This window comes from Stenella coeruleoalba, assembly GCF_951394435.1.
Source record: "Stenella coeruleoalba genome assembly, chromosome: 1".
In the NCBI taxonomy this organism is placed as follows: Eukaryota; Metazoa; Chordata; class Mammalia; order Artiodactyla; family Delphinidae; genus Stenella; species Stenella coeruleoalba.
Genome location: NC_137169.1, coordinates 14,171,775 through 14,283,034, shown reverse-complemented (window position 1 = coordinate 14,283,034; position 111,260 = coordinate 14,171,775). Strand labels below are relative to the sequence as shown.

General features: G+C 53.3%; 2 protein-coding genes across 2 annotated transcripts; both read left to right on the top strand.

Moving 5' to 3' along the window:
* Nucleotides 1-5,750: 5,750 nt before the first annotated feature.
* ALDH4A1 (aldehyde dehydrogenase 4 family member A1) lies at nt 5,751-38,395 on the top strand. The gene is made up of 15 exons (XM_079931228.1): nt 5,751-5,864; nt 15,820-15,913; nt 16,622-16,714; nt 23,280-23,327; nt 24,164-24,319; nt 25,887-26,036; nt 26,115-26,189; nt 27,306-27,493; nt 29,929-30,002; nt 32,470-32,666; nt 32,797-32,844; nt 33,631-33,783; nt 34,544-34,665; nt 35,854-35,972; nt 36,734-38,395. Exons 1-15 carry the CDS (start codon nt 5,800-5,802, stop codon nt 36,844-36,846), a joined length of 1,695 nt encoding a protein of 564 aa, XP_079787354.1. The 5' UTR covers nt 5,751-5,799; the 3' UTR covers nt 36,847-38,395.
* An 8,954-nt stretch (nt 38,396-47,349) lies between these two features.
* TAS1R2 (taste 1 receptor member 2) lies at nt 47,350-67,534 on the top strand (the record flags this gene model as incomplete). Its single annotated transcript, XM_079946137.1, is given in 11 exon segments — nt 47,350-47,531; nt 49,042-49,342; nt 52,085-52,588; nt 52,591-53,051; nt 54,308-54,380; nt 65,503-65,626; nt 66,092-66,267; nt 66,271-66,442; nt 66,445-66,465; nt 66,468-66,701; nt 66,704-67,534. Coding segments are annotated over 11 exon segments (2,562 nt in total). The 3' UTR covers nt 67,018-67,534.
* Nucleotides 67,535-111,260: the final 43,726 nt, after the last annotated feature.

Here is a 111,260-nt window from a genome sequence, read left to right as displayed (position 1 = left end):
TCTGCTGGAGTTGGACTTGGGATGGCCCACCTCCCCCCAGGAAGGAGCTGTTGGCCTTTGCGAGCTCTCCAGGCCTGGGAGCTGAAAGAGAGAAAAGATGGAAGGAGGGAGGGAAGACAAATTTTTCTTTTCTTTCTGGATCGAGTGGCAAAGCAGAGGGACAAGGCACTGTGGGGGAAGGCGGAACCTCACTGTGTTTAAACTACTATGCAAAAAACAAAACAAAACAAAAAAAAGCAGCTTGCCTTATACCATTGTGGAAGGTAGGCCCTCTCCTAGATCCCTGGTTTTCCCCTGGAGCTGGGAGGGAGGAAGCTAGGGCGATCTCTCTCGCAACCTCTGGGGGTGAGCACTGACTTGGGAGGGAGTTTGGTCAAGGTCGTTAGTGAGGCCTGGGCCCCGTAAGGCCCTCGGCCACCTGACTGCTTGCTTTCTTGGGACCTCTGTGGGTTGGGGTTGGGGAGCGGGTCTCTTATTGCCCTGATGACTTGATGTTTTTCCCAGGCAACAGTAAGGGGTTATCGATCTGTAATTTCTCTGTGAGAAAGTCTGGAGGGGGCCAGGCCTGGTATCTAGCCCCTCCACCTCGGAGCTGGGTCGGTACCGTCCGCCGCCATCTTGCTTCTCCACGGTGCCCGCAGTGGCCCACTCTTTGGCCACTGGCAGGCATTGGGAAGGGAAGGGGAGGGAGCTAGCGGGGGCTGCTGGCAGAGGAGGTGGTGAGAGGAGGAGCTCGAGTGAGAGCTGTCCTTGTTCTGCTCATGGACATAAGCTCACCTTTTTCCATAATTCACTGATTGACCAGTTGGGGAGTTCAGCTGAGCCATATCTCCCCAGACTTGAGAGGGCCTGAGTCAAAGGGCACTGTGTGGCGGCCACCCCCAGATCTCAGCTTGGGGCCAGCAGAGCCAGCTTTGCTCGTTTTTTAAATTTCTTTTTGGACCCACTACTGTGGGTGTGATTGCTGATTTTTGTTTTTGTTGGCCCAGGAGCTCCCCCTGGAGGTCAGAGGAGCAAAATGTGCCCAAGGACCAGAGCTCCTTGCTACCCACTGCTTGTGTCTGCAGGCAGAGGGGGAAATCTGGCCTTGTGTAGATCAGGCCCGCTGTCTTTTCTCTCCCAGGGTACCAGTGATCTGTAAGGACTTCCTCTCTCTTCCGTTTTCCCCCACCTGTTTTTCAGTCTTAAAATCGTTGTACATAATATTCATATTATATAAATATATATATATGGAGAGAGAGGAGATTGTTAGTGATTGTGTGTAATTTTATTTATCAGAACTTGGTGGCCTTTATTGTGAGTTTTTTCCTTTTTTGTTGTTGTTGTTGTGGAGGAACCTCCTGCTCTTTCCCTGTGAAAGTCTGGCTGAAAGTCTTCCATTCCCAGAATCTCTTATTAGCCAAATAGTCCCTTGTTGGGTACGTGGAGGGACGAGGTTTCGGAGGAGAGATCACCCCTTCCCCTCCTCCTCACTGACACTTGTTCTCAAGGTTACAGGGTTCAAACATATCAGATTATTATTGTCATTATTGTTATTGTTGTTTTAGTTTTAGTTTTAGTTTAACCAAAGGTTATCAGAGCCAGTTGGGCTTGGACCTCAGCTGCTGAAAAGATTTTCCGTTTCTGGGAGGCTGGGAAACTGGCCGCCTCTCAGGCCTCCTCTGCCCAGGGTGAGGGAGGCATTGAATTCCATGGACAGGTAGGCAGAGTGGAGGCCTGCCCCGGGTTTTTCCTCAAGGTGGTGGGAGGGTGACAGACCTATCTTTAGAGTTAAGACAGTTAGGCAACAATGTAAGTATTGGGGGGTAACTAAGGTTACCATGGTGATTGCTGTCCAATGGTATTATTTTTGCTTTCCCCCTTGGATACATAGGATATTTGTCTTTGAGGACTAGCGTACTCTGAATTTATCTGGGGAGTATGGAAATGGCAGGAGCCAGAGTCAGATGTTGGCCAGAAAGATCCATCTTGCTGGTTTTCAATAGCTGTTCTCGCTGGGGAGCAAGGACTTGGGGCTGGTGGATGGGGGGACAACAAGAGTGTTAGTGACCTGCCTTCAGGGTGCGATCCTGGTTTTGGCCTGGCTGCCTCCCTCCCCACCAAGTTCTTTTTTGAGTTAGTTGCCAGTGGGCCCCGCTTGTACCCTTGCCATGGGCCCACAGCTTGCCGAGAAAGACCCCAACGCTCGCTGGGGCAGCACCAGGTCCAGTTGGGATGAACTGGTCCATCCTTTGTAAAGATGTAAATACGTAATTTTGGTTTTCTATTTCTCAGCCCAGTGTCATATTGACATTGGTATTTTAGAATTGGTCTCAGATGGGCTCTCCTGTGCTGCCCTCTCTCACTCTCCTATTTTGGGGGGTTTTATAAAAAGAGAGGATTGGGGAGGGACAGGGAGAGTAGCTTCCTTTGGGCTCCCTGGTTGTGGAGCACACACACACACACACACATACACATACTTCTCTGAGACTCTGAACAGGGAAAAAAATGATTTGCAAGTAAACACATTTTGTTTTCTTGTGGCAGTATGTCTAGAGGTGTCTGACAGGCCTGTCCATCATGGATTTAGCTCTGTGGATGTAGCTCATATGACCTGTGGGGAATCAGACCACTTTGGCTTGGGATGGGGGAGAGGGTGTGGGGCAGGGGATCATATAAGGTGTAACTTAAGCTAAATGTAATCTATTTATAAAGGAAGAGACTCTCATCTATTTTTATGAACGTTTTTTTTAAAATCTAGGGTAGGCAGTTATGGTAGCCCAGCATTTTTCTGTGGACAAGATGCATGTTGCTGCTGGATTTAATATAATCAGTACCCCTCACCTGTCTCCGCATCATCACCACCTACTCATCCACACCCACGAGTGGCTTCAGCAGAGTGTAGGTCACCCCTCACCTCATTTCCTTCTCCCTTGATCCCCCAGCTCCTTGGTCCTTGGAAGTCCAGGGGGCTGGGCACTTGTGGGAGTGGGTGGACAGTGGGGAATTCAGAACGGAGGTGGGTGGTGGGAGGGAAGGGGGGCACTAGGTAGGGGACAAGCTCTGCTTCAGAAGATGGGCTCCGATTAGTTGCTCAAACTCTGGTCTGCCAAGATCCATTGCCAGGTCGGCTGTATTTGGAGAGAGCTGAGAAGCAGTAGGGTGTGGGTGGCAATGGGCTGTTGGTTCACGGAGCCCACAGCTTCCTTGGGGCCTGGGCCTCCGTGGGTCCAAGGTTGTCAGGCAGCTGGAGCAGGAGTGCAAATGCCATGAGATGCCTACAGCCCAGCCCTGGCTGTGCCAACCCCAGGCCAAGGCCTGGGATGCAGTCCTTGCTGTGCTCTTCCAGGGACCTGGATGAGGAACTAGGGTGCTGGGAGCTTCCTGGGTCCTCCACCTTGAGACACCAAGCTCTGGTTCTAGAGGGCACTCTCCTAGAGTGGGGAGTCTGGAAGCAGCCAGGTGGGTGTCAGTAAAGGCAGATTCTCTCTGGAAGGGAATTTTCCATGAGTGGAAGATTTCCAGGCTCGGGGTGGGCTGCTTGTTAGTCTCAGGCTAAATCCCTCACCATTCCCTCTGCCAAGCCCTCAAAGAGATGAGGCAAAGGCAACCCCACCCACAGACCCCTTCGTGGACATTTTAGCATCTACCTGATTTTTAGCCCCATCCAGGGAGACTTTCTATCCTGAAGTCCCATCCTACCCCACTGTTGCTGTTTGTCTGCCAGCTGGGTCTAGCGTCAAGGGGAACGGGGGGTTTATATTCATTGAAAGACTACTGATCCTACCGGAAACCAACCTGTTTACTGTACTGTTGTAAATATCATGCCCTTTATATCCTGTATATTGGCTTCTTTTAAATAAAGTGAAATGTCTTAGAATTGATGGTGCCTTTTTTTTTTTAAATTAAGGATAAAAAAAATTAAGGATAAAGAGGTGATGGGGAGGGGCAAGAGGATGGTGGGCCACATAACCACTAAAGTAATTAGCTGATTAGTGATCAAATAGGGAAGTTTCACATCACCTGTTATATTTGCATCTCACAATAAAATCTTCACAAGTAGTTAAAGCAGAAATTATTATACATATTTTACAGAAGGGGAAGAGAGCCAGAGAGATCACAGACTGAATAACTGGCATAGCCTGGTTTGGAGTTGAGGTCCTGTTAATCAATCGACCCCATTTCATAAACCTCCTCACAGTGCCCTTGAAAGGCTACCTCCTAGGCTCTGGATTTGACACTGTCCAATATTCTAGTTTCTTTCTGTTAATGGCTGAATTCAGGGAGACATTGACCTGTGTGAACTGGGCCCATGACTAGGGTTTTCTTCAAGGATGAAGAAAAACAGCCACTGCCAATTCCAATTAACTTTTTACCATCTCTAAGACTTGTGCTTAATGTACAAATGGCTCTCCAAACCTGCAAGTTTCTCATCCTTGGAGAGGGAAGGCTGACTGTACTGTGCCACCTTATGTAAGAGACGTGAGCATCGTGAATTTGGTATCTGCGGGGGCTCCTGGAACCAAGGCCCCACCAAGACCGAGAGACGACTGTAGTTTCCTTTCCCACTCCCCATTCTGTTTAAATTCTCCAAAGTGCCTTAAAGAGTGTGCCCTCCTGGAGAAAGGAGTAGCATGAAATAATGAGGGCGTTCTAAGGTGGGTATTATTATCCCCACTTTACAGGCTTGGAAACTGAAGCCCAGGAAAAATTACGTATTTCGCCCTTGTCATAGGGAGAAACCATGATCAGCAACTGAACTCTGACTCCTAAGCAAGTTCTCGGTACACGCTGCTAGAGGAAATATAAACAGATATATTAGAAGGGAGCGTTAGAAAAGCTGTAACAGTACTTTAGGAATCGAATGGGTCCCTAAGATTCCATCCTCTGGAAGACTTCAGAAACCGAGTTTTAAATAACGTTCACGTGTTCATCAGGCAGAAAACTTCCCCGAAAATTCAAATTTTGGTGCGGGGCGCAAAAATAAAGCACAGGAGCAACTGGTTCCGCGTCCACAGGCTTTGAAGGAAAGCCTGAGCATAGACTGGCTCCGGTTTTATCTTTTATTGATCGTAATCTGCAAAGAAGCAGGCTGATTTATCTAAGCGCTAGGCCTCAGGAAGCTGGGTGGCCCCGCGCCAGGCCGGGAGGTGGAGGGCGGCTGAGTCCCAACCAGGAGGCTAGAGCCAGGGGCAGCAGGCTCATTCCAGGGGCTGCAGCCCCCGAGTTGAGGTGGGGGGCTGGCCGCTATGCAGCCCTGCACGGTCGAATAGTCTAGCAGCCACTGGCCAAAGACAGCGAGAGTAGTAGGGCTGGGACTCTAGCTGTCCCTGACTGGCAGACCCGCTGTCCTTCCGCGCCGCCTCACACGTGCCCTATTCCCGCTCTCTTATTGGCTGCTTCAGCCCCTCTATCCCGGCCTAAGGAGACTGCTACATGACCGCCCCTCTGATTGGTCCAGGAGCTTCCATGTATCATTCTGATTGGTCGATGGAGCTCACTCCCTTTTGCCCTCGGCCCCCTTTGGAGGGCGACTGGGTCATACCATAAAGAGAGGAGGGGGAAGTGTGTACATTTCAAGGCTTCTCTTTCGGGCAATTTTGCCCTATGTCACATAACGTCCTTTATCATGCCCTAAAAAGGTAATTATTTTATTAGCAGAAGGTAAATACAGAGGCGTTTCGGTTGAGCCTGGCTTGGAGGACGGATGGGGTGACGTGTTCCCCCCACCAGCCGAGGTGGTACGCTCAGGGCGGGGCAGCGCAGTAGAGCCGCTCTGGGGGCGAACGGTCCAGCAAACAGCAGTGCCGAAAGCTCAAGATGCTGCTGCTGTCGCCGCCCGCACTCCGCCGCGCCCTGCTGACTCGCCCGTGGAGGGCTGCCGGGTGAGTGAGTACCAGGCCTGGGGAGGCCCCTCGCGGCGCCTGCTGCCCCGGGGTCCCGGGAGTCGTTGGGCGCTCCCTCGCCCCCGAGCCGGACTCCCTCCCTGCCAGACCCTCGCCGGGTTTCCTAGGGGCTCCCCTCCGCCGGGGGTCACTTCCTCTGATGCCGCCCGACCCCCACGCAGGCCTTCCTCCCATTGCTATACCCTCGTCTCCCAAAGTTCTTCCTTCAGCTAGGGGGACCCCCTTCCCGAATCCTGCTGCGGGGTGGGGGTGTCTCGGTGCCCTGTTGGCTCCCACGCTTAGAATTAGCCGCTTAATCACTTCTCCTTCTCCTGATGCTGGATCTTCGAAATTTGCCCACCGCCGGAGTGCAGTGCCTTCCTCCCAGGGCACCTCTATTTTTAGCACACCCCGCTTCTCACCTCCCCACCCTCGGTCTCACATTCAGGACCCTCCCTGGGTCTTCCCTCTCTTCTGTCTACCGGCATTTCTATTTCTCTCTTTTCTCCTTCCCCTTTTTAAAAGTTGTGTTGGGCAGAGAAAAGGACCCCTTTCTTCTGATAGGTGGAATAATAATACTTACGGAGTGCGTAGAACGTGCCAAACCTGTGCTACGCACTTGGGGTATGTGCCTTATTGTGATGATTAAATAAGTTGCTACATGTAAAGTGCGTTGAACAGTGCCTGGCACATAGGCAGTGCCCAGTTACTATTAATCATGACCATCATTATCACGCTTATTTAAACTTCTCCCGGGGGTAGCTGTTATTCCAAATTACAGATGAAGACACCAAGGTGCAGTTTCAGAGCGGAGCTGCCCTGCAAACCCAGATTTGCAAACCCCCGCACTGTGGAGTTGGGTTCCTGGACCCTTGCCCACTCAGCGACAAATGTTCTCAGAGCCCCTTTCTGCCTCTGGGCTTGGTGGAGAAGGTAGGTAGCACACAGATCCTGCCCCAGAGGGGCTCACAGTCTGGTGAGGCTGCACCCCTATGGACCCGTGTTTCTGTCCATCTCCCTTTCAGAGCTGGGCAGCCCCTGCCCCCAGTGTTTGCCTGACCTCTAGGACTCACCAGTTACGTCTCGCCTGCTGAGCTATGCCCTTTCTGAGTTAATCAGTGTCCTAAGGGATGGTGCAGGGGTGCCCTGGGCATGGATGAGTCCCAGCGCTGCTGTGTATTCTCTGTGGGGGAGTGGGACAGGGAAGAGGACATGGCCAGGAAGGGCTCTTTTTCCAAACTGAGGACGGGGGCCATGCTCACTACACCCTCAGCGTGGTCCTGTTTGCAGGCCTCTCCCTGCACTCTGAGACCATCCCTCTCAGACCCTAGATGGAAGCCACATAGATTTACCTGTTTACTGAGTACCTGCCGTGTGCACGTGCTTTGCTAAACGCTGCGGGCCGGCGGGGGGGTGGGGGTGGGGGTGGGGGGGTGTACCCAGGGGATTTACACGTGGATGGGAGCCTTCCAAGAGTTTTCAGTGTAATGGGGAAGAAAGCCTTAAACATTAAAAAAACACAAAAACCCCTCTAATATCTGGTAGAAAGAAATCCCTATTCTGAAAAAAAAAAAAAAAAAGCTCATAACAGCAATAGCTATCAAGCAATCAAGTACCATAGGCCTGATTGTGCAGATAAGCCCTGTATTATTACCATTTTACAGATGGGAAACTTATCTGCCTGTTCAGACAAATGTGAGACTAAAATCGCAGTCAGTCTGACTCCAGACTCATGCTCTTAATTACAAAGCCTCCTGAGCGGAGAAAAAGCATTTTGCAATCCGAGAAAGCGTTTTGCAACCAGATCTGCCAGTTCAGGTTACTTCTTCAGATACAGCAGCTGGCCCGCTGCCCCAGACCGGGTTTCCCACCTCGGCAGTATTAACATTTGAGTCTGATAATGCTTTGCTGTGGGAGCTGCCCTATGCATTGCAGGGTGTTTAGCAGCGTCTCTGGCCTCCACCCACCAGATGCCAGGGCATCCCCCAGTCGTGACAACAAAATAATGTCTCCAGACATTGCCAGCTGTCACCTGGGGGGCAAAATCACTCCTAGTTGAGAGCCATGGTTCTAGAAGAACAGTTTCGGTGTTTGGTCACTTGTTCATTTAGTCGACAGATACTTAGAACACTCCTGTGGCATGCCGTGTCTGCATGTACGGAGAGACAGCTTCAGAACATGTTTAGTGATATCGCTCAGTGTCCTGTACATGAAGCTGAGAAAAACCATCTCTTGGGGAACTGGGATGGGTGCTGTTCTCTAGTGTTTCCCTTTCTGCCTGGAGTGCCAGGAATCTCAACCAATTTTTAAACATACTCTTGATTGTACATTTTCTTTTTATTGAATTAGTAGGTGTCCATTGTACAAAGTACAGATAAAGCAAAAAAGGGTTACAAAAAATTGCCTGGCAGCTCACCACACAGAGGTAACCACTGCTGTCACTTTGATTACTAGCCTTTTAATATTCCAGGAGTATATATGCTTTAGAAAAATAACATAAAAATGGGCTCCCCTGCAAATCCATTTTTGTAGCTTGCTTTTTCACTTGAGACTTCTCTACCTTATTATATGTCCCCAGGGCCTAGAACTGTGACTGCCACCTGGTAACCCTCAGCAAACGTTTGGTGAATGAAAGAACGATCACGTGATTCCTTACTTGCCAACAGAGATTTATCACAACCAGTCTGGGAGACAATCATGACAAACACCTGGCCTTTACGGATGGCCCAGGAATGGTCACTACCGGCTACCATTTACCTTTTACGTGGATGATGTTACTTAGCTCCTCAGCAACCTATGATGTGGGTGTTACTATCCCCACTTCACGGATTAAACGGCTGAGGCCTGTGGAAGTTAAGGAAAACTTGTCCAAGGCCTTAAGCTGGTAAACACCAGACCTCCCAATTGATTGCCTTTTGTCTCCTTTGGCCCTGACCTGCCTGCCCTTTTCTCTATTTCATTAACTTTTTCATGGGTGTCCTCTGCAAATTCTCTTTGGAAACAGCCAAGATGCACATTTATATATAAATTTAATAAATAAAAGAACTAACCCGGGGGGCTTCCCTGGTGGCGCAGTGGTTGAGAGAGTCCGCCTGCCGATGCAGGGGACACAGGTTCGTGCCCCGGTCCGGGAAGATCCCACATGCCACGGAGCGGCTGGGCCCGTGAGCCACGGCCGCTGAGCCCGCACTTCCGGAGGCTGTGCTCTGCAACGGGAGAGGCCACAACAGCGAGAGGCCTGCGTACTGCAAAAAAAAAAAAAAAAAAAAAAAAGAACTAACCCGGGCTCATAGGAAGCTTACAATAAATGTTAATTTTTGTCCCTTACATACTCTTGTATCAGACCTCGCTGGGTGCCGGGGTCCAGAGGTGACTCCAGTTCAGCACCCCCCCAGTGTCAGGGGGCTTGCGGGCTGGAATTCCCCTGCAGAAATCCTGGTAACTTTGGACCCCTCTCAGCCCACCAGCCTGTCTAATTTTCCCCATTTCAAAACCCCCCAGTGCTTGTCCCAGCCTGCCCACCCCTGGGATGGGCAGAGGCTGTGCAGGGCGGGGGCCTGGTACCTCCCACCATTCCCTGGACAGACTCTGCCCTTTCACTCCTCCAAGCGGTGGCCAGGGCAGTGCCTCTTGCCTGGAATGTCCTCCCCTGGTGAGCGCATGCTCACCCAGCACTTTGTGGCCGTGCCAAGGCAGCTCTCCTTTGGCCCTTCAATGCCCTGTCTGTAAAATGGGAATAATCCTATTAACAGGCATGGAGCACAAGGGTTAGAGATGACGTGACAAGTGGCTTGGTGGGGGCCTGGGACTCTGTGCGCTCTGTGAATAAGTTGAGTAAAAGAATAAGTAGAACCTACAATGATCATACTACTTGCTTCTAAAGGTGTCAGAATCCCCACTCAGGCAGCAGTCGGCACCAGCACACGGACCCTGGGGAACTTGGCTTCCGGTGCCCAGCACCTGGTTCGGCACACAGCAGGTGCCGAACAGTTGCTGTTGGAATGGCCCACAGGACAGCCCGGGGTGGATCCTGGCTCTACCTCTTAGCAGCTGTGTGGCCCTGGGCAGGTTGCTCGACCTCTCTGTGCTGCCTCTTGTTCCCGCGTGGAAAAGAAAGATAATAGTGGAATGGTCTTGGAGAATAAACGAATTCATATGCGAAAACCACTTTGAAGAGTGGCCAGCACCTAGAACACGTAATGTGTTGCTTCAAGCATTATTTTGATCCCTTCCCCCACTAGCGGGCATTGTTATGCAGTGAAAGCCCTGAGCTTCCCTCCCCATCTCAGGGTGGCCTCTTTGCTCCAATGGGAAGAGAGGAGGTGCCAGCTGGGCGGTTAGGAGGATGAACCTGTCCCATCAGCAGGCCAGAGGTGTCTGAGATGCTCCCCATGCTCTGCCAAAGCGTGTCTCCTAAGTGAGGGAACCTGGCTTCCGATCCTGCACCGTCACTCCACCAGCTGTGACCATGAGCCCTTAATCTCTGAACCTCAGCGTCCTCCCTGTACAATAGGTGTAATAAGAGTTTGCAGGGTAATATATTTGTAGGGTGGATTCAATGCGCTCATCACTTAGCACTATGCCAGAGGCATGCCGTAAATGCTTCAGAAAAGTTCTTTGAAGTTTTCCTCAGCCTGGGCTTCAGGCCCCTCCCTTCTGGCCCTGCCCTGGGCTCTGTACTTTCTCTCAGCTCACCTCCATCACTGGTGCCTTATCTCAGTGATAAGGAGAATTGGTCTTATCAGGTCCCAGATAACAGCCTGGAAGCTGAATGAAGCAAAGGCAATTTCCTTTCTAGTCCTCTCCTTGGCCTTGGCTGCCCTGACCCCAGCCGCTGGGGACCTGCATCCAGCAAAAGAACATTGCCTGGGAGTCCCGTCCGTCCTGGGGGCCTGGTGTCCACTTGTGTGTTAATTGTTTTAAAGGTATTTTTCATATGCTTACTGTGGTCTGGGCAGTGTGGGAGCACAGACAATCAGAGCTCTGTAATGAGGGTGGTCACCTGTGAGATGATCTGATAGGGGTCCCATCCAGGCAGGGTGAGGCTGGTATTCCCTGCAGAGGGAGATGGGGGTGGGGTGGAGTGGGGAGACCAGGGTGGCAGGATTGCAGCAGATGAGGTGGGAGGGGGTGGGGGGTGATGGGAAATGAGTCTGGAGCCCTCAGTAAGGATTCTGATTCTTTTCTTTTTTTGGCCGTGCCACGTGGCATGCGGGATCTTAGTTCCCGGGCTAGGGATTGAACCTGTGCCCCCTGCAATGGAAGCGCGGGGTCCTAACCACGGGACCGCCAGGGAAGTCCCAGGATTCTGATTCTTTATTGTAGAAGAAAATGGGAAGCCACTAAGTTACGAGCCGAGCACTTACCCTCCGTCTCTCTGCGTTGATCATGTTTTCATGTTAAGACTATGAAAACCAGTAGCTGCTACCTTTTGACCTTCTGCCCTGGGTGGGACGCAGGACTAAGTTTATTCCAGCAGTTTTGAGAGGAGCTTGGAGTCAATGGAGCCGGAATGACTGTTGTAGTTGTCCAGGCAAAAGCTGATGGTGCCTTGGACCAGGGTGGAGGCCGAGGGGTGGCCTGGGAGCTCAGCCCCTGGCAGCAGCCCCCTCAGTTTTCCCCTTTGTAAATTTCAGAGCTTGCAGGTTCTAAATTTCACCCACTGCAGGCTATGTTTTGGTGTTGCAGCCTACGTTTTGGTGTTGCAGCCTTTTTAGCTCAGATCCTGGTACCTGCCGAGGGTGAGGAGGGGCAGCTGGGGTCTCAGGCCCAGGCCGTGAAGTCCTCAGGTGAGCAGAAGGGGCACCCCGGGTTGTTAGGGGAAACTGAGTCAAATTCAGACTCTGCCGTATGCTTCTTTCCTGAAGCGGGAGGGCTGAGAGCTGCCCTAAGAAGGTTGGATTGGATTCACCTCTGTGTCCCAGAGCCAGGCACCTGCCAGGTGTGATGAACACATGGTTTGGGTGAGCTGTTTGACCTCATCTGAGCTATCTCTGCATCCTTGCCATGGGGGATAGATCTGTGCTGACTGACTGAACGAATGAATGAATGGGAATACAGTCCTGCCTAGAAGGGCCTCGCAGATCCTTGTAGAGGCCCCAAGTCCTGCAAGTGGTTCACGCTGCCTTTCCCTGAGCCAGTGGAAGGGTGCTCATGTTATCCCAAAGGGCACATGAGCCAAAAAAAAAAAAAAAAAAGAAAGTTTGTCAGGCATCCTTGGATTATTTTTGGCTCTAGTTGACTCAGGCTGATCTTTGAACTAGTCTCTGTTCCCTAAGCTACGTTCAGACTGATGGACAGCGGGGCCGGGGCCTGGAGACTTTCCAGGCAGAGAGAAAGCCACGGGGGCATGTGATCCTGAGGTCACAGTGGACCTCTGCCCTGGGGAAGGTCGGGGGAGACCTGTAGGATTTCTGGTTCTGACGTTGCTTGGCAGGGAACAGGGAAAGGAGGGCTGGTAGCTGCTACCTTTTGAACTTCTGCCCTGGTGGGACACGGGGCTACGTTTATTCCAGCAGTGTTTGCTGAGCCCCCAGGCCAGCCCCTGATCCTCGGGGGTGTCTGGGAACCATTTTGCCTTTGAAAGCCTGGCCTGGTGGAGTAAACATTCTGGAAGACCTTTACAGTTTCTTAGGAAAACCTAAGAGCAGGAAGGGTGAGGAGAGGCAAGGCTTGTCATCCTTACAGTGACCCTGTGCGGAACATGGTGTCACCCATTCTTCAGGTGAGGAAACAGAGGCCTGCGGAGTTTGTAATAATGTGCTGAGGTCTCGAGCAGGTGTGGGGGTCCATCCGGGCTCTCTCTGCTTCCAGAGCCTTTGCTTTTCACACCCGCCAGGACTTGGGGTCAAGAGGGGGCTTGGGTGGCCCCGCTTCTGGCTCCCAGCCCAGCACGCAGGGGCTCTCTCCTGGCTTGAAGAGGACCAGGTGATATCTGATGCACTGCTTTGTGATGGTGCGCTGCTACTGAGGCCCAGAGAGAGGCATCTGGAACCTTCCAGGTGGTGGGGGGTGGAGGAGTAGACACCACCCTCCCCTTTCCTGCCGGGCTGTTGAGACCTGTGGCCGCTGACATTTTCTGGCCTCTGCATTCTTCCCCACCGCAGTAGGTGGAAGGGGGCCGAGTGGATTTTCAGGTTTTGGGCACACGTGTAGCTTTGCATTATTATTTCTTCAGATCTCCAGAATAACCCCAGGAGATGGGTGTCTCCGTGTTATACCGAGGAATCCAGCTGAAGGTCACACAGCTCCACAGAGGGCGAAGGAGCCTCACATTTCTTCCTCTGTTTGGGGAAGGGTGGGGCCTGAGGCTTGCTGGCTTCCTTGGGTGTGGTGGGTAGGGCTGGGGTGTACCTGGAGGGAGGGGCAGGAGAAAGCCCCAAGGCTCAGTTTGCCCTCCTGGGCACCCGGCCCCGCGCCCCCACCCCCACCCCGTCTGTTCCCTCCCCTTCTGCTGCACAGGCCCCTTTCTGCTCTTCCTGACTCATGCTCCCTGTTCTGGGCCTTTCCCCTTGCTTGTCCCTCTGTCTGGAACGCTCTTTCCAGCTCTTTTCAGACCTTCTTCAGGTCTCTGACGGAGGTCGTCTCCTCCAAGAGGCCCTCCCTGACCACCCCCGCTGAAGCAGCCTTGCCCTTCCCGTTCCTCATTTTCCTGTCCCCTTGGTCACCGCTGTGTTCCTTTCTTACCCGCGTCCCCCACTGGAGGTCAGCTGCGTGCAACCACAGGCCTTGCTGTCTTGGTCACCGCTGTTGTCTCCAGAGACGGAGCAGGTGCCCAGTAACCTTGTAGAATCAATGAAGGATCTGCCCTCACGGCCCCTGGTTTTGTGTCCTTCCTCCTGGCCTCCCAGGCTGGGTCTTTGAGCCCCCAGACCCGGTCTCAGTGAGTAAGAAAAAAAAGTGCCCAGTACTCGTAGCCGTTGTGTTTGGATCTCTTGGGCATAAACAACCTCGCAGAAACCCAGCCTCAGACAAGGTCACCGGAGGCCATGATGAAGTGGACAGAACAGGCCCTCTATAGTTTTGTCTAAGCACAGAGGTCACCATGCCACCCCCAAAGTACCAGGCATCCCCCGCCTCGCCAAGTGAGGAACTGCTACTCTTTCACCCCACCGCAGAATTGCCGAGCTTCCTGATCCAGAGCCAGCCCCAGCTTCCTTAACCCTCCCCAAATTACCCCTCTATAACCCAAATCCTATGACAGGTTCTTTCCAACACCTTCATCTCTGGAGGTCCTATGGTCCCCCAGGTGTGTGTCCTCCCTACCTCGGCGACCAGTTATCCGACTCGTCCACCCACGGGTGCTCCCCGTGGGGTGTTGACACCAGGGGAGATAGATCTGGGTTTTTCTGGATTCAAATCCAGGTTTCTCTTGATCTTGATCTAGTCTTTTTACTTATAGGATCAAAATTACCTGATTTCTGTCACCGTGCCACTGGCGAGGCCCTTGGGATGCCACGATGGTGTTATCAAATCTCATGTGCCCCCTGTGCCCTAGGTGGGCTTTGTCCTCACTGTTGTCCTCATTTACAGATGGGGAAACTGAGGCCTGGAGGGGAAGTCCCACCACTGGGGTTCCTCCAGCTCTGGAATGCCTGACTCTTTTGTTTTGTTTTTGAAAAATTTTAAGGCTGTACGTACAACTCTTTTCATTTAAGTGTATGTTATTTGTTTATATACCATTTTCACCAGTATTAAGACAATAGAATACTGTGTGGCTTATTTGGGACCACTTGTGAACAATAATTCTTCATGAACAAAAAAATTTTTTAATTGAAGTATTGTTGATTTAGAGCGTTGTGTTAATTTCTGCTGTACAGCAAAGTGATTCAGTTATACATATATATACTTTCTTTTCTTAAATATTCTTTTCCATTATGGTTTATCACGGGATATTGAATATAGTTCCCTGTGCTCTACAGTAGGACCTTGCTATTGTTTATCCGTATATCCGTACGGTAGCTCACATCTACTCCCAACCTCCCACTGCATCCCTCCCTCAACCCCCTCCCCCCTTGGCAACCACAAGTCTGTTCTCTACCTCCGTGAGTGGAATGACTGATTCTTACCCACCTGTCCTCCCACCCTGGGACCTCCAGACACATTAGGGGTGGAGGCCACTGGTGGGCATTAATCAGTGAGGTCATACAGGTTAAGGTTGAATGGCGTCTGCAGAACAAGTTCTTGGAGCTCAGTACCCAGGAATCAGAGCCCATACCCCAACAGCAGCTCTCCCTGTGTCTGTGAACCGAGCTCAGAGTACTCCTCCAAGTTCACGGCCCACCTCTTGGCGCTTCTTGCCCACCCGGAGCTCAGCTCTTTGTGCCAAGGGAGTCTCAGCTGTTTCACATTCTGATGAGACCGAGCTCTGGAATGCTCTGACTTGCCTGCTGAGAGAAAGAAGTAACTCGGGTCTGTTTGGAAGAAAGTCTGCATTGTGGGGAAATACAGGGAGAATAAGACTTCTCTATGTGCAAAACGCGAGGCCATGGTTTTGCACCTATGAACTTAAACTTCAGGCAACCAGGGACTTCTCTGGCGGTCCAGTGGTTAGGACTCTGCGCTTCCATTGCAGGGGGCACAGGTTCAACCCCGGGTCGCAGAACTAAGATCCCACGTGATGGGCAGTGCGGCCGGGAAACAAAACAAAACAAAAGAAAAGAAAACAAAAAAAACTTCAGGCAACCGTGTGAGTTTCTATGATGATTCTCACTTGATAGGTGGAGAAATAGGCTCAGAGGAGGCAGGTCACATGCCCGAGGACACAAAGTGACAGGATCTGGACTTGAACTTGGGTTTTGGATCCCAAGGCTGGTTCTTGTCCCCCAGTTCTATAGTTGCCCTGGATTTCAAGATGCTGGGCCAACCTAGGACCCCCTGTCAGAGACAGAAGGGCTGGGGCTGGTGGTGGCCGCTGCTGACCTGTCCACCTCTGTCCCCCACCCTCGCTCCCCAGGCTGTGTTGGAAGCACGTCTCCTCCCTGAAGGTGGCCAATGAGCCCGTCTTGGCATTCACGCAGGGCAGCCCTGAGCGAGAGGCACTGCAGAAGGTAATGGGAGGGTGGGGGGCACCCAGTGGTGTAGGGCCTGGGGCAGAGACGGCCTTCAGCAGCCCCCATGATACCTCTCCTTGCCGACAGCCACCCACGCCCTCCTGCCTCTGCTCCCAGCCACGGGAGGAAACTGGGAATCTGGGGAGAGCTGTGCATCTGGAGGGGGGTGGGGGACCTAGGAGCAGCAGGGTGGCAACCTGGGTCTCTTTGGGGTGCCAGGTCAGGGGTCATAAGTCCACAGATATTTTATGCTTAAACACATTTTCCCGGGAATTCCCTGGCAGTCCAGTGGTTAGGACTCTGCGCCTTCACTGATGAGGGCGTGTGTTCAGTCCCTGGTCGGGGAGCTAAGATCCCACAAGCCGCAAAGCCGCAAGGTGTGGCCAAAAAAAAAAAAGCTCCCGTTAATTGCCAGTGTTCTAAAATTGTGAGATTTCAGACACGGGTTTTTAAATCTTTTCTCTAATGGGAAAACCTGGCAACACTGGCCTTACCTTCCTACAGGACAGGAAGTGACAGTGTGGGAGCCGAGTCTGCCCCCGCCCCTGGGGAGCAATCACAGCGTCTCTGACCACAGACCCCGCCCAGCCCCCTCCTCATTTCCATTCCTTCCTGGGCATCCGCCTTGGCAGACTCTGCATCGGTGTTTTAGGCGGGGAGTAGAGGCGAAGGAAGTGCTCATCTGACCTCTCCTCCTCTCCCCAGGCCTTGAAGGAGCTGAAGGGCCGGACGGAAGCCATCCCGTGCGTGGTGGGGGACGAGGAGGTGTGGACTTCGGACGTGCGGTACCAGGTGTCTGTAAGTCCAGTGGGCGGGCAGGGCTCAGCCTCTCCCCTGAATCTGGGGTCTGTCTCGGGCAGCACATAAGCATGCAACATGGGGTCTCTGCCTCCAAAAGGACTTAGAGTCCCTGCAAGATTTTGAATTCCGTGCACCGGTATAAAACTTCCAAAGGCAGTCTTAGGGGACTCTCGTAAAAGGTGCCAACATTGCACCTGCCAAGAAGTTAAAAACAGCAGCTGTCCCCAGCTTTGCCATCGCTTTGGAAAAGTTGACCCGCTCACCAGCCTAGGGAGTAGGAAGCAAGGGTAGAATGTCAGAATCAAAGAGAATCCTTCCGTCAACAGGTACACACTACTATATATACAGTAGATAAGCAGCAAGGATTCACTGTCTAACACAGGGAACAATATTCGATACCTTGTAATAGCCTGTAATGGAAAATAACCTGAAAAAAAAATGTATAACTGAATCACTTTGCTGTACACCTGAAACTAACACAATATTGTAAATCAACTATACTTAAAAAAAAAAAAAAAAGATAATCCTTCCAAAGAAAGACAGTCACCAAAGTCCTGGTCTGTATTTGGGAACCAGTGGTCTAGCTGACAATGAGCTCAGCAAAGGTAAGCACCCAGGGCGTGGCCAGGTGTCACCTCCTCCTAGAAGCCCTCCTGTTGGAGCCCAGACTCCAACCACAGACACATCTGTTGAGACCCTGTCCCCTCTGCACAAGCTCCTCCCTCAGTCCCTGCCAACCCCCTTGGAGGCTGGAAGAGCAGGAGGTTAGCTGCCCATTTTGCAGATCAGGGGAGAAGCTCAGAGACAATCAGTGACCCTCCTGGGGTGGCACAGTTAGATACGGAACAGGGATGATGGATGCAGTTTCCCCAGAACCATATCCCCTTGATTTTGATTCAAGTGAATTCATTCACACCCTGACTTTGTCTAAAGGGGATTTCAAAGCAGAGTGTTAATTAGTACATGGCAGCAAGATAATATTCTTGCTGTGACCTGCTGGTCACAAAATCCTGAGGCCCTAGGCACTTGCTGGAGATGGCCACAGACTTGCCTTTAGGCCTCCTGGTCTCCAGTGGAGAGGAAAACACATCATTTGCCCTAGTCAGAGTGTTCCTGAAATAAATCCCCCACTGTGGTTGGAGAAGCCCAGCCATTTCTGCTGCTGGGCCCAGAGAGGAATTTCTCCTGAAAGTGTCAGAAGGACACAGTGACGTGACAGATCCCCGCAAGAGTCACACGTCACGCACGGATGTTTCGTGGGGCTGCTTCTCACACACTGTCGTGTGGGCTGAGGATGTCACCAAAGCCCAGTGCCTGAGGATGCCCAGAGGTCGCCCTGCAGGCCCCATGGCCACTGCTGGGGTGGGCTTTCCATCCAGAGCTCAGGCTGCAAATCGATAGCTGGTAGCTTTGTTTCCAAAACCTAAACATGGGGCGATTTCATGTACAAATTCAAATGTCTGGTTTCTCTTGAGAGAAGGAAGATGTGGCCACACAAGTGGCCTTCCTCTGAGCCCGCATGTGGGGTGACCCTCTAGCGGCTCCAGTCCCCAGCCCAGCCCTCTCCACTCATCCCTCTTGCCTCTCTGGCCCTGGCAGGCCTCTCAGAGCCCCGGCCAGAGCAGTAGCTGGTCTGCGTGTCCCTCCTGCATTCTCCTTAAGTCTTTCTCTCCGCGGGGATTTTGCTGGATAATGGGACAGCGATAAGACAGCCTGCCTTTCCTAGCAAGTCGCTGGGAGGCATCTAGTCTGGCTTGACAGTTAAGAAATGGCACCCCTACTGCTGCCAGTCTGTTCAAGAGTGAGAGTGACATTCTTTGGTGACAGCTGGGGATCTTGACCAGGACTCACGGCTGAATGGAAGTCTGTGGTGCTTCCCTACAAGGTGGCCTGAGGGTGAACCCCTGGGTCTGCTCCAACCCCAGGCAGAGGCACCACCCCATCCCTTTTTATCCCTTGTTATGGTCATGACAGTTTTAGCCCAGAAAGGCTTAAAGCAAATAGGCACCTTGGCTATGAACAAAAGGGAAGTGTATGTGTGTCTTTGTGTGTGTACACACATATATACGTTGTTTTTTTTTTAATTAATTAATTTATTTTTGGCTGTTTTGTGTCTTTGTTGCTGCACACAGGCTTCCTCTAGTTGCAGCGAGCGGGGGCTACTCTTCTTTGCGGTGCAGTCTTCTCACTGCGGTGGCTTCTCTTGTTGCGGAGCATGGGCTCTAGGTGCGTGGGCTTCAGTAGTTGCGACACGCGGGCTCAGTAGTTGTGGCTCACAGGCTCTAGAGCGCAGGCTCAGTAGTTGTGGCGCATGGGCTTAATTGCTCCGTGGCATGTGGGATCTTCCCAGACCAGGGATCGAACCCGTGTCCCCTGTATTGGCAGGCGGATTCTCAGCCACTGGGCCGCCAGAGAAGCCCTATATATACGTTTTGATGTTATGGATACATAGGGAGTTTCCAGCTTTGTGCAAATGGAACCAGTTGCAAAATAAATGCCGCGGTATGTAAACGAAGTGGTTTACTCTGTGGCATTATTAGCTAGAAACCTGTTTGAAGTTGGAAAACAGTTTCCAAAAGGCTGACTTTAGCTCTTTCTAGGAGGGGTACTTGTAAATCATGATAATAAAACCCACCCATCCATCCATTCATCCATCCAAGCCTCCTCAGCCCCAGACCTAGGGCTGGGACACAGCAGTGAGCATGGCACATGGCTCTGCCCTCATGGTGCTGACCTAGGGGAGAGTGAGATTGGTGTACATGTCAGCAAAGAAACAAACAATTCCAGATGTGAGAGGGGCTGTGGAAGGCACAGGTGATGGGCTGGAGATGCGAGGCCACGTAAGACGAGGTGGTCCACAGGCCTCTCTGAGGAGGTGACATCTGAGTTGAACCCCAGGGATGAAGATGGGCTGGGGACTCATCGCCAGCAGAGGGGTCTGTGGGTGCAGAGTCAGGAGGGGGCTGGGTGAGCTGCAGAACAGAGAGGAAGCCGGTGGGGCCAGAGGATTCGGGTGTGGTTCTTTTATTTATTTATTTATGTGTTTATTTTTGGCTGCGTCAGTGAGTCAGTGAACGGGGACTACTCTGTTGCAGTGCGCGGGCTTCTCACTGTGGTGGCTTCTCTTGTTGCAGAGCACGGGCTCTAGGCTCGCGGGCTTCAGCAGTTGCAGTGCGTGGGCTTCAGTAGTTGCAGCACGCAGGCTCAGTAGTTGTGGCTTGCGGGCTCCAGAGCGCAGGCTCAGTAGTTGTGGCGCACGGGCTTAGTTGCTCCACGGCATGTGGGATCTTCCCGGACCAGGGCCCGAACCCGTGTCCCCGGCATTGGCAGGCGGATTCTTAACCACTGTGCTACCAGGGAAGTCCCACGTGTGGTTCTTGTTGGCTGTGGTTAAGAGCCTCTTCCAAGAGCCCAGGGAGCCATTGGAGGGGGTTAAGGAGGGTGAGACCTTCCGGAAAAGCCCATTGCTTGCTGGAATGCTTTCTGATTTCAGGACAGAGGAGGGATTAGGAGTATGGGCTTGACAGAAGAAGTGAGTCTGAACATAGATGTTTGGAGGGCCTGGTTCCCCTGGGCAGCCAGGGAGCTGGGATGGGAAGGTGGGTGGAGGGCCAGGATGAGGAGGAGCCCACAGCAGGTGGGTGGCCTGGGAGGCCGGGGAACAGCTTGGAACAAAGCACTGAGGGTTCCATGCGAGGTAGAGAGGCGCAGTGGGCGTCTGGGGGGGCCGTGTCTGCTCAAATTGATGAGCTCCTCGCCTGCCCCCATGCGGTGAGCCAGGGCAGCCTTTGAAGTCGTGTGGTGCTGCTACCTGAGGGATGCTGGGTCCAGGGATGGGCACCTGACCCCAGCTGGGCCAGTCGGAATTACCTGCCCTGGAAACTTGGAACCAGCCACAAGCATCTTTCTTTGCGGGGCTGGGAGCTGTGGGGAGGGCATTGAACACCTCCCCACAGAGGATGAGAGAAACTAAGGAAGCGGGTCTGTTGAAAGATGCAGGACACCAACTCTCAGAGGAGCAGAGGCAAAGGAGAAGGAGCCCCAGGGTTTTCAGGCTGGGCCTCTCGGATCTTCCTAAGACCCAGCTGCATCCCACCCTAGTCACCGTGAGGAGGCCCCTTTCTGCCCACTTGCTGGTTATGTATCTTGGAGCTGCTTGACCTCTCTGTGCCTCAGCTTTCTCATATGTAAAATGGGGCAACAATCACGCCACGGAGGGATGTCGTCAGGGTTCAACGGATTAATCCGTGTCAAACACTTGGTGCCTCTGCGTGCGGGAAACTGACTAATGTTAGCTTTGACAGTAACTATCAGTGTTCCTTAACCAGGGGCCTGCAGCTAGTTCATGTAAAAAAGAGCTAGTTAAGGGCTTCCCTGGTGGCGCAGTGGTTGAGAGTCCGCCTGCCGATGCAGGGGATGCGGGTTCGTGCCCCAGTCCGGGAAGATCCCACATGCCGCGGAGCGGCTGGGCCCGTGAGCCATGGCCGCTGAGCCTTCTCAACGGGAGAGGCCACAACGGTGAGAGGCCCGCATACCGCAAAAAAAAAAAAAAAAAAAAAAAAAAAAAAAAAAAAAGAGCTAGTTAAAAAGAAGTGAGAGGCAGAACTGTTTTTAACCACTGGAAGTTGTTCACTACCTTGTCAAGAGACTTTCTGCTAACCCACCCCAGTTCTCACGCAGGTGCCATGTAGGGTTTTGTGATATCACTGAGTCCTGTCCGCAGGCAGGAAAGATCCTGAGGGGTCCACACAGTATCTTCCGTTATTCCTGATGGATTTCTCCACAAGGCGGTTTAGGGGCTAACGGTGGGCTAGGGTGGGAAGGTGGGCTCCAAGCCCCATGATGACGTTGGCCTAAGAAACCCACCTGTTTGGAGTTTATGAAGCCAGGAACTGGCATGTGCTTTGGACGGATCAGGAAACTCACAGGTCTCTGATTTAGGGGAGTGAAGGGCTGGCCCTTTTGCAAATGGGCTGAGCACACATCTGTCCAGATGGAGCCCTGAGCAGCATGTTCAGGGTTAAGGGGGCGGGCCCAGGGCCCCTACTCTGACGGTTCCGAAGATGGCCTGGGGCAGGGGTCACCCACAGAGGCATCCTAGAGCCCCTGCAGCTGGATCCGCAACCAGAGGGCCCACACTTGGAGTGTCAGCACAGCCTGGGGTCTGCAGGCTCTGCAGGTCTGCACGGGTGTGTGCCAGGTGTCAGCCCAGAGCGGCTCCCACGGTCTCGCTCACCTGGTCTCTGTAACCGCCCAGAGCCCGACCTCACCTGCAGCTCTGCCGGCCTCCATGGCCACTGCAGCACCTGAGTATTTTTCCAGACACTGGGATTTTGATAACCCCCTGGTGGGCACTTCCGGTTTTCGTTTCCCATACCACCTCACTGACCTGGCCACGTGTCATCCTTGCAGCCCTGGCATTTGAGGCCGTGGCGGCGTGAGGGCAGGAGCTCTGTTACCGGGATGTATTGCTGACTTGGGGTGTCCGCAGTCCACTGGGATTGGATGTGCTGAATAGAAGGGCCCGGGTCCCCAGCTTCTCGGCCCCTGAGGCTCACAGGCCAATCTCAGGTATAGACAGGATACAGGTGACCATGCCGGGGAGGCCACTTTGCACTCAGACCAGACCAGTGCTGCCCAGTAGAACGTTCTGAGATGATGGTGGAAATGTTCTGAATCTGCTCTGTCCTCTTCGGCAGCCACCGGCCCCACGTGGTTATTGACCACATGAAACCTGGCTTGTGCCACGTGAGTTGAAGTTCCAGTAGGCATGTGTGACTAGCGGCTGCCTTATTAGACAGGAAGGCCCTAAACAGTCCATTGGAAGACTTATAGGTGGCGAAAGTGCTGATAATTATGGTGTAAAAAATAGGTCGGGAAAGAAGTGGTGTTTCCCCCACCTTGTTGCCCAGGCTGACATTCAGCACTGCCGGGTTGTTTGTAAACGTCTGTTGGGGTTTCATCCCTTTTAGACGAGTTAATCTGGGTCCCAAGCACGGGCCTCGAGAAGCAGTTGCTCTGTTCCCTTAGGGCCTTGGGGGGTGGCAGAAATCCTGAGTGTTTCACAACGCAGTGCATCGCCTAGGGCCTCCCGTGGTGACAGCCCACCACCGAGCCTCACGCCAGACCCAGGTGTAAGGGCAGGAGCTATGTTGGAGGACTTTTCCCCTGTGACCCCATTGGGTCCTCCTCTCCGTGCTTTCCCTGATGGGGAGACTTGGAGAAGGAAAGTCAGCTTACAGAAAGCTGCACAGCTAGTAGGGGGCAGAGCTGGGATTCGAACCTATGTCTGACCCAAACGTCCATGCTTTCCCTCAAAGACTGTTCTGTTTATACCTTTCTCCTGCACCGTGAACCTTCCAGAGCTCATCAAACAGCAGCTGCCCCTGTAACTCTCAAGGTGGAGAGGTCAGCGTGGGCCTGGGCGATTGGAGAAGGCATCATGGGGATTGGAGGGCAGAGAGCAAGTGGCCTGGAATTCCAGCTCTGAGCCCAGCTCCATCCCCACCTGCCCTGGCACCTCCCTCCTGGACAGCGACCTCACTCTTCTCTCTTCTTTCAGCCCTTTAACCATGGACACAAGGTGGCCAAGTTCTGCTATGCAGACAAGGTGAGTCCCTGGTGACTTTGGGGTTGGGGTGCTACCCCGTCTTGTCCGGTTAGTTGCTGCCATGGCGGTAGAGGTCAGTCACTGCTCCCCTCTCGGGCCATGGAGGGTGGGGGCGTCCGGGGGGCGGCTGCCACTGAGGGCGTCCCCGGGCATGTGTCTTTGACTGGGCCAGGCGTGCCGGGGTTACCTTGCGCCTAATGAGAGCTGCCTTGGCCAGGGCTGGGACATCCGTGCACATGCCCCTTGTGAGACTACCCTGATTTAGGGAGGGGGAGGGCGTTCTGGAAGGCTGAGTCAGGGAAATTGGAGGCATCGTGGATGGGAAGCCAGGCAGAGAATTGGCATCAGGGAGGGCCAGTGAGAGGCCATGGGGTCAAGGCGCTGGTGTCACGTGGTGATGAGGGCAGTTGGCAGCTGGGATGCCAGTGGCAGGTGTCTGTCTCTGGCTGCAGTTCTGGCCTGGCAAGGGCAAGGTCAGGCCCGGACCTCAAGGGCTGGAGGCTCTGGACAGCGGGTTCAGGAGCACCAGGCCCCAGGAGTAAGAGGAGGCCCTGATGAAACCACGAGAGAGAATGGAGCAAGTCCTTGGCATGTTGCCCTACCTGGCAGGCCCCTCGGACTCCTCCAGACTGTAGCAGGGCAGGCTCGGAGCCTGGGGCAGCCCAGCTGGCCATGGGACATGGCGTCTGCCGCTGTAGGGGGAGGGGACTGAGGGCCGAGGGAGCCAGGGGTCTTCCCTGGGTGAAGAGTGACCTCCAGATCTCTCCTCCCTCCCTCGCTCCTCTGGGACCCTTCCTGCTGCAGGAGGAAGCCCCCAACCTTTCCCTCTTCATCAGGCCCTGCTTCACAGAGCCATCGAGGCCGCCTTGGCCGCCAGGAAAGAGTGGGACCTGAAGCCTGTTGCAGACCGGGCCCAGGTCTTCCTAAAGGCAGCAGATATGCTCAGCGGGCCGCGCAGGGCAGAGGTCCTGGCCAAGACCATGGTGGGACAGGTGAGATGCCCACTGGCACAACTGGGGATGTAGGGGAGGCAGTCGTACCCCATCCAATTCAGCAGGCATCAGCTGAGTGACTTCTGGGTGTCCAGACCTGCTCTGCGTGCAGGAGCCCAGGAGGTGTCCTTGAGGGACCAGGCCTCGGAGAGGGGACAGACCTATATACTTTGTAGACAAGGTGGATTGAACTATGCTTTGCGTGTCCTACTCTGGAAACGGCCCCTCCCATCCACTTCTGTCCCCGCCCTGGGCCAGGCCCTTGTCGTGCTTTGCCTGGACTGACAGTTGCCCTACGCAGTCCTCCAGGCTCCATCAGACCTCTGCAGCCCTCAGAGCGGTTTCTGTGACACCTCCAGCAGGTCACTCTAGCCTTATGAACCACCGAGATCTCTCTCTGGCTGAGGGTCACGTCCCAAGTCCTGAGCCAGCCCCCAGAGCCCTTCCATTCCCACCTCTGTCCAGCTCACCAGCCACTCTGCCCTTTCCTGCCAGGCCATCCCGCCCATGATGTCACCAGCCTGGACCTAGCAAGGCTCCTGGACACCTCAAGCATCCCATCTCCTGCCTCTGCCCCGGGTCCCCTGCCTGCAATGCTCCCTGTCTTCTCTGCCTCATGAACTCTTAACTGTCAAGGTCTAGCCCAGATAGCGCCTCCTCTGTGAGGCTTCTAGAACCTTCTTAGTTCATAACGATCTGTCCTACCTCTGTGCCCGCCCCCCTTCCCCAACATGCTGTTCCTCTGTCGGTTATAGCTCAGATTCCATTGGGGTGTAATGACTTACTTTGTGTTTGTTTCCCCTTTACAAGTTTTTTGGGCATTGTAATCACATGCTAGTGTTCTCTGTCTTTCTGCGTCTTGCACCGTGTCTTCCTGGAGTCACAGAAGAGCCTGATAGATGTTTTTTGAGTTGAATGCATGTTGAGCCAGGGAGTGGCATTAGCAGTTGAGAGAGGGTTAATTTCGCCTTAGGGGGTTTGGGTGACCCCAGCGCTCTTCCGGTTCGCCATCATGTAGTGAGAGCGCCCTCTGCTGCACGGAGCTGGTATGACAGCTCCACACCCGGCTGGCTAAGTGTCTCCTGATTCAGCAGAGCCCCTGGGTTGGGTGTCGGGCTCCAGAGTGTCCCAGGTGAGCCACAGCTGGGCAGAAAGAGGCGCACACACTCCAAGACCAGGTGAAAGTGCCTTTTTATTTGATTTAAGACTCAGGAGCTTGTAGGACGCATGGTGGCCACGCAGAGCAGGAGGCAGTGTGCCTTAGCTCAGCTTCCCCTGCTGTGCGTCCTGAGCAGGGTTAGCAGCTGCCAGTGACCCAAGGAGGGGCCCCCCGACCCGAGAAAGCCCGATTCTTGCTGCCCAGAGTCCTTTCCTCACGGCTCACGTTCGCTGTCAGGAGAAACAGACAGTCTAAGGAAATGTTTACAGTCCTCAGGTCTCCTGGTTCTTGGCCCAAATGCACCTGCAACCCAGTGTCACCATGGGCTCAGGGTCCAGTGAGTGTCAGAAGAGGGCTATTGGGAGGCACGTCCTCCACCACTGACCCCCCGGCCCTCCCGCCTCACAGGGGAAGACGGTGATCCAAGCAGAGATCGATGCCGCGGCCGAACTCATTGACTTCTTCCGATTCAACGCCAAGTTTGCCGTGGAGCTGGAGGGGGAGCAGCCCATCAGTGTGCCGCCCAGCACCAACAGCGTGGTGTACCGGGGGCTGGAGGTACCCCCAGGTGGTGGAGCGGGGGTTGGGGGCTGCTGGAAGCCCTGGGCTTGGCCTCACCACCTCCTCCCTCCCCAGGGCTTCGTGGCAGCCATCTCCCCCTTTAACTTCACTGCGATCGGCGGCAACCTGGCGGGGGCGCCGGCCTTGATGGTGAGCTGTGGGCAGCAGGCGGGCGTGGCAGGAACAGGTCATCACTCCCTGTCAACAGACAGGAGGCCACGTCAGAGCCCATGGGGTCCCAGCCCTCATCGCGGGGAGAAGCACAGAAAGTGGAGGCAGCTGGGGACTGTGGAAAAGACTTGGGGGTCAGAGGCTGGTCTGGGTCCCAGCTTTGCCCCACTCTGTCTGGGTGACCCCAGGCAAGTCCCCGCCCTCCTCTGAGGCAGTTTCCTCACCTACAAAGTGGAAGTAAAAGAAAAGCTTACATTACAGGGTCATGAGGAGCAAAGGAGGCCACGCTTGTGACGCATCTAACGCCAGGCAGGTCTGGCCCGGCGCGGGCTTAGCGTTATACAGGGGCAGCTACTAATGATGATACTTACAGCCCACCTTTGAGTGCCTGCTCTGTGCCTGGCGACTAATTTGTCAAGGTGGCAAGGCTAGCAAATGACGGAACGGGTACGGATCTGGGCTTGGTCTGTCTCTGGGCAGGTGGTCTCGAAGTTGGTGGGCTCCACTGTCGTTATCAGGGTGAAGGTGGCCATAGGCTTCCAATCGATGGGGCAGATGCAGCCCTACCCACGGAGGTCCTGGGTGGCTCGGGGCACAGCAGGAGGAGGGCTGACAGCTGTCGGGCAGCTGGGTGATCTGGAAGCGTGCTCGTGCACAGGGCCATCCTCGTGCATCTGCACTCAGACGCACACACACCCGGCACCCACGGGCCCTCGTCCAGGACACGTGCAGACAGAGCCCTGTGAGCACTTGCCCAGCCTCGCCCCGTGAGCACCCAGCGAGTTGAAAACACCCAGAACAGACCTGCCCAAGGGGTGCTGGCAGGACCAGTGGGCACAGGCTTCCGGAGGAAGGGAGGCTTTCGTAACCAGAGTGTGGGAGCAGACAGGGCAGGGTGCGAGCTCACTGACAAGGGCTTCTAGGGCCTGGTGTGCAGCACCTGGGCACCTGTAGGAATGGGGCTGGGTAGGGGATAGCCTGGCCTGCATGGGGTCCTGGTGGCTCCAGGTGAGGGATGACCATGCTTCAGGGTAGGGTGGGAGTCGGGGCTGGCGGCCCCTGACCTCATGAGTCATCACTGTGCCTCCCGGGCAGGGCAACGTGGTCCTGTGGAAGCCCAGTGACGCTGCCATGCTGGCCAGCTATGCCGTCTACCGCATCCTCCGGGAGGCCGGTCTGCCCCCCAACATCATCCAGTTTGTGCCAGCTGACGGGCCCACGTTTGGGGACACTGTCACCAGCTCGGAGCACCTGTGTGGCATCAACTTCACAGGCAGCGTGCCGTAAGTCCCCGAGGTGCGGTGGGCAGGGTGGCCTGGGGACGCTTACCAGACCTCGTGACCTCTGTCCGGGAGCTGGGGCTGTGAGCCCAGAGGTCAGGTGCTGTGTGGCCCTGGGTGAGCCACTTCACCTCCCTGAGCCTGTTTCTTCACCTGTATGACAGTAGTCATGATTCTTACCTTGCAGAGTAATCGTGAAGGCCAAACTAGTCAATGGACAGGAAGGAGTGTGACAGGCTGGAAGCGGCCTACAGTTGTTTAGTGATATGGATTTGGATGCCACTACCATCTCTGGAAAGGGCACAAGGGAGCTTGGGATAAACTGGAGGAGGAGAGGCAGGAAGGCTTCCTGGAGGAGGTGGCATCCAAGCAGACGAGTAGGCCAGGCAGAGGTGGAGGAGAGCGTTCTAGGAGGGGGAGCAGCATATGCAGAGGCGTAAGGCTGAAGCTGTTGGGCTCTGGGCTGTGGACGTGGTCCCGTGGGGCTGGAGTGTGGAGCTGGGGGCCGAGGGTCAGAGGGTGGGGGCAGGATATGGTTCGATCACAACTGCTCATTCACTCACTCACTCACTCAGCTGGTGTTGATCGAGCCCCCATGTATACCAGGCTCTGCCGGTGCTAAGACTGGGCAGTGAACACGTGGAGTGGGCAAGGGCCTACCTCTTGGGGGATTTAGTCTTGTGACTATAAGGCCCCATGAGCCTGCTAGGGTGTCTGGACTTTATCCTGAAGAGGATGGCAGCCACGGAAAGTTACATGCAGGGGGCGTGGCTTAATCAGACTTCTTTTGTTTCAAACAGGGATTGCAGATGGTAGCTCTCCAGTTGGCCCTGGCAAGTGGCTCTGTGTTCTTTGACTCCTAATAGGGATGGACCAACCTTGTACCATTGGGACAGTTTCATGTAAAAATCCAAATACTGGGCCTCTCTTAAGAACCGGGTCCCACTGGGCCTGCATTTCCATGTGGCACCATTGGCTGGAGGCGGGTGGGAGGTCTCTGGTTCCCCCCGTCCTGACAGGCCCTGGGCCTCTGCCTACCTGGACGGCCTCGCTCATTCTCTGTCCGGCCCCTCCGGGCCCCTGCGTGTGCAGCCTCTGATCTAGATGATCGCTCTGGCTACTCTGAGCACAAGTCTCCAGTGGGTAGAAGCAGGAGACGGGTTAGGAGGCGTCCACGTCCGGGGAGGGATGGTGGGCGCCTAAACTCGGGTGGAGTCGTGGGAACGGGGTGAGGTGGGCTGATTCAAGTGAGGAAGTATCAGGGAGACTCGATCACCTGTCTGTGGGGTCAAGGTTGGGGGTGTTCAGTGGGAACATCCAGACTCGGGGCAGGAGGTGGGCATCATTCACCAAGGTGGGCAACCCAGACGGCTGGGCACCTGGGAGCCTAGGGAAGAAGATGAATCACATGGTGGTCACTTTGAGTTTGAGGTCCCCATGGGCCATCTGGGTGGAGATGTTGGGTCTGCACTCCGGGCCTTCCAGGTATCCTAGGGACACCTGCGGTGGCTTCTCGCCCTCTCTGCCTGGCCTCAGGCTCCCTTGCAACAACAACCCCTGCTAAGGTTTGCCGGGTGGCGGTGGCAGCGTTAGAATTGCTGAGGAGGGCTGTTTTCCAAAAGGCCCGCTCTGCCAGCCACGGGCCCCATGGTCTCTGCCTATTAGCGGGTGGAGCGGGCCTGGCCCCCATTTGCCATGCTCTGATGAGCAGCGGGCTTAAAGGTAGGAAAGTCATAAATTAGTATTAGCTACTGTGTCGCCAGCTCCCTGGTGATTAGCATTTTTATTGTTTTGTGGTGCTGCGGTTGGTCACACTTGGAGCCCAGGGAGGAGGTAGGGGCCTGAGCTGCCTCTCCCAGGACCCTCTTTGGTTCTCTGGAGCCTGGGCGTGAGCTCGTGGTGCCCCTCGCAGACCACGGTGGTGCCTGTCCCCCATCAGGCAGCCATAGCATAGCCAGCACTGGCCCAAGCACTTGACTCACATTAGAGCCATCGCAAAACAGCCCTGCCAGGTGGAATTGTTCTTTCCAGTTCCCAGACGTGGCACGGAATTTGAGGCTCACAGAGGTTAAGCGATGGTCGCACGATCACACAACCGTGTATGCCTGAGTCAGGACTCAAGCCCGGCATCCCCTGGCCTCAAAGCCTGGCCCTTCTCTGCACTATCTTGCCGCCAGGCCTCCCCTTGCTCCCTCCTTGTAAGCCCAGAATGCAGTCCATTTCCAGCTGCTCCCACCTGCTCGGTTCCCCATCCCCATCCCCACCGCCAGCACCGCTGTGACCCCTGCCCGCCTCCTGTGGGGCTGCTGCCCCTAGCGCTCCTCTCTGGGCTTTCCAGCCTCTTCCTCCGCCAGGGCCTACTCCCTGCCCCCAGGCCTCTCACCCTCTCAGGTGCCTGAGCCCGGCTCCCTAGTCACTGCCCTGTCCTCTGGTTTTAGCACCTTCAAACACCTGTGGAAGCAGGTGGCCCAGAACCTGGACCGGTTCCACACCTTCCCGCGCCTGGCCGGAGGTAAGGGCCCTTCTCCCCGTGCCCTGCCCTACAGCCCTAGGGACCCCTCCCTGCCCTGGCCGCCATGCAAGAGAAGGAGGCGGAGGTGATGCCCCCAGAGGTGGGGCGGCCCTGCAGACGCAGAGAACTCCTTCAGGGTGGAGCCCCTGCTCTGGCACTTATACAGAGCATGTATGCCTCAGAGTGTGCAGTTTTTCTTCCATTCATCCATCCATCATTCAGCAAGTAAATTATTAAGTATGTTCACAGGCACTTTTTGGACACTGGGGATGCAAAAGATGATGAGACCCAGAGACCCAGCCGTTACGAACCTCTATTCCAACAGCGGGAGGCAGACAGTAAACAACTAGATAAATGATGTCAGGGAGTGAGAAGGGCTGTGGATAATTAAAGGAGGGCAAAGAGGTGACAGGCAGGGACCCTCAAGGGCTGGGCGTGGTGGGACTGTGACTTAGGGTGGCTGGTGGGGTGGGAGACCTCTTCAGGGAGGGAACATTTGAGCTGAAACCTGAGCAATGGAAAGAAACCAGCTTCGCAAAGGTCCGGAGGATGGGCCATCATGGGCACCCACACTGTCCGCTAGAACTTTCTGCAGTAATGGACATGGGCTATATCTGTGCTGTCCAATAGTATAGCCACTCGCCACGTGTGGCCGCAGGGCACTTGAAACGCGGCTGGCATGGCAGAGGAAGTGAAAGTTTTGTTTCATTTAATTTTAATTAATTTGAACTTAAATAGCCACGTGTGGCTGGTGGCTACCCTGTTGCACAGCCCAGATCTAGGCCAAGGAAATGGCAAATGCAGAGACCATGAGGTGGGAATGAGCTTGTGTTTGAAGAAACAAGGCCAGTGTAGCTGGGGAAGGGAGGGAGGGCGGGTGGCAGGAGATGGGGCTGAGAGGTCAGCAGGGCCAGGTCTTGTCAAAATAATAATTTTGCCACAAAGAAACAGTTTCATGGTCAAGGACATTTGGCGTGCACCATGTTTAAAGTAAAACGGATTCCTCACCTGCAGGACTTCTCAGAGCCTTTAATGCATTAATATATGCATTGCTTATCTTCAAGAGCAAAGGCTGATGTGCAGTGTTTCCCAAACTCTTTGGACTACACAACCCTGTTTTGACAGAGGACCCCCTGGACCATGTTTTTCATGGAACACACTCCGGGAAGATGCTGAGACCTCTCGAGAGGGAGGGCTGTCCAGGCTCACACAGTGCAGTAATGGCAGAGCTGGATCTGGTGGTTCAGCATTCTTGCTCCTGGGGGTGAAGTGGGGGGTCACAGGGAGACAGGACCCCACGCCTGAGCGAGTGGGAACTTTGTAAAATTTTATTGAAGTATAGTTGATTTTATAATACTGGGTTAATTTCCACTGTACAGCAAAGTGATTCAGTTATACATATATATATATTCTTTTTCATATTCTTTTCTTTATGGTTTATCACAGGATATTGAATCTAGTTCCTTGTGCTATACAGTAGGACCTTATTGTTTATCCATCCTATATATAATAGTTTGCCTCTTAAGCTGGTGGGAGCTGTGATGGGGGTGTCAGGGCAGGTGACCCTCCTCAGGGCCAGCTGTTGCATCTCCAATTTCCAGTTCCCCAGTGTGCCCCAGTCCAGCCTTCACGAGATGGGGGACAGTGAGTCCCTTGTGTGAGCTGTCCATGCTTTTCTGTTCTGTCTCCTTCCCACCATCTCCCTGAGGGAGAGAGACCACTACCTACTCTACCGCTCCCCCCCTTGAGTATGAGACTTTAATCTCTCTGTGCCTCAGTTTTCTTGTCTTTAAAATGGGATAATAATGCGAGGTTGCTGTGAGGCTTCAGCGAGACGGAGCTCGAAGTGCTTTGACCCGAGTCTGACAGTTAGTGCTTTGTAACGAGCTGCTATTAGCTGATGTTTAACCGAGTGAGGAAACCGAGGCCCGGAGGGTGGAGTGATCTGCCGAGGCTCCGTCATGCCAAGGAGATCGAGGAGGGGTGTCCCCACTGTGGATCAGGCAGAGGGGCCAGCCCTGGCCGTGGACCTGGGGTGGCCCCCTCTCCTCTCGCTGGGTGGGGGTCAGGGGAAGGCTCAAAGGAAGCCACGCCCACTGCAGGGAGTGGACCAGCTTTGGGGAGCCTTGGGTTCTGGTCCTTCCTCTGCCTTTATGTTGGGCAGCAGCCCCAGGGCTCAGTTTTCTCATCTGTGAGTTGGGGGAGCTGGTCCTGATGCCCCCTGGTGCCCTTCGCCCTTGCCTGGGCCTCCGTTTTCTCATCCCTAGGGTGGGAGGACAGGCCTGGCTGATCAGTTTCTGGGAGGTTGTCAGGCTCCGACTCTGCCTTCTCGTGCCCTTGTCCTGCCAGTACTGGGGCTGGTCGCAGGGCCCTGCGGACGGGTGTGGGCAGTGCGTCGGGCCCCTCGCTGGCCTGGGGAGCCCACCCCCTCCTCATGCTCCTCCACCGCCCCGCCCCACCCCTGAAGAGTGTGGCGGGAAGAACTTCCACTTTGTGCACCGCTCGGCCGACGTGGACAGCGTGGTGAGCGGGACCCTGCGCTCAGCCTTCGAGTACGGTGGCCAGAAGTGCTCGGCCTGCTCCCGCCTCTACGTGCCCCGCTCGCTGTGGTCGCAGATCAAAGGGCGGCTGCTGGAGGAGCGCAGCAGGATCAAAGTGGGCAACGTGAGTGGCGCCGGCCTCCCTGCCACGGCCCAGCGGGGGGCTGATGGGATTGGAGGCTGGTGGGGGGGTGCAGGGAGGGCGCTCCCTTTGTCTCTGACTCTGTCTCCTCCCATGTCTCCCTTGCCTCCAGCCTGCAGAGGATTTTGGGAGCTTCCTCTCCGCCGTGATTGATGCCAAGGTATGAGCAGGAAGCAGGCCGTTCCCGGGGTCCCGTGCCTGGACTGGGTGGGAGGGGAAGGAACAGCTATAGGGGCGACCCAGACCTGCTGCTTCGAGCAGGGCAGCCTGATAGCCACGCATACACCCGCACCACCCCTGCCAGCTCTGAAAACGGTGGAGGCATCCGTACCCAGAGGGCAACTCGCCTCCCGCACACCCTGCCCCAGGCTCGACAAGACCCCTTTAAGTGCCTGTGTTCATACGCACACGTACAAATAGGCCTGCGCACCGCATGCATCAACCCGGACGCGCGCGTACGTGCACCGCCGCGAGCACGTTCATTTCGATCTCTGAGCGGGAGCATTGCCTGTGGATTCACCCACGTGCACACGCCCGCCCGCGTGCACACGTATCCTACACAGAAGCATTCGTGTGCAGGTTCCCATGTGTATGTAGGCGCCCTTGTGGGTCTGCACGCACAAACACATACACGTAACGCACACATCCATGTAACGCGGGCATACGTGTGCCGACGTACGGAAGCCTACAAGTTCATGGCCATGCGTGTATATGTGTGCTTGTGATGTTTGTAGTTGTGACACACACATACGCACACACAAGCGCGCACATCTGCCCTTGTCTCTGCCCTGGTTCAGCCAGGCCCCGACTTTTGCTGTCAGGCCTCCCCTCACTTCAGAATTTGGGCCCTTCAGGGGCAGGTGTTTGGGGTGAGCGTCAGGGGGCTGCTGCTGGGAATGGCCTCCAGCCAGCCCTTGATGCCCCCTACCCCACCCCACCCCCACAGTCCTTCAGCCGCATCAGGAAGTGGCTGGAGCACGCCCACTCCTCGCCCAGCCTCACCGTCCTGGCCGGGGGCCAGTGTGACGACTCCGTGGGCTACTTCGTGGAGCCCTGCATCATCGAGAGCAAGGACCCCCAGGATCCCATCATGAAGGAGGTGATGGGGCGGGCGGCCCGGGGCCGGGAGGAGGCAGCCTCTCCCCCGAGCATGGCACACGCACAGGGCCCTGGTGCTTCACGGGGCGTCATCCCATCTCACAGATGTGGAAAGCGAGGCCCTACGAGGGGACCGTCTCACACGCGGTGAGAGCAGAGCCAGGCCCTGAGCCAGGGCCTCCTGACCCCACATCCAGTGCTCTGTCTTCGGCACTGCTGACCCGGGCTGGTGTCATGGCGCTTGCGCTGTCCGCAGCCACTGAGGTCCCTGCGGCCGTCTCAGTGGCTGACACTTGTAGACTCTTAACTGTGGGCCGGGCATTTGACAGAGATGAGGTGGGCATATCGTTCCCATTTTACAGATGAGAAACTGAGTCTCCGAGAGGTCGGGGGGGTCAGGAGGACAGTGCAGGGGTGGGGGTCTTCCCCCAGCCCCTCGATGGCAGAGGGGACGGTGATACCATCGGGCAGTTCCTGGGCCGGCTGTTGCCACAAGTCTCTCCTTTCCAAGGGCCTGGGCCCTTGGCTCTGGGTGTGGGTCTGGCTGGCAGGGAGGCCAGAGATCCTTGGATCTTCTGCCAGGTTGGGGTGGGCTGGGCCGGGTGGAAGCCAACCCCGAGGGAACCCAGCGGGAGGCAGCGCCTGGCCCTTCCTGCAGGGGCTGAGGAGGGGGATGGGGAGAGGCGGAGGCCAGAGCAGGGAGACGGGAGGCCTCGGGGTGTTGGTCCAGGTGGGGCCTGACCCTGGGGCTTCTCTCCCAGGAGATCTTCGGGCCTGTGCTGACCGTGTACGTCTACCCGGATGACGAGTACAAAGAGACGCTGAGGCTGGTCGACAGCACCACGAGCTATGGCCTCACGGGGGCAGTATTTGCCCAGGATAAGTGAGTGGCCGCAGCCCCTCCACTCTAGTCCTGGTGTCCTGTCCCCACAGGACCCTGCTGTCCCCGGAGACTGCCTCCTGGGCGCTGATCCTAGTAATAACGCTGCCCTTGCTTCTCTCCGTTCTCCTCACCTCTGCCCTGACCGGCAGGTAGACACAGGCAGTGGGCTCTTTGTTAAAATGCAGATTCCGGGGCCCCACTCTTGGCTGCTGAATGTAGGTGTCTAGGGGTGGGGCTGGGGAATCAGTGCCTTTGACCTGCTCCCCGGGTCTGATGGGGCTGCAGAGTGGACGACAGAGGCTCGGGCCCAGGTGCACTGCTTGGCTGGCAGAGGCAGGATTCCAACTTGAGCACCAGGACACCAAACCCGAGGCTTTGCCCTTTCCTTTCTCCGTGGTACTGCTTGTCTCCCCGTGTCTGCCTTTAAGAGTGGAGGCGGGGGCTTCCCTGGTGGCGCAGTGGTTAAGAATCCGCCCACCAATGCGAGGGACACAGGTTCAAGCCCTGGTCCGGGAAGATCCCACATGCCGCGGAGCAGCTAAGCCCATGTGCCACAACTACTGAGCCTGCGCTCTAGAGCCCGCAAGCCACAACTACTGAGCCCGCGTGCCACAACTACCAAAGCCCGTGTGCCTAGAGCCTGTGCTCCGCAACGAGAGAAGCCACCGCAATGAGAAGCCCGCGCACCGCAACGAAGAGTAGCCCCTGCTCGACGCAACTAGAGAAAGCCCACGCGCAGCAATGAAGACCCAGCGCAGCCAAAAATAAATAAATAAAATAAATTTTAAAAAAAGAGAGAAAAAAGAAAACATTGAATTGTTTAAAAAAAGAAAAAAAAAAGAGTGGAAGCGGGATTGGAACCTGAGGGGCAGGCTGGGGGTCTGGAGGTTCCCCAGCTCCCAAAGGCAGGAAAACTGGACCGAGATGGGCCACTCCCTCGAGTACGTACAGCCTGAGCCTCGTCCAGCCCTCACAGATGCCCTGCGAGGGAGGCGTGCTAACCCCCTTTTCAGAGGAGGAGGCTGAGGCTCAGAGGCTCCTGGGAGCCTGTCAAGGGCCCATAGCTGGCGGCTGGCCTCATGCTCACCAGGGTGGCCCATGTGGGCTGGGACGGGGGTGTTGGAGGTTGTCCCTGGGTCTGGAACGAGGGTGAGCTGGCCGCCCTCTTACCGCTGCCCTGCCTTGTAGGGATGTTGTCCGGGAGGCCACAGAGATGCTGAGGAACGCTGCCGGCAACTTCTACATCAACGACAAGTCCACTGGCTCGGTGGTGGGCCAGCAGCCCTTCGGGGGGGCCCGAATCTCTGGTGAGTGGGGCCCCCTTTCCAGAGGGGGGCCGAGTTCCCGGCGGAAGACCCTCGGTCCTTCATCTCAAGGGTGTTAAGAGGAACAGCAGTAGCACCATTTACTGAGCACCGTGGGCCGGGCCCTGTGCTAACTCAGTCCTGCCAGCAGCCTCCTAAGCCCAGGTGCTGCCATTCTTCTTCCCATTTTATGGAGGAGGAAACTGAGGCCCAGGGAAGTGAAGTGACTTGCCTAAGGGCACATGGCTGGAGAGTGGTGGCGCCGGGATTTGGGTCCCAGCGCCCACACCTGTTACTGTCATACTCCAGGCTACCAAAGTCCATCCCCCTCCTATTTACAAATAGGGAAACTGAGGGTCGGCGAGGGGCGGTGACTTGCCAGAGTTCCCAAGGGCCGGAAACCAGGTCTCCCGACTCCCAGTCCAGTGCCCTCCACGGTGTCCCCCTGCCTCCCAGACACCTCTTGCAGGTGAGGTGCAGGGACCTGGGGAGCACGGGCGTCCTGCCTGCTCGCCAGCTCCTGCCTTGCCCAACCTCTGGCTGAGTGCCCTCCGCACAGATGCGCTCGGGAAACCCTGGCCGCTGTGACTGTGTTAGGGTTACTTTGGCAATTTGCTGCCCGTGCTGTTGCCCCATTTATTCCTCCTCCCCACTCCTTTTCCCTCTGCCCATGGTGCCCCATTTATTCCTCCTCCCCACTCCTTTTCCCTCTGCCCAGAGCCGTTGTATCTTTTTGGAGATAAACAGAGCTGTCTTTTCCACAGGGACTAATGACAAGCCAGGAGGGCCCCACTACATCCTGCGGTGGACGTCACCCCAGGTCATCAAGGAGACCCACAAGCCTCTGGGGGATTGGCGCTACCCATACATGCAGTGAGCCCCACTCGGCGCCTCTGCCGTCCACCTGTCTGTCTCTCCAAACGACTGACCTCAGTGCACTGACCCCACCCCAGGCCCTCCACCCGCTCCCCACAGGACGACCCTCTTTCTAGGGTTGAGGCCTGTCCCCTGCCCCCCACTGGCCTGGCCTGTCCCACCCTTGGAGTCAGGTGCCGGGCTCTGGTTTGAGATTACGCAGTGGGGAGAACAGGGCCGCCACCCTTGACCCCATCGGCTGTCCTAGAAATTCCATCTGGTAGGTGTGACCTTGGTGCCCGGCTGGTTCTCCATCTGTCCCCTTCCCTTTCCTCTACACTGTGGCCCAGTGGCTCAGGGACCTGAGGAATGGTGGTAGAGTAGCTCACGGATCCGTGGAGGAAAAGGAGGCAGCGGGGGCCCCTGGCAAACCTCACCACCCACAGAGGCTCCTGGCCTTGGCCCCGGCTTCTCCGGGTGTGCAGGGTCGCGTGTGGCCACAGTGGCCTACAGGGCTGGCAAGTCGTGGCTGCAGGGCATGGGAGCACCAGCTGGCCTTGCCCTCTGTAGTCCGGGCGGCTCACTAGCTCTTTGCCCAGGTGCGCCTGTACCAGCAGGTACCTGTGCCCAACCAAATGCCTTAGACCCCGTGTGCCTTGCTCCAGAGTGCCTGAGCTCACCTGAGACCCACGGATTCCTGGCTATCTCCGTTTGGGGGTCTGGGGGGACTGCTGCAGGCCACCTGCCAAGATGTGGGATGTGCTGGTCCTTCCTGTTTGGGCTGTGAGATTGGCAGACTTTGGGGGGCCCTTCCTGCTGCTTCCCTTAGCTCTCGGGTCCTGCCTCTAGAGCCTGGGGTTTCCTGCAGGAGCTCAGCACCCGCTGGCTGTGGTTGAACAGGCCCGGGTACATGTTGCTCCCACCTTCCCCAGCACCCTAAGACCTCTCCTTGGGTCCCCGTCCAGCCCGGGCTGAGGCTTGCCTCTAGAATTATCCCTCCTTTGCACGTTAGTGGCTCTGTGTGGACTGGCCCCTAAGAGGCTTGTTCCTTGACGCAGCCAATCGGTGGACACTTGCAAATGCATCCTGAGTAGATTCTGGGTGGCCAGGGACTGAGAAGTGGTGACTTTGGAGGACAGCTTTTAGGGGGCCCCGAAAGGGCTGGACCCTCCTCAAGCACAGCTGGCAGGGGGCCCCCGCGGGGCTGGAGTGGCCGTTCCCCAAGTGCACGGTTACACACCTTGGCCCCCGGTCAGGGGTGGGTCCTGATGCTGCCCGGGTTGTTTCCCACAAGGGGCCAGGTCAGGCGGCGGGGGGCTGGAGGTGTTCCTGCTTCTACTGGTTCTACACTGTGAGGTGGCAATAGGAGCTGCCTGATGCCACCTAATAAAATGCCTCTTACTTAACCAAGTCGGTGGTCTTTCTGGTGGGGTTGGTGGGGACTGGTCACCTTCTACATCCGACGGAGTTGCCAGTGTGTCATTAGGTGTCAGGAGGGCAGTGCCCTTGGCGTGATGGAAGGAAGGGTGAGCTCTGATGCCGGGAATCCCTGCTGTGGGTGGCAGGAACTCTGGCGCCGGAGGGCCTGGGTTCAAATCCCGGCTCCAAAAAGTTGTGCAAGCTCTCTGACCCTCTGCCTCTTCATGTCTTAGATGGAAATAACCACACACACACACACACACACACACACACACACACACACGCACGTGTGTGCACTCACGTGCACACAGGTTGTCTTGAGAATTCAATGAGTTAATGCGTATAAGTGCTCAGATAGGTAATGATTCAACAATGTAACCCATTTATCCATGGTTATAACAACCACTGTTATGTACTGTGATAGTTAAGTTTATGGGTCAACTTGGCTGGGCTATGGTGCCCAGATATCTACGTAAGCATTATTCTGGATGTTTCCATGGAGGTGTTGTTTTTTTGGATGAGAATAACATTTAAATCAGTGGACTTTGAGGAAAGCAGATTACCCTCTATAATGTGAGTAGGCCACATCCAATCAGTTGAAGGCCTTAACAGAACAGAGACTGGTCTCCCCCAAGCAAGAAGGAATTCTGCCAGTGGCTGCTTTTGGACTCAACTGCAACTTCTGCGTCTCTGGCCTGCTGGCCGGCACTACAAATTCTGAACTTACCAGCCTCCATGATCACGTGAGCTACTTCCTTACAATAAATCTCTCTCCCTGTGTCTGTCTCTCTACGCCTCATAGAGGTTCTGCTTCTCTTCAGAACGCTGAGTCATACACGTGCCAAAGACTATGCATGTTTTCTTCACTCACAAGTCTTACGAAGTGCTGCTGTGCTCCCATGTTGCAGATGAGGATACTGGGGTGTAGAAAGGTGAAGGGACTTGCTGAGGGTATGCTATCAGTGGGGTGGAAACCCAGGTCTGTCTGATTCCAAAACCCATTCTCTCTCTTCCACCCAGATGTCCACACATGGCTCGCAAAGATCGGCTCAGTTGGCCAGGTGACATGGCAGGGAGCAACCGTGGCCAGTTAGCTTGAGCCTGGAATCCGTGGGTCTAAACCCACCTGGGCCAGCTGACTTGGAGGGGAAGACACGTGTGTCCTGACCTGTCTCCAACCACAGGTAATGTAAACAGAGCTGGTCCTGAACCACACAGACGCCACCCTGTCCGAGGGTCCATTGGTTAGGGCTGTTGGCTGGAGGCTCTCAGAGCTGTGGGGAGGGAAGGGGACTCAACCCCGGGCAGAACCCCTGCCCTGGCTCACCCAGGGGCTGCTACTGATTTGTGCCAAAGGGGGCTTGAGTCAGGGACAAAGGGCAGCCCCCAGAGTGCTCTGGCTGGAGCTCACGGAAGGGAAGGGAGGCAACTGCCTTTTGTCGTCGGGGGATACATAGGCCTTGTTAACATTGCTGAATGGAGTGACTTATTCAAGGTCACACTGAGACAGCTGCAGAGTTGGCTGATGACTGGTAGTGTTTTACCTACCTAGTCTCAGAGCCTTGACATTGACCTAGGTAACTATTACAGCATTCTATGGAAGGGCTATGGAGTTCAGAGGTAGAATGACAAGCCCAAGGTCACATAGCTGGTTAGTAAAGGGCTGGGTTAGAACCCAGGGCTATGGGTGCCACAGCCCATGGTCCTTGCCACCTGCTCCATCAGGTCCCCGACTCCCAGGGACCTATGCCTCCCAGGAGCTATGCCTCTACCAGTGTCATTTTATCCTGGTGCCTCTGACTCCACTGAACGAGGTCAGGGGGTGGCTCAAAGCTATCTTTCACTCCGTTCTGTCTGCCCTCCCTTGTCCCCCAGACTTGGGGCTGGTGGCTTCCAAAGGCCCAGTGCCCACCCGGGTGCCCGAGGCCTCTTTGCATGGTCACTGCAGTAAGTCCCCATGTCCACGGTGGCCCAAGGAGCCTCTTCATTTCCCTGCTGTGGCCGGGGGCCCAGCCGCAGGCCTGGGCTGGAGCGTGAACCATTTGACTGAGGCTGGATGTCCCTGCCACCACGGTGCCGCCAGTGGGGCGTGCATGCTAAGGAAATGAGGGGCCACCAGTGCCCCGGTCGCCAGGCAGACCTGGAGCTCCTGGGGGGCAAGAGGAAGCAGCAGGGTGCAGACCCACACTCTTCACAGAGTCACGCCTTCATTTTCATTAATTCCCCTACCGACACATTCGTTATCACGGTTCCTGTAGGTCCTCTGTCTAGAGGCGGCGTAGGAAATAGGAAGAGTCGCCATTGCTTGAACGCAGGCTGTGTGCCGGGCGTCGCGCTAAATGCGTTAGACACCACAGCCTGGATCGTCATCGCAACCCCCGGAGGTACATTCCGTTAGTCCCATTTTACAGATGAGGAGACTGAGGCACGCATGGGTGAAGTAACCAGTGCACCAGTAGGAGATGACTGCCTGGGTTTCTGTTCCTCGTGTCTGCCTGCCTGGGCACTGAGCACAGCCCTGATGTCCTGCCTTAACCCCTCTTACCTGTGCCTTGGCCTCCCCAATCTCAGAGTTGACGTTTCTGTGGGAGCTGAGGATCGAATGACATGTTTTAGAACAAAATGCCAGGTCCCGTGCCCCGCACAGAGTGAGATGCTCAGTGAATGAGAACTTAACCTTCACCCACCCTCTCAATACCCTCATCCTGGATGCCGGTGGCCAGGAAGGAGATGAAGCTGGGCTTCCCTGAGCACCTGTCCATGGGTACGTGCTCCTGCTAATTAGCTTGGACCACACCAGCCTGGGAGGGAGGGAGTAGTAGTTTGGCCCCATTTCACAGATGAGGAAACTGAGGCTTCGGGAGCCTCAGGGAGACTTGTTCAGTAAGGGGCAGGTACAGGGGCAAGAGCTGGCTCTACAAGCACCCCCTTGTCCTGGTCCCTCGAAGGAATGCAGCAGCTTCTGGGAGGGAGCCATCCAGCAGGTGGATGGGGGTCGGTGTGGCTGACACTGGCTCCAGACATAGCCAGCCTTGTCCCCCTCCCCCGGGTTGCTGACAGCCACCCTGGATGGTGGAGCAGGTACCCTATGACCCTAGGTGCCGGGGTACATGAGCATTCTGTTCTGGGGCTCCGCCATGCCCTCCCTCCAGGCCCCAGGTGCCTGGCAGGTACCCCTCAGCCTCGTGAGCATGTGGCGCACAGAGGCCGGGGCGAAACGAGGGAGCTGATGTTCTGCCGGGCACCTGCTTGGTGAGGTGCGTCCGGGCAGGTGTTGTCGGAAGGAGAGTGAGGCTTGTGGAGAGATCTGAGTCATAGGAAGGAGAGTCATACAGAATCACAGACCCTAGCCCTTTCCTGGGCCCAGAACCGAGGATGCCATGCCAGTTCCGTACTAGGACAAAAGCCATCAACACTGTGACGTCATATTCACTATCACGTATGAGGCAGGTGCTTGATGTATTCATTCCACTTAATCACCCTTGTTTGAGGTGGCTGTGCGCATTTCACAGGCGAGGAAGCTGGGCGGAGTCAGGGCCTGCTGGTCGGCCCCTGTCCAGAGCCCCACAGAACAGGACCAGCGCCCTTCCCCATCCCAGCCCTTTACGCTCCCTTTAGCGACTATCACCTTTTGGGCTCTTATTGGGCTTGTGGTCGTTTGGAATCTTCAGATCTTTTTCTGAATGAGACAAAGCTGGCTTGCGTGGATCTCTGGACTCGAGAAGGTGTCCCAGCCACAGCAGAGTCCCTCCTTCAGGCCTTAGCTGACCCCCAGGTCCCCAGCTTCTAGGGGTCACCCTACCCATTACACTTTTGACATCTCAGAGGGGTGACCAATGAGGCTGGGTCCTCTGGTAACCAGCTCTGAGGCCTATCCTGTGCCCTCTTCCAAGGTGTCTCTGAACCAAGCCAACCGGCTCAGGGGCTGTGCAGCTCCCAGACCCTCCTTGGGGAAGCCCTGCCTGCCTACCCCTGCTCTACCCTCAGCTGGATTGGAGCTAGGTTTCCAGCTGCCCAATTTTGTCCTGGAGGAGGCAGTACTGGTAGGAAAGAGACAGGGGAAATGGTGGGCGGGGGGTGGGGGGTGGGACACAGAAGCAAACAGGATGTACAAAGGTGGGGTAGGGGAGAGGAGCCGATGCAGCCCCCAGTCCCTGGGGTCATGCCACTTTTGGGGGCTCCCCCCTGCGCTCTAGGCCCTTCCAACCACCATGGCAGGGGGAGGAAGGAAGTTCAGGGCGGCCCCCTCCAGCCCAAAGCAAACATGGCCAGTTCCTTTCTGTAAGCACCCAGGGAAGCAGATGTAAGGCAAATGGGCAGCATCTCCCGGGCCCCTATTTCCATGGCTCGCCCCTGCCCCATAAACTTTGCATAAGTCTGTCATGGTTCTCCATCACCTTGGCAACCAGTAGCCCCACAGGGGTGATCATGGGGACCTCGGGCGCTGGACTGGGCCTTGAGGATGGCAGTGTGTTCAGCCTGGGCCACCGTGGGGCATGTGCTCTGGGTGCAGCCCTGAAGGAGAACTGCAGGGCCTTGGTGTTCCTGGACATTTGTTCTCAGGGCAGCCAGTGCCCTAGCCTCACCCACTTGCCCTTCTTAGGTGATGTCAAGGCTAGAGGGGACCGCGGAGATCATCCAGCCCAGGGCACCTCAAGGGTCACAGACTGAGCCTTGTGTCATCCTGGATCTGGGCGCACGGCTGCATTTGTCGGTGTGTGTATTAGTGTCCAGGGTTTTCATCAGAATCTCAAAAGGATCCTTGCCCCTGAAATGTTAAGAAGCACCGAGTCCATTTTACAGGTGGGGAGACTGAGGCCCAGAGAATGGAAGCCACTTGTGTGAGGGCAGCCTTCAGGTTGGGGCAGAGCTGAACCAGAAGCCAAGCCTTCTGACTTTCTATCCAGAGCTCCTTCTTCAGATTTTAGTCTTCAGAGAAGATCATCCATCTGGACTAATAGCCCCCCTAAGCAGGGGGACCCCATCATTCCTTCCTCACTGGAGCGCCTTGGTCAACACCATTCCCATGAGCCCCCATTAGGGTCTTGGATTCCTCCAATCCACATACTTGCCATGTGGCTTTGAATAAGTTACTGTCCCTCTCTGAACCTCAGTCTCCTCATCTGAAAAATGGAGAGATGATAACAGCACCTCAAAAGGTAGTGAGAATAAAATGGGACGGCAGCCTGGCGTAGAATGAGCCCTGCAAACGTGTTAATGATAGAAATAACTTGTGCTCATTATCTCCATCCTCCTCCCATTCTTCGTGGCACAGACGCTGCCTCCCCCATGGAGCTCTTGGCTGGCCCACGCCTTCCCTCCTCCTTACCCCTTCTTGACAGCCAGCACAGCGTGGGTCGTCATAGAGCTGTCCTGACATGCTTTTGACTTGATTGGAGTCCAGGGGAAATCCACCTGCTTTTCCGGCCCTTTGGCGACTGGCCCTCTCTGGGCCTCAGTTTCCCCATCTGTATAATCGGTAGGTTTGTGGAGCTCTGCAGACCCTCTCAGCTCTGATACAATACGCCACACTATGGATGGCCCTGGTGCCCCTGGCATCTTCCAGCATGTGCTGCCTTCACGAGCACATGGCCCTGATTTCTGTCTCCAGACCACAAGCCGTATCCCTTGTGTGTCCTGGCTGTGTCCCTTGTGCCCCACCCAGCCCTGGCACATAGTGGGCTCTGCTAGTGCCCTCTGGATGCATGGCTTTCTCAGCCACTCTTGTCCTCCACAACGCCACACCCAGGGGGCTCCAGTTAACTTAGATGCTCTTTTTCTCTACCAACCCCTTACCCCCAAGCTTTGCTAAATAATCTGACTTGACTGGGAGTCTCCAGAACATTCCAGGGCCACCCAGCAACTGGCATCTTTATTCTCCGTCTTCAAACTGACGCACACACTCATCGTGCCTGGAACTGGTCCTTCACCAACACCTTGGCCTTGAGGTGGGACCTGCACTGGGAGAGGGCGGCACCAGTCCCCACCCCCGTGGTGGGTGTAGCGGTGACAGCTCCTGAGGGCAGAACACACCCAAATCACACAGTACAGGGTTGAGAGCTTGGCAGCCTGGGTCTAAATTCTAGTGTCATTGGGAATTCCCTGGCGGTCCAGCGGTTAGGACCCGGTGCTTTCACTGCTGTGGGCCCGGGTTCAGTCCCTCGACCGGGAACTAAGATCCCGCAAGCTGTGTGGTGCGGCCAAAAAAATTAAAATAAATAAATAAATAAATTCTAGCGTCACTCCCTATTAAATGTGTGCTTTTCGGCAAGTTGCTTAACTGTTCAGCTTCAGTTTCTTCACTTTAAAAATGAGAGTAATAGGGCTTCCCTGGTGGCGCAGTGGTTGGGAGTCCGTCTACCGATGCAGGGGACACGGGTTTGTGCCCCGGTCCGGGAAGATCCCACATGCCGCGGAGCAGCTAGGCCCGTGAGCCATGGCCGCTGAGCCTGCGCGTCCGGAGCCTGTGCTCTGCAACGGGAGAGGCCACAACAGTGAGAGGCCCGCGTACCGCAAAAAAAAAAAAAAAAAAAAAAAAAAAAAAAGGAGTAATAATGGCTGCTTTGCAGGGTAGCTAAACGATATGATGCATAAAAAGTGCTTGGCACTGTGCCTGGCATATAATACATCCCAGAAAAGTGCCATTTAGTTATTGCCTTCACGACTCCCTAAGTATCTGGCAGGGCAGAGGACAGTGGTCTCGGGGGCTCCTAGAACGCCACCAGGGACCACGTTCCAAGGAGGCCAATGTGGCTGTAGTTCGGGGCACACAGCGCAGGAGAGAGCAGGCGGGGAAGGATGGGTGAGCTGGGGCCAAGCTGGGGAGGCCTTGAAAGCCAAGGCCGGGAGCTCGGCTGTGATCCTACGGCAATGTGGAGTCCCAGGGGGTGTTAGAGCCGAGGTGTGATAGACTCAGAGCTGTCCTTCAGGGAGTTAAACTGTCAACCTGAGGCAGACAGGGAGGTCCAGACAGGAAGTTATCAGGGTCTGAGCTTGGGGTGTGGCAGAAGGGGGAGGAGTCTGGAGAGAACCGATAGACACTGTGAATTAGTGCTGGGGCTTTTGACCTGCTGACACGGAGGGTGAATAATGTCCAGAGAGGACCTCCCCATTGTACAGATAAGGAAACTGAGGTCAGGAGAGGGGAGAGCTAGGACCAGAACCCACACCTCCAGACACCCCGTGCAGGGCTCTTCCTTTCATTCTATGGGTTGGATCTCCCCACGCCCCACTGGTTTACATACACCCAGAGAGGGCCAGGGCCAGGCCCCAAATCCTGCATCTTTCCACAGCACCCAGAGGCCTCTCCCTGTTGTTTTCAATGTCTGTGGGTTGACTCCACCCCAGGGGAGGTCAGGGGCGAGGGAGGGGGTGCTCCCTCTGGAGTTGCTAAAGACACAGCCAGTATCTTTCAGGGTAACTTCGAGAAGATTTGGGCTCTTTCAGCTGGGCTCAGAGCCTGGGGTGCCCCCCGGGGCGGTTCATTTCATTACAAGAAAGGACAATCTCGCACTCTGGCAAATTCACCTTTCTCCAGGGTCTGCCCTGCACCCCGCCGTTCACACATGCCTTTTTATTTAATCCCCACACCAATCTCATGAGGCTAGAATTATTATTCCTATTTCAGTAGCAAACAGAGGCTCAGAGAGGTTAAGTAACCTGCCCATTCTCACACAGCACACAGAGCTGATGTCCAGTCCAGGCCGGCTGGAGTCATGCTGCCTCAATGTTCCTCGAGTGTAGACACACACGTCAGCAGGAGCTGGTCAATGATGTAGGTCTGTTACCAGGGGCGCAGTGCTGATACAGATGGAAGAGTCACTGCAGCGCAGAGCAGAAGTGTTCCCGTGAACTGGCACCAGGAAAGGGTTCTAGGAGGAGGTGAGGCTCCAACTGGCCCTTGGAGGAGGATCAGGGTTTGGCAGGGGTGGGCAGGGGGACAGTACTGAGTTTCCAATCCCCTTATTGTCCCTTGGAGCCTCCTCCCACCATGAGCCTGGGCCCCAGGAGCAGCATTCAAGCCTGTGACATATCCACCTGGGCTGGGCGTTTTATAGCAGGCCCCCAAGGCTCCTGCTAGGCCATATTGTTGGGGCAGGAAAGGACCAAAACAGCGTTCTGTGGACAAGGGTCTTTGCTTAAAACAGGTCCCTGATTTGCTGGAGCCGTCTCCCTCCATTGCACTCCTTGGGGGCAGTCACCTTCAACGCTAGGATTTTTCAACTTTCCTTTCTGCCAACACCCCTGCCCCTGGGTCCTGCATCCAAGGGGGGACACCTAGAGGGGGCTCCCTCTGCAGAGGTGATGGTGGATTATTGGGCTGACAGATGGCCCGCCTCCCCCACTCCCACTTCCCAATCTCTTTGCCGCTGTTCCGCTACTTTTACCAAAAGCAAGGTGCTCGCGACGTAATATGGCGTGGAGGTTAAGAGCCAGGCCCTGAGGTCTGGCTGTGTGATTTGAATCGCGGCTCTGCTGGTTGTGCAACCGACACTGAGTTTCTTAACTTCTCTGTGCCTCAGTTTCCTCACCTGTGAAATGGGGTTAGTAATAGTCCTAGTTACTGTGAGTGTTAAATGAGATGGTGAGTGACAAGCACTCAGCGTGATGCCTGGTTCTTAGAATCAGTGGCTGCTGTTGTGGGACAACTACTATGGGTCAGGGGCGGGACACATGACCACGTGCCAGCCCCAATTTGGTCAGGCTCTGGAGTGTGGGCTCCCTTTGCCCCCCTACTCTGTCTCCTGATGGGAGCATCTATGTCCTTTACTGCCAAATGCTTGAAACATCAGGGAGATGTGACCTGACCTCATCTAAATGGCAGAAGGTGTAGGTGTGGCCAGGTTAGCAGGACATGCTCTGTCTACTGCCAGATGGGGTTCTATTGGACCACCCAGGCTCTGCTGTGCCCTAAGAAGGGATCATCCTCATTCCAGCCTCCTCCCCTTCCTTCAGAGCCCTCAAACCTCTCTACCTGTCCCAGGTGCTTTCCTGCTCCTTGGACAGTGACAGGACCCATATGTAAATGTCTGCGCAAATCCCCTGGGGTTAGGTTGCCAGCTCTCCAGGGAGGCAAAGCCACCTCTGGGACCTCCACTTCCCAGCCATGGGAGCCCAGGGCAGGGTGGTCTGCTCCCTGATCTTCCTGCTGCGGGCCCTGGCTGAGCTGACTGAAAACTCGGAGTTCTACTTGCTTGAGGATTACCTCCTGGGTGGCCTCTTCACCCTCCATGCCAACGTGAAGGGCACTGTCCACCTCAACTACCTGCAGGTGCCCAAGTGCAATGAGTGAGTCTCCAGTGTGAGGCTGGAAGTGATGGTGGGGGCAGGGTGGGAGCCGAGGCTGGTCCTCGTCTGGCAATGAATGCGTCTCGTCATTCATTGTCAAACCCCCATCCTGGATGCACCCCATTGGCTCTCAGGGAGGCCCGGCACAGTCCGCGTTATTAAAATCTATGGCGACTATGTCCTGAAATTTTGAAACCTGGTGTCTCAATGTCACGTCTCTTACTAAAGAGTTATGGGATGTTTGAGCCTAGAGGGGTCTTAGAGACCATCAAAACCAACCCCCTTCCCTCTGGCAGCAGCGGGACTCCCAATGAGTCCGTGCCAAGGCCCGGCTGTCATACCTTTGGGAGGCAGGTTCTCGGACTGGAAGGAAGGTTTGTATTTCCCCAGGGCTGTGGTTGGGTGGGCAGGGGTGCTTCCAGGACTGGGGGGGCTTTCCTCTGCACTCCATCCCCTGTGAACCCACTGGGGTGGCAGCATCATTCAGAGATTGAGTGGGCCACCTTCAGGCAGGCATGAAGGCTGGGATACTGGAGCCAGCCTGGGATTATAAAATAGTGATCTTGTGCAGAGAGGGCGAGGCATTCTGAGAAAGAGAGAAGGGAAGGAAGGAGAGTGCAAAGATGGTTAAAGCCTGACTATAAGAAATGAACCATTTATAAGACGTTGGGGAAGATTATATGCTGGCTTGAGAATGGTGAGGGTGATGGTACTAAGCATGATGTTGTATATTTTGATGCTTCTGATGATGGTGGAGAGTCTAGTGAAATGATGGTGGTGATAGAAGTGATGGTGATGTTGATAATGTTGGTAGTAGTAATACTGGTGATAAGGAAAATGGAGTACAGTAATGATGGTGGCGGCAATGGTGATGGTGATTGTGGTGGTGGTGGTGATAGTGAAGGTGGTGGTGGTGATGGTGACAGTGATGGTGGTGGTGATGGTGAGAGTGATGGTGGTGATTGTGATAGTGATAGTGGTGATGGTGGTGATTGTGATGGTGACAGTGATAGTGATGGAGGTGATGGTGATGATGACGGTAGTGGTGGTGGTGATGATGGTAGTGGTATTGATAATGATGGTCACAGACATGGGGTGACTGTGATGGCAGTGGTGATGATACCCATAATAGGAATAGTAGGTGTTGATGGTCACAGTGACGATAGTGATGATGGAGGCTATGGTGGGTAATGGTGGTCACATTGGTGGACATTGATAGAGTGATGACGGAGGTCATAGGGACGGTAGTACTGGTGGCAGTGGTAGTGACTGATGGTGGCCACAGAGATCATAGCGTCAGAGGTGGTCATAGGGACGTTGGTGATCTCAGAGCTGTGGGATGGTGAAAATGATGTAATGCCAGAACCCTCTGGAGTGGTTCCTTCTTGGGCGATGCCTTGGCTTTCCTACTGCAGGCAGGAGGGACAGGCTGGCTCTCCCCTCCACTCCCCTCCCCTCACCTCCTCACTCTGGACCCGTTGCCCACTCCACCCTACTGCGGCCTCTCCAGGTACGAGATGAAGGTGCTGGGCTACAACCTCATGCAGGCCATGCGCTTTGCGGCGGAGGAAATCAACAATGACAGCAGCCTGCTGCCCAGTGTGCTGCTGGGCTACGAGATGGTGGACACCTGCTACATGTCCAACAACATCCATCCTGTGCTCTACTTCCTGTCACAGGATGACTATTTCCTGCCCATCCAGGAAGACTACAGCCACTACATACCCCGCGTGGTGGCCATCACCGGCCCTGACACCTCCGAGTGCCCTGTGACTGTGGCCCACTTCCTCTCCCTCTTTCTCCTTCCACAGGTGAGGCCCCTGGGCCCTGGGAGAAGGGGCTGGGAAGGAGGGTAGCCGAGCGCTTTTCCTGAGGGCTCACCACCCCCACCCACCCCGGGGGTGTTGGATCGGGGAGCAGAAGCAAGGTCAGGACATCCACCCCAGCCCTGGCAAGGTAGCCAGCCTATTGGTTAAGAGCTCAGGCTTTGGAGGCAGAGAGACCTCGGTGTGCATCTTGCCTCTGAGTCTTGGCCAGTGTGAGGCCTTGAGCCAACCTCTTAACTTTCCCAAGCCTCAGTTTCCCCATCTCTAAAGTGGGATGATAAGAGTCCTATCCTTGGACTGTCTGAAGATTAAAGCGTTCAATTTAGAATTTCTAGTGCACAATAGGTAGTCAATAATGTTACTGTTGTTACGTGAAGCACCTTGCGCGAGGATAAAAACTCAGAAAGTGCTCAATATTATCCTATATAATTGCCTAGCACAGAATCTGCGTCACAGCAGGTCCTCAAAAAAGTGCTATAGAATTACTACTGCTATTCGAACTATTTTCACCATCATGAACAAAAAGGCGTGGTCCAGAACTGGCATAAAGTACCTGCTCATTAAAGAGCAGCTGGCACAAGACTTGGCCCGCAGTGGGTAGTTACAAATACTGTAATTTTTTTTTTTTTTTTTTTTTTTTTTTTTTTTTGCGGTACACGGGCCTCTCACTGTTGTGGCCTCTCCTGTTGCGGAGCACAGGCTCCGGACGCGCAGGCTCAGCGGCCATGGCTCACGGGCCCAGCCGCTCCGCGGCATGTGGGATCTTCCCGGACCGGGGCACGAACCCGCGTCCCCTGCATCGGCAGGCGGACTCTCAACCACTGCGCCACCAGGGAAGCCCCAAATACTGTAATTTTTGCTGTTGTTTTTATTATATCAAGCGTCAAGGATCTGACTCAGAGTAGGTGCTCAATCAGTGTTAATATTCTTACGTGAAGAATCTAGTCCGGGACTGAAGTCATTGTTTCATTCATTTAACAAATATTTATGGAGCACCGACTGTGCCAGGTCTTGCTGTAGGTGTTGGGGATGCAGCTGGGGAAATGCACAGAAATTTGCCCTCATAGAGTTTATCTTCCAGTGGGGAGAGACAGACGATCGATGTAAATAAGTATGTGATATAGGATGATAGGAAGTGAGAAGTGAAATGGATAAAAGGAAAAGTCAAGGTTAAGGGAGGTGGGGCACGTCGGCGGGCAGGCGGAGGGGTACAGGGAGATTGGATGGAGGCTTGAAGGGTGTGAAGGAGGAAGAACAGCCTCCACGACAAGGGGTCAGCAGATGCAGAGGCTGGGAGGTGCCTGGTGTGTCCATGGAACTGGGTGAGCAGAGCTGGGACGAGCGGGAGAGGAGAGGAAATCAGAGCGGTGAGCGCTGGGGTCAATGATGGAGCCCCTTGGGGACCACTGACGGACTCTGGCTTTTCCTGAGTGGCATTAGGAACTGTTGGAGGGTCTTGAATATGTGACTGGTGTGTGTGTGAGGAGGGTCACCCTGGAGCCACGCTCAGTGTAGATTGTAGAGGGGAGAGGGGAGAGGATATCGGGGTAACTCATAGCAGGAATGATGGTGGCTGGACTAGGATGGTGTGGGGAGGTGTAGGCACTGAATGGACACACTTTGAAGGCAGATCCAATGGGATGTGCGGATGGCTTGAAGGTGGCATGTTTGAGAGAGACAAGCCAGTGAGGACTCTACGGTTTTGGCCTGAGTAACTGGAAGGATGGATTCACCATCTGGGGAGATGGGGAGATTGTAGGTGAAGCAGGTTCAGGGGAGACAGCAGTTCAGTTCTGGCTACGTTAAGTTTGAAATGTCAAGGAGGCAGTTGCAGGTATGAGTCTGAAATTTAGTAGACAGGTCCGGGGCAGGGCTGTTGGGAGTTGTCAGCATGGATATGGTATTTAAAGCCAGGAGCCTGGATGAGATCACCAAGGGAAGGGGAGCAGATGGAGAAGACACAAGGACTAAAGACTGAGCCCTGGGGTCCTCCAGGGTCAAGAGGTCATAGAGAAGAGGAGAAGCAGCAGCCAGTGAAAGGGGAAGAAAACCGAGACTGCCATCCCAGGGGCTGCGGAAGGAAATGTGACTAATCTGAGGAGGAGGATGGTGAGGAGGAAAGCTTTATGCTCAGGGGCACACAGCAGGCACTCAATAAATGTTACTAGATCATGAGAATGATAATGACGGAAATCACCTAGCCTAGGGCCTGGCACACAGTAGGTGGTCAACAGCGTTGCTAAAGGCTGAGGTGGGGCTGACGTCGATGAGAAGCATCTTGCCCAGGGCCTGGCATGTGGTGGGTGCCCACTAAAGGCTACCAGGCTGATGACCATCGTGAGATGGTGTACATCCCTTAGCCCAGGGCATGGCACACAGTAGGTGCTTGGTAAGTGTTATTACAAGGGTAATCATGATGATGTTAACGTAAAGCACCTAGCCTAGGGCCAGGCACAGGATAGATTCTTGTGAAATGTTATTTCAGTGATGACCATGGTGACGATGGAGTAAACCACCTAGTTCAGGGTCCAACACATAGTAGGTCCTCGTTCATTGTCATTACTGTGATGTCCATGATGACGGTGGAGTAAACCACTTAGCCCTGGGCGTGGCTGGCGCTATGTGCTCCTCAAATGCCGTAAGGATGACGGCGGTGGGTGGAACCCCCCTGGGGGGGGGACCCTGTGAGGCCCTCGCTAATACCTGCTGGACCCTCCCCTCCGGCAGATCACCTACGGTACCATCAATGACCAGCTGCATTTCCCAGCGGTGCTGCGCACGGCGCCAGGTGTGCATCACCAAATGGAGGCCATGGTGCCGCTCATGCGGCACTTCCGCTGGAATTGGATCCTTGTGTTGACAAGCAGCGATGACTATGGCCGCGGCAGCAGCCAGCTGCTCAGCGAGTGCCTGGCCCACCGTGACATCTGCATCGCCTTCCGGGAGACGCTGCCGAGGCCGCAGCCCAACCGGACGATGACGCAGCAGGAGCGTGAGCGCCTGGAGGCCATCATGGGCAAGCTGCAGCAGAGCATGGCGCGTGTTGTGGCCGTGTCCTCGCCAGACCTGGCCCTGTTCAACTTCTTCCGCGAGGTTCTGCGCCAGAACTCCACGGGCGCAGTGTGGGTCGCCTCCGAACCCTGGGCCATCGAGCCGGTCCTGCACCACCTCACCCAGCTGCAGCGCACAGGCACCTTCCTGGGCTTCACCACCCTGGGCATCACCACCCAGAGCAGAGCGTGCCCATCCCGGGCTTCAGCGAGTTCCGCGTGCACCGCTCCCAGGTGAGCCGGCCCGCGCTCAACAGGAGCAGCCCGGGGGCCACCTGCAACCAGGAGTGTGACACCTGTATGGACACCTCTGAGTCCTTCAACACCATCCTCACGCTCTCTGGTGAACGCGTGGTCTACAGTGTGTACTCCGCCGTCTACGCCGTGGCTCACGCGCTGCAGAGCCTCCTGGGCTGCAACCAGACCGGCTGCCACAAGGAGGTGGTCTACCCTTGGCAGGTGAGGTCTGGCCTGTGGAAAGCCAGGGCCCCACGGAGCAGGTGCAGAGTCCGTGGTTGCCATGGAGACCGCAGAGCTGCCCACTGCTCTGCTCTATCCTCCCCTTCCCTTGGTGGGTTCTGGGCAAACGGGTGGGAGAGGCCATGGACCACGCCCTGCCTCCAGACACACAGGAGTCCTTCGTGGTGACAAAACAAAATTCCTTTAAAAAAACAAATTAACTTAATCATCACCACCCATGATAGTCTGTCCTTGGAGATTTGGGTGAAATTCCCTAGAATGAAGCCCCGCAGGCTGGAGCCCCAGTTCTCCCCGCAGCCTCTCCAGGGTGGAGGCCCTGGGGATGAGCTCGTGTATTCCCGTCAGCTCTCAGGTTCACGGTCCCGGTTCGGCATCACCTAGATTCAGGCCTGGAACTTAAAGCTGTGTTTTCCTGGTTTTAGGCACAGGCACACACACACCCTACCTCGGGCCTGTGGAAGGTGTAGAAGGTTTTACTGAGGATCCAGAGGAGAAGAGGAGATACACACCAGAGATGTGCGCTTTCTACTCAGCATTAGACATCTCTGCTTAAACAGTTCACTGACTTTCCCATAGTTTGGAACCAGCTGCCTACTCTATCGCTCAGCCACCCCGCATCCCCATCTTTATCCTCCCCTGATACCCGTCAGGCATCTCTGATACAGCCCATCTGTTAGGAGGCAGGTGGTGATGATCTGAGCAGAGCTTTGGAATCAGGCAGCCTGGGTTCAAGTCCCAGTTCTGCCACCACTAGCTGTGCCACTTTGGGCAAGTTATTTAACATCTCTGAGCCTCGGCTTTCTCATGTATTAAACAGAAGGAGTAATGTGTATGCTGCTGAGTTATTATGAGGATTAATAATAATGTATGTACATTACCTGGTGCAGAGTAGAAGCCGAGTGTCTCCTCCTCTGTTTCTGACACCAGTGTCTGGCCTTAGGAGAGAGGCTGGGCTTGGGGGTAGAGCCACTGCTGGGGTTGGAGGTGGGGCTAGGTGAGGAAGGAGAAGCAAGGCTCAGACCCAGAAGGGGAGCCTGGAGAGACCCAGGCCCCTGCCAGTAATAGGCCCTGCCCTGCCTACTCAGGAGAATTACAGGGAAATGCTTTCTGGCCCCACGTATTGGACCCCTGGAATCCAGGTTCCTCAGCCCAGCTTGGCCAGCAGATGGTTTATCCCAGGATATGATCTGGGGGAACAGGAGGCTGGGGAGTATTTAACAGGGAAAGAGTCAGTATAAGGGGATGTTCTCAAGCTGGGTGCTGCTGGGAGCCACGGGATCTCAGTCTTACCTGGACCTTCTCAGAAGTCACTTTAGAGCAGTCCCCGAGGGTGGGAAGAAGATGGCACTGATCCATTGGCTCCGTATCTCCCAGTGGTCAAGGGTTGTGCCCGGGGGTATGAATTCCCTGGCGTTTCCAGGTTGCGCTCGTGTGATACCCAGCAGCTCCCTGCGGGTGTCTCACCCTGCAGCCCCTGGGCAGAGAGCGGCCAGGTTGGTCTCTGCACGAGGGGAGTCGAGTGAACCCAGCCACGGGCCCTGCTGCTGCCCTGGGCCCCGGGTGGACCTGATTCAACCTCTCTTTCTGCCACCGTCCATTCTGGATTCCTTCACCCTCAGCCATGGGCTGCTCTAGGTCATTGGCATGTGGGGTGATCCAGACATTCATCCCCAAGGTGTCAGAGGCTGTGTCACCTTGTCCGGGCTGGCTCGTGGTCCGGTGGCTGTCTAGTAGCAGTCATCACTGGGCTAGAAACACCAAGTGCTACCTTGGGGAATCGCCTGGATCCCAGTCCTACGCCTTCCTACCCTTAGCAGCACTCCTAGCCCCTCCTGCTAATCCAGGTCATTTACCTCTCCTTTCTTGGCTTTCTCGTTTGCTGGCATGAGACCCCCTAAATGACCAGGTGGTAACCATAGAGCCCTATTGTGTCTGCTGGTGGGAGTATTCCCCCTTTGGAGACCATGCTTTATTCTAGCAGAATCTAAGGTTCTGGAGATGAGAAGCCCTGATTCTACAATGGACCTCTGCAAAGAATGATGAGTGTGGCCAATCCTTTTTCCACCCTGTGGTTGCTGGACCCACGTCTTCTAGAGTGATCAAGTTCCTTGTGGAGTCTGTCATGACAGACAGTAGCAGAGTACACAACTCTGCAACAAGGTAGTGAATGTGATTTGAGGTCTTTCTTTTTAAATGTGGGCATTGACAGCTAGACACTTCCCTCTAAGTACTGCTTTCATTGTATTTCATAAGTTTTGTTACTTGAAAAAATTATCTTTAACTATGGTAAAAAAAACCCATAAATGTTACCATCTTAAAAGATTTTTCCCAATGTTTTAATTGTGGTAAAATACACATAACATAAACTTTACCGTCTTAACCATTTTTAAGTTGACCGTTGAGTAACATTAAGTACATTTATACCGTTGTACAACCATCAAGGCCATTCATCTCCAGAATACTTTCATCTGGCAACATTGAAACTCTATGCCCATTAAACAGTAACTCCTCCTTCATTCCTCTCCTCCAGCCCCTAGAAAGCACCATTCTACTTTCTATCTCTGAATTTGACTGCAATAGATACCTCATATAAGTGGAATCATACAGTATTTGTCTTTTTTATTACTGGTTTATTTCACTTAGCATAAGGTCCTCAACGTTCATCCAAAGTTCAAAGTTCATCCAAAGTTGTAACATGCATCATAATTTCCTTCCTTTTTAAGGCTGAATAATATTCCATTTTATGGATATATAATATTTTGCTCATTCATAAATGGACACTTGGGTTGCTTCCATATTTTAGCTATTGTGAAATTAATACTGTTATGAATAGGAGTATACAAATATCTCTTCAAGACTGCTTTCATTTCTTTTGAGTATATACCCAGAAACGTAATTGCTGGATCATAGGTTAATTCTATTGTTAATTTTTTGTGGGACTACCACGTTCTCCACAGTGGCTGTACCATTTTACATTTCCAGCAGTGAACAAAAGCTCACTGTTCCAATTCCTCTACATCCTCACCAACACTTGTTATTTTCTGTCTTTTTGATAGCAGCCATCTTAATGGGTGTGAAGTGGTCTCTCATCGTGGTTTAGATTCTTACTTTCCTAATAATTACTGATATTGGGTATCTTCTCATGTGCTTATTATCCATTTGTATATCTTCTTTGAAGAAATGTTTGTTCAAGTCTATTTTTTTCTTTTTCTTTTTTGGCGGTACGCGGGCCTCTCACTGTTGCGGCCTCTCCCGTTGTGGAGCACAGGCTCTGGACGTGCAGGCTCAGCGGCCATGGCTCACGGGCCCAGCCGCTCCATGGCATGTGGGATCCTCCCGGACTGGGGCACGAACCCGTGTCCCCTGCATTGGCAGGTGGACTTCAACCACTGCGCCACCAGGGAAGACCCTATTTTTTTCATTTTTTAATCAGGTTGGTTTTTTGGTTGTTGTTGAGTTTTAGGAGTTCTCTGTATTCTGCGTATTAATACCTTGTATACCTTATTTGCAAATATTTTATCCCACTCTATAGGTTGTCTTTTTACTTGGTTGATAGTATCTTTTGATGCGTAAATTTTAAATTTTTCATTAAGTCCAATTTGATCACTTTTTTTCTTTTGTTGCCTGTGCCTTTGGTGTCATCTCCAAGAAACCATTGCCAAAGTCAGTGTCGTGAAACTTTTGCCCTGTGTTTTCTTCTAAGAGTTTTTATAGTTTTAGATCTTCCATTTAGGTCATGGATCTGTTTTCAGTTAATTTTTATATATGGTGTTAAGTACAGGCCACTTCATTCTCTTGCCTCTGGGTATCCAGTTTTCCCAGAATCATTGGCTTAAAACACTATCTTTTCCCCATTGAATGGCCTAGAAACCTTTGTCAAAATCATTTGACCAGGGCTTCCCTGGTGGTGCAGTGGTTGCAAGTCCACCTGCCGATGCAGGGGACATGGGTTCATGCCCCGGTCCAGGAAGATCCCACATGCCGCGGAGCGGCTAGGCCTGTGAGCCATGGCTGCTGAGCCTGCGCGTCTGGAGCCTGTGCTCCGCAACGGGAGAGGCCACAACAGTGAGAGGCCTGCGTAGCGCAAAAAAAAAAAAAAAAAAAAATCATTTGACCATATATGTGAGGTTTTATTTTTGGACTTTATTTTATTCCATTTGTCTGTGTGTCTCTTTAGTCTGGTACCACACTGTTTGATTACTGTCACTTTGTAGAAAGTTTTTTGTTTTTTTTTTTTATAAATTTATTTTTATTTATTTATTTTTGGCTGCATTGGGTCTTCGTTGCTGTGTGTGGGCTTTCTCTAGTTGTGGCGAGCGGGGGTTGCTTAGCAGTTGTGGCCAGGGCTCAAACCCGTGTCTCCCGCATTGGCAGGCAGATTCTTAACCACTGCGCCACCAGGGAAGTCCTGTAGAAAGTTTTGAAATCAGGAAATGTGATTTCTCCAGCTTTGCTCTTTTTCAAGATTGTTTTGGCTATTCAGGCTCCCTTGAGATTCCATATGAATTTCAGTTTTTGTATTTCTGCAAAAAAACCTCATTGGAATTTTGATAAGAACTACATTAAATCTGTAGATTGCTTTGGGTAGTATTGACATCAAAACAATATTAAGTCTGCCAATCCGTAAACATGGGATGTCTTTCCATTTATTTATGTCTTCTTTAATTTCTTTTAGAAATGTTTTGTAGTGTTCATTGTACAAGTCTTTCCCTCCTTGGTTAATTCCTAAGTATTTTATTCTTTTTGATGCTATTGTAAATAGAATTATTTTCTTAATTTCCTTTTTGAATTATTCATTGTTAGTGTGTAGAAAACAACTGATTTTTGTGTGTTGACTTTGTGTCTTGATACTTTGCAGAGTTCACTTATTGGTCCTAACAATTTTTTTGCAGAATCTTTAGGATATTTTACATATAAGATATCATCTGTGAGCAGGTAATTTTATTGATTACTTTCCAATTTAGATGACTTTTTTTTTCTTGCCTAATTGCTCTGGCTAGGACCTCCAGTACTGTGTTAATAGAAGGGGTGAAACTGCACATCTTTGCCTTGTTCCTGATTTTAGAGGAAGAGCTTTCAGTCCTTCTCCATTGAATATGATATTCACTGTTGGCTTTTCACATAGAGCTTTTATTATGTTGAGGTAGTTTTCCTCTACTTCTTGTTTGTTGAGTGTTTTTCTATCATGAAAGAGTCAAATACTTTTCCTTCATCAATTGAGATGATCATGTGTTTTATTAAATTTATTTATTTTTGATTGAAGTATACTTGATGTACAATATTATATAAGTTACAGGGGCACAATATAGTGATTCACAATTTTTAAAGATTATACTCCATTTATAGTTATTATAAAATATTGGCTATATTCCCTATGTTGTACAATGTTTCCTTGTAGCTTATTTTATACATAGTAGTTTGTACCTCTTAATCCCCTACCCCTATATTGACCCTCTTCTCTTCCCCTTTTCCCATTGGTAACCACTAGTTTGTTCTCTATATCTGTGAGTCTGTTTCTTTTTTGTTATATTCACTAGCTTGTTGTATTCTTTAGGTTTCACATATAAGTGATACTATACAGTATTTGTCTTTGTCTGACTTATTTCACTAGCATAACATCATCCAAGTCCATCAGTGTTGTTGCAAATTTCATTCTTTCTTATGACTGAGGAACATGTGTTTTTTTCCCTTCATTTTGTTAATGTGGTGTATTACATTGATTGATTTTCGTATGTTGAACTATCTTTGTATTACAGGAATAAATCCCATGTGATCGTGGTGTATAATCCTTTTAGTATGCTGCTGAATTCAGTCTGCTAGTATTTTGTTGAGAATTTTTGCATCGATATTCATAAGGGATATTGGTTTGTAATTTTCTTTTCTTGAAGTCTTTTTGACTGGCTTTGTTATCAGATTGATGCTGGCCTCATAGAATGAGTTAAGGAGAGTTCCTTCCTCTTTAGTTTTTGGTAGAATTCACCAGTGAAGCCATCAGATCCAGGACTTTTCTTTGTGGGGGGATTTTTTGATTACTGATTCAATCTCCTCATTAGTTATAGGTCTATTCAGATTTTCTATTTCTTCATGATTTAGTATTAGTAGATTTTGTGTTTCTAGGAATTTGTTTCATCTAGTTTATCCAATTTGTTGGTGTATAATTGCTTATAGTACTCTCTTATAATTGTTTTTATTTCTGTAGAATCAGTGGGAATGTCCTCACTTTCATTTCTGATTTTAGTAATTTGAATCCTCTCTTTTTTTCTTAGCCATTTTAGCTAGAGGTTTGTCAATTTTGCTGATCTTTTCAAAGAACCAACTTTTGGCTTAATCGATTTTCTCTAATATTTTTCTATTTTTTAATTTGTTTCACTCTGCTTTAATCTTTATTATTTCCTTCCTTCTGCTAGTTTCAGGTTTAGTTTGATCTTCTTTTTCTAGTTCCTTAAGCTGTAAAGTTAGGTTGTTGTTTTGAGATCTTTCTTGTTTTCCAATGTAAGTGTTTATAGCTTTAAATTCCCCCCTTAGCACTGCTTTGCTGTATCCCGTTTTGTTCATTGTGTTTTCATTTTCATTCATCTTTAAGTATTTTCTAATCCCATTTGTGAGTTCTTTGATTCGTTGGTTGTGTAAGAGCATTGTTTAATTTTCACAAATTTTCCAGTTTTCATTCTGTTATTGATTTTTAACTTCATCCTATTGTGGTCAGAGAAGATACTTTGTGTGATATCTATCTTTTTAAAATTTATTTTTATTTATTATTATATTTATTTATTTATTTATTTTTGCGGTATGCGGGCCTCTCACTGTTGTGGCCCCCCCTGCTGCGGAGCACAGGCTCCGGACGCGCAGGCTCAGCGGCCATGGCCCAGCCGCTCCACGGCATGCGGGACCCCCCCCCCCCCGGACCGGGGCATGAACCCGCGTCCCTTGTATTGGCAGCTGAACTCTCAACCACTGCGCCACCAGGGAAGCCTGATATCTATTTTTTAAAATTTATTCACACTTAATTCATGGTTTAACATAAGGTCTGTCCTTGTCTGGAAAATGTCCCAGGTGCACTTGGGAAGATGTATATTCTGTTTTTGTTGGGTAGAATGTCCTATGTATATCTGTTAAATCCAGTTGGTTTATTGTGTTGTTCAAGTCCTCTATTTCCTTACTTATTTTTTGTCTGGTCGTTCTATCCATTATTGAGAGTGAGGTATGGAAGTCTTCAATTATTACTGGGGAATATTATGTGTTGAATTGTCTTTTCTCCCTTTAATTCTGATGGTCTTTGCTCCATGTATTTTGTGGCTCTCTAGTTAGGTGCATATCTGTTTATAATTATTATATCTTCTTGATCTTTTTTTTTTTTAATTTATTTATTTTTGGCTGCATTGGGTCTTCGTTGCTGCACACGGGCTTTTCTCTAGTTGCAGCGAGGAGGGGCCACTCTTCCCCGCGGTGCACGGGCTTACTGCTGTGGCTTCTCTCGTGGAGAATGGGCTCCAGGCACACGGGCTTCAGTAGTTGTGGCTTGCGGGCTCCAGAGCACAAGCTCAGTAGTTGTGGCTCACGGACTCAGTTGCTCTGCAGCATGTGGGATCTTCCCGGACCAGGTCTCGAACCCCTGTCTCCTGCATTGGCAGGCGGATTCTCAACCACTACGCCACCAGGGACGCCCTCTTCTTCTTGATCTTTTGACCCTTTTATTGTCATAAAGGTCCTTCTTTTTCCCTAGTAAACGTTTTTGTTGGTATTCCGCCTGCCCCACCGGCTTCCTTTGAGACTTTATCTTTTTTTTTTTTTTTTTACATTTTGAATATTGTATACCTAAGAGTAGTTTTTTAAAAGTATTTATCCCACTTGGTGTTCTCTGAACTTTCTGGATCTGTGATTTGGCATCTGTCATTAATAATTATAAAATTCTCAGCCTATATTCCTTCAAATATTTCTTCTGTTCCTTTCTTTCTTCTCCTTTGAGTATTCTCATTATATGTATGTTACATATTTTGCAATTGTTCTATAGCTCTTAGATATTCTGTTCTCTTTTTTTCACTTTTTTTTTTCGCTTTGCTTTTCACTTTGGGATGTTTCTATAGATATATCTTCAAGCTCACTGGCTTTTTCCTCAGCTATGTCCAGTCTACTGATGAGCCCATCAAAGACATTCTTTATTTCTGTTACCATAGGTTTTTTCAAAATGTGTTGCATTTCCTTTTGGTTCTTTCTTTCAGTTTCCAGTTCTCTGCTTACATTACCCATCTTTTCTTGAATGTTGTTCACTTTTTCAGTTACAGCTCTTAGCGTATTAATCATAGTTATTTTAAACTTCCTGTCTGATAATTGGAAAATCTCTACCATATGTGAGTCTCATTCTGATGCTTGTTTTGTCTCTTCAGACTTTTTTTTTGTCTTTTAACATGCCTTGTAATTTTTTGTTGAAAGCCAGACATGATGTGTTTGTTAAAGGAACTGAGGTAAATAAATTTTAGCATGAGGTTTTATGTTTATTTGGGTAGGAGTGAGGCTATGTTTACTCTTTGCCATAGCTGTGGTGTCAGAGGCTAAAATTTCCTCTAATGTCTCCCTCTTTTGGTCTTCCCTGCTGGCTTTGGGTTTTCCTAGAGACTCCTTCTTAAACAGAATTTGAGCCTTGCAGTTCTTTTGGTTGTAATCCCCTGTTATTATATAGGAGCCTGAATGATGTGGTGGTAAGATGTGGGAGGAGGGGAAGAATTCTGGAATCATCTGTGACCAGGTTTTATTCTTTTGGTAAGCCTGTGCCCTGGGCTGTGCCCTTCACAAGTGCCTCTCAGCTCTCCCCACCTTCGGTGAGACAGGAAGGCCAGAGGGGGGCTGCAGTTGGGTACTTCCTTTCCCCTATGTCAATTCAGCTGTGGTAAAATAGTTTCCCTTGAGGGCAGGCCTTTGTTAAGGAGAACAGAATGCTCTGGGTGTATTTCAGAATGGTTGCTTTTTCCTCTCCCCTTGCTGGAGAGCAGTCTTTACCCTGAGAAGCTGGTGGGGCTCCTGAGGTTGAGGATGCACCCCTAGAGCCCTCTCTCAAGCTAGTCTGAGCTCAGTCCCAGCAACTGGTCATTTGCTCTCTAGCTGCTCCTACCAGTTGCTGCCTCCAGCAGCATTTCCTGCTCCTGCTAAGCTGTGACTCTTTGTGTGCACCTGTCTCCCCGGTTTTGGGATCTGTAGTTTGCCCCATGACCCCAATTCTCTGATGGACCTAAGAAGGGTTGTTGATTTTTAGCTTGTTCAGCCTTTTCCTTGTTGTGAGGATGGAGGTGGTGACTTCCAAGCTCCTTACATGCCAGACCAGAAACCAGAAGTTCCCCATTCTCTCCTGAATCTACACCAGCAAGGCTTTCCACCACATCACTCTTCTGAAACTGCTTTTGTGAAGGTCACTGATGTCTAGATATTGCCAATCCAACCATCATCATTGTAGTCAACCTGTGAACAGATGTGACACAGCTGATTACTTCCTCTCTTTGGAAACAATATCTTTACTCGAATTCTGGGCCAGTATCTCTCTTGGTTCCCCTACAGCTATGACTACTCCTTCTAGGTCTCCTTTCCTGGTCCCTCCTTATCCCCTTGACCTTTAAACCCTGGAGGGTACAAGAGGTCAGCCAATGGACTTATTCTCTTCTCTGTCTACAGGGCTGGAAATATGATCCATAGGTTTATAACTTCCAATTTTATATCTTCAGACTGGACTTCTCCCCTCAACTTTAAGTCAAATATTCACCTGCTTATGCAAAGTTGCTCCCCCACGGTCTTCCCATTCCAGTAAAAGGCAACACCATCTTTCTGTTGTTTGACCAAAAGCATTGAGTCATCCTTGACTCCTTTCTTTCTCATCCAACCCAGCAGTAAATCTTGTCCAGCCTACTTTCAAAACACATCCAGAATCTGACCACTTCCCACCTCTTCCACGGCTCTCTCTTTAGTCAGAACCGCCACCATTTCTCAGCTGGGCTATTACAGTAACAGCCTGCCTGGTCTCCTGTTGTGCCATTACCCCTCATGATCTATATTCAGACAGGGCAATCCTGTTAAAATGAAGGTCAGATCCTGTCACTCCTCTGCTTGGGATCCTCCAGTAGCTTCTCATTTCATTCAGAGTAAAAGCCAAAGTATTTTGACTCCAACTCTTTTTTTTTTTTTGCGGTACCCGGGCCTCTCACTGTTGTGGCCTCTCCTGTTGCGGAGCACAGGCTCCGGACGCGCAGGCTCAGCGGCCGTGGCTCACAGCCCCAGCCGCCCCGCGGCATGTGGGATCTTCCCGGACCAGGACACAAACCCTCATCCCCTGCATCGGCAGGCGGACTCTCAACCACTGCGCCACCAGGGAAGCCCGACTCCAACTCTTTGAACAGATCCACTGTTCTTCCTCTTGCTCATTCTGCTAGAGCCACGCTGGCCTTGCTGCTCCTCGACTAAGCCAAGTCTCCCAACCGCAGGACCTTTGCACATGCTGTCCCTGCTGCCTAAACAGATATCTTCATGACCTGCTCCCTCCCAGCCTTTACATCTTTACTCCAATGTCACCTGCTGGATGAGGCCTTCCTTCTCCTCTCACCCAATGTGAAAGTGAAATCAGCTCCTCCATCATTCTCCATATCCCTTGCATGGCTTTATTTTCCTTCACAATATTTATCACCATCTCTTGTATCATAGGTTTATATGTGTGTTGTCTCTCTTCCCCATGAAAATATTCATTTCATAAGAACAGAGACTTTGTCTCATTTGGTTCACAGCTATATTTCCAGTGCCTGGCATCGGTATGTACTCAATACCTTTTTGAATGAATGAATGTGTGAATATCAGGTTGAGACTCCATGGGTAAGAGGTAGGATTAATTTGGTTACTTAGGGGCTCAGAGTTAGTGTAGAGATGAATTTGGAGGAGGCGGGGAGTACATGGCAACGGAGTGGTGGGGTGTAGGTCTGGATAAGGTGTGTGCGTGTGCGTGTGCGTGTGCGTGTGCGTGTGTGTGTGTGTGTGTGTGTGTTGGTGGGCATAGGCCTGCACATGTGTGTGGTCCCACAGGAGGCAGAAAAGACCACAGAGGGAAGGCTGGCAGGGGATCAGACTTAACTTGGCTGATGGAGAGCCTCTTCCATGAGGTTTCAGGGAGTGAACAAGACATCCAGAAACATCACCTGATGCATGTGCAAGAGAGACTAGAGGGGCGGAACGGGAAAGCAGGTGATCTCTGAGAGGCCAGAAGAGAAGGGCTCTGAGGTCGAGTGGTCCTGCCATGGCTCCTCTTGTCTGGCCCTTGGTCCTTTATCTGTGTACTCTTGCAACACCCTCCTCATTGGTTGTCAGAATGATTTCTATACAACCCGAATCTAATCAGGCCACTCCCCACTCAAGAGCCATGGCTGCTTCCCACCACCCCTACATTTTTAGTGTCATAGTTCAGTCTTCCACCCTCTCCCACCCTCTCCCCATGCAGCCTGACTTCAGCCAGGCTCGGACACACCCTCTTCCCAAAAATGCCATCCCCATCCTCTCTTCCACCTCATTGCTCTTACAGTTTCCTCTGCTTGTAATTCATTCATTCATTTAATAAACAATCATTGGAGGCCTCCTCTTTGCTGGGCACGCTTCTAGTTTCTAGAAATATAGCAGGGACTTCCCTGGTGACACAATAGTTAAGAATCTGCCTGCCAATGCAAGGGGCATGGGTTCGATCCCTGGTCTGGGAAGATCCCACATGCTGTGGAGCAACTACTACTACTACTACTACTACTACATATGTCACAACTACTGAGCCTGTGCTCTAGAGCCCGCGAGCCGCAACTACTGAGCCCACGTGCCACAACTACTGAAGCCCGCGTGCCGCAATTACTGAAGCCCGCACGCTTAGAGCCCATGCTCTGCAACAAGAGAAGCCACTGCAATGAGAAGCCTGTGCACCACAATGAAGAGTAGCCCCTGCTCACCACAACTAGAGAAAGCCCACATGCAGCAACGAAGACCCAACGCAGCCAAAAATAAATAAATAAATAAGTAAATTTATTTTTAAAAAAAGAAAAAAGAAATATAGCAGTAAAAGCAATAGACGTGGCCACTGCCTACCTGCTCTTGCTCACCTGAAAACCCCTGCCCCTCCATAAAAGATGTGTTAATTAGGACTCTTGGTGGTAAGCGACAGAAAGCAATATAAATAAAAGTTAGTTTATTGCCTCACATCATTGAAAATTCCAGGAGTTGACCTGAAGGGGAAGCTTCAGGCAAGGCTGGATCCAGGGTCTCACTCTCTCCATCTCCCAGATCCTTCCTCAGGCATGTTCTCCCCCTGGAAACCAGCGGGCTGCTAGCAGCTCCAGAGTTATATCCTATTCACTCAGCAGCCTCAGAAAGTCTCCGTCTCAACAGCTGGGTGCTGTTACCCGAAGAAGGTGGATTAGGTCTTTGCTGGGTGAAACTAAGAAGGTGCCTACAGAGGTCCAGTTCTAATGGCAATCCCAGCACCCCTCCCCCTCCCAGACAGAAGCCAGTTCCCCTCCCCTGAGCATCCTGCTGCGGATGAGTTAGAGAGGGTAAGGGAGCCCCCAGAGAGTGGGAAAGAGGACTCAGGGTCTTTTACTCTCCTCCCTCCAGATTGCTGTGTCTATGTGTTCCAAGGACTGCCATCCTGGGCAAAAGAAGAAGCCAGCTGGCATCGACCCGGGCTGCTTCGAGTATATTGACTGCCTCTCTGGCACCTTCCTCAACCGAGCTGCAGGTATGATTCATGGGCCCACATGCTTGTCTTGCCACTGCCCTGCCCTGGAGGGGGGTAGTCTCCAGGGCCCTTCACCTTTGGCAGGGTCTCTGGGGTCTCCCCCATGGTACGTAAGTGTCCAAAGGCTAAGGATTATGTCTTTCCCACCAGAGGGTGAGGTCTCGGGAGGAAGGAATTATAGTTATTAGACTCTGAGTCAAGGAGTCCTCGGTTCAAATCCTGCCTCTATAACTTCCTGGCTTTGTGACTTTACCTGGCTGAGCCTCAGTTTCCTCATCTGTGAAATGGGGTTGCTGTGAGGAGTTGATGAGTCGGGGGGTGTAAGGGACTCAGTGAGCATTGGTCGCCCTTAGCTCTCTCTCTCTCTCTCTCTCTCCTGCCGTGGCCTGGCTCAATGCAGGCCCAGTGGATGTAGATGCTGAGAAGGCAGGTTCGGCTGTTGGGAGTTGCTGTGGGCTCTTGCAGGTGAATTCGACTGCCAGCCCTGCCCAAGTTACGAGTGGTCCCGCAGGAAGGACATCTCCTGCTTCAAGTGGCAGCTGGCCTTCCTTGAATGGCATGAGGCACCCACCATCACTGTGGTCGTGCTGGCTGCCCTGGGCTTCCTCGGCACCCTGGCCGTCTCGATAATCTTCTGGAGGTAGTTTCAGACGCCCATGGTTCGCTTGGCTGGGGGGCCTGTGTGCTTCCTGATGCTGACGCCGCAGCTGATGGCATACATGGTGGTCCCCGTGTATGTAGGGCCGCCCATGGTCTCCACGTGCCTCTGCCTCCAGGCCTTCCTCACGCTCTGCTTCACCGTCTGCATCTCCTGCATCACGTGCGCTCTTTCCAGATCATCTCATCTTCAAGATGGCCAGACGCCTCCCACGGGCCTACGGCTTCTGGGTCCGCTACCATGGGCCCTACGTCTTCGTGGCATTCATCACGATGCTCAAGACAGTCATCGTGGGGAGCAGCATACTGGCCGTGACCACCAACCCCACTGCCCACACTGACCCCAATGACCCCAAGGTCACGACCCTGTCCTGCAACCCCAGCTACCACCGGGGGCTGCGGATCAACAGCAGCCTGGACTGCTCGCCTCCGTGCTGGGCTTTGGCTTTGCCCACATAGGCAAGGAGCTGCCCACCAACTACTGCGAGGCCAAGTTCATCACCTTCTGCATGACCTTCTACTTCACCTCCTCCGTCTTCCTCTGCATCTTCGTGTCTGTCTACGAGGGGGTGCTGGTCACCATCCTGGGCCTCTTGGTCACTGTGCTCTACCTCCTGGGCATCACCCTGGGCTACTTCGGCCCCAAGTGCTACATGATCCTCTTCTACCTGGAGTGCCACACGCCAGCCTACGTCAACAGCATGATTCAGGGCTACACCATGGGGAGGGGATAGCACTCCTATCATCTGCCCATTGGGATGAGGGCCTCAGCGTTGGGAGATGGAGGCCGGCGGCTTGCTTGTTCAACTCCAGATGTCTGCAAGGAAGCCACCCCCAACGATTACCACCATGCCCTGGTATCTGATTTGGCGTTCCTCCGAGGTTCTCTGCATCCTGGCCATTTTTACCCACCTAGCGATGGATGCCTAGAAACATTTGCCCTTCGTTCCTTTCCCTGGAGCTGTTTAGCTTGCCAGGCATGCCACCCCGTTCTAGAAAAACAACCCAAGGTGACCTATTGGTCTCCAAGGACGGAGTCCAGTTTGGCAGCCTACAGCCGCCATCTGGTGGTCACTGTGGGTACCTGCAGGTTCACGGTGAAGGGACGCCTGCTGGAGGGCTGGGCTGGGGTTAGAGGATGTGAGCTCAAATAATGCTGCCCTGCCTCATTCACTAGCTGCCCGTGTGTCCGCGTCTCATCCCCGAGATTCCCCCAGAGCACGAATCCCCGGCTTCTCTGTTGTCTCTGAGTACGGCTGAGCCCATAAATGCTCGGGAATAAACCTCGCTTGGGTGAAACGAATGAGTTTCCTTCTTGTTTTCCGGAGGTCCCCTAAGAAGATGTGGAATCGGAGACCTCGGTTTCAATCCCAGCATTGCCACTTCTGAGCTGTGTACCTTGGGCCAATTATTTACTGCCCCTGAGCCTACACTTCCGCGTCCCTAAAATGGGAACATTGAAGGATCGGAGATAAGGGGTGCAAAGTGCGTATATTAAGTACTCAGTAAATGCCGACCGTTGCAAATCCACATGTCCCTGGAACCATCAGGGGCAAAATAAGACTGTTTCCTTTTTACACCCTGATGTCCATGGTATATCTTCTAGCCCATGGTACTAGCCTCTGTTGGAAACTGGCCCCCACCCAGTAAATACTGGGTGTTGTTATGGGGTGCTCGAGCCTCTCACGTGCTCCAGAGCCACTGTGTACCATGGCACTGCCAAACCCGGGAGAGGCTGCTCTGCTGGGTGTGGCCGTATGCATGTCAACCACCCCCGATGGTGGGCTCCAGCTGCAGGAGGGGCCCTGTCTTCCCTGTTCAGGGGTCAGACCTGGCCTCTGACAGCTCACCAGGGAGCCACAACTTCCGTTCTGAGGCCTCCAAACTGCTGCCTGCCCAGAGAGGTTGAGTGACCGGCTCAGGTGCACCCAGCTCCAAGTTGGGAGAGGGAGTGTCAGAGCCTCAGTGCACTCAGGCAGGGAGATGGGGGCCCTGAAGAATCCATAACTGCGGTGACATGGTGGCCTTCTCAGAAATCCCCGGGAGTGATTGAGAGCTTGGCCAGCCCCAACCCTGGCAGGAACAACTTCCCTAAGCTTATTTGCGGCTGGGAGGGCAGGACTGAGTCCTTGTCCTGAATTTACCTCTTTCATGCTTCAGGGTGGTGGGTGGCAGGATCTTGGCTTGAACCATCTGGGATTTGGGGCAACGGCCTTCATATTTTGGGCCGCTTCTCCGTGGACGGTCCCTGTTTCTCTTCCCTAAGCCTCTTTCTGGAGCCTGGCACAGAGCAGGTGCTCCGTGGATACTGACGAACCGCTAAGTCACTGTCGGCTTCCTCCACTATCTCCTCCACCGCCCACTGCCCCTTCCCCAAACCATCACATCGTTCATTCAGTTCATCCTTCATGGCCTGGGGTACTGGAAGGACGCAACAAATATTTGTGCTTACAATTGATGAGGACAATTGCCCTCCCTAAGAACTGTACTGTAATTTTATCCATTTATTCCTCACCAAACTCTATGAGTTGGGTGCTGTTAGGGTCCTTATCTTACAGATGGGGAAAAAAAGAGACTCAAAAGGGTTATGAAATGTCCCCAGCCCCACACAGCTCACCCCAGGAACCATGGCCCTCTGTGGAGTGAGACCCAGACAGCCCTGCCTGGAAAGCTGGTGCAGGGGAATGGCAATCACGGCTGGGTGGACGGGGTGCAGTGTCCCCGCCAGGGCCCTGTGGTGTGCTGGGGGGCTTCAGATTTTAGAGAGATGGCTGGTGGATGCAGTGACCAGGGAAGACTTTGGGGGAAGCTGGCATTTGAAAAGAGCCTTGAAGGACAGAGAAGTTTGGGAAGGCAGGAAGTATGAGTGTTTGGGGAGGAGCGGGGGTTGGGGAGGGGCGGGGTGGGTGGGACAGGCAGCAGAGCAAAGGCAGAGTGGAGGGAGGCCCCAGGAGCAGGCGGCTGAGGGTGGCTGGGTAGTAGAACCGAGCGTGGAAGGATAGCTGGGGCTACATGTGGGGGACCCTGACCTAGGTATCTGGACCTTGTCTTCCCTGGTGGCCACTGTCGGCATCCCCTGCACAGACTGGCTGGCCCTGCTCCTGGGGTTGCCTGAGGTGCTGTCCCTGGATGTCCCTGACCTCTGTGACCAGCCTCCTCTCTGGCTCCATCCTCTTCCCACAGTCTTGGGTGTTGGCCTGGTGGGCTGGAGACTTGCTGGGACGAGACCCCAAGGACGGACTCTTGGTGTGACCATCCCTTTTCTGTCCCCTCCGCTTGCCTCGCAGGGGAGCCCAGAGCCTCGGCTGAGACCCCATCCAGCCCTGAGTTTCTGGGGAGCAGCTCTGAGCAGTCTGTTCCTGGATGTGCCTGTGTTCCGTGCCCCCCGCCCTTGGGACCAGCTTGTCAGAGGCTCAGGGAGTTTTAAGCTCTTAATTCTCTTTTCTTGCAAGCTTCTGATGCCTTGGTTTAAACATCTTTTTTTTAAGAGATAATGACCTCATTTTCCTGGTTCTGCCTCACAGACCACCATTAGAGAGAGAATCCAGGAATCCCACTGACCTCAGAGGCGTCTGCTCCGCACCGCCTTCTATAGCCACCCCGAGCTGAGCGCTTAATCCCTTCTTGTTCCCCTCCAGTGACAGGAGGCTCACTGAGGACAATGCCAGTTACCATGTTGATAAAATTCTTCTTAGCTTGAATCAAAACCTAACTCCCCGGGGTTCTGAAACATCTGTGGCCACTAGTTTTATTTTTGGGGACCACAAATTAAATCTCATTCCTCTTTCTCATGAAGGTCTTTTATATGTAGTAACAAAAAGCATAGTGCCTTTGGAGGAGCACCTACTGTGTGCCATCTGCTTCACATACATGATCTCTAATCCCCATGATGACCCTGCCTGATGGGTACCTGTGACCCTCGGTGGCCACGTGCTGATACCTCCCAGCATCCCCTTCCTCCCTCCCTCCCTGGCAGCCCCTGGTCTCCCGAGGGAGATCTATGTGGTTATAGGGAAGCTGCCTCCCGTGTCCTGGCTCCAGGGGATGGAGCAGGTGACCCAGGCCAAGCCAATCCACAGACACCCCTCCTTTGGCTGCAGTGATTGGCTCAGGGGTGGGCACGTGACCTGGTTTGGTCCAATCAGAGCGACTTTCAGGATGCTTGCTGGGATAGCTTCTTTCTGAGGAACCAGCAAGGCTGTTGACCCAGGAGCTGGGGGCAGCTCTTGCAGGACCACAAGGCAAGTCAGCCTTAGAGGCAAAGTGGAAGGATGGAAAAACTGGGTCCTTGGAAACCTTTAAGATGATGGATCTTCAGGGCAGGCAGCCCCACCTCTGAAATCTCCCGTTTCACGAGTCCATTAACGTCCACTATTGCCCCAGACAGTTTGACTTGGATTTTCTGCCGCTTGCAACCCAATGCATCCTTACCCTAGGGAAGAGGAAACTGAAGCTCAGAGATGCTGATTAACTTGCCCAGGGTCACCAGCTCATAAGTGATGGAGCTAGGATTTGAGTTCAAGGGGTAATTGGGGTGGGGTTCAGCTATTGTGCTCTCCTCGGGTCATTTGTTTTTTTGGTCTAAGGTTCTCAGTTGCTCTTAGGACCTGATTGTGACCACCGACCCGGAGCTCTCCTTTGGTCCTCTCCTTACTCTCTGACCCGTAACCATCTCTCCTAGAGCACCTCTCCAGCCTTCCTCTCCAGGGCCCCTGTCATCCTGCCCAAATCCACACTCTGGCCAGCTGATTGACGTCCCCTTATTCCAATCACAGTCACGGGTCTCCCCTGCTCAGAAACCTTCTGTGGCTCCCCAGGGCCTACACGATCCTGCCCCACCCCCTTCGTGTGCCAATCAGATCCTTCAAAACCTGGACCCTGCTCGTCTCTCCAGCTTCATCTCCAGCAGCCCCCCAGCTAGTCCCCAGACACACTGCTCGGTTTCACACCTTTGCTCAGGCCCTTCTGTCTTTTCCCCAGTGGACTTACATTTGTCCCCCAAGGCCCAGTTCAAATGCCTCCTCCCCTGGGAAGTCTTCCCTGCCTTAGGCCGAGGGCTTCCTTCGTGCTCCCATAGCTGCTTGGGCTTAACCTCTGTTGGTCCAGCACTTGTGACATGGCCGCTGCCTTTCTGGTCTGCTACCGCCTGCGGGGGAGGGCAGGAACTGTTCTCTGTGCAGCCTTTTTCTCCCCTGTGGTCCCATCTCCAATGCTTTCCTCGCTCAAGGCATTGTTGCCTGAGCAGTGAGATGCCCGGGGCCTTACTCAGGGCTGGAGTGGACCTGGTGGGAGCTGGCTGTGATCTGGGGCCGGGCCAGGAGAGAGGTGTTGCTTTCCCCGGTGGCAGGGGCTGCGGGGGGAACGGAGAGGGTGAGAGAGGGGAGCCAGCAAGCTGGGACTGAGCCTCCCAGGCCAGCACAAGTCTCTAGTGCTTCCTGGTCTCCAACAGTTTACTTACCTCAGGTATACTTTATAGAACTCTTAACTTGGAAAGAGAAAATCCCAAAGACTAAATTCCATTGTTTTAAGAAAGAAAAAGCAAATATCTGTTCCAGTTTCACCAGGTAACCGTTTTACTTGGGAAATTTCATAGAAACAGTAGGATATCTTTCTCTAAATCTCACTTTTTGAAGAAAAAAACAAATATGGCAGCCTCTCCATCACTCGAACCAGAACCCTCTGCATCATCTCGACTTCTCTTTATCTCTCATCCTACATCCTATCTGTCAGCAAACTGTTGGCTCTACCTTCAAGCTATATCCTGGTTTAAACCTACGTTCCAGCAGCAGCCTCCTAATGGCTTCTGCCCTCGTCCCCATAGTGCCCAAAATGGTTCTCTTAAAACCTAAGTCAGTTCATTGCCTTCCTCTGCTCAGTACCCCGTGGCTCCCCAGCACCCTCAGAGGAAGAGCCAAGGTCCTTATGTGGGCGTGTGTCAGACCCACAGGGCTCCCCGTCACCTCCCTCCTACACTCCTCTGCAGCCACAGTGCCCTCCTCACCATCCCCCAGACATGTCATGTTTCTGCCTCAGGGCCTTTGCACTGGCCGTTCCCTCCTCTTTATTTTTTATTTTACTTTGATTTTATATTTTTGGCCGCGCTGTGCAGCATGCAGGATCTTAGTTCCCCGACCAGGGATCGAATCTGGGCTCCCTGCATTGGAAGAGCAGAGTCTTAACCACTGGACCTCCCAGGAAGTCCCTGTTCCCTCTTCTTGAAATGTCCTTCCTGATAGTCCCATGGTTTGTTGTCTCATGCATTTTGTCTTCCTGTTTACGTTTTTCTCTTTAACACTGGCCACTAACACACTATATATTTTACTTCTTTGTCTTGTTCATTGTGTTTCTTCCCCAATAGACTATACATTGCACAAGGGCAGGGAGTTTTGTCTGTTTTGTTAATGGACGTATCTCAAGCATCTGGGTAAGTGTCTGGTACAGAATAGGTGCCCAACAAATGCTGGTTGAATGAGTGAGTGAAAGAAACAGAACTATAATGGGTTGTGAGGTCAGAAGCCAGAGAAACAGGGGCAGGTGGGGAAGTGTGGACGGTGATGGTCAGGCTGAGCAGTTCAGGTCTGTGAGTGAGGTGCATTCATTCGTGCACCCCTTCTCTCACTCCCTCGTTCATTTATTCACTCCACAAATGCTTACAAAACACCACTAGGGTCAGGCGCTGTGCGGCCCCGAGGAGACACCACCCCAGACATCAGTCCCTGCTCCCAGGCACTCATGTTCCAGTGGGGGACCCAGGACTCCATGTGACACTGTGTGAGGGGCGGGCTCCAGGTGCTGCAGGGGCACCCAGAGTAGATGCCTTGCCTTGGGAAAGGGGGGAAGGTGCCCCGAGAAGGTGACATTGGGCCAAGACCTGAGGGGTGTGCAGCCGTCGGCCCTGTGAGGGGGGCTCGGAGGGCGCACCAGGCAGGGGCCAGCCTGAGCATAGGAGGACCCGGTAGGTCCAGAAAACAGAGAGAGGGTGTGGAGCTGAGCTTGGGAGTGAGGGTGAGTTGTGGAGGGGGGAAGGGAGAGGAGGTGGGAGGGAGGTGGAGAACGAGAGAGAGGGAGAGGAAACTAAGAGGATAGAAGAAAGGAAGGGAGGAAGGGAGAGAGGGAAGGAGAGAGAGAGACAGAGACAGACAGAGACAGAGAGACAGAGACAGAGGGGCAGAGAGAGAGAGAGAGAGAGAGAGAGCGCACACCTATCCAGCTGTGTGGCCTGGGAGAGTGAACTCACCCCTCTGCGTTGCAGTTCCCTCTTCTGTGAAATGGGGGTGGTCACAGGACCGCTGTGAGGATGACATGAGCTGCCCTTGTGAAGAACTCAGCAGGCTTCCTGGCACAGAGTGAGTGCCCGGCAGGGGTAAGCCGCTTGGTCCTAAGAGGGAAGTTTGAAGGCTTTCTGAAGGGAGAAAGCAGGCCGTGTGGTGTGAGACAGGAGGCGGGGAGGCCCCTTGGGCATCAGGTCCAGGTGAGTGAGGACACAGGTGTGGACCTGCGGCGGCCGTGGACGTGGGGTGGCCGTGGACCTGGGGACAGCTTGGCCCTGGAAGGAGGAGGGGGCTCCTGATTTGGGCAGCCTCTGGCTGGGGAAGCTGTCAGGTGGGTGGGTCCGGCCCACTTAAGAGTCAGAAGGGACCCCAGAGGGCATTCACACCACCCCCTTGCTTCTGGGCAGGCCTGGGGCTCAGCCTGGTGGCCAGCGCTGACCCGCTTTATAAAGGTCTCCTGGCCAGGCTTAGAGCACTAGATGCAGAGAACTGGCAGAAAGAAGCTTGTGATATCCGGGCACTTGGGACCACTTGGGTTGGTCCCCATCCTGGCTCACTGCATAACCAGAAGCAATATTTCCTCCATCTCTCTGGGAACAGGAGATGAGGCGGATTCTCCTTGGGCCTTAGATCTCCCCCATAAGACCCCCAAAGGAGGCCCTCAGAGCACCGACCATGGGGGATGTCCAGGGTGGGCCGGGCCCCTCCTGCCCCTTCTGCAGGGAAGATGGGAGTGTGGGGTTTTCCATACAATAACGCATAGGCCCATCTGCTTCCAGTTAGCAGCTCCGGGGGAGCCTAATTGGCAGATCAAACCATTCGATGTTCCACATTAGATAAGTAGTTAGAAGAGCCCCAGCAGAGTCTGATACTTTTTGGACAGAGCCCAAGCCCTGTGTTGACCACCATGGGGCCTGGGGTGCTAACGCAAACCAGATCCTCGTGCACAGAAGTGGCAGGATATTAACAAGTGTCAAAAGGCTTTGAAGAGCCTGGGCAGATGCGGCTGTGCCTCTGCCCCTGTGCTGAGGAGGGGCGCCTGGGCTCCTGAAACTTAAGCTTGAACTTCAAGGGGGAGGGAAGGGCTCTTGGAGAGTGGCGTCCTGACCCTGGCTGTGGCAGGGATGTCCGAGAGCCAGTGGGTCCTGCCCTGGCAAAGACACATGGTGGCAGGCTACAGGCTCAAAGAGGGGAGACCTTGGTTCTCATTCCCTGCGTGACTTGCTGTGGGCCACATGACCTAAATGGACTGGCTCTAGCTGTGTGACTTTGGGCAGGTTGTGTCACCTCTCAGAGCCTCAGCTTCCCCATCTGTAAAATGGGAGAAAACCGTCTAGGCTTATTCAAGGTGGATGGATTCCATTCAGATCCCAGCTTTGCTCGTTACTACCTTGGACATGATACTTAACCTCTCAGAGCTTTACTACGCTCATCTGTAAAACAGGGTTTAATAACTAGAACCATCTTATCAGGGTTGCTGTGAGGGTCAAATGAGATTTACACATGTAAAGTACTCAGACTTCGCCTGGCCCATGGTAACTGCTGTATAAATGTTAGCTGTTGTATCAGTCAGTGTGTGCTAGGTTATGCTAGCGTGACAAACATCCCCTGGATCTCAATGGTTTACAGAAGCAAAGATTTCTTTCTTTCTTGTGTGGGCTCTCTGCAGCGCTTCTCCGTGTGTCTTCTTTCCAGGATCCAGGCTGAAGGAGCTGGCCTGCCTGGAAACACCCTGCTCTCACAGCAGAGGGAACAGAGCGGTGGTAAAGGCATCTCACGCCTCTGAGGCTTCTCCTTGGGGTGTCATGTCACTTGTGCTCACATTTCATGGGCCAAAGCAAGTCACATGACCTGGCTTGACGTTGATGGGCAGGGAGAGAAATCCTCTCCGGGGGTGGGGCAGTGAAAGTGAGGACAGGCAATGTGACGGATCACGGTCGTGACTATGGTTAATTCAGGGGCCATGGGGATGTGGAGGGGGGGATTGTCGTTACCCAGATGTTTTATCTCAGTTTGACTTGGATTGTGGCAAAATGGTGAGTTTTTCAAACTTTATTGTTAGCGTGCCTCCCTTCCCTTGTTGGTACCCACACCCAACCTGTCTGATCCCTCTTGCTGAAGGGAAAACCTCACAGAATAAATTCACAAAAGGTGAAAGTCAGTATTCATCTGAGAGGAACACTGAGGGCGATGCTTGGCATGGTGGAATTAGGCATCAGCCAGAAGGAGGATAGTTTTGCCAAGGAGGTCTCTCAGCACATGGGCAGAAGAACAAGCCTGGAGAGGATTGATCGGGCCTGGTTACACCAGGCATCTGGCCTTGGAGCTGAGCCATCAGTAACAGTGAGGCCTGATTGGAAGTGTCACCCCCTTGATTTTGCTTTGAACCATGAGCCAGACTGTCCCAACCAGAGACCTTTAAGACCTGCCATTAGGGGGACCTCTGAAATGCACCTGTGTGTTCTGTAGCTCCTTTCCCTATGGCTGGAATCTCGGGCTCCAGGGGAGGGGCAGACTTGCCCACCCGTGGGCTCTGGACTGTGTTAGTCCTACCTGGTGCCTGATCCGAGCCCTGGGGCTCCTGCCCAGCTGTGATGTCGGGGCAGGTTCCTTGAGCATGAGTCATGAGCCCCCACAAGTGGGGGTGTCTTGCATCCCGCCCAGCACATTTCCAGCCCCAGGGAGGATCTGGTTCCTGGCTTTCTCGTGCTGGTGAACTGAAGGTGTTTGATGAAGGTAAATGGCAACCATGATGGTGACAACAGGTACCATTTATGGTGTTTCCTGTGACCCGAGAGCTGTGTGGAGCATTTTACACCCATCATCCCATTTCATCCTCATAGCCACTACCTGAGGGTTGTTATTAGTCCCATTTTACAGATGGGAGAGCTGAGGCTCAAGGGAGTCTTGAGTCATTCATTTGATAAAGGATGGAGTTGGGATTGGGATCCAGGTCTTCTGACTGTAAAGTAGAAGTGGAAGTGATGCTTCTAGTGGGTTGGGTGGGGATAACATTGTAGTGGGCTTTGTAATGATGCTGTGTTAACAGGTAACATAAGAGCAGTACAAATCACCACCGAGGAGACAGCTCTGGAGGCAGAGCTGGTGGGGAGGTGTGGAGGAGGGCAAACCTTGTATGTTAATACATGGGGTTCCTTCACACATACATCATTTTGTTTCATCCTTATGACACCCTTGCAATGTATACAAAATTATATATTATAAATTACATACTTTCTGAAGAGGAAATTGAGGTCCAGAAGGGTATAGAGACATGTCCAAGGTCTTAGAGCAAGTGGGCAGCAGAGCCAGGGTTGAACCTGGAGTTGAACTTGGTGTTGGTGATGGTGGACACAGTGGTTATACTGTTGTCAGAATGGTAATGTAGGTGGTTGTTACTCAATTGGGGTAAACGAGAGTAGGCTACCACAAAGAGACCCCCTGAATGCTTATACATGGCAGAAGTTGCTTCTCTACCATGTAACAATCTGGAAGTGTGCGGGTGAGAACTGGTGGGCAACTCTGCCACACTCCACATGTGGATCCAACTCTGGGCCCAGCATGGCTGCTCCAGCTCCCACCATCACATCTGCATCGCAGCCAGTGAGAAGGTAAGTGGGAAGAGGATTACGTGCTCATTCCTTTTCAGGCACAACCTGAAAGTGGCAGACATAATTTTCTCTTACATGGCATTGGTCAGAATTTAGCCATCTAGCCACACTCTGCTACAAGGGAGGGTGGGAATGTGGTATTTAGTGGCATCTTTGGTGGACACGGAATGCATCACCCAGATCCCCTTTCAGGACTGAAGAACTTCTTCCCCCCGCTTCTGGGAGGGCTACTGGTTGGTAGTCCTCAGTCCTCCCTAGAAATGGCTCTTGGCTGGAGAGAGCTGTCTCGCCTAAAGTTACATCCCCATCCAGTGGGGAGCTTACAGGCAACAACTGTAGGCTGTGGGAATCTCGAGGAATGTCAAGGCCAGTCTCTCAACTGTAGAAAACCATCCAGTCTTCAGAGGTCCTTGTGGGATCAGCGGAGGCCTTTGCTGAGCTGCCTCTGCATCCAGCTTCTGCCTCTGCCCACTCCCATTTCTTTTGCTTCCTTTCCACAGGTGTCAACCTCGAGGGCACTCCCCAGTAAACCTGCCCACTAATCTCAGAGTCTGCTTCTGGGAGAACCCAACCTGCATCCGTCAAACATACTCGGGAGCGCAGTTGTAAGGGAAGTAGGGGAGAAGGTCTACTGATGGGCAGCAGAAATCTGCTTTGGGAATGGTGGCGTCATGGCGGGGCTAACTGTGGGGATGTGAGAGTGTCGATAGCTATGATGGTGTCATTCATGAGGCTTGTTGCCATGGTGATGGAGGTCATGGCCATGATGGAGAGTGGGAAGCCATGGTGTTACAATGTTGATATTCATTCACATGGGGGTAGGCTTACCTGCCTGCTGGACTCCAACTCTGAGAAGCTGCTCCCCCCTGGCCTTCACCTCACGAGCGGGCTCCTGTAGGGGCCGCTCTCTTCCTCTCTCTGGCGTTCCATGTAGATGACGGTCAACCTGCTTCCTGGCTCGTCAGACTCCCTAGTCCCTCTTTCTTCTAGCCAGCCTGCCCTGCCCTGGGTGGGGCCCTGTCTCCTGCTTCTCATCTCCCGTCCCAACTCTAGGTCCCTCCAGTCCTCCCAGCTCTGCTTCCCTGGTGACTAACTGAGCCGTTTGGCCCTCTCTGGGGGCTGAGACAGCCTCACTCTCTTCAGCTAGATTTCTGAGTTCAGTGTCAGCTGCAGGGGATCCCCTTTCTTCCCTGGGGTAACCCAACCTAGATCTGGCTCAGTGGTGATGGTAGAAAGGTTGGCGAGGTGTGGAAGGTAGTGATGGTGATGATGGTGGTGGTAATGACAGTGAGGGCAGTGATAATGTTGGCGGTGGCGCTCTTGGTGGTGATGGTGTTGACGGTGGTAGTTATGGTGATGGTGATGGTTTGCTTATGATGGTGTTGTTGGTGGTGGTAGTGATGGTGTTGGTTGTATTGGTGATGCTGGTGATGGTGAAGGTAGTGAAGGTAGTGGTGGTGATGGTGGTGGTGGTGACAGTGATAAGGATGTTAATTCTGGTCCTTTCCTTTCCAGCTGAATGCCTTCATTAAGTCTCTTTTTTTGGGGGGGGGTACGCGGGCCTCTCACTGTTGTGGCCTCTCCCGTTGCGGAGCACAGGCTCCGGATGCGCAGGCTCAGCGGCCATGGCTCACGGGCCCAGCCGCTCCGCATCATGTGGGATCCTCCCGGACCGGGGCACGAACCCGCGTCTCCTGCATCGGCAGGCGGACTCTCAACCACTGCGCCACCAGGGAAGCCCAAGTCTCTTTTTTTCGAGGCCAAAAGCCAAGATCACTTGTCCCTGCTTACACCAGCAATACGTAGACCTCTCTCTTTGGCAGATCTGGGTCATTAGGGGATCCATCCAGATTCTGGCTGAAGTGGAGCAGACCATGGGCTAGAATAGAGTGGGGATGGAGTCTGGAAGGTAGAGCTATTTTCCTCTTCAGCCCCTCATCGTCCACCCCCTTCTCTAGAAGAGGGTGGGCGGGTCTGACCAGGCCCCTGACCCTCTGTCACCACAGTCCTAAGGGGCAGGCCTTGGGCTTGTTACACAATATAGAGAGAGCACTGGACAGGGAGTCAGGAGACTGGGTCCGGTTCTGACTCCCTGAGTCACTGCAACTGAGTTTGCTGCTCTGCGCCTCAGTTTCCCCACTTGCATAATGAGGGGGTTGAACAGGAGCTGAGAGTTTCAGCTGTTCTTGCAGTGGCACAAGGACTGCTTCTGGGGCCTCAGTGAAGCAGGATGTCCACACCGGGGTCCCTTAGTGACCCGGCCTGGGTGGGTCCAGCTGGCCCCTCACCCTGTGTGCAGTTTGATCACCCAGGGGACCAGGTGCGAGAGCATGAATGGTTTGGTGTAGCTGACTCCTTTACAGCTGAGGGTGGGTTCGCTCACAGCGTCACGTGTGTGTGTGTGTGTGTGTGTGTGTGTGTGTGTGTGTGTGTGTGTCTATCTTCAAAACAGATCACAAATATGACCTCTTCCGGCCTGACACACCCTGATCTTACCCTGGGCTCCTGGGAAGCCCCTCCCTGGTCTCCGACCATCTGCCCACGCCGCCTCTGCGGCTTATTAACTACATATTGTCCAAAGTGCCCTTCAAAACTTAAATAAGATCTTGCCACTTCCCTGCTCAAAACGACTCCCATCCCATCAGAGGGAAAGCCACAGTCCTGCCAGGGACCCACATGGCCCTGCCCGGTCTCCTTGTTCCCTCCCTGACCTCCCCCCTCCCCCCTCCCCCTCTGCTCCCTCTGCCCCAGCCACACCGGCCACCTCACTGTTTCTCCAACACATTAACCTGCATGGTCCCACCTCAGGGCCTTTGCACAGACTACTGGCTCGGCCTGGAAGACACATCCATGTACCCGGTTCCCTCACCTCCTTCAGGTCTCCGCTCAAACATTCCCTCTCAGTTACACCCCCCAAGCCTCCTTCTGTTCCTAGCCGCACCCTCCATCCCATACACACACGCTCCCTATCCTGCCTCTGTGCTCTCTTTCTCTCCACAGCCTGTACTGAAATCTGGTGAGATGTGTCTTTTGCTAATTCACCTTATTTATCTGTTTCCTCAGTAAAAGGGAGTTTTTTTGTTTTATTCTCTGCTGTATCTTCAGCATTTGGGATGATGTTTGGCCTATAGTAAGTGCTCAGTAAATACTTGGTAATGAACTCCTGGGTGTTTTCGGATCCGTGTTGCTGTGGGCCGTCAACACTGCTGAATGGATTCAAGATGCAAACACTGCCCTGGCCAGTATCTGGTAGTGGGGGCAGAGGAGAGGGGCTTGGGCTGGGGGCCACTGTCCCAGGGGTGAGACCTGGGGCAGTCGCTTGGGGGTGATGTGAAGTTGGGCAAATTAGGGCACTAAGCTGAGCCTTGTTTTCCTCATCCGTAGATGGGATAAGAAGGATCCATCCTGCAGGAGGATGGCCCCAAGCTCCTTAATGAACTGTTAATAGGGGCTTCCCTGGTGGTCAAGTGGTTAAGACTCCACGTTTCTACAGCAGGGGGCACGGGTTCAATCCCTGATTGGGGAGCTAAGATCCCACATGCTGTGTGACGTGGCCAAAAAACCCCAGAGAAAACCATAATTCAAAAAGACACACTAGGGACTTCCCTGGTGGCGCAGTGGTTAAAAATCCACCAGGCAATTCAGGGCACATGGGTTCGAGCCCTGGTCTGGGAAGATCCCACATGCCACGGAGCAACTAAGCCCATGCACCACAGCTACTGAGCCTGCGCTCTAGAGACCGTGAGCCACAACTACTGAGCCCGTGCCTAGAGCCCGTGCTCCACAAGAGAAGCCACCGCAATGAGAAGCCTGCACACCGCAACGAAGAGTAGCCCCCGCTCGCTACAACTAGAGAAAGCCTGCACAGCAACGAAGAACGAACACAGCCAAAAAAATAGTAATAACTAATTTTAAAAAAGACACACGCACCCCAATGTTCATTGCAGCACTATTTACAATAGCCAGGACATGGAAGCAACCTAAATGTCCATCAACAGAGGAATGGATAAAGAAGATGTGGTGCATATATACAATGGAATATTACTCAGCCATAAAAAGTAAAGAAATTGGGTCATTTGTAGAGACGTGGATGGACCTAGAGAGTGTCATACAGAGTGAAGTAAGTCAGAAAGAGAAAAACAAATATGACATATTAACACATACATGTGGAATCTAGAAACATGCTATAGCTGATCTTATTTGCAAAGCAGAAATAGAGACACAGACGCAGAGAACAAATGTATGGATACCAAGAAGGAAAGCGGGGAGGGTGGGATGAATGGGGAGATTGGGACTGACATATATACACTATTGATACTATGTATAAAATAGATAACTAATGAAAACATACTGTATAGCACGGGCAACTCTAGTCAGTGCTCTATGGTGACCTAAATGGGAAGGAAGTCCAGAAAAGAGGGGATATGTATATATGTATAGCTGATTCATCTTGCCGTACAGCAGAAACTAACACGACATTGTAAAGCAACTATACTCCAATAAAAATTAATTAAAAGAAATAAAATCTACCTCACTGCCAAAAAAAATAAACAGTAGCTACTAGGATCTGACCATTACTATTATGAAGATCTATGACGTCCATCACTTAAAAGGAGGGAGGCAGGGGTAGGGGTTGGCCTAGGGCTTGGCTAAGGAACCTGGTAGAAGCCACCTTGTCCCAGGCCTCCTGCGCTTCCTGCACTGCCCTCTGCTCTGGGAGGAAGGCCTGACGGACCCTTTCAAGGCCTAACTCAGCCACATCCACCAGGGATGTGAAAAGAGCCTCCCACCTTAGAAAGGGTAATTCTGGGCCCAAGGGGATGAAGGAGCCGGCCACGGGGAAGACAGGAGTGCTGGGGTGGGACACAGAGGACCTGGAGCAATTCCTAGTTGGCCATTGGCTCCTGTGACCTCGGGGATCCCTCCTCCCTCTGGGCCTCAGTCTCCCCATCTGTAAAATCGTGGACAGGTCACCTCCACTCTGAGGCTGCTTCCCTCCTGCATTCAGCAGGTGTCCGCACGGTGGGATAGGAGCATCGTGCCAGAGCCAGCCAGGGCCACCTTCCCAGCCACCTGTGGTCTCCCTCAAGCTCTCATCCCTTTGCGGTTTCTTGCCTGGGTCTCCCCGCCTCTGCAGCCCCCTTTCACAGGGGGTCAGGTGTGGGCACTCGTGTGGGAGAACACGTGATCTGTACAGTGGGCCTTCCCATCCTGGGCAGGACTCAATGTGTCTCCCATTGCTTCACCCCAAGAATTTGAGAAAAACACTCCATTTGTGACATGGCTGTGCCCCTCTTCCTGGGGCGACAAGTGGATCTCATCACTCCCTGACCTGGGGCGCCAACTTGGGTACCAACCTTCCCAGGAGGTTCTGACCAGGAGCCCCATTCTGGACCACAGGACTGGGGTGTCCCTGTAGTCTCAGCTTGTTCTCAGGATCTCAGGTCCTTCGGGAAAGCCAGCTGAGGGCCAGGCACGCTCTCTGCGGGGCAGTTCCAGAAACCGGCGGCAGGTGGTGCTGTTGACCCCGTTACTGGGCAAGGGGAGGGCCGGGAGTCTCCTGAGCTCCCAGCTCCAGGGCCTGGCAGTGCTGCTGGGGCCTGGGGTCCCCTGTCCTAGGAGGCCGGACTCTCGGGCACACCCTCCATGGCCCATCACTTGCCCTGGGGAAGCGCAGACTCACATAGACACACGCGCACACCAGACACACAGAGGCACACACAGGCTGTTCACCTCTGTCTGCCTGGCACCCAATGCCCAGCCTGGCTGTCTTCACGGATCACACGTGTGCTTCCGTGTAGCCCACGTGGCTGGGGGGCCTGCCTGGCTGGGGGTGTGTGAGGGGAGGGGGATGCTTGTGTGGGCTCCCGTGGGTCAGCGTGAGTGCACGAGAGCGCGTGTCTGTGGTCTGTGTGTCTGCACGTGCACACGTGAAAGGTGTAGCATGTGGGTGTGGGTGCACACGTGTGTGAGTGGGTGTTGTGTGTGTGTAAGCCCCCCAGCGCCCTGTCCCTCTGGGCACGACTGTTCAGCTGTGTGTGGGGAGGCGTGTGCGTCTACAGCTGCCCATACAGGTGTCTGTGCACACGTGTTTGGCTGTGTGTGTGCTTGTGTGGGCGAATCTCAAACTCCCGGCAACCTCTGGGCTGGGCTGATGGATGAGAAGGAATAATAAGTGGTTTGAGGAATAGAGAGGGTATAGACAGACAGGCTGCAAAGACGAATTGACCTCTTTGTTGGTGCCCAGAGACCCTGACCCGGCGGGGAGTGAGCCAGCGGTTCTCAGGCTGGGAGCAGGCAGCGCTGCCACCATGATTAAGTGCACAGAGTTATGTGTGACGAGGTGCCAGGCTCTTTCACACACGGCCTCACCTAACACCCTCCTGATGCCCCCCTTTTACAGATGAAGAAACTGAGGATCAGCGAGGTAGAGGAATTTGCCTGTGGTCAGACAGGCCTGGTGGAGCTGGGTCTTGAGCAAAAGTCCAGCCCTAAGACTTGTCACTAAATCTCCTCTACGCCAAGTAGGCCTGGGTGATGGGCTGTGACGCTGATGAGTGTCAGGCCCCAAGCCTGGGATGGGACGGGAGGACATTTTCAGGGTCAAGGGCGAGATGAAGGAAAAGAGCCATGACTCCTGACGTCAAAGGAGGCAACTCAGACAGTGGAAAATCCCCAGCTCTGTGGCAAGAGTGGCCTGGGAGCGTTGGCCTCGGCCTGCAGCGAGGGGTCAGCTTCTGGGAGCCTCAGTTTCCCTGCGTGCTGAGCTCCGACCTGGTGCAAGAAGCCTTGTTGGGTACTGCCCGCCCCCATTCATTCAGCAAAAGTTTATTGAGTACCTGCTATGTGCCACGCGGGGTTCTAGATGCTGGAGACACAGCTAGGAACGGGAAAGACATGGTCCCTGCGCTCATGCCACGAGAGACAGGAAAAAAAAAACAGCCTAAATGAGACCTGTTCAGACCGAGGTAAGTGCCGGGAAGAATGGAACTGGCAACGTGACAAGCAGTGGCTGGCCGCTCTGCTTTGCACAGTGTTGTCAGGGAGGGTCTCCAGGGGACGGCCCTGGGGCTGAGGCGGGGGAGGGGCCAGGAGGGGCTGAGCCGAGGCAGCAGCAGGTGCTTGACAGGGGCTGTTGGGATGGTGGCCGGAGGATGGAGCAGGCCTCGCAGGCCATGGCGAGCACTTGAGATTTTATTCTCAGGGCAACAGGGAAGCCGTGGAGGGGTTTAAGCAGGAGAGATCTGATTTGCCCTTTAAAGCTGGTCTGGATGCCATGCAGAGAATGTTCCATGGCGGCTGATGATTCTGCAGAATGGGACCTGCACAGGTGCGGCAGAGACTCCCTAACCCCTTCCCTGGGCCCTCAGGTTTGGAACACAGGAGGCCTGGGAAGTTGTGGTTTGAAATTTGTATCCTGGAGCAAGCCCTCCTCCTGCTCTCTTCCTTCCCATAGGTCCTGTGTGTCCTGTGACTTCCAGCTCTTTCCCTGAGCTGGGAATTTTCTTATGCCTGGAGATGTTTTCTTCGCCACTGTGGACCCTGGGAGTGAGGTCTCCAGGTGCAGACTCTCTATCCTGCACAGAGGTCAAATGCCAGCTCGTTTCTGATTGGCAGGATGACTTTGGCCAAGTTACTTCTATGAAAGCCTCAGTCTCCTTGTCTGTAAAATGGGGATGATGATGCTTCTTAGAGTATCAGACAGTGCTGAGGCTTAGATGTGATGGAGCACGCAAAGGGTTCAGTACCGGGCCAGGCACGTGGCTGTCAGAGCTCCGTTAGTGTTCGCTGTTGCTATGGTGGTGATTACTTAGTTACCTGAATGGCTGGCGTGGGCCCCTTAACACTCTGAACTGCAGTTTCTCCACCTGTAGAATCAGACCCACTTTGAAGGTATAGCCAGTAATTCAAATGAGATGTGGGAAAGTGCGTGGTAGACTAGGTACTTGGAAATGCGGCTTTGAGGTGCTGCCCAAGCTGGCCCAGCCTTCTTTGGGGGGCAGGCACCTGGCCAACTCTGCACAGAGGTGGCTTCCGGGGACAGGGGCACAGCCAGGAGGGCTCCACGGGCCCTCCTCTGACTCACCTGGGCTCTTCCTCTATCTGCCCTCCCTCCAGCCCCCTCCTTCATCCTCTAGTGTGTCCCCGGGAGTGAGCCTTCGGCAGTCTCCCTGAGTCCCTTGCCTTCCCCCAATTTGCATGTTTAAAATATATCTGCAGACACATCTTGCAACTAAGGCCCAGCCTCCCTCCCTTCCTCCCTGCCGTGTCTCTGGGAGCTGAGCTATCTGCGTGCACAAGAGACCAGAAGAGCATATCCACTTGCTTCTCCATGTCAGCATCTTCTGAGATGCCCTGCTTTTATTTGGGGGTGTCAGGTTTTCTTTAATCTCCCCATCTTTGCCTGCACCCGTGGGCCGTGCTCACTCATTGGCTGCTGGGTGATGCTTTCAGATCACAGGCTTGACATTTCAGTGTTTGTGTCTCTGTGCTAGGCTGGCACAAGCCCGAGCAATCGATTCTCCCTGCATAATCGCCAAGCACTGTCCATAACACTTCATCAGCCCCCATCAGCCCTTTGGGCTGCTTCCTCTGGGCCTCCCGCTGGGTTGCCCATGCACTGTCTGCTGTGACTGGGTGCTCTCTTTCCAAATTCCAGAAAGAACCACCCCCCTGCTGCCTACTCCATCCTCCTTCTACTCCCCATGAGGCAAGTAGGGGTGCCTCAATTTCTGGTCACCTCCACCTTCCTCTGTGTCATCTTGCACCAGCCACATTGTGTTCCCTTTAATTCCTCTAAGAGAAGGTGCCATCCCACCTCAGGGCCTTTGCACATGCTGTGCCCTTCACCAGAACTCCTTCCCAGTAGCCTCAACACAATCTCCTTTCTACCTAGCTCACTGCCACTTGGCATTCAGGTCTCAGCTTAACTGTTACTTCCTTCAGGAAGCCCTCTTGGATTTCCCAGCCTAGGTTAGGTTATTCCATTCCACTCCTTTTTACACTCAGCCCGTTTCTTTCGTGCTCTGTCCCTCCTGTAATGATTAATTTGACATCTGTCCTCCTCACTCCATTTGAGGGGGCCTTGCCTCTGTTTTGTTTGCTTGTGTATCCCTTTGGCTCACATGGTGGTGCTCAATAAATGCTGATTGAATTGAATGAATGATTGAATGAATGCTTATTGAATGCAGTCTAACAAAGACCTGAATTTTTGGCCAAGAAAAATTTCCTTCCATAATCATGGGGCAAATGCTCCTCTCCAGGCCACCCTTCATATAATGAGGCGGCAAGCCTGGGGCAGGAAGAAGTGGTCCTGATGATGCATGTGATCCTGGCTCCCAGGGCTTACTCCTCTGTCTTAGGCTAATGTTCCCTGAGCTGAATCTAAAAATGGTGATGTGGCTGGTGGTGATGGTGGAGTCAGCGATGGGGAGGTCAATGGCAATAGCTCTTGGCAGTGATTGTGCTGGCAATGGCAGTAACGATAAGACCCACGCTGCTTTTGGTTACTTTTTTGGTGGTGAAAACAATGACAATTTTGCTGTGGTTTTGGGGTGGTGATACAAAGCATGTTTAAGAAGATGGACTTTGGAGTCAGACAAACCTGGATTCCTCCCTTATCTCTATCACTTTAGAGATTCAAGAAACCCTTCAGTGTCTTGGTTTCCTCATCTGTTAAATGGGTACAACAAGAGTACCTACCCCATGGGTGCAGGGCTGGTACTAGGGTCGTCATGAGGAATAACTGAGGGGATTGCATGGAAAACTCTTAGCACAGAGCTTGGCCCACGTGAGGTTTTGGGTAAACATGTGTGGAAGGAAATCACGGGGACGATAGCTCTGTGGTGACGGCCTCTGGACTGTTGCTGTTGCTGACGATGACGATGGTAGCATTTGTGACAAAGGCGATGAAGACGGCAGCGTTGGTGCCTTTCCTGCTGCCGGTGTAGTTGATGGTGGTGAGGTGATGGTGCTGATGGTGACAGAGGGGATTACGATGTATTCATTCAACCTGTCAGTTAAAGAAACAGCGGTGTGTTCAGTGCCAGCACATTTTGGGGAAAAAATTAAATAGAAGCCTTGATTTTCAGGCATCATCAATAAAGTAGCAACTATACACACACACACACGCACACGCACACGCACACACGCACACACACACCATGGTATAAAACATGTGGCCAGATGTCAAGTGGATGTTTTGCATCAGAGGAAAGCCAGGGGATGGAAGATCAGAGAAGGCACGAAGCAGGAGGTGGTTTCAGGGCAGGAAAGGTGTGGCGCTCAGAGACTCAGGGGACAGTGAGAGGCAGGGAGGAGAGGGAGTGGAGATGGAGAAAGAGAGAGGGCTGGAGAGATAAGAGCCATGGCCAAGTGTGAAGGGTGACAGTGCCTTGTGTCCCCACGACATGCCAAGTGCCACGTGAGAACCCCAGTCTCTAGTCTGGAGCCCTGGTTCCAATCCCAGCTCTGCTGTGATCCTCTGTGTGATCCTGGGCCAGCTCTCTCCCTCGAAATAGGCCCTGGGCTCCCTGTGACTCCTAGGGGGACTTAGCTCCCATTTTAAAGATGTACACACGAGGTGCGTTTGGACTCTTGGTGTAGAAGGCAGGTGGTGACCTTGCAGAAGGCACCCTTGGGGTATCAGGACCACATGTTTCGTGGCAGCGTTGAGTCAATTTGTGAGGAATGTCTGAGCATCCATCCCTTCCCCCCATTTGCATGTATGAAGTGTATCTGCAGATGCATCTTGGGCTGCCAGCCCCCCTCCCCGCTCTGCCTGCCCCTCTGGGTGCAGACCTTTCTGCACACACACACTTCGCTCCTCCGCACCAGCGCCTCCCATTCTGATGTTCGCGTCCAAGGTGTGAGTCACAACCAGAGAGGGCAGTGTCTTGCACAATGTCACACAGCTAGGGGAGGCAGAACAGTGGCTTAAGGGGCACAGGTGAAAGCCATTGTGTGACTCCCACCTTACCCAGGGCTCTCCCCACAGTGGATTGACCACAAGGGTGGGGGGCAGGTGAGGAATGGGGAAATAGGGACGAGGGGAACTAACCGTTATCTACCAGACACTGTAGTGTAATTAAGCCTGTGGACTTTGGAGGCAGAAAGGCCTGGGTTTGAATCCCAGCTTTGAATCCCATGGACTAGCTGTGTGACAATCCACTCAGACGCTCTGTGCCTCAGTTTCCTTGTCTGTAAAATGGAGGTGATGACGATGGGACCTACCTATCTCTGAGGATTCCTGTGAGGGTTAAATAAGTTTGCACATAGCCCCTAGGACGGGGCTGCCCGGTGGTGACGGTGGCTGGCGTTGTGTGCCCTGTACTTCCTAGATTCACACCTGCCTCTTTGGATGTCCCCCTCTTTGACTACCCTCGTCTCCACTTTACAAGTGAGAAAATCGAGGCTCCGAGAAGGGAGGTGGGAGACTCGCCTGGCCAGGATTCATGCCCGGGCCTGACTGGCTCCACGCCCCCTGAGCTGCCTTGGCAGAGGGGCATGCAGGGGTGGGTCTGGAGAGCTGGTGGCGGGTGGAGGGGTCTAGAGAGGGGAGTGGGAAGCATTGAGCCTGACATAAGGCCCTCAAGAATGTAATCCACTTCCTCTGGGGTCCCTGGGAGCCTGGTAATCCTGGGGCGGCTGGGATGTGGGGAAACAGCTGTGCTGGGTAGGGTGGAGGGGGGGAAGCTCGAGGACCGTGGGCCCCGCTTCTCCGCTTTTCCTGCAGGGGTGGAGGCTACGGGACAATTTCCTCTGGTAGAGATAGAGCCAGGAGGTGGGAGAGGAAGCAGGGAGAGGAAGGCTTGAGGTGGTGGGGGAATCAGCCAGGTCTGAACTAGGCCAGTGGTGAGCTCACCCCGGGGAAGCCTGGTCCCAGGTGTGGCCAGCTGGCCCTCCCGGGGAGGCGCTGGGAGACCGAACTTCTGAGCGTGACAAAGGAGGAGGGGAACAGGCTTTTAAGAGTGTCTCAGCTGGAAGGGCCATTGGGAGTCCTCTAGCCCAATCCCCTTGCTTTACTGAAGGGGAAACTGAGGCCCAGAGAGGGACAGCAACTGGCTTAAGGTCACACAGGAGTCAGTGACTGAGCTGGGAATAGGCCCAGGGCCTCCTGGCTCCTAGCTGAGAAATTCTCTGCTGCCCAAGTGGCACCCTATCCCTCCAACCTGCCGCGGGGCAGGAGGTTAACTGGACGGTGGACGCAGAATCTTTGGATTCACCTGAGCTGCACCAAGGGTGCCTCCTGCAGGGTCACGTGTCCACCACACTGAGCTGAGTCTAGACGGAGGGAAACGTGTGGTCCCGCGGAAGTGGGCAGGGAGGGGATTTCTGGCAGGAGGCTAGGTGAGCTCGGGCAGGGAGGCAGGGAAGGGTAGTCATGACGGTACTGAAAGTATTTTGTTGCTTTTTGATCTTATACATGGTTTCTAGTTTTTCTAGTTTCTATTTTACTGTATTTTCTAGTTGAGCAAGCCCTTCACATCCTTTGTCTCATACAGCCCTCGCCACACTCCGTGTGAGCAGACGTTCTCACTCCCATTTTACAGGTGTGGACACTGAGCTTCAGAACGGAAGTGCTTTACTCAGTCACACGGCGACTGATAATAGCAGTGAGCCTTTATAGACACTTGCTGAACACAGGCTCCCTCCTGCGAACTCGTCCACAGACCCCGTGGCTCCTGCGGGCCGTGGGCATTTGTCCTCCGTCTTCCCTTCCCTGCGCCCTCACATCCCATCCAGCAGCCAGGGGATGGTGTCCCCTGCACGTTTCCCAAATCTTGGCCCCGTCTCGTTAGTGCCGCCGCATCCTTTCCCCTGGATGACAGCTATGCCCCCCTTGCTGGTCTCTGCCTCTATTCTTGCCCCCTGCGGTCCATCCTCCACAGAGCAGCCAGGGGCAGCTTGCCAGAGTGGGAATTCGATCCTGTCACTCACCCCCCGCTCCTGCTACAGCCCTTCAGGACTTCCCATCCTCTTAGAAGAAACTCCATTTCCTGAACACGGTCCCCAGTGCGGCCCTGCTTCCCGCTGTTCTGATCTCTGACCTCATCTCCCAGGGTTCTCCCCTTCACTCTCGTCACCCGCTCCTTGCTTCAGACTCAGCGTCCTCCTTCCTCTTCCTTGAACCCGCCAAGGTTGTTCCCACCACAGGACCTTTGCACATGCTCGTCCTCCTGCCTGAACTGCTTTGCCCACATCCAAACATGGTTGTCTCCTTGTCAGTTCAGCCGGCCTTTGCTCACTACCCTGGCTAATGCTGATCTCCAATAGCCTCACTAGGCTTGACTTTCCTAATAGCACTTTCCAGCATCTGAAATCATCTGGCTTGTTTCTAGGTTTATGATCTGTTTCCCTGACTTAGAATGTAAATATTCTGAGAGCAGGGACTTCATCTGTTCTGTTCACTGCTGTAACCCCGCTCCCTAGAGTAAAGCCAGCACACAGTATAGGTGCTTGATAAATCCGTGATAATTGACTGACTAGGTGACCAGGGTTGTTGGGACCTGAAATGTAAGACATGTCCTCTCTATCAGCCTATCTGGCTTTCTGACCCTGATTCACTGTTGCTGTCAGAGAGCAGAGGACACTCTGGGCCCAAACCCTGGTGCACTGGGACTCATGCTTCTTCATGTAATATTCAAATTATGGACCCCTTGTTATGCACCGGGTGGCCTGCGAGGCCCAGAGGCAAAAAAGGCAAACAAAAAATAAGACCCTGGGGCTTCCCTGGTGGCGCAGTGGTTGAGAGTCCGCCTGCCGATGCAGGGGACGCGGGTTCGTGACCCGGTCCGGGAAGATACCACATGCCGCGGAGCGGCTGGGCCCGTGAGCCATGGCTGCTGACCCTGCGCGTCCGGAGCCTGTGCTCCACAGCGGGAGAGGCCACAACAGTGAGAGGCCCGCGTACTGCAAAAAAAAAAAAGACCCTCCCTTCAGGGAGCTTAAAACGTAAAGCATAAGATAAGAGAGGTGGACAAAGGATTCTAGCAAGCTGGAGGCCTTTAGTGAGCACGTACTATGTGGTAGGTACATTGCAAACCTTGTTACATTGAATCCTCACGGAATGAATAACTGTTCGAGGGAGGATGGGATAAATCCTCACAAAATCCCAGCACAGTGGGGACTCGCCTCCGGTGACAGCCGGGGAAGGGGAGGTATGCTGAGGATGGTGACTCGCCCGAAGTCACTCAGCTGGCGAGCGGCAGAGCTGGATTCAAATTCAACTCTACTGAAATCTACTCTGAAACCTATATCTACCAGAGAGCAGTAGGTCAAGCCTGATTGGAATGGGGAGGATGCAATTGAGTGGAGTCTAGGAGGGGAAGGTGTGGGCCAGGGGAAGTGGGCAGGCAGGGGATTTCAGGCAGGGGGCCCAGGAACTGCGGTGCAGAGGCACGGAAGAGCAGGACAGTCATAGCAAAGGGAGTGGCTTTTCTGGGGGCATTCAGGGGAGGAAGGAAGGGAGATGAGGGGGGAAGGTGGCCTGGCCAGACCCTTGTCGTTTGTCTTAGCATCATGGTGGCACCGTGGGGTGACAAAGGGAGTGCAGGGTAGAAGTCGAACCCCAGCAAATTGGTCCTGAGGGTCAGATGCTGGTGTGTTGGCGGGATGTCTCCTCTAAACTCAGCTCCACTCCAGGGGTTTGGGGGGATGGGGAGGACAGGAGAGGCCAACGAGAAAACGATGTGATCGGGAGAGAATTTGAGGCTTGGATCTGTAAGGCTGGGAAGCAGTAGCCTAGCTTGGTGCTTTGAACAAGAGGTGGTGGGCACTCCGGCTTTTGGAGTTGCCAGACCTGAGTTCTGATCCTGCCATTTCTGGACTGTGGTCTTCGTGTGCCAGACGGTCCTGAGTCTGGAATCTTCATCAAGAGAATAACAGGAATTCCCATTGCCTTGAGGACTGAAGATCTTAACAAACGTAATGTGCCCAGAACAAGGGCTGGAGCAGCGTTTAAACACTCAATAAAGATTAGTTTCTAAGCCCACCCCCCATCCCCTCCCCTGCCCCACGGGAAACCCTAAAGGGGTTGCAAATGGACTGACTTGCCTGAGGAGGCCAGGTTGCTCCTGTAAAGGGGCAAAATGGTTGGGTGGGGCTCTGGGGAACTATGTAGCCTGAACATTTTTTTCAAGAGAGGCTAGAAATATGGACTTTAAACCTCCCACAGCTACAGTGAGAAAACCCCCTCACCTCCCGAAGTAAAACACCCATGGTCCCCAAGGCTGCCAGTCTGCAAACCCTCTCTGAGCACCTGGCTGAAGAGACTTGGGGGCACCTTCTGTGATTGGGGTGGGGAGCACGGGGGGTGGAGGCTGGATCAGTCCAGGGTGTTTGAGGCATAGAGGACTGTTAACTGATGACTTAATGAGGGAGAAAAGCTTCATTGACCTGGTCAAGATCACAGTCAGAGCAAGTCACATAGTGAGATTGGGACTGAAAGATGATGAGGTCTGGGAGCAGAAAGCAGGAATCTGGCCTTGGCTCTGGACAAGATTGCTGTGTGACCTTGGGCAAGTCCCTTGCCCTCTCTGAGCTTCTGTGACATGAGCGAAGAGGCTCTATCAACCGTTCTGGCATTCTAGGCTTTGATGGGGTGGGCACCTGGTCTCTACCCCCGAGCGGATGGTAGGGGAGGACTCGGGGGTGAGAGCCCCGCCTCTCTTCTTGGGTCCTGGGAACAGCAGGAGGTCTAATCTGCTGTTGACATTCCGCTGGGTCTAGGGGCTTGGGTTTCTCCTGGCCTGTGTGATCCCCTGGCCCCTCGCAGCAGGCGAATGCTGGGATGGAGCACTTGCTCCGTGTCACTCTGGGGTGGATTAGGGACCCTGGGGCCAGGGGATTGGAGGTGCTGAGAAGAGGGGAGTTGGGGGCAGGGCTGAGGGCCAGCTGCTGGCTGGGGGCTCTTCTTCCTTCTTAGTGTGTTTGTGGGGGATGTGCTCAGGTAACCTGACGGGGCTTTGGAGATAACGATTGCTCATACAAGTCAACAGATGCTAAATGAGCACCTACTATGTGCCAGGGTTAGTAGGAACTCAACAGTCCGCACTATCTCCCCATTATTATCGTCATTTGACAGAGGGAGAAAATGAGGCTCAGAGAGGGGAGATGACTCACCCAAGGTTGTTAGGTGATGGTGGGGTTTGAATCCGGGCAGCCAGGCTCTCAAGCCCACACATTTAACTCACGTGTGCTCACGCGGACCAACACCGAAGGCAGAACACAAGAGCAATGGACGCAGCCAGAGGGGCGTGGCCTGGGCTACGAGGTGGCATGTGATGGGGTGGTTGGTGTAGCTCTGAGGGGCCCCCCGGCGAAGCGGGCACTGGTGTCCTGGTGAGCTTCAGCGAGGGGTGGGGGGCACTGAGGGGTCTTCAGGGGGGTCTGGTTTAAACAGCTCTCTCCCAGCGTGGTTCCTCAGAGGCAGACCTGAGTGGGGCTGTTCTGAAAGCCAAGTCTTGCTTTTTCAGGCGCTGACCCAGGTGTCCCCATGCGGGGCTCTGAGCATCGTGGCTGACGTCTACAGGGTGAAAAGAGGACCCGCGTTGCTCTGCAAAGACAGTTTCTCCTTGGGCTGCTGAGCTCCGCGGTGTCCTCCTTTTCTCTCCCCTCCTCCTTTCTCTCTCTTCCTTTCCCTTCATCCCTCCTCTGGTCTTGGAGCTAAATGAGTGACCGGAGGGCCCAGACACAGATGGGCACCACCTCTGTCCCCAGGAAACTCATGATTAGCTGGGAGGGCAAAGACGGGGACTTCAGTTACGGGGGTGCTAAGTCTCTAGCTGAGGCTGTGGAGGCTGCCGAACAGCCTGGGACACGTCGCTTCCTGAGACTGTTTCTCCGCATCACACCTTCACGGTGGGAGTGAAATGAGACGTCCTGTAGAGAGCACCTCGTGCAGCCCGGCACACCACCTTCATGCATGCACTCATTCACTCATTCATTCATTCCCATGGAGGGCCAGGCACTGTTCCAGGATCTGAGAGCATCACGGGCAACATGACTTATTTAATTACTCGATGCCAGGCATGATGTTAAGATGGTATGTTCATTACCTCATTTGCTTCACACGAGTACTCCAAGTGGCAGTACTATTTTCATGCCCATTCTATAGATGGGGCATGGAAAGGTTAGTTCCTAAGAGGCAGAGCTGGGGTTTGAGCCTAGGTCAGCCTGGAGGCAGAGCTCAAGCCCCAGTCCATGCTTCAGCCTTGACCTGGCCCTCAATCCCACATGCCCTGTGTGGGAATGAAATCTCAGAGTTGGTCTTTCCTGGGCCTCTAGATGGAAAGCTCCACGAGGCCCAGGACCATGTCTGGTTCTGCTCACCTCCGGAGCCTCTTGACCAGGCCCAGTACGTACTTGAGAAATGAATGGATGGATGGATGAGTGATCGCACAGGCCAAGCCTCTCGGGAGTCCTGGAGGGAACCCTGTGGGCCATTCTCAGGGCAGGCTCTGGGCCCAGGGACCCTCTGCCTTGTGGCTTGGCTGTGGAGGACGATCTGTCTGGCCTCTCCACTCCCCAGCCTCCTCCAGGACTTACGGGGCTTGTGGATATGGGCCCGTGGCGGGATCCAGAGGGCCCCGGATAGAATATCGGTGGCTGAGCCCTTGAAAATCTGATCTCACCCCAGCCCACCTCCTCAAGGTTCCCCCAAGACCATCAATCAGCAGCAAGACACGATCGTATTTTATAGCCAGGCCGGGGTGGGGGGGCATGAAACCCAAGCCCCCACTCTGCCTGGGGTCCTGCTTGCCTATAAGGATCAAGGCAAACCCGGGCAGAGCCTTAACCCTTTGTGATCCTGTTCCTACCAGTGTGGGCACAGCTCTCCCACAAACCCTGCCAAACTAGGTCCTTCGGGGTAATGGAGGGACTTAACGGAAAGGTGGGTAGGTGTTCTGGGGTCTTGGCTGCCCCCAGGGACTTGCAGGAAGGCCTCTGGATTAGAGGATGGTTTCTGGCTTAAGGTCTGCCCATTTGAAGCTGGGTGAACTCAGGTGGGTTGCCTCCCCTCTCTGGGCTCACTCGTCAGCTCTAATCTGGGAATCCCAACAGCTTCCTGCTTATCTTATTAGGGGTTATCCTACTGTCTTTTTTTTTTTTTTTTTTTTTTTTTGCGGGCCTCTTACTATTGTGGTCTCTCCCATTGTGGAGCACAGGCTGTGGACGCGCAGGCTCAGCGGCCATGGCTCACAAGCCCAGCCGCTCTGCAGCATGTGGGATCTTCCCGGACTGGGGCACGAACCCGTGTCCCCTGCATCAGCAGGCGGACTCTCAACCACTGCGCCACCAGGGAAGCCCCTATCCTACTGTCTTTAACAAGGGTGAATATTGATTCTTGGTCTTGGGCCCCACGGTCTTTACAACAGAGTCCTTCCTGGACCCCGGTGTAGTTTATCCGTAGTAAGAGACTCTTACCTCTCTCAAGGATTGGTATTTCCGTTTTACAGACGGGGAAGCTGAGGCCCAGATAACAGTTTCCATTATCCCGGATCACAGCCAGTTGCACAGCTGGTGGACTTGGATTGAGGGAGTAGAGAAGCTTGAAGTTGGCCTGAAGGTGTTGCCCCAGCTCAGAACCCTCAGGAGTGACCTGGGATGAAGATCACATGGGCTTCTGTAGAACCAAGGCTGGTGGGAGAAACCCCAGGGTGAAGGGACTTGTTAACATTACGAAGGAGGTCTGGTGACCCCCCCCCAGCTTTAGGGTGAGCCAGTCCTCAGCTGGGAACCTTGCCTAGGTGACCTTGGAGCCAATTTTATCGTCCTTGAATGAGAAGAATAATATCACCTTGCCTAGTTATCTTGAAACTTAAAATAATGACCACCCCCAACTGCTCCCTACTCAATGGACCCTCAGTTATCATGGGGCTACGCCAGTAGGGGCTGAGCACCCTGTCACTGAGGGGTATTCAAGCAGACTATGGTTACGAGGTAGGGAGGCACCTTGGGGAAGGGGTTGAACGAGGTGACCCCGAAGACCCCTTTCAGTCCTGATGGGGGCAGGGGTGTGAGTGGCAGGGGAGGTGTTTTCTCTGGTGTCCAGTAACCAGCTCCTGGAATTGCAGAGGTCATTTTGGCAGCAGGGGGCGGGGAGGGCTCTAGGAACAGTTTCCTCAGGTGGACGAGGCTCTGGGGACGCAAGTGTCACACCAACAGCTGGACGTGCTGGGTTGATGGATGGCTGTTAGAAAATCAATTTTCTGAAGCCCAGTCAGTGGGGTGGGTGGCTGGCCTTGGGGAGACTTGGGCTGGTGTCGGGAGGGGCTCTGTGCCCTGCAGGTGGAGTTCAGCCCCCTCTCCAGCTCCAGAGGCCCTTCTAGGGGTCACCTCCCCTGCCTCTTCACTGGGCTGGGCCTCAGGCTTAGAGACCCTCCCCTGCCCCCTTTCTGGGCTCATGGGGAGGAAGAGAAACCAAGTCCTCATGGGAGGGTCAAGCCATCTGGCACCTAGTTCCAGCTCCGCCTCTGATGGGCTGTGTGAGCTCTCTGGGCCTCAGTTTCCCCATGTGTAAGTAGAGGGAATAGGGCTAAATTTCCCCCACTTCCCAGGGACCAGTAAGCCAGATCCTCCTTATGCTTCAGTCTCAGTTTAAACATCATCTCTTCATTTTAATTTAATTTAATTTTATTTTTGGCCACACCGCGCGGCATGCAGGATCTTAGCTCCCCCACCAGGGATTGAACCCACGTCCCCTGCAGTAGAAGTGCAGAGTCTTAGCCCCTGGACCACCAGGGAAGTCCCATAAACATCATCTCTTTAGAGGGATGGCCCCTCCCCTCCAACCACCCTAAGGCAACCATCCTTAGCAGCCTGCTCGCTTTTCCCTGGCTCTCAGCACAGACCCAGGGGCTTTATCCATGCCTGTCCCTCCCATGAGGAGACGAACTCCATAAGGAAAGGAGCTATGCTGAAGGAGATGCTGTTGTGTCTCCAGGGCCTACACTGTTGTGTCTGGCACATAATGGGTCCTCAATCAATGATTGTTGAAGGAACGAATCAGTGGCAGGCGCTCTGCTAAGCGCTCTGGAGGCCCAAGAAAACAATGACAAGTTTCTGTCTTCAAGGAGCTAAGATGGGGGTGGGGGGGTGTTCCCAAAGTGCTTTGATTCTGAAGCAGCGAACGGGCCAAGGAGGGAGGTGACCTGGAGCGTGGTGTGGGATGAGGGCCAAGAGCTGACGGGGATGGGCTGGGGGGGACCGCTGCTTCTCGGCCCCTCGGGTTTTCCAGGAGCACGGGCATTGCGATGGCCAAGTGGAAGTTCAGCCCTGGATGCAGGGCCGGGGTCATAGGTCCCTCCTGCTGGACCAGGCGCTCCTGGTTTTCTTCGGCGTCTGCTCAGACCCTTTGGCATTGTTTGAGTTCCTTCTTTTGGGAGGCGGGATAGGGCATAGCATCTGGCCTGAAAGGCCCAGGTTTCAATCCCACTCTGGGTGACCCTGGGGCAAGCTGTTAATTTCCCTTTTACACCCCTTCTGTGGCCCCGCAGGGGGTTGTGAACAGAGATCCAGAGATCCGTGTAAACCATGGCAGGCGTTGTCTCCGGCACTTAGCACCCAGCGGTCCAGTTCTCAAGGATCAAAAGCACATTCACACCCATATCTCAGCAGGGAAAAGTGAGGCCCAGGAAGAACTCCTGCATGTATGCAATATTTACTTGAATGCCTGACTCAGTGGCACATGAGTTGGGGAAAAGCCCTCCTCCCCCGCTGCCTAATTTCTCTGCTTTTGACTCGGTTTTTCAGCAACTCCACTGGAACCCCGCATCCACCCTTGATAAACCCAGGCTTGTAGAAAACAGACCTGGAAGGGGCCCATCTTAGAGGTCTGTGGCCCATCGATCCATTTGGCAGATGAGAAAGTAAAGCCCGGAGAGTTCCGCCCGGCCAGAAGTGGACAGAGCCCGGGGGAGACAGAGCAGGTCACGATGTACCCTGAGCAGGAAGCCACCCCGGGGAGCTGTGGGTGTCTCCTGACCGTGCCTGGGGACAGGCAAATGAAGGGGGGGGGACGGGCAAACGGAACAGGGGCGGGGGCTGGACAGCACCGTGGAAGGTCTTTTCTTCTTCTCTCTCTCTTTTGTCCTAAAAAAGAAAAAAAAGAAAGAAAAATCCCGGATCTCCCACGACTTGGAAAAATGGCCTGAATCCTGTGTCTGGCTCCGGAACATTTTATGGCCCTTTCCAGCCAGGGATGTGAAGCCCCTGGTGACATGAGCTCCCTTGTTCCACAGCCCTGGCCGGGGAGGGCCCATCCATCTTCCCCAGCTGGCGGCCGCGTGTGGGAAAGGCCCCGCTGGCGGGGATGCCACCTGTTGCTCTCACTCTCCCTAAGCTGGCTGTTTCAGTCCTTCGTGGAGGCCGTGATGGGGGAGGGCCCTGGGAGGACCTCTGTCCCCGTTGCAGACTCTGAGCACCACCAGAATTGCCCGGGTGTTGAGGCTGCTATGCGAGTCAAGGTCTGTCCAAGGCCCGGGCTCTTCGGCGGCTGTACCACACTGCATCCCTCCCAGAAAAGGTGGTGGGCCCTGGAGCATCCCCAGAGGGGGAGGGAGCCAGCCCTGGCCGGGTAGGGGAGGCAGACATGTCGGTGGCAGTGACAGTGCAGTGGGAAGCACAGGCAGCGAGGGAAGAGCAAGCTAGGCTGAAGGAACAGCCTCTGCGTAGGCCCAGAGACCCAGCAGGGCAGTATGTGTTTGGGGAACTTTGTACAGGGTGTGAGGCAGGGAGGGACGCAGTCTCGGCCAGGGATGTAGGAATGGCCTTGATTGTGGAGCCAGGACCATGCACTTGGACGAGTCCTGAAGACCATGGGAGTTACTGAGGGTTCTAAGAGCCGGAGAGAGACATGCTCAGATCTGCACCAAGAACTGATCTGCTTCCAGGGTGGAGGAGGGATTGAAGATGGACAACGAGGCAGAGATTGAATGGAGCCAGATGCACACGGGCTCACGCCCAGCCTGGACACCCCTAACCGTTGTCCCCTCGGCCAGCCACCTCTCCTGTTTCCCCACCATTGGAGTGAGGGGGTTGGACAGGCAAGATGTGGAAGACCTTGGACCAATGCAAGCTATCCCCCAGAGGTGCCGTCACTCGGCACTGGGAACAAGTGTCTTGACTCCCTGAGCCTCAGTTTCCCTGTTTATAAAACATCAAATTCACAAGCAAGTTGGAAGCACCACCTCACTGATTGGAAGGTGCCTAGCACCAGGCTTGGCACATACTAGGGGATCAAGGTTGGAGGATTTCTTCTGCTTTAAGCCCCTCCCAGGTTGAAATTGCTCTATTTCTGTGATGACTGTTATTGGGGCTTTCCTAGGGAAACAAGGCAGGGGCGTTGAAGGAAAATGGTGCCCCAGGGAGCCCTGAGTGGGGTGGAGGGAGAGGGTCGGAGCTCTGGAAGGGCCACTCAAGTTTCAGAGATCCGGGGACCTGCAGAGCTCCTAGGAATTTTCCCAGGCCAGGAGGCAGGCAGCTGGAAGCCATCCGTCCCAGGGAAGGAGAGAGGATCAGGGGTTCTGCCAAGGTCTTTCGCTGGGAACAAGAACTGGGGAGGGGAGCTGGATTCTCCCGTCCAGCCTGGAAAGACGAAACCCTTCTGCCGGGGCAGCTGCTCGTGGGACTGCCAAAAACCCAACGGCCGGCCCCTGGGCTCTCCTGGGGCTGTGACCGAGTTAAGGGGGCTGTTTGGAGCCCTGAAAGCCAGGGGAGCAGACCCGGAATCTGGCACCTTCTGAGTCTGAACAGCCTCTGGCCTGGGTGGAGGCCCAAGGACATTGCCCCTGGGGTGCTGAGGTTTCTCTTGGGTAGCCAGGGCACCACAGAGCGGGAGATGGGGAGGTGGGAGACAGTGGGGGTGAGAGTCCCACTTTGGAGCTGGCCAAAGTGGGGAGCCCAAGTTCAAGGTCATCACAGGGTCAGTATCCTCTACTCTGCAAGGTTGTTGTGAAGATTAGAGATAATACATGGGGAGCACCAGCACATAGTAGGTGTTCAGTAGATGCTAATTATATTACTGGAGGAGATACAGACTAGTGATTAAGAGCACAGGCTGACACGGACTTTCTGCGTTCAAATCTCGCCCCTGCCACTTCCTCACTCTGTTAATCAGTTACCATCCCTGAGCCTCAATTTCCTCATGGGATGCACTTGAGACACTGCCTGGCAAGGCAGTGAGCCCTCCGTAAGCACTAGCTGTTATTATTATGCTTGTTGCTGCAAACGCCCTATGAATACTTTGGGCCCAGATCTACAGAATGAGGACATTCTTTTTTTTTTCTTGCCAACCCTCGTAACAATAACAGCTGCTACCCACACCTTGCCTTCTGGGTGCTGGGGGCCCTGCCTGATGACCTACTTACCTTATCGCAGGAGTCTGCTTACCACGCAGGGATATAATGATTTACTGTCGCATTTGGACAGGGGAGGAAAGAGAGATCTTAGGCCTGGAGAGACCCACCTAAGGTCCCACAGCCAGGAAATGCCAGGGAGAAGAGATGTCAGGCCAGCCTCACACAGTACAGGAGCAGGGAGGATTTCCAGCCACAAAGACAGTGGCAAGAGCGCTGGGCTGGGAGTCAGGAGCCAACGCTCTTTTTCAAACACACCGTTAACTTTCTTAGTCTCACAGTTAAAGAAGAGGTGATGATAGTAGGTACTGCGTGGAGTCGGGATGAACGTTGGTTGAAATCATGTGTGTAGAGGACCTGGCACAGTGCCTGGCACAAAGTGAGTGCTGCCAGGGGTGGCGTGTCGGTAGGGAGTTTGCATTGTTGATGTTAATGGCACTGTTGGCTTTTCTATCAGTGTTGACGTTGTTGCTGCTGGGCTGATGGAGTAGGTGTGGCTGTTGTTGGGATAATCGTCGCTGTTGTTGTTGATGGTGGAGATGGCGTTGGTGGTATAATTGGTGGTAGTGTTGGTAACGGTGACGCTCTTGTTATTGGTGTTGGAGTTGGCGGTGATGGCAGTGTTGACGATGATGGTGTTGGTGTTAATGTTGTTATCGGTGGCAGTGTTGTTAGGAATAGTACTGTTGGTGTCGGCAACATGGAATTGCTTGGTGTTGGTGCTGAGGTTGTCATTGTTGGTGGTGGTGGTGTTAATGTTCTGACTGGTGATACTGGGGTTGTAGGGACTCACTGTAGTTATAGGTGGCATTATTGCTATTGGTAATGTTGAAGTGGTTGGTGTTGAGGTTGTTCTTTTTGTTGTTACTGGGAGCGGTCAGGTTCATGTTGGTGATGTCGGTGCCGATGCTGTTTCTGGTGGTATTGGCGTTGTTGGTGGTGATGCCACCATGATCCCTGGTGGTGTTAGTGGCGTCGGTGCTGATGACATTATTAGTGATATTGGTGTTGGAACTGGTGTTAACACTATTGCTGGTGGTATCAGTGTGGACGATGTTAGTCTTGGTAGTGTTGATGGTGGTGATACTAACATGATCACTGGTGCTGGTGTTGGTGGTAGTGGTATTAACATTATTACTGGTGGTGTTGGTGTTGGTCCTGACATGATTTCTGGTGTTAATGGTGGTGGTACTTACGTGATTATTGGTGGTGTCAGTGTTGTTGGTGGTGGTGGTTCTAGAACGATTCCTGGTGTTTTGTTCGTACTCACATTGTTCCTGGTATTGGTGTTGGTGTTGACGATGGTAGTGCTGACATGATTACTGGTAGTGCTGGTGGTGGGATGGTGGTAGTGCTAACATGTGTATTGGTCTGGGTGGTGTTGCTGTTGGTGCTAACATTGTCACTGGTGGTGTTGGTGGTGGGATGGTGGTAGTGCTAACATTGTCACTGGTGGTGGTGGTGGTGGGATGGTGGTAGTGCTAACATGTGTGTTGGTCTGGGTGGTGTTGCTGTGCTAACATTGTCACTGGTGGTGCTGGTGGTGGGATGGTGGTAGTGCTAACACGTGTATTGGTCTGGGTGGTGTTGCTGTGCTAACATTGTCACTGGTGGTGGTGGCGGTGGGATGGTGGTAGTGCTAACATGTGTGTTGGTCTGGGTGGTGTTGCTGTGCTAACATTGTCACTGGTGGTGTTGGTGGTAGGATGGTGGTAGTGCTAACATTGTCACTGGTGGTGGTGGTGGTGGGATGGTGGTAGTGCTAACACGTGTATTGGTCTGGGTGGTGTTGCTGTGTTAACATTGTCACTGGTGGTGCTGGTGGTGGGATGGTGGTAGTGGTAGCACGTGTATTGGTCTGGGTGGTGTTGCTGTGCTAACATTGTCACTGGTGGTGGTGGTGGTGGGATGGTGGTAGTGCTAACATGTGTGTTGGTCTGGGTGGTGTTGCTGTGCTAACATTGTCACTGGTGGTGCTGGTGGTGGGATGGTGGTAGTGCTAACATGTGTGTTGGTCTGGGTGGTGTTGCTGTGCTAACATTGTCACTGGTGGTGGTGGTGGTGGGATGGTGGTAGTGCTAACATGTGTGTTGGTCTGGGTGGTGTTGCTGTGCTAACATTGTCACTGGTGGTGGTGGTGGTGGGATGGTGGTAGTGCTAACATGTGTGTTGGTCTGGGTGGTGTTGCTGTGCTAACATTGTCACTGGTGGTGCTGGTGGTGGGATGGTGGTAGTGCTAACATGTGTATTGGTCTGGGTGGTGTTGCTGTGCTAACATTGTCACTGGTGGTGTTGGTGGTGGTGCTGTTTGGGGGATGCTGTTGCTTTCTGGGTCCAGCGCTCACCCAGCCAGACTGAGGCAATGCCATGGCCCGTGACTCTTCCGCTGCTCCAACCAGACTTGCCTTGAGGAGTCTGTGTCCTGCAGACACACGTGTGTGCTTTGTCATCTGGCTTCCACCGCCTTTCCTTGTTTTCCTTTTGAAAAACTCCAGCCTGGACTGAAAGAGAATCGCTCACTGTTCAGTTGGGTTAGGGAGGGGATCGGGGTATCTGGCAAGGCCTGAAGGAGAAAGGGGGAACAGCGTGGGGTGGGTTTAGACTGGGGGAGGTGGGACCCACAAAGCTTCTCCTACCAGGGCTTTCCTGTTCCCCCACTCCAACCCTCAGACACTCCTTCTTTCCTTCCCTCTTTCTATCTACCCTCCTTCGTTCTCAAATTCACTTATTCAGCAAAGACTCCCTGGGGTCCCTCCATGCCAGGCCCTGGGTGGGCCCCTGATGTACCCTGATGAACAAAACACATTTTAGACCATGAGTCCTGTGAGAGCAGGGAGGCCCTCTAACTTGTTCATCACAGCGTTCCCAGCTCCTGCGGGATGAGGGAATGAATGAATGAATGAATGCACAGATGAATCCCCATTTCTCAGGGGGCTCACAGACTGGCAGAAGATCAGCAAGTATAGTGGGAGTGGCACCCAGGGTTCAGAGCCTGAGGGAAAGAGGGAGGGATTATTTTGCCTGGAGGGGTCTGAGGAAGCTTTACTAAGAGGTGACAATTGATCTGGGTATTAAAGGACCAATAAGATCACCAAGAGGAGGGAAGTGAGAAGCACTCCACAGTTGAAGGTGCGGCCTTTACTGGGGGCCACCCGCCCTCACTTCTCTGGCCCTGCCTCCAGAGACCTGGAGGTCTTGTGCCTGACGGCCGGTGAGCTGCCCCTCTGGGATGGAGAGGGGTGGGATCGGGGCTTAGTCAAAGCCTTGCCTGTGGGTGTTAGCATGGGCCATGAGTGCCACTTGGGGATGTCTTAGAATCCTCACGGAGCCTAGAATGTCGGTGAAGGAAGGGCCCTTAGAGGACGGCCAGCCCAGTGGTTCCCAAACTGGGTTTCTTGGAACCCTGGGGTTCCACTGAAGCATCGCTGGGCATGAGAGGGGCACAGAGGGGCACTAGCCTCAGGCCCAGCAGAACTTCTTCCATTGGATCCCTCCACTTGGGTTCTGGGTAGAAACTTTTCAAAATGCGGATCGTATTCCATCTTCACCTTCAGTGGCTCCTGTTCTTAAAGATCAAAATTCTTGCCTTGACCTACAGGGTCAGTACGTTCAGCCCCTGGCATCCTTTGGTCGTCACCACACACCAGCTGTCCCTGTCTCACTTTGTCCTCGAAGGCGGCGTCCTCTGTCCTACCCCTGCTGCTCCATCCTCGGGACACCTGGCCACCTCCCACTCCTCCAGGTCTCTGCTTCCCCAGGGAAGCCCGCCCTGGTCCCCAGGGGCGGTGCTGACTCCTGTCACTCGCGCCTTCTCCTCGGTCCTTTTGCTGCTGATCCCACACTTCTCACTGAACTCTTGCGATGTCTGCCTTCCCCGCAGACCGTCAGCTTCCAGAGGGCAGGGAGGGGAGGGGGCCCGTTTCCTGCATTGCTCTGTCTCTGGGGCCCAGCACACAGTAGGTGCTCAGCAAATACTGTGAAGTAAACCATCTTTCCCAACCCTCTTGGGTGGCAGATGGAGGCGTGAGAGGGCTATGCGGGACCTGGGGTCGCACAGCAGGTCAGCGGTGGAGGCTGCCTGTGTCTTCCTTCCTTGCCTGTTCCATTGTTCCCTGCGGCCTCTCCAGGGCTCTCCTCCATCCCTCCTGGCCACATCTCCCCACCCTCCCCCACCGCCCCGCCTTAATCCTCGTGCTTCCCCTGAACGCTCCCTTGAACATCTGTAAACCGGGATGGGCATGGGAAGCTGGCAGTGGTCTCATCTCCTCTGTGAGGGCAGGAAGTCTCTCTCGCTGCCAGCGCTGGCTGCTTGGCCCAGACCGCGCTCCTCTAAGCCCCAGCCTGGGAAAGGCACTCCTGGCCCCAGTGTGGCATTCCTGGTCCAGCCTTGCCAAGGGCCTCAGCTGGTGAAGGCCAGGATATGGGGTGGGTGGATGGCGTGCTGGCATCCAGACTCACAGAGGGGTGGGGGCATTTACGGGAACCAGCCTTCTGCCCAGCTGCCCTTCCACTTCCAGGCTTCAAATGCAAGAAGCAGTGAGAGGGGAGAGGATTTGGCCAGGAGGTGGCCAGCAGCCAGGGAAAGATGAATAACGACACCAGAGAGGCCAGACTGCTTCTGGGAAACACCCTTGAAAATTGATTCTCAGTGTGGAAAACCAATGGGTGAAGCAGGGTCTTTTGGGGTCTTTTGAGCTTGTGGGCTGTGGCCTGCTCCTCTGAGTCCTCTGGGGCCTGCCATTCCCAGAGAGGCTCCATCCTGCCGGGGTCCACCCAATTCCCAAGGCATCGCGCCCATCTGGATACACAGGGCTGCGGCCAGCTAGACTGAGACAACAACAGTAATAATCCCTGATGTTTGCTTAGCTCTCTCTACCCCATCGTGCCGCAGGCCGGATTTGAGGCAGATCATTGAATTCAGGCTCTCCTTTTCAAACAACTGAGTGCTCTCACATAGTAGGTACACAGTGAGTGGTCATATTCCACTGGGGCTTCATAACAATGCTGAGAAGTGGTAAGTGTTGTTGATTCCCATTTTGCAGATGAGAAAACTGAGGTTCCCAGGTTAAGGTCTTGCCCAGAGGCTCCTACCTGGTGTAGAGCAGACCTAGGGCTCTGTCTGCAGACCCCACTGTCTCTAGTTGGGAAGTGTGTGGGACTCAGGCCAGAGCATCCTGGGGGTGGGTCTCATTGTGCCAGCAGCCAGGATAGAGTGTCTTTGAGACAGAAATTGTAGACTTGCGGTGTCACAGGCTCCAGAACAAGCAGGCAACCCACAGGAACACTTTCTAGTGTTTGCTTATTTTTTCTTCTGATTATTGCAGTAAGACACACTTATTAGAGAAAATATAGAGATGTGTAAAGAAGAAAATAAACCCCATCTAAGGTGGAGGCAGTGGGGGGACGTTGAAAGTCAGATATTCTGGGTTCCTATCTCCATTCTGCCCCTGGGACAGGCACTCAAATTCTCTGTGACTCAGTTTCCTCTTTGTAAGATGGGGATAAGAATCCCTTTTACTGTCATGAGAAGATTATGGGAATAAGGTAATGTCTGAGCAGTGGTCAGAGCTCATCAAGTTTACCAGCTCATAGCAGGGTGGCTCCCGCTTCCCCACAGGTATTATTCCATCATGAGGATCATGCTGTATATACTTTGAATCCTGCATTTTAAAAACCTTTCTATTTTGAAATAATTATAGATCCTCAGAAAGTTGTAAAGAGAGTACAGAGAGGTTCTGTGTACCCTTCACCCAGTCTCCCCCACTGGTTACATCTCCCATAGCTTCAGTGGAATACCAAAACCAGGAAACTGACATTGACGTTGAAACTGACACTGAATTGCCTAGTTCTCTGCCATGTTATCATGTGTAGGTGTGCGTAACCACCACTGTAATCAAGATACAGGACACAAGGGTCTCCCTTGTGCTCCACCTGTTTTCTTCTCAGCCACCAGCCCTAACCTGACAGCTAGGAATCTGTTCTCCATCTCTATGATTTTGTCATTTCAAGAACGTTATATAAATGGAATCATATAGTATGTGATCTTTTGAGGTCTTTTTTTTTTTTTAAGCTCAGCAAAATTCTCTAGAGGTTCATTCCAGCTGTTGAATGTATCGCTAGTTTATTCCTTTTTATCTCTAAGTAGTATTCCATGGTATGGATGTACCACTGTTTGTTTAAATATTCACTTATTGAAGGATATTTTGATTGTTTTAAACTTTGGGCTATTACACATGAACATTCATGTGCAGGTTTTTGTGTGGACATCAATTTTTATATCTCTGGGATAAATGCTGAGGATGGTAATTGCTAGGTTGTATGGTAAGCATATGCCTAGCTTTTCTGAGAGACTGCCAAACTATTTTCCAGACTGGCTGTATCACTTTACATTCCCACATGAGAGCTCGTTTTTCCTCATCTTCACCAGCATTTGGTGTTGTCACTATTTTTTATTTTAGTTGTTTTAATAGGTACGTGGTGATATCTCATTGTGGTCTTAATTTGCATTTCTCTAATACCTGGTGCTGCTGAACTTCTTTTTATGTGCTTCTGTGCCATCCTGAACCCTGATTTTTTTTACCCAGCATTAAACGTTAGCCCTCGCTGCCTGTGTTATTGCAAACCCTTTATAAACATTATTCGTGATGACTGCATAACCCTTTATCATATTTAATTTCACCATTCTCCTATTCTCCCTGTTATAAATAATGCTGTGATGAACATCATTGTGCGTAATTCATGGTCCACATAACACACCACTCACCTAGAACAGATTCCCAGAAGCAGAATTCCTGGATCAAAGAGTGTGGACCACTCTTAAGGCTTTGCTGCACATCACCGACTGTCCTAAGGGAGGTTTCTTCCCACTACCCTCCCCAATGTTCCCATAACTTCTTTGGCAACAACTAAATGTTTTAGAACACAGGGGAGCATATAACATTCTCAAACGGAGATCATATCTGTGGCCAGGCTTTTGGAAGTTAAATCCTGGCTCTGCCATCCACTTGTTTTATGACCTTGGGTAAGTTACTTAATTTCTCTGAGCCCCACTTGTCTCCTTTGTACAATGGGGGTAATTAAAGAATCTTCCTTTATAGGTTTATTGTGAAGGTCGAACGGAATACTCTCATAAAGAACACTACGTAGTGCCTGGCACATAGTAGATGCTCAACAAATCGATGTTTACTACTGTTATCATCATCATCGTCGTCGTCAGGCCCTTTGCCGGGCACTGGGGACACAGAGATGAATGATGTAAAGACTGTGTTGTGCTCATGATAACAGTCAAGAGAAATGTGATGAAGTCACGTGGTTGGTGAAACAAAGTGCTCTAGGGGCCCAGAGTAGGGAGCGATTCTATGTGTCTGGATCTGGGGAGCAGAAGGAAAGCTGAGGGGAGCTGGGGAAAGCATCACAGACAAACTAAGAGTGGAGGTGCTGAGGCACCCACAGGGAGGAGGAGGGCGTTCCTGGTGGAGGGAAGGGGGGCACCGGTGGGTTGGTGGTGAGAGACAAGGCAGCAGAGGAGGCAGGTTTTTGACTCTGGCTGCAGGGTGGAGGCTGGGTCAGAGAGACGGGAGAAGAGGCAGGGAGATGGTGGAGGCGCCTGGACATCCAGACAAGGTGTGAATCACAGCCAGACGCAACCTCAGGATCCCTCGGCTGGGAGATCCCCTAAAATGTCCAGGGACTTCCCTGGTGGCGCAGTGGTTAAGAATCCGCCTGCCAATGCAGGGGACACGGGTTCGATCCCTCGTCCGGGAAGATCTCACATGCCGCAGAGCAACTAAGACTGTGCGCCACAACTACTGAGGCCTGTGTGCCCTGGAGCCTGCACACTGCAACTACTGAAGCCCGCGCGATTTAGGGCCCACCTGCCGTAACTACTGAGCCCGCGGGCTGCTGAAGCCTGTGCACCTAGAGCCCGTGCTCCGCAACAAGAGAAGCCACCGCAATGAGAAGCCCGTGTACCGCAACAAAGAGTAGCCCCCGCTCACTGCAACTAGAGAAAGCCCACGCACAGCAACGAAGACCCAACGCAGCCAAAAATAAGTCAAATAAAATAAAATAAAATAAAATAAAATATCTAGTCCTCTCACTTTGCAGTCTTGGAGGTTAGGCCCTGAGAAGGCAAGTGACCAGTCCAAGGTCACACAACATGGTGGTGGCAGAGACAGAATTACAGCAGGGAAGGGGGTGGATGAGTGAGCTGCTCACCCTGTGACAGAAGAGTAGGCGACATCCCAGGCTGTGGACCCCACCTAGCCCCTAACCTTTTTACCCCTTCCCCACACTGCACCCAGCCTTTCCACTGGAGCTCAGACAATCACATCACAGAGACCTCCCAAGCCTCCTCCCCCACTGGCCTCTCTGGAGACCACCTTCTTGGCCATTAGCCAGACCTCGCAGCTAAAATCGGAGCGACTAATAGAAGTTGATGGCTGAAAGGCCTCTCTGCTAATTGGGGCCTAATCAGAGGTGGCTGCAGCCACAGCTGGGCTGTGGGAAGGGTGCAGCCTGCAGTGCCGGCCCCCTGGTATCCCTCCTGCCACCGTCACAGAAGAAGAGGACCAAGTCCCATGCGGCAGGGTCTTCATGGACCCCCATTCATTCCACAAAGATTTATTGGGGCGACTACATGCCAGGTGCTGATGATATAGCTGCCACCAAGAAGGACATGTGGCAGGCAGCCACGCCCTGCCTTCACCGAGCTAACTGTCCAAAAGCAGAGTCAGATGAGAAGTAGGGAGATAAGACAATGTTGGCTGGTGACAAGTGCACTTGGAAAATAAAGCAGGGAAGGGGCTGGAAATTTCTGGGGAGTGGGGTGGGGCTGTGTTGGAGATGTGTGATCAGGGAAGGTGACAGTTGAACTGAAACTTGAAGGATGAGGAGAAGGGAGCCAAACAGATCTGGGGGAAGAGCATTCCAGGCAGAGGGAACAGCAGGTGCAAAAGTAGAACTTGAAACCAGAGTCAGAAATCCATGACTCGCTTGGTGGCCTTGGGTCAGGCTGTGGCTCTCCAGATAGAGTTGGGCTTGCTTATCCTTCCAAGCCTTAGCTTTTGTATAAGTGGAAACTGTGAGGGCCACAGAGGGTGGGGGGAGGGTAGAAGAGAAGCTGGGATTTCATATGGGAGCTGGGCAGCTCTGGCAGAGGTGTGGAAAGTCCAGCCGAAGTCTGCTGGGCTGTGATTGCAGGCGGGCTGGAGGCCCCAGCTTCACTCTCTGGCTAACTGAATTAACTCTTTAGCACTTTAGCAGCCAATGCCCCCAGCTCCAGGCTTCTCACATTTGCCCAACTCTGGCAGTAATTTAGGAAAGGGTATTTAATTTCTTCAAGGCGGCTGGAGAAGGTCACCCAGCAGCTGGGGCCCCTGAGGAGGTAGACCAGATGTCTCCAGGAATGACTGGCCCTCAGAAACTAGGGCAATTAAGGACAGTCAGGTGCAAAACTGGGGTGAGAACCAGTGCTCTCCTCCTATCCTCACCCCAGAAACTACCAGAATGATGGGGAGAAATAGTCCCTGTTTTGAGGGACTCCCTGTCTGATGGGAGAGATACAGCACCTGCCCTGGGAAAATTGTCTAATGGGGGAGGCACAGCCCTGACCCCAGAAGAGTTCTTGGTCTGATTTAAAAAAAAAAACAAACCAACAAATGTAAAAACACATACCAAGAAACTTACGAAAGAAATCAGACCTGGTAGCTGAGGACCTCAAAGGAGCACTGCAAGTGCCTTGTTTTATATGAACTTTGTGGCCGGCGTAGGGGTGCCCGGTCATTTGGGCCAATTGCTTATGGACCTCAGATGTGGCTGGAGGTGAGAGGTGGTGGGGCACGAGGGGTGAAGAGAGCAGGCTCCAGGGCTTTACACTTGGCTCCAGCACCTGCCACCGTGTGACCTTGAACGTGCTATCTGACCTCTTGCGTCTCAGCTTCTTTCATTTGTAAAATGGGAGGTGGTGGGACTTCCATCATTTTACACCTGTAAAGTGCTTAGACCAGGCTCATAGTGGCAAATAACTCTTATTTTGATGATTTGTATTCTCCCCATTTTGCAGCTGAGCAGACAGGCTCGGGGAGGGGTAGAGATTTGCCCAAAGTTCGTCAGTTAGCTGTGGCTGCCTGGGACTTGAACTCAGACCTCCTGACTGCCTGCTGGGTCTTCTTTCCACTGCTCCCTCAACATGGCCACATGGACAATGTCCCAGGATCCTCACAATTGCCCTGTGAAGTGGTCCAGGGAGATATGGGTGTCCCATTCTGCAGATGAGGAAACTGAGGCCCAGAGAACTTTGACCACCTGGAGGTAGGAACCACGTCTTATTCACTGGAGCATCCCCTGCCCTTGGCCCGCAGTGCGTGATCAGACAACATTTGTTGAAATGAAGAAGAAAAGAGGCGGGGTTTGGTGGGGGCAGTGGTTGGGAGCTTAACGTTCGCCTGGGCTGGAGCTGAGACTCCAACTCAGATCTTCTGCCTCTCGGGTCAGCGTCTCTCTTTCTCTCTCCATCTCACGGCCCATTCCAGATGCAGACATTTGAATTAGCATCCTGCCCAAGGCCCCTCTTCTGGCTTAATAAGTCTCACTTGCAGCCCATCTACTTGAGCTGGGGGAGGTCTATGTGAGGGCAGCGGTGGTGGCAGGGGCGCCTCTGGGCACAGATGCTGAGACCTCATGTCCAGGGCCTTGGGAAACCTCACACCTGGCTGGGGAAGATGACAAACATAGCAGA

Bases quoted from the DNA above. Each gene is read 5' to 3' on its own strand.
- ALDH4A1 (XM_079931228.1), top strand. From the start codon at position 5,800: ATGCTGCTGCTGTCGCCGCCCGCACTCCGCCGCGCCCTGCTGACTCGC. The intron at 34,666-35,853 runs GTGAGTGGCCGC...CCTGCCTTGTAG, and splicing joins GCAGTATTTGCCCAGGATAA to GGATGTTGTCCGGGAGGCCA. The intron at 35,973-36,733 runs GTGAGTGGGGCC...TCTTTTCCACAG, and splicing joins CGGGGGGGCCCGAATCTCTG to GGACTAATGACAAGCCAGGA.